Source organism: Myotis daubentonii, chromosome 3 (genome assembly GCF_963259705.1).
Source record: "Myotis daubentonii chromosome 3, mMyoDau2.1, whole genome shotgun sequence".
Taxonomy (NCBI): domain Eukaryota; kingdom Metazoa; phylum Chordata; class Mammalia; order Chiroptera; family Vespertilionidae; genus Myotis; species Myotis daubentonii.
The window spans coordinates 33,537,517-33,681,695 of record NC_081842.1 but is presented as its reverse complement, the minus strand read 5'-3'; the positions used below and the strand labels follow the sequence as shown (position 1 = coordinate 33,681,695).

Here is a 144,179-nt window from a genome sequence, read left to right as displayed (position 1 = left end):
AGCAGCTAGCACCCATTGGCCAGTCATGTGGGTCAACCTCCCTGGAAGTGGATAGAGGCTTCAGATGCCTGGCGTCTAGGTTGATACCTTCAGGGCAACCTCATGGGAAACTGAGCCAGATCCATCTAACCAAACCACTCCCAAATTCCTAACACTCAGAAATTGTAAAAATAAATGTTTTGTTGCTTAAACTACTAAAAAAAAAAAAGAACACCTAAATATGCAACTATCATAGGACCTAGCATTTATACTCCCAGGCATTTATCCCAGAGAAATAGTCTCATGTTCACACAAAGACCTATACACAAATGTTTATGGCAACTTAATTTGTATGGCCAAACATTGGGAGTAATATAGATATCCTTCAAAGGTTCTATAGTTCAACTGTGATACATCCATACCATGGAATACAGCCAAGCAATAAAAAGCACAAACTGCTGATACACGCAACAACCTGAGCAAATCTCCAGATAAGCATGGCGTTACATATTACATGGTCTCATTTACTAGTATATCACCTTCTTAAAATGACAAATATAGAAATGGACAATAGATTAGTGGTTGCCTGGGGTTCAAGGGGGTGGGGCCAGGAGAAAATGGGTGATAGCCATGAAAGGGCAACATGAGAGACCTTCCTGGTAAAGGTACTGTCTTATATCTTGAGTGTATCTACTTTGGTATTCTACTACCGTTTTGTAAAATGTTACACTGGGGCAAACTACATTAAAAGTAAAAATATTCACCTGGCCAGTGTGCTCAGTGGTTGAGTGTTGACCTATGAATCAAGAGGTCATAAGTTTGATTTCCGGTCAGGACACATGCCAGGGTTGCAGGCTCAATCCCCAGTAGGGGGGCATGCAGGAGGCAGCCAATTGATGCTTCTATCTCTCTATCCCTCTCCCTTCCTTTCTCCAAAAAAAAAATTCAATAAAAACTTTTTTTAAAAAGAGTAAAAATATTCTTCCTGTACTACTTACTGATACATGGGAATCTACAATTATGTCCAAGTGAAAAGTTAAAAAATACATTCAAACCTTCAAATAATTTATGCCATTAAATGTTGAAAATTATTTTTTAATATATGTTTTTATTGGTTTCAGAGAGGAAGGATGAGGGAGAGAAATAGAAACATCAATGAGGAGAGAGAATCATTGATTGGCTGCCTCCTGCATGCCTGCTACTGGGGATTGAGCCTGCAACCCAAGCATGTGCCCTTAACCAGAATTGAACCTGGGACCCTTCAGTCCGCAGGCAGATGCTCTAGCCACTAAGCCAACCCAGCTAGGGCTAAATGTTGAAAATTTTTAAACAGCCATAATATATGTTTTCCCGGACAGAGTGATAGCAAGGTTTTGTAATGTTCTTTAACTGTATACTAAACATAATAAAAAGGGCTACCATTATGGGCATTTTCAATTGAGTTGGTAATACAGTTTAGCAAGAAGTTTTTTGCACATTTTGTAACAACTCAGCAGTAGGTGCCTCAGATTTTACGTTGTTCTTTTATGACTAAAACACTGACTATCATACCAAATTCTCTACATAAAAAAAGGAGAAATCTGGAGCTTGTTTGTCTGTTTGAATGGTAGCCAAAGCTAAAGAAAAATGCTATATTGTGAATAGCAGAGACTAACTTTACTTTAGAAATTAATTTCAAGCCTGTTTGAAAACAATTGTAATTCTAATTAGAATTAAAATTCAAACCATTTTGGATGATAAATATTTAAAAGCATTTGGCCTGGAAACTAAACTGGAACAGAGCAGAGAAACTAATGTTATCAAATCCACTGTGATGAAGGGAAATGTCTGCCTTGCCGAGAGGGTTTTGGTCCACACTGCTGATCTCTGGAACACACCCTCATTCTGTACCCACCACTGCAGTCATATAAAGCTGATACTTCTCCCTGAAGAATGCGATTTTTATTCCATGTACCATTTTTCTCAAGAGACATCTTTAAAAGCTTTACTAAAAAGAAAAACCCTTTGCCCTAACTGGTTTGGCTCAGTGGATAGAGCATCAGCCTGCAGACTCAAGGGTCCCAGGTTTGATTCCGGTCAAGGGCATGTACCTTGGTTGCAGGCACATCCCCAGTAAGGGGTGTGCAGGAGGCAGCTGATCAATGTTTCTCTCTCATGGATGTTTCTAACTCTCTATCCCTCTCCCTTCCTCTCTGTAAAAAGCAATAAAATATATTTTTTAAAAAAGAAAAGAAAAACCCTTCGAGGACCCAATCCCTGAGGCATGAACATGTGTAAACAAACCTAATCCTCTTTCCTTGATCCAGACTTAGATGAATGCAAGAGGAAGTCCCAATTCAAACCCAGTGCCTTTCTTCTCAGTGTAACCTGCCCGTACTTTGTGTTTGAGATCAACTTCCTCGCACTGCCATTTCTGGGAAGAAACCACCCTGGTTCCCAAGGTACACTCTTAGCCTGTGCAGGGGGCACCAAGCAAGTAGAGAGCATCAGACAGCAGGAAAGTGAATTCTAGAAAGCATCAGTCATGCTTGAGGGGAAAATTAGAACTTAACTGGGCTTCCTTGTATCTTATGGCTTAGTAGTGACATTAGTTTACTGGGGGTGCTGCAACAAAGTACCACACGCTGAGTGGCTAGAACAACAAAAATGTATTGTCTCGCAGTTCCAGAAGCCGGAAATCTGAGATCCTAGTGTCATCAGGGTTGGTTTCTTTTGAGGGCCAAGAGGAAAATCAGTCCCCAACCTCTCCCGTAACTACTGGCGGTTTGCTGACAATCTTCATCATAACTCTGCTTTCATCTTCACAGGCAGTCACCCTGTGTGCATGTCCAAAGAACCCCTTTCTGTGAGGACACAGCCTTTTGGATTAGGGCCCACGCTAATGATCTCATTTTAATTTTATTACCTCCGTAAAGACCCCCTTCTGAAACACTGGGAGTTAAGACCTCAACATACAAATTTTGGGGAAATAAAATTCAACTCATGAAACAGTAATGTTTGATGTTAAATGACTTTAAAAGGAAAAAGGCTGCCCAGATATTTACAGTGACTCTCCTTCCCAACCGCCTCATTGGAATGACGCCCCTTTCAAAGCTCTGGTAGGCTGTGCTGTCCTTAATGTCATCTCTCACCAGCTTTGCTCATGTTGAGCTTCTTGTCACTTCTTTCCTTAGTGTGTCCCATTCCTAACTCTCTTTGCCCTGAAATTCAGTTTCTTCCTCAGCAATGCCTTTGGTGTCATCGCCAGCCTTCACACAATAATCAAAGTTGCTTTCACCTGCCTTCAGTCACCAAATAAAAATAAGTTGCATCTATGCACCAATGAACCTAATAGCAATCCTCCTTCACTAGGGAGCTCTCAGGTGTACAGAGGGTCACCTGACTCCAGGACATCCCCATACTTTCCACCCACATATAAAACTATGTTGGGTATCCTATCTAATAAAAGAGAAACATGGTAATTGGCGTACGACCGCTACCCTTCCCATTGGCTAATCAGGGCGATATGCAAATTAACCATCAACAAAGATGGCGGTTAATTTGCATACATAGGCGCAATGATGGGAAACCATAGGGGAAGGATGGTGATTGGAAACACAGGCGGCAGGCAAGAGCTGGGAGGCACTGCCACTGGCACTGAATCAGAGAACCAGCTGTCTTTGCCTGCCCCCCTGCTGGTGATCGGAGAAGCCAGAGCGGGGCACGGAAGAGGCCGGCACCCACCTCTTCCCTGGCCGCCCCTGCCAGGGATGAGCAACCAGAGATCCCACAGCAGGAAAGGGGGGCCTGCAGCCAGGCCCCCTGTGCGCCTGCCCATGGGATCACCCCGGAGATCATGGAGCAGGAAAGGGGGGCCTGCAGCCAGCCCACGTGTGCCCCTGCCCCTGGGTCGCTGCAGCAATCATGGAGCAGGAAAGAGTGGCCTCTAGCCAGCCCCCCTGGGCGCCTGCCCCTGGGTCGCCGCTGCAATCCCCGAGCAGGAAAAGGGGGTCTGCAGCCAGCCCCGTGTGCCCCTGTCCCTGGGTCGCCATGGCGGGCGATCCCACAGCAGGAAAGGGGGGCCTGCAGCCAGCTCTTGTGTGCCCCTGCCCCTGGGTCCTGGCTGCGATCCCCTGAGCAGGAAAGGGCAGCCTCTAGCCAGCCCCCATGTGCGCCTGTCCGTGGGATCACAGCGGCGATCACAGAGCAGGAAAGGGGAGCCTGCAGCCATCCCCTGTGTGCACCTGCCTGCCCATGGGATCGCGGATGGGATCCCACAGCAGGAAAGGGCAGCCTGCAGCCAGCCCCTGTGTGCACCTGCCCCTGGGTCGCTGCTGTGATCCCAGAGCAGGAAAGAGCGGCCTGCAGCCAGGCCCTGTGTGCACCTGTCCCTAGGTCGCTCTGGCGATCCCACAGCAGGAAAGGGCGTCCCACCCTGGCCACAGCTCAAGGGAGAGTACAACATGCAGTGGAGGCCAGGAGCCTGAGAGATCAACAGAGAGGGGCGCCTCCTAGGTGTGGCTGGGGACAGGCCCCCCGCAGACACACACACACACACACACACACACACACACACACAAACACAAACACATACACACACACGGGACGCCTGCACCAAGCCTCTGCTGCCAGAGTGTGGCCATCAGTAGGACATCTACTGAGGGCTCCCGGACTGAGGGGCTGGCTTGGCTAAGGGAACCCCATCCCCCAGTGCATGAATTTCATGCACCGGGCCTCTAGTCTACACTAATAAAAGGGTAATATGCTAATTAGACCAGGTCGACCTGACATCTTCCAGACATCCAACTTCTGGACAGTTAGGGGGTGACCAGGCTGGCAGAGGAGCAGTTAGGGGGCAACTAGGCCAGCAGGGGAGCAGTTAGGAGGTGCCCAGGCCATCAGGGGGGCAGGTAGAAGGCAACCAGGCTGGCAAGCAGAGGCAGTTAGAGGCAATCAGGCAGGCAGGCAAGCGGTTAGGAGCCAGGGGTCACGGATTGTGAGAGGGATGTCTGAATGCTGGCGATCGGACATCCTCTAAGGGGTCTCAGATTGGAGAGGGTGCAGGCCAGGCTGAGGGACCCTCCCCACCTGTGCACCAATTTCATGCACTGGGCCTCTAGTATAAGATAGAATCCCATTTTATAGTAAAAGATTATTGGAGAAAATTTCAAGAACTTTTTAGCTTGCCCATACCAAAAGTGACTATGAAGTGGTTGTATGTGGGGAAAGTATATTATTTTAATGTGTAACAATGTTATTGTTTTTATCCCAGAATCCAGTAGAAAATCCTAAATTTTGGTACGCCAAAAAAATATAAAATCATGAGCTGAAAAATATTTTAGTACCAGTAAGTAATGTGATGCAGTATTGGGATGAGAAGGAAATAACGTGTGCTGCTAACTACCTTCTGGTGTTAAGCTGATCCATCAGAGGGGACCTTTGGATGCAAGATAAAATTCCGATACATAGGATATGAGGGAGGCCCAAGAATCCCGGTACCCAAGGGTGTTTATATTAACCAGTTCAGTACCGTTCATTGTAGACAAAAACCACAACAGCAGAAGTGGTTGGATCCCTCTCTTTTCCATGCTGCTGCTTCACCATGTGGTACAAGGCAAATTGCAATGTGTCCTCTTTCCACTGAACACATTTCTGTAGAGTGAATCTAGGCCAAAGTAAACATCATAAAATTAGTACTTTAAAGTTGGGATGGATTTTAGAAGTTGCTTCAGCTCACACATGACTCATGAATACTCCATGCCCACCAATATTGATTTCCAATCATGATTCATTTCCAACCTCTGGAGATGGGATTGCCATACTTCACCCTGACATCCCTTCAATGTTTATACAGCTATGGAAAGCAGTTATACCTAATGTTGATATATCCGCTTGTTTACTCATTTGCTCATCATTCAGTTCTCAAAGTTTTATTGAGTACCTATTATGAAACCTCCAGGCACTACAGAAGGTACTATCATAATCTCTGTAGAAGGTTTAGCCATTTATGAAGAGCTTTGCACAAACATCAAGCCATTAAATCCTCACAAAAACCCAGTAAACTAGACTACATTTATTATTAATTTTTATTTATAATAGATATGAGAAAATTAAAGTTCAGAAGTGAAGTCATGTGACTAGTCAAAGAACTGTGAGTCAAGTGCATCCTCTACATCTAGGTAGCACTCTCTTTCCAGTGTGTGTGCTGACACAAGACAGATCCATCACCTCTTCCACATAACAACTTTGATATAACTCAGAACACCACAGATACTTGCTATGTTTCTCTTTTCCATATTAAACACCTCCAGATCCTTCAACTTCCTTCATACAATCTGGAGTCCAGACCTTGGACACATCCAGAACTCAGCATGATAACCCAGTTGTGATATGACCTGAGCAGAGAATGTGAAAACCATTGCCTCCTTTGAGACAGATACATTTTAAACACTAGTCTATACTCAGATCAGCTCTGGGGTAGGTAACCAGGCAATCCTGTTGATTTATATTGAACTTGTGGCTAATATGTACTGTCAGAGACTTACTTCTCTCCCCTCCTTTGACCCCCTCCTAATTCTGCCTTTTATAGAGTGAAACTTAGAGACCTAATCACAAGACTAACGTATGTCAAACACCTACACTTAGCACAGTTATGGAGGCAGCATCCCTCCCAGAAGAGAGGCCAAAAACACAGTAACTATTAGATGACATTGTTCAGCTTTTTATTTTACTTCACGTTTCTATGCATTTTTCCATGTGTTTATGCTTTTCCCATTTACAGGGTTTATACTTCCAGATTCTAGTATTAGTACTCCTACTACATAATAGCAATTCAGGCCTATGCAAACATGTCATGTAAATTGTTTTAATTTAATCTGACCAGGACCTTTGAATCAATGGATAGATGAGGAAACTTAGATTCCAAGTTTGCCCTAAGTCACATGCCAAGAAGGTGCTGGAGCTGGGATTTCCACCCAGATTTATCTGTCTTCACAGTAGATCATGTCTCTGTCAGGAACATCTTTTTGCTCTGAATAACTGAAAGCATCCTTTTGTTTGTTTTCTTAGTACTTTTGACTTTTACAATGCTTCTCACTCTCATGTGGGTTTTTTTTTTTCTTTTCAATTTGGAGTTTTACATCATTTTGGCTTTTAGCCTAGGGCTAAGCTGTTATATAAGCCCTTTTTTTTTTTTTAACACATTCCTGATTATGTGGCTTTTTTCCATACTGTGTATTTGTCACTAATTAAACTCATTCTTTTTCCTAAAACTACTCATTGAGTTGTATTCCTTACCTCATTAAGATATGATCATGATCTCAAATTAGAAATTTCACAGTCATTCCTAATTCTGCCTGCCTTCTTACCCTAACCAATAATTTTTCATTAAATCTATAGCTCTTACTTTCTAAAAGTCTCTTAAATCCTTGAATCGGGCCTTTGTTGAGTTTTTCATATCCTATTGCACTGGTCTCCTAATTGATCCACCTGCTTCTAGGTTCCCTTCTGCATTTCACTCCACACAATGACGCCAGATTTACCTTTCTAACCACAGAGCTAAATATGTTCAACATTTTACAAGCTGACCCCAGTCTATATTTCCTACTGTACGTGTCTCTACTCCCAGTCTCCTCATGCCTCTATCTATGCTATAAGCAACTCATCCCTATCAAATGGCCCAGATTCTCTCACAACCTTGCTTGGGTGGATGGCTTTTCCTCTGTCTGGAATGTGTTTCTTTTTTTTTTTTCTTTTTTTAAATATATTTTTATTGATTCCAGAGAGGAAGGGAGAAGGTGGGAGAGAGAGAAACTTCAATGATGAGAGAGAATCATTGATCAGCTGCTTCCTGCATGCCCCCTACTGGGGATTAAGCCCAAAACCCAGGCATGTGCCCTGACCAGGAATTGAACCCTGACCTCCTGGTTCATAGGTCAATGCTCAACCACTGAGCCACACCTACTGGACTGAAATGGGTTTCTTATCCTAGCAAAGACCTGGTTCCTGTAACCTCCACATTCCTGTAACCTCCACATTCCTGCACATAACATTCACTGTTCTGACCTTTTTGTTAACAGAGCTTTTTTGTACATTGTTCACATATAAACAGTTATGCATTATTATAATAGTAATAATTAACTGCCTCTCCTACATGAACATAGACAAACATCTTGACATATTTGCTTATTTCCCTAGTACAGTACCAAATATATAGTAGATAATAAATATTTGCACAAAAGTATGAATGTACTTTCTTTAAAATCTGGGCTGGCTAGAAATTTTTCTATAATATTGGTCAACCTGCACATTTCTTCCTAATTGATATTGTTTTGTAGTGTTAGAATTTTGAGATCTCTTATATTCTCAGACTGTCTTCTGTTTTAAAGTTTCATAATCATCTTTCTTCTGACAGACTTTTGTGTATAAGAATGAAAGGTCCTGAGAAACTAGTGGATATCCCTTACCTTTTTTATGTGAATATAACTGATAGCCGTATGAGAGCTGAGAATCTGCTTTCCTGAGACCTTTAGTTCCCCTCAGTCATCTGACAGCCCAAAATTCTCTGCAAGCTCACTTGGTCAGCTGCCCATATCTCTGTAATGCCAAGTCTGCCTTTCCAAGGAAGTGGTATCTGCCCATTTTGCAAATGGGAAAATTAGACCCAGAATGACCAAGTAGACGATCTGACATAGTTAAGCAAGTAAATTCTGTACCAAAAAGAAAGTCTAATGAGCCCTCTGCTCCAAAACCTGGCTCATTTCCTTCTTTACATGCTTACATATTTCTTTGTGTTTTATTTCCCTAAGGGCTTTATAGAAATTTCTATCATTTGCAATCTGTTCATCTTAGTTATATGAATCTATTTTCTCTTCAACCAGCATTTTTCTTTCCTTGACTTTAAAAAAAAAAGAAAATAAAGAACCAGCTTTAGTAAAAACATGCTGCAGCTCTCCTACACTTCAGTAAGTATAGAAGCTAAAATGGGCTTACTTTACTGCTTACTGGGTCATTCATCTAATGGTGTACTCTAAGAGAATAATCTCTGATCTGAAAAATGTGAGGGCTCATCTTAAGACTGGACTAACTGATCTATGAATATAAGTCATGGCATTTTTTGGCTGGGTGTGTCCTTGGAAATTTCCAGGCTAACCCATTCCTCACCAACCTGAAGCTCAGAAAGACCAAATCACTTCTGTGAGGTCAACAGATCAGGGTTCTAAGACAGACCAAGAGCAGAACTCAACAACTCCTACTCCTTATTTAGTGCCTTTTCTACCTCTGGCTACTTTTAAGTGTGGAGACCACACCTTGTTATTACCTTGCCTTGAGAGTCTCAAAGCTAAACAGTACTAACAGAATCATGGCATATGAAAGTAGTGATTATTTAACTTGTAAGAGAAAAGAAAGCCTTCTGATATGCTCCATACCAGACATCACTTTGAGTATGGGAAAACACATTGGTTTCAGCTCTATTATCAGAAAGGAGGATTAATGAGGGTCTGCTATATCCTAGGTGCTGGAAACAGTGGACAATATGGACCTATTTCTTGCCTTGTGGAGATTAAAGACCAGATGGGAAGACATTAAATAAATCATTATAAACAATTAAGTAAAAAATTACAATATGCAAAGAAATGAATGGGTTGCTATGGGAATATGTTACTGAGAGACCCAATCTGGTCTGGGCTATCCAGAAAGACTTCCCTGAGACACTGATATTGAATTTGAAATTCGAAGGATGTGTAAGGGTTCAGATAGGAGTGTTCCATCAGAGGGCAGAGCATTAGGAGGATCAAGGGCGCAGAGAACACTGCACAGCTGTGCTCAAATAAATGAAAGATGAGCCATGGCTGAGGCACAGGGAGTGACATAAATGATCCTGATCGCCCAGAGCAGTGTAAGCCATGTTTAGGGTGTGGGAGTCTACTTAAGTATTTTAAGCAAAATAATGTGATTGGGATTACATTTTCCAAAGATCAGTCCAGTACCAATAGAATGGGTTGAAATGTCAGCAGGTAGACAACCAGATAGGAGGTGAACACAGACAACCAGGGGAGACATTGCACATAGTTTGCACCAGGGGTCCTCAAACTTTTTAAACAGGGGGCCAGTTCACTGTCCCTCAGACCGTTGGCGGGCCGGACTATAGTTTAAAAAAAAACTATGAACAAATTCCTATGCACACTGCACATATCTTATTTTGAAGTAAAAAAGAAAAACGGGAACAAATACAATATTTGTATTTGCATGTGGCCCGCTGGCCATAGTTTGAGGACCCCTGGTTTGCACCCTAGACCTTCCAGCTTAATTAGGCAATACTCTATTCCAAAGACACATCTGTGTTTCTTTTTTGTCTGTAATGTTTGTAATGAAAAGCAACATAGTCAACACTATTCTTTTTATTGATTGATTGATTGATTGATTTTATTAATTTGATAGAGGAAGGGAAAGGGAGAGAGAGATAGAAACATCAATGATGTGAGAAAATCGTTGATCGGCTGCCTCCTGCATGCCCCCCTGGAGACTGAACATGCAACCCGGGCATATGCCCTGACTGGAAATCAAACTGTTACCTTCTGGTTCATAGATCAAAGCTCAACCCCTGAGCCATGTCCACCAGGCAACAGTGTTGTTAATAAACACAACTGAATAAATAAATAAATAAATAAATAAATAAATAAATAAATAAATAAATGACAGCAGTTACCTAATGGGTAGTATAAAACAATTATCTTTCTGTATCATTGAAGAAAGCTTTTTGTTGCATTAGGATTATAGTTTTAAGTTGTATTTGAGCTAATTACAAACATTCTAATTGTAAAAAGCTTTGATTTAAATGATAAATTATCAGTGCATCAACTCAGCTATTGAAGTAACAATAAAGTGCCATCTATTATGTTTGTTTTGATTGTGTTCTATGTTAATGTTTTACTCGTGGTTTTGGTATACGTTGGTTGATATAAATGTATGGAATACATAAAATAATGCATTGACTTCATGACAAGATCCAAAAATATTTTGTCAAATTATCTTGATGATTGCTGCAATCATCAGACATCATAAACAACAATGTGCCTTTGGAGAAATTTAGCTGAAGTAATTTTAAATTTTCAAAACAAATTGTTTTTATATAAATACATTATCTTCCTTTTTTTTTTTTTAAATCAAGGGACAGCTTACATCACCTGGGTGATATAAAACCTAAAAATAACAGATAAATTAGTGCTGCCATCTATCATTCTCTTTTGGCAATCTGAACTCTCTTTGATATCACAATGAATGATAAATCAAGTGATTTGAAAGTAGAACTCAAAATTGAAAAATTCAAGTTGTAAGTTCTTTTTATCTTAAGTAGGTGATATTGTTCATGCACCTTGAGCTAACTTGATGACAATGAGGTTTTCAGCAAATGGCTTTAGGCTAATAAAATAAATGGGTTCTGACAATCAGGGTTAAGTATGAATTGTTGTATCTACAGACTTCTGGGGGCCCAACTCAGAATATCCTATATAATAAAAGGCTAATATGCAAATCGACCAAATAGTGGAACAACCAGTTGCTATGACACGCACTGACCACCAGAAGGGCAGACACTCAACACAGGAGCTGCCCCCTGGTGGTCAGTGCACTTCCACAGGGGGAGTGCCGCTCAGCCAGAAGCCAGCCTCATGGCTGGCGAGCACAGTGGCAGTGGCTGGAGCCTCTCCCGCCTCCACTGCAGGCAGGCAGTAAGGAGTAAAGGGTCCTGAACTGCAAGAGCCTGGACTGTGAGAGGGATGTCTGACTGCCAGCTTAAGCCCGATCCTTCTGGATGTCCCTCAAGGGGTTCCGGACTGTGAGAGGGCACAGGCCAGGCTGAGAGACCCATGCCCCACCCCAACTGCATGAATTTCATGCACCAGGCCTCTCGTATGTAAATGGTTTTATTCTATAGTTCTTTCTGACAAATCACATAATACATTTAACCATCACTGAATAATTTGAAATTTTCTTTGAAGAAAGATGAATACTTTATTTATTTTTTTAATACTTTATTTTTAAGAATTATTTATTTGTATTCATTATTTTATCTTATTCCCTGGAGTGTGGCATTTTTTTAAGAAAATGTATTTTTTCAAAATTTCCTTTTTATTTAAAAGAAATGGTTCTTCCTAAGACACTGTGGAATACTCATTTTTCTCCCAAGTTAGCCAGGGGCACACAAATGCAAGAATCTCTAATTTGAGATTAGTAGATTTGTTTCTTTCAATCTTTTTGATTATAGATTAATTTTTCACCATTCACTTCTATTTGAAATCCCTGGTTTTATTGATCATTAAAGACAACCAGTGATTCTCATACCTAGTGGGGAAGACTGAGTGGTAAAGCAAATGCCCTCATGCCTGCTTCACGTTCCTAACACAGGGGAACCCGAAATAGAGACAGAAGGAGCCTTTTATGTTAATCGTTTCTGTCTCTACCAGTTCTGTCCCAACATGGACCTATATGTGTCGTTTAATTTTAAATACATCACCATTTTCCTACATATACAAAACCTAGGGAAACAACAACAAATCTTGTATCTATTTCTCCTAGGTTGGACGAGTTGAAGACTTTCTATACCAATTAGAGGATAATTTCTTAAAAACTAAGAAACTGAGAAATGCTCGAAGGCAGAAAACAAAAATGAAGCGGCTTCAGACGGTGCAGCAAAGCTAGTCACTGAGGAGCAGGCGCTGCCACAAGATGTCCCGGAGGAAGGGATGATGGCATCCCACCACCTGACAGTGACAGCTCATAACCGAGACCTGTGGCCAAGGGAATGAGGTGGCGCTTCCCTCGGCTCATTTTAGCAAAGACCGTCTATACTTCATTAATCTCAACTGGCAGCAATAAACGTTCTCAACAAATTTGACTTGATTCTTATTTAACTTCATCTTATTTAGTTAAGTACTTTATAAAATCACCATTGCTGCCTCTTTCACTTGCCTTGTTCTTTCAAAATTGACTAAGGGCCCGGCCAGGGTGGCTCAGTGGTTGAGCATCTACCTATGATCCAGGAGGTCACAGTTCAATTCCCAGTCAGGGCACATGCCCGTGTAGGGGGTGTGCAGGAGGGAACCAATCAATGATTCTCTCTCATCATTGATATTTCTATCTCTCTCTCCCTCTCCCTTCCTCCCTAAAATCAATAAAAATATATTTTTTAAGTTGACTAAGGTATACCAGGACTACCTAAGTATGCTTACAGTGTATGTGCACAGTCATGTGCAGTTATTAAGAGTCATTCACACACCTTATACAGATGTGGGCAGAGAATATAAATGCAATTTTTTAAAATTATAAAACTGATAATAGACTTTCTTGATCCTTATGGAGATAGTCATATGTGGTATGGCTGATGCTATCTGTTAACTTATCTCACTAAAATCTTGGTTCTGTTCTCTGTATCCTTTATATTTCCTCCCCTTAAATGACTCAGCACAATGCATATATTTGACAAGGTAGTGAGTCAATAACCATCACTGAAGACCTCAGCTGACATCAAAAAGGGGTTTGAAGAGAGTGAGAAGGAGGAAGTCAGATACAGAGGAAAATAAACAAGAAAACATAATTTTTAAAAGTAGTGGGGAAAAATGAACAGAATCTCAAAGTATGTTGGTAATAACATGAAAATTAAAATAATAAAATAGTGCTGAATGATTCTTTATACAATGAGATTGTAAAAGAATCAATAATTTAGTCTTAATATATTTTAGGTTTGTATAATCATAATTATGCAAGATATAAATATTTTAAAATCTTGAAATAAAATAGGACCTTGGTTCCCCTGGGGACAATTTGTTTAATCTTACCTTTATCAAATAGTCTCCTCTTTTCTATGCAGCTCCACCCACAGAACACCATGATTGCCACCAGCTTCCCTCAGGTTAGTTATTAATACCCTTGTACTCAGTTAAAGGCGGTAGAATTTTTAAAAGCTTTTTTTTATTTCTAAACTCACATCTCAGTTCTGTTCTCTTTCATACTGGAAAATAATTTCTTTGTATGGAAACTTGAATCTAGCCAAATGTGGGAGTCCAGTGAATGGCTAAGCCTCTTATCTGACCACTGATGCTGTTATCACTTCTGATCACTGCCCAGGAATTTCCCATTATTTAAAAAAATCCTCATAATGTCTCTAGGAAATGAAGCTTGTCAGATCTGAATTGTAACTGTAGTATTAAAATTTTATGTTTCCAAAAGGATTTTTATGTTCTGCAAGTAACAGGTGATTTTTTTTAATTGGATTGGAATCTTAGCACTGCCTGTTTGTTTACTCTGCTATTTTCTGAAAGGTCTGTTAATATTCAATAGCTGTTCAATTGATTTACCTTTGTTTTTTGAAAATTTGGAATCTTTCATTCCACAGTACCTCAACACTATATATGAAAATGATGTAATTACAATTTTTAGATTATGGCTTCACTCTTTGATTATTTCCCCCAAATCCAATACTAAATATCCATTGGTGCCCAGCCAGTGTTGCTCAGTGGTTGAGTGTCGACCCATGAACCAAGAGGTCACCGGATCTATTCCCTGTCAGGGCACATGCCAGGTTGTGGGGTCAATCCCCAGTAGGGGGTGTGCAAGAGGTGATGTTGTTTCTCTCATCGATGTTTCTATCTCTCTATCCTGCTCCGTTCTTCTCTCTCTAAAAATCAATAAAAACATATTTTAAATATCCATTGGTTATTTTGGCTGGCGCTTACATAAAGAAAGGAAGGCTATTCTAATTGGTCTTGGGAAGAATGATATAAAATGGGAATCCAAAACCTTCAAAAAAAAACTTATTCAGAAAAAAAAAACAGTTGATAAACATTTATAGCTCTTCAAAAAAATATCAAATCTTTAGAATTCTTAATAGGTGTAATAGGAATGTCCATAGAAATGAATTTTGCTTGTGGTTTTCACATTCATTTCAAGCTCCTTAAGAAGCAATAATGCTGCAAAATTTACTGCACCTGGTCTCCCATCCCTTGTTTATTTATTTTTTTATATTTTAATTGATTTCAGAGAAGAAGGGAGAGGGAGAGAGATAGAAACATCAGTGAGGAGAGGGAATCATTGATCAGCTGCCTCCTGCTCATCTCCTATTGGGACTCGAGCCTGCAACACGGGCATGTGCCCTTGGCCAGAATCAAACCTGGGACCCTTCAGTCCATAGGTTGACACTTTATCCACTGAGCCAAACCAGCTAGGGCCCTTGTTTATTTTTAAACTAGAGGCCCGGTGCGCAAATTCATGCACCAGTCGGGTCCCTACACCTGGCCTGCAGGATCAGGCCGAAACCAGCTCTCCAACATCCCCTGATGGGTCCTGGATTGCGAGAGGGCACAGGCCAGGCTGAGGGACCCCACCAGTGGATGATTGGGGCCGGGAAGGGATGTGGGAGGTTGGCCAGCCAGGGAGGGACTGCAGGAGGGCTCCAGGGGGTGTCTGGCCCATCTCACTCAGTCCCAATCGGCTGGACCCCGCAACAAGCTAACCTACCAGTTGGAGCATCTGCCCCCTGGTGGTCAGTACACATCATAGAGAGCGGTTGAGCGGCCTTAGCATATCATTGCTTTATTATTATGCTTTGATTGGTTGAATGGACAACCGAATGACTGGACACTTAGCATATTAGGCTTTTATTATGTAAGATTATCTCCAAAGAAGAGTTTATAAAGCAATATGGTATTAGAAAAAAATCAATACTAGGGAAAGGAAAGTTTCCAAAGTGCTTTCAGAATGGTTATTTTATATCAGCCTCATAAGAATTTCATCATGTATGCATTTTCTCCATTTGCAATTGTAGAAAGAAAGTGGAGAACTTGCTTGACTCTGAGACTTGTTCTGACCTCCTCTTGCTATTTGAAATGTGTTCCATGGACCAGCTACATCGGCATCACTTGGAAATTAGTGAGAAATGCAGAATTTTAAGCTCATCCCCAGATCTACTGAATCAGAATCTGTATTTTTAATGAGATCCCTGGGTTATTTATATTGATGTTAAAGTTTGAGAATTGCTTCTTTCCCATATTGGAAAATATTTTCCTGTCAGCTCAAAATTAACCTGACTTAGAGACTGATGATGTGGCCACTCTTAGGTTTGGGTCCAAATGAATATCTCCAAATATCACTTATGCAAAGGTTTATGGACACAAAAAATTAAAAGTTCAGTAATAATAGGATGTCAGCTCTTTTTCTGCCATTGTCTTGAAGGTATGTGGGATTTTATTCTGTAGTATTTTAAAAACATCAAGTGCAACAAAAGAAAGGAATATTGGCTGAAAAGGAGAAATGATATACACTTTATGATCAGACCACTTCTGTAATCTTGCTTCCTTTGTCTTCCACTGCTTCCTATGTCCTTCCATTACTGGCTGACACATCTGGATGGGGCACAGAGCTCTGCTGATCTCAAATGTTAGAGACACCTTGGCTTTCAAAATATCTAAACAGAGTCTTCCCAACTTGTCTACATTAGGTTGATAAATTCTGTTTATAAAATGTGTATTGAGGGACTGCCAATATGTATTTCTTCTGTAAGAAATAGTTCAAGTTCAGAAGCCCCACCTCCCAAAGGAGGAATCCCAAAGGAGGCCACCCATGATCCCATAACCCCATAACTATCATGTGTTCTGATCCATGTCTGCCTAAATGCCTGGCATTTGATCATTCTCAATCATTCCTGATCATTCTTCAGGGCATGTTGTTGGTGTTTGCTGACATGTGTAGAGGTTCAGAATATGTCACCCTAAAATACACCACATTTGACATATTGATTCATTTTTAATTAAAATTACTTGAGAAACAGTCTAGGCAAGGAGAACACTCTGACCTTCTTTCCTTCCTCTTAAAGCAGGAAATAAATCTCCCATATGTAAGATACCCTCCCTTACAGGGGTGTCTCAGACACATACCTATAAGGGTAGAAGAAAAATTATTTACCTCCCCAACTCTTCAAATCTATGGAAAAGTGGCAAGAATACTACAATATAACACATAGGCCCTTCACATAGATTTCCCTGATTATTAGCATCTTGCCTCATTGCTTTCTCTTCTCTTCTCTTCTCTTCCCTTCTCTTCTCTTCCCTTCCCTTCCCTTCCCTTCCCTTCCCTTCCCTTCCCTTCCCTTCCCTTCCCTTCCCTTCCCTTCTCTTCTCTTCTCTTCTCTTCTCTTCTCTTCTCTTCTCTTCTCTTCTCTTCTCTTCTCTTCTCTTCTCTCCTCTCCTCTCCTCTCCTCTCCTCTCCTCTCCTCTCCTCTTCTCTCTCTCTCTCTCTCTCTCTCTCTCTCTCTCTCTCTCTCTCTCTCTCTTATCAAATCCTTTATAACACACTCCATAGAAAAAAATTGTTTATTTTAATGAAATTACCTTATCATGAGTACTATGCTAATCCCCAATGTGCAGGTCTAAATATGTTCTCTGCATCAAATTAGCCAACGGACCACAATAACTTAGAAATTGCTGGGAGAAGAAGCTCTAGCTGGCACACACCACACTGCCCCCCTCCTCCTCACAGCTGGCCTTTCTGTGGCCTTGCTTTGACAGTCACAACAGCCGTCAGCAGGGGCAGGGTCCTTGGAGAAGAAAAGGCAAACAGCAAAGGCAAGATACAGCCTCGGAGCTGCAGATTCCTACTTTTGTATATTTGCAAAGGCGGCACATCCTGATTCTTTGAGATCAGATGATGCAATTTTTAAAAACTACTCATAACTCAAATTGGTGAATAGAGTAAATGCTCACCTGAATACATGCTATTCTGTGCCCAGGATCATGTGTATCTCTGAGGTAAGGACACACACAAAGGGAACTGCAGCAAAACAAATACAGCTCACCTAGGTGACTCCTCTGAAGAGAGCCACATGTACCTTGGTATTTACATGGCAGTCTGTTTGTGTTAAAAAAAAAAAAAAATCTGTCTTTCCAGGCACTTTTCTATGCATCTTATGGGACAGAAAATGAGATTAAAAAAGAATTTTAAGTCTAGAAAGCAATCTGTTAGTTATGAGCCCTAAAGGTGTTCATATATTTTGCCCAATAATTTTACTTTGGGGAACCTATGCTAAAGAAATAATCAAATATGTACTAAAAGATAAAATTAAAAGGTACTCAGCACCACATTATTTTAAACAGAAACATAAAATGAACTCAACCAAAATTTCCCAACATAGGTAATAGACAAAATGATTTATGACAATCTAACAAATGCTTAACCTAATAACATAAAAATTTTATGGTATTAAAAGAAAAAGATATAAAATTATATATAGCACAATTATAACTAGGTTATAAAATATATGTATATAAAAGACTAGAAGGGAATACAATAAGATATTAAAATGGGTTATCTTTAGTGGAGACAGTTATGGGTGATTTTATTATCTTTTTCTTAATATTATGCAATAAATATATGTTCCTTGATAATTAGGAAAAAAATCCTTTAAAATATTCTTATTTAGTATCACATTGTAGAGAAATACCAATTCATATGAGTTTTTCTTTGCCTAGTTTTATACACACACACACACACACACACACACACACACACACACACACTAGTGGCCTGGTGCATGGATTCATGCACATTGAAAGGAAATTAATTACAAGGTGGCCAGCAGAGTGGGACTGGGTGAGATGGTCTGGACATGCCCTGGGGCCAGCCTCCCATGGTCCCTCCCCAGCCAGTCGCACCTGGGAGAGTTGCTGTCGCTGGGAAGCTCCTGCATTGAACATCTGCCCCCTGATGGTCAGTGCACATTATACCTACCAGCCGATCAGCTGGTTTGCCAGTCAGACAGTCACTTAGCCTTTTATATATAGAGACTAGAGGCCTGGTGCATGAAATTTGTGCAGGGAAGGGGGTCCCTCAGCCCGGCCTGCACCCTCTTGCAATCCGGGGCCTCTCAGGGGATGTCAAACTGCCAGTTTAAGCCCGATCTAAACTGGCAGTTAGACATCCCTCTCATAATCTGGGACTGCTGGCTCCTAACTGCTCACCTGTCTGCCTGCCTGAATGCCCCTAACCACTCTGCCTGCCTACCTGATCACCCCTAACAGCCTCTGCCTCAGCCCCCACACCCAGGACCCAGGCTTCCCTCCTCCAGCTGGCCACAGACACTCAGGACTGTGGCGGCTTCTCTGCCTCGGGGGCGGCTTCCCCCAGGCCAAGCCACAGCTTTATCAGGAAGGACATCGGACGTCCGGAAGACAGCCGGTCGATCCGGTCTAATTAGCATATTACCCTTTTATTAGTATAGACTAGAGGCCCAGTGCACAAAAATTTGTGCACTCGGGAGAGGTGGGGGGTCCCTCAGCCCGGCCTGTGCCCTCTCTCAGTCTGGGACCCCTCAGGGGATGACCACCTGCTGGCTTAGGCCCAATCCCCAAGGTATTGGGCCTAAGATGGCAATCAGACATCCCTCTGGCAGCCCAGCAACCCTCGGGGGATGTCCACTTGCCAGCAGGGAGCAGGCCTAAACTGCAGTTGGACATCCTTAGCACTGCTGAGGAGGCAGGAGAGGCTCCCACCACCACCGCTGTACTGGCAGCCATCAGCCTGGCTTGTGGCTGAGCATAGCTCCTCCCATATGAGAGCACCCTGACCACCAGAGGGCAGCTTCTGCATTGAGCATCTGCCCCCTGGTGGTCAGTGTGTGTCATAGTGATCAGTCATTCCCAGTCCTTCTGCTGTTAGGGTCAGTTTCCATATTACCCGTTTACTATATAGGATAGAGGCCTGGTGCACAAGTGGGGGCTGGCTGGTTTTCCCTGAAGAGTGTCCCAGATCAGGGTGGGGGTCCTGCTTGGGTGCCTGGCCAGCCTGGATGATAGGATGATGGCTGTTTGCAGCTGGTCACACCCCCTTCAGGGTGGGGGTCCCGCTTGGGTGCCTGGCCAGCCTGGATGAGGGGCTGATGGCTGTTTTCAGGCTGGCCACACCCCCCTCAAGGTGGGGGTCCCCACTGGGGTGCCTGGCCAGTCTGGGTGAGGGGCTGAGAGCTGTTTTCAGGCTGATGGGCGACTGAAGCTCCCAGCCTCTCCATTTTCTTTTCTTTTTTATTCTGGGATTAATTTACCTTCTATAGCTGTCACTGGAGCTGAGAGCAGGCTCCAGCTCTGAGGCCATTGCCAGCTGAAAGCAGGTACCTGGGTTTGTTTAGATTCTATAATTGAAACTCTGTTGCCATCAGTGGCCGATCTAAGCTCTGAGGCCACACTGGCTGAAAGCAGGTTTCTGGGGTTTGTTTAGGTTCTATAATTGCAACATTGTTTCATCTGGAGCTCAGAGCTGAGCTGCGGCAGGCAGGGAACGTTGACTTCCTCCATCACTGGAGTAAGCAAGCCTCATATTCATGTTCACTTCAGCTGCCTGGCTGCTGGCCGCCATCTTGGCTGGCAGTTAATTTGCATAGCTCACTGATTAGCCAATGGGAAGGGTAGCGAAGTTATGGCTAATTACCATGTTTTTCTATTATTAGATAGGATTCTGATACTTGCATCACAGATAATTGATGTTGCATAGACACAGGCCAGGAGACACATTTGTTTACAGAATTATTTATGCCATAAAATTTTTATGACCACCTCCACCAAACATCCCAGGACATGCAGCCCAAAAGGTCACTTAAGTAACTATTACACAGAACACCAATTAGGGTGTTTTACCTGCCTTTACAAATAACATGATACTATATACCGTTTGTTTCTATCCCCCTTGCTTTTGTTCCTCATAACTTTCTCCTCTGGTTGTTTTGTTTCATTCTTTCCCTGTACACACGGGATATCATCTCATAAAATATGAGATGATCACAGACCAAAGTCCCTTAAATCAAAATGTATTGAAAGTTGAGAGACCACTGGCAGAACAAGGCTTTGATTTACAGTGGCTTGATTCATTGAGATTGTGTGATGGAGTCCAAGTTCAATCAGATATTTCACAAGTTGCCTGATCCACTCAGCAGTTCCCTGGGCTCCTGGGACATGGATACAAAGGACTATTGTACTGCCTTGACAAGGAGCAGATTGTCGAGATGGAATGTAATGACACCTGGGGGCTGGCACCTGTTTTCTGACAAGCCATCAGAGGCAGGAAAAATCAGAAACAGACCGAAAGAACATCCCAAAAGTTATCAATATAAGCATATTCTGCTTGTGCCTTAAAGAAGCCAGACACAGTCTGTATGAGATAATTAGAACTCAAAATCACTCTCCACATACCTTCTTTAGTAACTGGTATGGGAACTTGAAAACTAAATATTTGATATGCTCTTTTTGTGTGATCTTCTATCTATCCAAGGCAATGTGAAAAACTAATATGCATTAATAATCAAGACTTGCCCTTTCTTTTTAAATAAGTGTTTGGGCAAGTGGAAAGGCAAATATTTAGTGAGCAATGGGGAGACTGAATCCCTGATACTGATGGCAAGTCAGCCTTTTCTCTGAGCATTGCACAGCAGGTTTACAGTGGTAAGTATCTGTGTCAGGCCCTGCTTCCTTAAAACCAGAAGGAGAAAATTGGTGTAGTACAGCTAGTCAATGTAAAGCCCTATGAACAAGACCTCTCACAAGTACTGTTCAATTCAAGTTAGATTATGATGATGGGAACCATAAAATGGAAAAGAAAATGGGCTTAGATTTTGAAGACTTGAGTTTATGGTAAGTCCTAGCTCTTTTGTAAAATGGGATAATACTTCTTTCCCTACCTAATGAGGTTCCAGTAAGGAGAAAATAAGATACTGAAATATGAAATAATTTTAAATTCTGAAGTGATAACACCTTACCTTTTTTATGTATATGTTTTTTACTGATTTCAGAGAAAGGAAGCTCTGGAGAGGGAGAGAGGGAGAGAAACATCAATGATGAAAGAGAATCATTGATTGGCTGCCTCCTGCTCACCCCCTTCTGGGGATCAGACCCGCAACTGGGCATGTACCCAGATGGAGAATCAAACTGTGAACTCCAGATTCATGGGCCGATGCTCAACCACTGAGCCACACCAATCAGGCAACACCTTATCTTTATTTACAACTCATTATAAGCTAGGCATTGCCTTATTTAGTCCTCACTACAAAGCTGATAAGGGAAATATAACTCCTTTCACACATGAGTAACTGTAGGCCCAAGAAGTAAAGTAGCTTCTCATAACTAGAAATAGCAAAGCTGGCATTCAAACCCAGTGTTGGAGTTGATACTGCCGCTCTGTGTTTCATCCTTGTATTCCTGTTTTTAAGACTTTGTGGATCTCAGATAACATTAGCACTATACATTCTTGGGATTACCCAAAAATGATTCCGGGATCTCACTCCTGTGTCCAATACAGTAGCCACCAGTCGTGTAGGACTATTGAGCCGCCAAAATATGCCTAGTACAACCAAAGACCTAAATTAATTTCAACTTTAAATTTTTTAACTTAACTTTTTAAAGTTACATTTAAAAACTGATATTCAATTCAGTTATTGGAAAACTTTGAAGTATATTTGGAAAACTCAGGTATGAAAACCTACTTTTTAAGTACAATTTTTATGAAATTTAAGTATAAATCAAGTATTTCCAAAGAAAATTTAGTACCCCAAATTGAGAGATTCTGAAAAGACAGTATTGTTTAATGTAAAATATTTCAATAACAATTTTTAAATTGATTACATGTCAAAATGATATTTTAAATATAGTCTTTCCAAGAAAATACATTATTAAAAATTCATTTCACCTGTTTCTTGTTACTTTTTTACTATACTTACTAAAACACTCAACATTGCATATGTGCTTTGCATGATATTTCTGCTGACCAGCACTGGCCTGGAAAAACATCAGCAGGCACTGGGAGTTCTCCCTTCTTGCTGGCAGGCAGAGCTAACAGGAGCTTGGCCTTCCGACCCTGGCTGTAAGTTACCATGGACCCCAAGGACCCCAGAGGCCAGGCAATTAGCTTTCCCAGACAACTGACCATGCAAGCCCTCGAGTCTGTTCATATGCCCCTTGAGGAGTTTGCTCTCTTGCTTGCTTTATAAGATGAGTGATCAACAAGGAGGCGGGTGCTTTCCTGAAACATACACCTCCTGCTGTGTCCAGCGCTGTATTCTGCACCCTGCACTCCTTTCTGCAGATGTTATGTCCACCACACCTTGCTGAACATTGCTTTAAGTTTCCTTAAAAAGCTTGTTTAACCCCTAGAGCTGTAGAACTTGCCTTGATTCAGGTCAGATGGCGACCACAAAGTGACCCACATTGCACAACAGGGGCTCCTGGGAATACTCGGAGAGAAGGATCCTAGGAAAGACTTAAGCATCCTGCTAATAGGAAGGTAGACACTCAAAAAACACTGAGATTTGTGATCTTATTGTAAATGTGACACAGGTACACTGCCACAGGAGAAGCCAAGAACATGCTAGTTTTACAGATGTAACCACTGTTAGTCCCTTGAGTCGCATTAGCTCATGGAAACATAAGAGGCAGCAAAGTGAAAGTCCTGTACTAACTCACAATACTGCATTTAACCCAGAATAAAACCAAAACACAATGCTATTCATATATTCCAGGGATAAGGGGCTCCCTCTCCACCAGCAAGTGTGATAGAGAGCTATCTGTTGTTGAGAAGATCCACCTCTGTATATTCTAATTAGATGTCTACTGAGAGCACCCAACTGTATGCGAGGACGTAAAAAAGACACAAGACAGTAATATGAAATAAGGTAAAAAGCATCGGCGTTTTCATTGTGAACTGGGTCTCAGACTCCTCATCTGTGAAACAATAACAATAATCCTCAAATGGGTATGGGGAGCCTTAAGTTGATCATGTGTGTTAATTGTCTATACCGTGTATGGTACATATAAGACTCTTGAATAAAAGCTCAGTGCCCTCCCTCTGAGAGGTGAGAGTGAAAGACAATCCCTGCCTCAAAAGGTGGAGGGACAGTGCTGCTGCAGCCAGTGGTGAACTTGTCCCTCTGCTGGGGCAGGAAGGGAGGAGGGGCCCTGGCTGCCAGTGTGCGTGAGTGCAGGACGACCAGAAGGAGATATTCAGAGGGAAGAGGAGGCAGCCATGTGGCACAGAACATGTAAGAAATTGAGCTGATGAGGGGTGGGGGGTGGGGGCAGAAAATGTAGAAATTGCTTCTTTGAAAAGAAAATTACACTCAGCTTGTTTTCTTGCCATTTGCGTTCCGCACAAACATTTAGCAAAGAAAAACCAATTATTTGAAGTATTTAATGAGCTCTGTTTCATATAATCACAATTATAAATTACATATGTTGTGTTTTGCCAGAATTCTAGATCTTTGTAAAATAGAAACTTGCCTTCTCCCTTATACTTTGCAACGAGGTGTCTTCTCTATTCTATCTCAAAATCTCAAATTCCTTCACCCCACTCTGATTCCTATGGTCACTGCCTTAGCTCAAGCTTTATATCATCTTCTATGAGTTGTAATTATTCCTGAGGGGCCTCGTTCTCCCAATTTCTCCTCCCTCTAGTCCCTCAGCCACACGGTGACCAGAACAATCTTTCAGAATCCCACAACTGTCTGTCACTGCCCTGCTTTTCACACCATCATCAGCAACCCATTTCTGCAGAACAGCCCAGGCCACTTGGGATGCACTGAGACTTCAAGACCCAGTCTTGCTGAATTTCCTGCTTATCCCTTGAGTAGTTCTATCCTGGACTACCCCATTTTTTCAGTGATACTTGGCATGACATCACACCCTGACAATCCCCTGCCTTCCTTAACTTATTCTCACTCTTCCCTACACCCTTTCCCTTCTTCTCTACTCAGCCTTCAAAGCCTCAGCTCAAAATAGAGACAGACTCAGAGAAAGAGAGCAGGCTGACAGCTGTTTTGGGGGTGGGGCTGGGGAGTGGAAGGATTAAACAAAACAAAAAAAGAAAAAAGAAGAAAAGTCACTTATGCCGGCCAGTGTGGCTCAGTGGTTGAGCATCAACCTATGAACCAGGAGGTCACAGTTTAATTCCCTGTCAGGACATGTGCCTGGGGTTGTGGGCTCCATCCCCAGTAGAGGGCATGCAAGAAGCAGCCCATCAATGATTCTCTCTCATCATTGATGTTTCTCTCTCCCTCTCCCTTCCTCTTTGAAATATATATATATACAAGAGGCCCGGTGCACAAAAATTTGTGCACTCGGGGAGGGAGGGGGGGTCCCTCAGCCCGGCCTGTGCCCTCTCCCAGTCTGGGAACCCTCGGGAGATAACGACCTGCTGGCTTAGGCCTGCTCCCAGGTGGCAGAGGGCAGGCCCAATCCCTAGGTGCAGCCCCTGGTCGGGCTCAGAGCAGGGCCATTTGGGGAGTTGGGTCACCGCCCCATGTCATGCACAGAGCAGGGAGGATCAGGAGGTTGCGATGCCACCCTCAGTCACGCTCAGGGTAGGGCCGATTGGGGGATTGGGGCACCGCCCCCTGTCACACTCAAGGCAGGGTCGATGGGGAGGTTGCGGCACCACCCCCTGTCACGCACAGAGCAGGGCCAATCAGGGGGTTGGGGCGCTGGCCCCTGTCACTCACAGAGCAGAGCCCATCAGAGGGGTTGGGGCGCCGCCACTCTCACACTCAGGGCAGGGCCGAAGGGGAGGTTATGGCTCTACCCCGTCACACACAGAGCAGGACCTGTTGGGGTGGGGCGGGGGGGGGGGGGTTGGGGCACCACACCCTGTCACACACAGAGCAGGGCCGATCAGGGGGTTGGGGCACTGCACCCTGTCACACACAGAGCCGCAGAGCGATCAGGGGGTTGGGCAGCTCCCCCTTATCAGGTACAGAGCAGGGCTGATCAGGGGGTTGGGGCGCTTTCCCCTGTCCCGAACAGAGCAGGGCGGATAGGGAGGTTGTGGCCCCGCCCCCTGTCCCACACAGAGCCGCAGGGCGATCAGGGGGTTCAGGGGGTTTGGGCACTGCCCCCTGTCACACTGATGCCGGTGCCGGGAGGCCTCGCGGCTCCGCTTATCCCCGTGCACTGGGTGTGTGTGTGGGGGGAGTGTCCCTCAGCCCAGCCTGCCCCCTCTCACATACTGGGAGCCCTCAGGCGTTGACCCCCATCACCCTCCAATCGCAGGATCGGCCCCTTGCCCAGGCCTGATGCCTCTGGCCTAGGCGTTCGGCCCGGGCAGCGGGGACCCGCCGCTGCAGCGGCCCCATGATCGTGGGCTTCGCTTTAGGCCCAGGCAAGGGACCCCTAGCTCCCGGGACTGCCAGCTTCGACCGTGCCCAGCTCCCATCGCTGGCTCCACCCCTACTTCCTGCTATCACTGGCCAGGGCGGAAAAGGCGCCTGATTCTCCGATCATGGCTGGGGGGCAGGGCAAAGGCAGCCCCAGGGCCGCCTTTGCCCTGCCCCCCAGCTCTTAGCTCCCCCCTGGGTCTCTGATCACTGTCAGTGGCAGGGGGCTTCTTCCTGCTTTCCCTTTGGCCTCCCTGCATTGTGCCTACATATGCAAATTAATCGCCATCTTGTTGGCAGTTAACTGCCATCTCAGTTGGCAGTTAATTTGCATATAGCCCTGATTAGCCAATGAAAAGGGTATCATCGTACGCCAATTACCATTTTTCTCTTTTATTAGTGTTGATACATATATATATATATATATATATATATATATATATATCCTATCTAATAAAAGAGAAAAATGGTAATTGGCGTACGATGATACCCTTTTCATTGGCTAATCAGGGCTATATGCAAATTAACTGCCAACTATGATTGGCAGTTAACTGCCAACTAAGATTGGCAGTTAACTGCCAACAAGATGGCGATTAATTTGCATATGTAGGCACAATGCAGGGAGGCCAAAGGGAAAGCAGGAAGAAGCCCCCTGCCACTGACAGTGATCAGAGACCCAGGGGGGAGCTAAGAGCTGGGGGGCAGGGCAAAGGCGGCCCTGGGGCTGCCTTTGCCCTGCCCCCCAGCCATGATCGGAGAATCAGGCGCCTTTTCCGCCCTGGCCAGTGATAGCAGGAAGTAGGGGTGGAGCCAGCGATGGGAGCTGGGCACGGTCGAAGCTGGCAGTCCCGGGAGCTAGGGGTCCCTTGCCTGGGCCTAAAGCGGAGCCCATGATCGCGGGGCTGCTGCAGCTGCGGGTCCCTGCTGCCTGGGCCGGATGCCTAGGCCAGAGGCATTAGGCCTGGGCAGGGGCGGAGCCTGCAACCGCGGGGAGCTGGGGGTCCCCTGCCTAGGCCTGACACCTCTGCCAGAGGCCTCAGGCCTGGTCAAGGGGCCGATCCGGTGATTGGTGATTGGAGGGTGATGAGGGTCAACTCCTCTGGCCGAGGCATCAGGCCTGGGCGGGGGGCTGAGCCAGGGATTGGGGGGATATGATGGTCCCCTTGCCCAGGCCTGAAGCCTGGGTTAGAGGCGTCAGGCCTGGGCGGGGGCCAGAGCCAGTGATCAGGGGAAGATGGGAGTCCCCTGTCCAAGCCTGACACCTCTGGCAGAGGCGTCAGGCCGGGGCAAGGGGCCGATCAGGCGATCGGAGGGTGATGGGGGTCTATGCCTCTGGCGGAGGCGTCAGGCCTGGGCAAGGGGCCGATCAGGCAATCGGAGGGTGATGGGGGTCTACGCCTCTGGCCGAGGCATCAGGCCTGGGCAAGGGGCCGATCCTGCGATTGGAGGGTGATGGGGGTCAACACCTGAGGGCTCCCAGTATGTGAGAGGGGGCAGGCTGGGCTGAGGGACACTCCCCTCCCCACACACACCCAGTGCACGAATTTCGTGCACCGGGCCCCTAGTATATATATATATATATATATATATATATATATATATATATATACACACTAGTGGCCCGATGCACAAAATTCGTGCATGGAGAGGGCTGTCCCTCAGCCTGGCCTGCACCCTCTCCAATCTGGGACCCCTCAGACATCCCTCTCGCAATCTGGGACCACTGGCTCCTAACTGCTCACCTGCCTGCCTGCCTGATCACCCCTAACCACTCTGCCTGCTGCCCTGATCACCCCAAACTGCCCCCCCCCCACACCTGCCAGCCTGCTCACCCCCAACTTCCCCCTGCCGCCGGCTTGATTGCTCCTAACCACCTCTGCCTCAGCCCTGCCACCATGGCTTTGTCTGGAAGGATGTCCAGAAGGTCTCCCAGTCTAATTAGCATATTACCCTTTTGTTAGTATAGATGATAGAGTGAATTTTCTGAAAATATTTATAGAGAAGAAGAAAAAATAGATGGTAAAAGAGAAGGAAGATGTTTAGCAATTGAGTTTAAAATTTAGCACAATTGGTTTTTAGCCTAGTTCCTAGAAATGAAGTTGCTGTGCTGTGATCAAAGGGAACCCACATTGTTTCTCTGAATATCACTCACCCCATCTGCAAAATAGAAATAATAATAATAATAATAATAGATCTTACCTCCCTGGGACTGTTATGAGAGTAAATGAACTAAAAGAGTACCTGTAAAATTTCAATTTTGAATTGATTCCAAGGTCATTCCATTTTTTAAAGTATTTTTCAGAAAAGGAAAATTAGAAATTGGCTCCAAATTTTTCACTGAAAAAATACTCTCTTTTGTTGAATAATAATAGAAGACAAAATATGTCACAGTTCCAACTCATCCTCCTTTATTAATGAATTAAGCCTCATCAAAAGGCAATAAAAAGGGTATAAGAGGCTCCTAAGAATCATTCAAATTTTTATCAGTCATTTTCCCTCCATAAAATGAGCATTTCTATTAAAATGATATTACATAAAAATGGAATTTTAATGTGTGGAGATTCTTTAAAATCACGAGACCACCTGGTAAAAGGCAGGCTTAAAACTATTTTTGCCTCCATAGAAATTAGAAGTGAAAGAAACACTGAAGTGAATAAAATTAGAAAATTCAAAACCAAAATAGGCACAGACTAAAATGTGCTCCCCAACTGTGGAAGTTTCAGGACACCCAACTCTAAGATGCCCATAGTGAAGAGTGCTGGGTCTTGGTCAGCGGTGACCGTGGGATATGAGAAGCTCCTCATACATACAAGGACCACCTGGGTTATGGAGGAAGGCACAACTCTGAGGGAAGGAGCAATGCGGGGCCAGAAAGCAAGGATTGTGACATCACAGCACCACTGAAAACATGAATCTCCTGCCACAGGGTACAGGCCAGGAGAAGGTGATACAGAGGCAAAAATACAGTCACTTTTAAAGGAGGGTCACTCTAGACGAAAGTGGGCTCTTCAAAGAATAGGAAAAGGGTACTTCGGGAAGGTTGTGTCAATAATCAAGCTTGCAGAAAGGATATATGCACCCCCATGTTCATAGCAGCTCAATTCACCATAGCTAAGATTTGGAAATAGCCTAAGTGCCCATCAACAGATGAGTGGATTAAAAAACTGTGGTACATCTACACAATGGAATACTATGCTGCTATAAAAAAGAAGGAACTCTTGCCTTTTGCAACAGCATGGATGGAACAGGAGAGCATTATGCTAAGTGAAATAAACCAGTCAGAGAAAGATAAATACCACATGATCTCACTCATTTATGGAATATAGAGAACAACATAGACTGATAAACGGGGACAGATCCAAAGACAGAGAAACAGCGATCAGACTATCCCTCCCCAGAGGGAAAGTAGGGGAGGGCGGGGGCAAGGGGAAGAGATCAACCAAAGGACTTGTATGCATGCATACAAGCCAAACCAATGGACATGGACAACAGGGGGATGAGAGCATGAGTGTGTGTGTGGGGGGGGGGGGGGGGGCGGGGATTAAGCTTGGACTTCATTTTCAAAATACCACTACAGTGATGAGTAGAAAGCATCTCCCATTGAGAAGCATTGAGATAATATGCATAGAACTGCATACATTGTACTTGTGGATTTTGGGGGGGATGTGAATATGTATCTTGATCATCTCTGAGGAATTTCAGTTTAAAAAAGAAAAGAAAAGAAAAATGTAGGTGAGAACAAAATACTCAGCAAACAAGTTGAGGACCTTGGAAAGCGCATCACTTCCATTGTTCCCTGGGACACGGCTAAGGAAACCTATTCTCTTGGGCCCACTGTCTCCCGATGCGCTACATTGGACTGGCTCTCCCGAGGGACTGGCGAAGTCTTTCATAAACAGGGACCATCCAGCTCAGGGCATTACTATGTCCTTAGGAACCTGGCAAGGCCACAGGTCCCTGTGACTAGCATCTCCCTGTTGGCTTTTCACCCCGCTGCCAGCTATCAACACTTGACAACACTTGACACCAGAAAAGCTGTTCCCAGTTGCCCAGGCATTCACCCCTTTGATCTCCCACACAGCCTCCCGCGGCGGGCGGGGCGCAATTACTTTCCGGATGAGCAAACAAAGGCTCAGAGGTGGGAGGTCATAGTCCTACAGAGAGGCACATGGCAGATAAAAAGCCAAGTTTCCCAGGTCCAAAGCTACGGCATCTCTCCCTCCCGTTTGCAGTTGCGTAGTGGTTGTGAGGGTGGTTTGGTTCTCCGAGAAAGAGCAACCCCTTGGCCAGCGCTCCTCGATGTTTCCGGAGCCCCTTGGAGCGGTTGGTGCTGTGTTTGATCACTTGGAGGGGAAGAGGCCCGTGGGTGCCTCCTGTGTGAGGCGTTGGCAGTGGGCTCAGGCTGCAGATGGGCAGAGGGAGGGGAGACCAGGGTGCAACGCTCCGAGCGGGGATTAAACATCCCACTCCGAAAGCGAACAGCTGTAGCCCCTTTACATTACAGTTTTAAGATTCCGAGCGTAAAAAGAACTATAAAAATCACAAGTAGGCCCTGGATCATAACAGATGAATAAGGGATTTATAATCTTTAAACTGCAAGGAGAAATGGCTTATGCTGGTACCATTTCCTATTCTGATTACAATCATTGTCCTGAGAGCAGATTCATGTTGTGCCTTTTCTGATGCTTTTTGCAATCCATCACGAGGAGACAACAGAATGGGAGATAATAAAACCTATATAACTTCAGACCTTTCCGTGGGCTTTTCCTTCCTTTCTCTTTTCTTTCTTTCTTTCTCCTTTCCTGTCTTTCTCTTTCTTTCCCTTGTTTGTCATAATTTGATTGAGCAGTCGTTTTCTATTGTGGGCTGTTAGCCACCTCATTAAGCTGGAAGGGGGAGATGGTGTGGACAATTACCTCCCAGAATATTAAAAAGGTTAAAGTAATGCAATAGTCTGCTGCTTAGTACTTTTCATAAACTAGCTCAGGTATTAAATTCTGACATCTTGTTCCTGGTTCCCAGCCTGTAATCATGGGAAATGGCACAAAGCAGGGCTCTCCCTGAATTGTTGTAAAGGACATTCTTCTTCTAATGCTTTCAGGTCATATGTCATTTATGCATCCATAAACCTGGGGGAAGTTTCTACCCCTCCCTTCCCTACAACACCCTCTGACAACAGAATGTCCCGTATTCTTTTTCAGGATTTTTCCAGCTCAGTCTGTTTCCCCTTGTGGTAAAAGAACATCTATAAATTTTATAAGAACCTTTATCACAACCAAAATTCTCTATTTTTCTAGAAATCTACCGTTTATGAAATGCAGTTTGAAGGTATCAAAGCTCGTATGCAAAGAAACAATGCAAAAGTCTTAGGTGCAGTGCCTCTGGGCTCCAGCCTGGCTATTAACTGTTATGGCCTAAAGTAGAGCCGGAGCAGTGCGCACCTACCTGTATTATTGTGCTATATATGCAACCAACTGAAAAACTATAGCTGTGCCGATGCAAGAAAAATAAAAAAAGAAGACATAAATTATGTTGTACTTTCAGGTGTTATTCAAATCCCACCGTTGGATAAGTGCTAGGAAGACATCAAAATCCAGTAATTTCTAAATTAAAAAGGAAAAGAATAACTCTTCTCAGTGTTATTTTTTCCACTCTTGGTCCAGTTAGATTGCCTAGCCTTTTATAGCTTAGAGAATATATCGAGCATAAGAAACTGGTACCATACCCACAGCTGACCTGATTTTATAGAATTACCTTCCTATCTCCATCACTTATACTCCAACTGCCCTTGGGTGGCTTATACACTGGTGACATTTGTAAAGCTTGGGGTATATTATACCAAATCTCAAAGCTCATTAAAGCATTTCCACACAGTGTTTTGTGATGGATATGGAAGCCTCAGGAATTCTAGTTGGATTTATAAACAGCCTCTTGTTGTTTGTTATTCTAACTGTGGTCATTATACAGATGTAAATGTATATACACTCTGTCTTCATTTGCATATGATTTTGGCAAGCAATGTTAGAAAAAAGAAGTGTTGTCAACCACTTACCAATCACTACTCTTCCCAGACAATAAATTAACTCATTTGTTCATCCATTCATATATTCCATAAGCATTAAGTCTATATCTACTATGCAGGAGGCAATGTGAGAGGGTAACACGCATGGGATACATAAAAATGATAAGGAGATAATCCCTGTCCTCAAGAAACATATGATGGTCTAGTGAAAAAAAAAAAGAAATATAAACAGATTCATTACCAGTACTATTTGTTTGTAAGTAGTGGGATCTCAGTATACATGAAATTCTATGTGCGAAGACCCAAACAGGCTCCAGCCATGAGCAAACTACAGCCCGCAATCCGGCCCGTTTGAAATGAATAAAACTAAAAAAAAAAAAAAGACCATACCCTTTTATGTAATGATGTTTACTTTGAATTTATATTAGTTCACACAAACATTCCATCCATGCTTTTGTTCTGGCCCTCCGGTCCAGTTTAAGAACCCATTGTGGCCCTCGAGTCAAAAAGTTTGCCCACCCCTAGGCTAGTCTCACAGAGATAGTACTTGAGTTGGATTTTGAAGGATGAGTAGGACATTTCCGAATGCAGACAGCACTGCTAGTGGCAGAAAGGAAAATCAGCACCTCTGTGGTTATGGTTCAGGTAATGCACCTGACTTCCTTCATCCAGGTCACTGCCATTCTGAATAATGAAGGAAATAGATTTTTGGCTTCTGGCATCACCCGGGCACTTTCATGGGAAGAAGTCACAGGAGATTCAAAGGCAGCCAAGGAAACAGCCATCTGACCTGCTGCTGACTGCATTTTCCAACAGACCTACAAGCGGGCTCTCCCTCTGGACCACAGGCATTAATCAGGGGGCAGCCCTTCAGCCTTGGCTATTCACTAGGAAGGGAGCCACTCCTGAGATTGCCTCTTCTACTTGCTTTATTCATGTTGACTCCACTCAGCAGTGCCAGAGGTCAGGTCTTGAAGAATGCCTTTTCATCCTTTGGCAGGTATGTTTACTAGGACTGAAAAAATTCTCACACTGAGGAAGCACTTTGGATGAAAAAGAATTTCTGCTTTCCCGTGGTCACATTTTCAAAAATCATTATATTTTCACATATTAAAATGACATGGCGTGGCCCTCGCTGGTTTGGCTCAGAGGATAGAGTGTCAGCCTATGGATTGAAGGGTCCCGGGTTCGATTCCAATCAAGGGCACATGCCAGGGTTACGGGCTCGATCCCCAGAAGGGTGTGTGCAGGAGGCAGCCAATCTATGATTCTCTCTCATCATTGATGTTTCTAACTCTCTCTACCTCTCCTTTTATCTCTGAAATCAATAAAAAAAAATATCTATCTTAAAAAATACAAAGTGTAAAATGTTTTTAATGTTGAACTAAAGCCACATGTGTACATCCATATGGTGTTTGTTAGGAGGATTGAAATGTCTGCATGTTTCCATACTTTCATTCCCAGAGGATGTTCCTTTGGGTAGATTAAGGAAGAGGAGCATTCAATCATCCTGTTACACTGGACAAGGTCTTGCTGCGGGGACCTGTCCAAGAACAACAGGTTTGGGGCAAGGCATGTACTTGCTCCCGCCACCACATCAGTAAAACAACAGTGATCTTAGGACATTTCTGGTATTGCTAGGACTACTGTTCTACAAATAAAGAAGGAACAGAAGCAAGTTCCAAAGACTCCATTGTAGAGTGGTTATATGAGTTATCCCCAAAGACACTTCTACTCACTCCATCCCCTCTTCAAATATCTCCTCACCAACCACAGCAAGTCCCAGAAGATGCTCAACAATAAAGGCAGCTGAAAAGCCCCCAAAGCATTTGGGGTAGAAATTATTGATAGCTGCTGCTTACTGCTTTCCAGTAGTCACATGAAAATGCTAACGGGTTTCTCCTTCTTTCCCGCCCTTCCTTTTAGGAAGTGATCCTCTCTCCTTGTTTCCCATGGCTGCGGTGCCAGGAGCAGCACTCTGAGATAGCTGCCGACTCTTGTCATCTGTCTGAAGAAATTGGCTGCTTTAGAAGGAAGGGAAGAAATCTCTCCAGCATTAGTTAGTATAAGGGGAGGCTCATGTAAGTTATAGCTGTCTGGGGCTGGCTTGCACAGATACTTGGCATTTGTTCTTTCCTTCCTCCTCCCCATTTCCCTGTGTTGGAGGATACCTGCTGTAATAAAAAATAATAGAGAAAATTTGTTCCCACAAAGCCTTATTGAAATGCTCCACTGGTAGGAGTGACTGTAGGTCAGGAGGGGAAACATTCAGTCAACAGGATTCAGAGCGATGCTCCCTCTTCTGAACTCCCATGGCACCAATTGGCTGAAGCAGCCCATGACATTTATCAAGTCCTGTCCTACTGTGTTGTCTGTGCATGTCTGTCTCATGCATTCAGAGAGTGTGTAAAATTTCCTTAAAGGTAACATAATCCCGCATGCTCTCCTTTGTACCTCCAATAGTTCCCAGCACAGGGACTTGCGCCCTGAAGTCATTTGAGAGAAAAATGTTGGTGTGCTAATTCTGAAGACTGTGAACTAGTTTGAACACATTTTAAGAATTTTTTTAAAGTTTCACAAGGAAACAGAACACAAAAGAGAAGGGGGAAAATTTTATCTTTCCTCGATATGACAGACAGAATGATAGTATCCCCAAAGATGTCCAAGTCCTAATCTCCAGAATCCATGGATATGTTGTGTTACATGGCCAGGGAGGAATCAAGGTTGCTAATCGGCTGACTTTAAATGGGGAGATTTTTCCTTGATTATTTGGGTTGACAGAACCACAAACGTCCTTGAAAGTAAAAGCAGGAAGCAGAAAAAGTGTCAGTAATGGTATGTGAGAAAGATTACCAGCCATTGCTGGCTTTGATGATGGAAATGGGCCACAGACCAAGCAATGTGGGCAGCCAAGAGAACATGGAATAAGCAAGAACATTCTCCCTAGAGCCTGTTGAGTTCCTGCTTTTATTTAGTGCAGTTCTGATCTCAGAACTGTAAGATAAGAAGTTTGTGTGGTTTTAAGCCACCAAATTTATAGAAATTTGTAACAGAAGTGATAAGAAATAAATACTCAACTATCAACTTATCCAAAAGGAAGGGGAGTTTAATATTGAGACATTTTCTTCCTGATGGTTACTGCCTTCAAGAAAGTCTTCAATCCTGTTTGACAAAAAAATTTTTCTAAATGATTGGGGCTTAAAAAAAGAGTCAAGCAACTATAAGGCAAATCTTTGGCCTCCCAGGCCCTTGTATGTTTCATGTAATAACCCATTGTGGAAGGCAGAGCTAGCCTTGCTTTTACATGAAATGGGCAGTTGCCTCTGGGGAGGAATAAGGTCCCCAATCTATTTCCCCAAAAAATGTCCCTCCTGCCTCCCCACTGGGCCTTGAAAACTGGGAAAGTAATATCACAGTTGAATAGGGCAATATCCCTGCTTTCTGTAGGGAAATCTTATATCTTTGTATCTGAGGGTCCAGTTTTCACAATGGAAAACAACTTGCTCTAGCGCCTGAACACAAGTGTCACTTGAAAGCCGTGTCCCCAAACCTGATAACATTGGATGTTTCCAAATGAGATAGGCTCAGAGCCAGCAATACTGGCTGGAAAGAAAAGGGGATGCATGTAGACACAGGTGTTTGCCAAGCCAGGGAGGAAAATAGAGAGAATTGGGCTCCAAAGACCATCTTTGCTAATATCACAATTTTGTTTACTATCAACACTAAAAGGTGCAGGCTCCCCACTTCAGTCTGTCAAGTTGATTAGCCTGGAAGGGCTACAAAGGCTGCCTCTAGTACATCCTCTGAGTGAAATAAGAGCTTAAAGCACTCTTGTAATTGTTCAGTACCCGAGATACAAGTGAACACGTTTATGGGACTTGGCCTCTAGCCCACTTCTTATGAATACACATAAACACACCCTTTATTGCTCAATAATGTTTTCCCTTTTGCAACTTTTTATGAGCTACTAAGAAAAAAATGGGACTTGTATTTTAATTTTTTCAGGAGGAGAAACCACAGAAATACCAAATCTTCCAAATGGGAACTTCTCTTGCCTGCTGCCTCAACCAAAAATTTTGTCAGGGGAGTGGTCAAAGCTTCGGCATCAACAATTCGAGATATTAATTTGGTCCAAATTCGACTAACTTGCTCTCCAGACTGAATTTCTGCATTTCTCTTTATGTGCCCAACCTCCTTCTCTGGGGTGCTTAAGGTGCAAAGCAGCAGAATTCATCAGCTCTATATACTTATGGGATACGCTCCCCACCAGCTCTGCTACAGATTAGTACTGTCTCCCCTTGGCTTCCATCCAGAACCAGACACTCTCATCCATGCACACCTTTTCATTGCCACGTCTGCACCAAGGGCAGGCCTCTGTGACCAGCCCTACCTGGACCATTGCAATAGCTTCCTATCTAGTTACCCTGTCCCTACTATTCACATTCTCCAATTTATATAATCACATTGCTACCAGATTAGTATTGAAGGAGAGATATAACATTTCCCCAGCTTAGATGTTTCAATAGATTTTCATTTTTCACCAAATGAAGTTCAACCTCCTTAACCTGGCATTCGACCTCATACAACCTGACTTCAAATTACATTTTCAGATGTATCACTCACTGCCCTCTTTCATGCATTCTGCACACTGACAGTCTGGATAGTTTGTCACTCGGCAGTGTACCCCACATGTACCTTAATTCTTGCCACTTTGAGTTCTTTGTTGCAAGCCACAAAAACTGAATTTGACTACTGTAGGGTATACGTTGGAAATTCACAGAAGCTAAAGGGCAAGGCACAGAAAGGACAGAAATCAGAGCTGTTGGGGACTTGGGTGCTCACTAGCAGGAACTTTTGGGCAGGCTCTTCGGGAGACAGCTAAAGTAAATAAATGAGCGCCAGATTTTTGGGACTTTTGTTTCTGTTTGGTTTTTGCAAGTCTACCCAGATTCCAGTTCCAGAGTGTTAATTGACCTGGCTTTGGCTAGAGAAAATAAGAGCACCTAAGTAGACAATTTCTTAAACTTTATCCAAATGGAGAAGAGAATTCTCCAAAAGTAAATCAGAGTTTTAGTACCCAAAGAACGAACAACAGAGGTTGGGCAGCCAAAAGCCACAAATACCTACAACACACTACGTCCACCTGGAATGCCCATTTCAACCTACCAAAGCTCTGCCAATCTTTCCTTTGATGTCTGAGCTCATCACTCTTGTTGTACAGTTCAGTTCAGAGTGCGCTCCTCTTTCAGTTCTCCTTACTTCCTTCCTTGTTTACAGTCTGTATGTCTTATCCCCTTCCTCTCTTACTAGCCTTGTAGTGAGAAAGTCACCTCCCCTCTCTAGGCTCCCATTCTTAGGTCTACAAAAAAGAGATAATAACAACTATCTCACAGAATCATTGTGAGTAGGATTCTAATATCTGAGTGTAATATAATTATTTCAGAGACTGACATGAAGCCTTTAATATATGGCGTTGCTGTTATTATTTTTATTAGCCTGTCATCATCATTGTCAGCATATAACTCTTTTAGAGTGGGAATAATGATTTATGTGTTTTTATAGACCCTAGTCAAATATTTTACACAGAAATTATGTGCTACTTCTAGTGCATTGAATGACTCAATCAATAAAGCAATCAATCAATGAAGGAAGAAAAAAATGGAAGCTTAAATTGAAACTGAGATTTCAGTAGACCTGCCCTTTCTACTTTTACAACCCAATAAGGAGACCCCAACTGCAGGAGCAAGGATCCACACAAATGTTCCAAGAAATAGACAGGTACAGAGCTTTCCATGGTTCATTCTGCAGTTCTGAGGTATTGGGAAATACAGCCCCAGTTCTTTTCTTTTTCAGCAATAACCTATATCTGCATGAAATTTTAAAATAAATAACGAAAAGAAAGAATGAAGGAACAGGGAAAGGAGAAGGGAAGGAGACCAATAATAAGAACTTTAGGGTGACCCACTGTGATAGGAAACGCACCCCCCCCCCTGACCTAGTTCTCTCACTCTGTCAGTGGCCCCCTCATGAGCCATTCTTGGTGCTGCTACTGTGTGCAATAGTTGAAGATGCTCCTCGGGCATCCTTATCTCCCTTGGTTACCATTATGGGTCTGTCTTCTATGAATTTATCGAAACCTTCAAATCTATTTTTAGGTTCAGCTTTTGCCACTTTCCATTTGTATCTTAAAGCTTCGCTTTGAGTTTCATCTGGATGGCTGGTGGAAAACAAGAAAACACAAGCCAAGAGAGAACTGGAGCAAGTTCCATTTAAACCTTACCTGTGCCACTCACGCAATAACCTTGGGCCAAATATTTGCCCTCCCTGATTCACTTTGGTTCATTTAAAAATTGATATAATAATCTTCAGATTAGTACATTAAAGAGTAATTAGATTTTAATTTTAACTTTTCTATGCCACTCAGAATATGAGGGATATTATGTAAATGTTACGTCTTATAGATTCTGAATAAGAATTTTTTTTAATTTGGCTAAATTTTTATCTCTCCTGATCATTCATTTTTTTCCTTCATACCATCATATATTTATACACTTTAGATAATCCCTGTAGGATCACAACATATGGATGTGCAGAATACACTCTAGGGGTTGACGCTCGTATTGTGTAGCATAGATATGTCCATTCCTCATGAAAATTTCCAGATGAATGTCAGTAAACCATTTCAAGGCAGGGGTACTTTTTTCCTCTTCACACAAAGATATTAAGAAGAATTATGACTAAATTTGAGACATTCATATATCTTCCCTCAGTTTATCCTTGGACCTTTAATAAACTTCCATTTATTAAATAGATTCAAGAGAGACTAATGTTATTTCTTTTTTGAATTATTATTGACTTATTTTGAAATTGGTCTTTATTGATTTCAGAGAGAGGAAGGAGAGGGAAGGAGAGAGGTAGAAACATCTATGATCAGCTGCCTCCTGCATGCCCCCGCACTGGGGATCAAGCCCACAATCCAAGCATGTGCCATGACTGAGAACCAAACCACTGATTTCCTGGTGCATGGAACAATGCTCAACCAACTGAGCTACACCAGCCAGGCTAGAAAGCCTAATGTTATTTCAAATATAACATAGATGCAATAGTTGCCTCCTGCATCAGACTTTCCACTCACACAGCACACAGTCCTTTTATCTGAGCTATTCCTCATACCTGAGCTCAGGTTTTGAGGCCCAACACTTCTTCTTCCAGCCCTGGTTGTGTGTCCAGAAGGTACACACTTCAATGCAGGTCTATAAATTAATCAGGCTTTAATGTCTCCTCTCCACATCCCCCATGGCTGGCATAGAAATCTGTTTCAGGTTGGGTGTGAAGATGCCAGGCAACTCCACAGAGTAACACTAAATGTTATTCTAATTAGCATTATCTTTTAATTTCTCCTCAAAAGGAGGTCAGCTACTGGACTTAGCTCCTTTCAGGCATTGACGAGTATATTCTTAACCCTCAGAGTGGAGCCAAGAAAAGGATCTCTTGATCTGTTTCTAGATTTAATATTTCCCAGTGGATTTAAGAAAGCCAATATTGTCCCAGGTGCATGCACACACACATCATCATCATCATCATCATCATCATCATCATCATCTATATAAAACAAGATATAACCATTTTAACAGGAATTGTGCATTTCGCAGATTTAGAAGTAAGAATGCTCAGGCTGATGCAAGCAACCATGCATCAAGTACTCATTGATCTCTTACTTAAACCTCTGCTTGTGTTGAAACCACAGGAAAGGCAAAATCCTTGCTTCAGGATAGGAATGGAAAGATGTCAAGTTACTTACTCTACTAAACCTCATTTTTCTAATGTTTAAAATGAGAATAATAACACCTACCTCTCAGACCATTAGTTAACTGAAATAATAAACATGAAATCTCCTAAGTAGCTAATAAATATTTGGCAAATACTTATGGAAAACCTACTGCACTAATTAAAAAGATAAGCATTGTTCCTGCCTTCATGGAGTTTTTACTCTTGTTAAAGTGCCTTTTTTTTTTCACAAGAGGTTCTTACAGAAGGGAGCAACTAGTGGTATGCTAGAGGCAGCTTGCATTGGCTTGCAAGAGCCCATTACTAAATATACAAAACCAGTTGCTAAACCATTGGTAGCTTGAAATGTGGGAGTATTTACACCACAGTAATTGCCAAGCACTGTAAATCAGGCATTTTTTTCAAAAGGTCAGTCTTCTAGCACATCTTTGGGAGCAAAATATGAAAGCATGAGAAATATAGCATAGTGGTTAAGAACAGAGATTTGGAATTGAGGAGATATTGATTAAAAGCCTAGCTCTACAATCTATAAGCTATGAGACTGAGCAACACATTTGGCTACTCTGAGCCTTATTATCCTCATATCTTAATATTGTAGCCTACTTATATTAGTCTGGATAGGCTGACAGAACAAGCATAGATTGGGTGGCTTAAACAACAATTTTATCACAGTTTGAAGGCAGAAGTCCAAAATCAAGTGGCCAACATAGTCAGTTTCTGGGATGGACTCTCTTTCTGGCTTACAAATAGCCAATTTCTCACTGTGCCCTCATGTGGCCTTTCCTTGGGGGGTGTGCATGGAGAGAGAGCAAACAAGATTTCTAATGTCTCTTCTTATAAGGACACTAATCCTAATAGATCAGGGCTCTACTCTTAAGACTTTATTTAACCTTGACACCTCCCTGAAGGTCCTCTCTCTAAATAGTCACACTGCACAGATAAGGCTTCAACATATACACTGAGTGGCCATATTATTATGACCACCCAGATTATTATGACCACCCCATCAGTACAATGAAGTGAATTAGTTATGCAAATAATAATAATAATAAAACTTTGCGAGTATTTGCTTAGGAAGTTTTCAATATTCAGTATTTTTGTAAGTGTCAATGAAGTACTGATGGGGTGGTCATAATAATCTGGCCACTCAATGTAAATGTTGAGAGGATGCAAACATTTAGTCTTTAACACTGTCTCATAATTTTGTTTGGAAGATGAGACACTATGTATATGCAATGCCTAATGCTTCACAAGTGCTCAATAAATATTATCTACTATTACTATTACTTGTTAGGCAAGTGAGTCTGGCTTTGTGAGTTGATGGGAAGGGAAACTAGAGACAGGAACCCTATTGTCAAGAAGATTATTGAGCAGACTATTGGAAAACCTCAGGCAAGTACAGTCTATCTAGACAAAGAGAGGCCTCATTAAATGAAAAATTAACAAGATATAGAAACTAACTAGATATGAAGGTGATAAGAAGAAAGGGCCAGAGATAGGGAGCCTGGGATAAAGGGATCGATGGGAAAAATATACTATAAGGTGAGAATCGGTTTTGGAGATGAACTGAAACTATTAAGAAATTAAGATAATGCTTAAAAACACCCCATATCTCCAATTTCATTGACCAAATATTTCTGAAAGTATGTTTTCATTGACCAAATATTTCTTGAGTTTTTGCTATGTGCAAGACATTGTCAGGGATACAAAAATGGTCAGGATAGGGTCCTTGTCTTTAATATTCTATGGCTCATTACAGGACAGGACATGAAAAAGACGATTGAAAGAGTTTCAAATTAGGTGCACTGAATTTTGAAAAGGAAGAAAGATGGCTTATTATTGGGGATAAATTAGGATTTTATGAAGTAAGGATGATAGAACATGAAGGCTAGAGAGATATTTTTAAATATGTTTTTATTGATTTCAGAGAGGAAGGGAGAGGGAGAGATAGATAAAGAATCATTTCTATTACCACTCTCAATTTTTTGGTGCTGATCATATCTGATAAAAGTACAATAAATAGCCCACCAGTGTGGTTCAGTGGTTGAGCATCAACCTATAATCAGGAGGCAACAGTTCAATTCCTGGTCAGTTCACATGCCCAGGTTGTGGGCTCAATCCCCCAGTGCAGAGGATGCAAGAGGCAGCTGATCAATGATTCTCCCTCATCATTGATGTTTCTGTCTCTCTCTCCCTCTCCCTTCCTCTCTGAAACCCATTAAAATATATGTTTTTTAAAAAATTCAAAATAGAACTACCACATAATTCAGCAATCTCACTACTGGCTATACATCCAAAGAAATGAAATCAGTATCTTGAAAGATATCTGTACTCCCATTTTCATTACAACATTATTCATAATAGTCAAGATGTGGAAATAACGTAAGTATTCATTAATGGGTTAATGGATAAATAAAATAGATATACAATGCAATATTATTATTCAGCTATATAAAAGAGAGAAATCCTGCCATTTGAAAGATCATGGATGAATCTTAAGGACATTGTGCTAAGTGAAATCAACCAGACACTGAAAGACAAATACTGTATGATATTATTTATATGTAGAATCTAAAGTACTCAGCAAACTCATAGAAGCAGAGAGTAAAATGATGGTTCTCAGAGCCAGAGCCATTTTCAAGGATGCAGTCTTGGGCAAGTAATGTATTGTTGAGACCATCTGAACTAAATATGCAATTGAACCCAGTTAAGGTTTCTATAAAAACTTTTAAGATTTTGGTGCAGAGATCGACTTGTTTTTTGGTTGCCCAAGACAAAGCTCATATGTACGTTTCCTTGCTTGTTAAATCTGGAGTGGTCTCGCCCTGCCCTCTGTATATGGGAGCCAGTTTCACCTGGGAAATTCACAAAGTTGCAAACCAACTCCCCAGCACCTGGCCTTAGGCGTGACACAAAATAGGAACTCAGGAAATGGCGATTGAAGGCAGGGATGAAGGAAGGAGAAAAGGGAGAGACAAAAGGTGCAGCAAGACAACAGGACGTGGGACTTTGGAAAGTTAGCCTCCACTTTTAGATTTGGGCTTAAGAACAAAGACCATCATCTACAATCATCTTTCTGTTCTTCCAGCCAACATACCTAATACAGAATCAAACATGTACTGAACATGCAATAAATGTTCACTGAATGAAATGTCCTCAGTGACGTGAGTCTGCTTTCTTCTTTCACTTTTAGGGAGGCTGATGTGTAGGTTAGCCATGCTTTTTACAATCCATAGATTTTTGTAGATGGGCAACTTTTAAATACAAAATTATACTGTATTGGTAGTATTATTATTTATTATTATTATTATTGTTAGTACTGCTATCTCTACCTCTGCTGCCTGGGAATGCTGGAAGACCCCATGGATAAAGAAAGCTAGAGTCTTTTAAAGACTCAAGTAAAGCAACCTGCCTTCCCCTTCTCTCCAGCACATCAGCAAGAATTAATTACCTACTTGGGGGAAATGAACAGAAGCATTAGCCCGTCTAGAATGGAAAAACCAGGCCCTCGGGACTCAGAGGGCTTCAAAACTGAGCCTGCTAAACCGAATCAATTTAAGGAGGATTTAAATGTTCTACCCTACTTTCTCTTTGTCAGAAGTGAATCACATTGAGATGAGAAGGGGGCCAAGCAATGAGAACAAGCATTTGCATAAGGTCAGGTGGCCTGGTCTATCCTAGATGCGTGGTCTGAAGATGGAACTGTGTATCTGAAGTTAGCACACCTTTGAATTATTAAAAACAAGGATTAAAGATTAGAAGGAAGCCTTGCATTTAAAAACATATGGTTTTCTCTTAATTTCTAGGAAAATGAGGGCTGTCCAGATGCTGCTGCTGATAGAACTGACTTCTAATAGCATGCCGCAAGGTTGAGACTCTGCCATTTGTGCTTTGTAAAATCCAGAATTCCTCAGTGGTCTGAACAGTAACAGCCCAAGCTAACTGAAGCTGATGGAGCATTTTTGTCCACATCCCTCGCTATCTTCCACTTCCCCTCTTCTGCTCAGCACCAAGCACCCTCCAATAAGAAGAAGTAACCCATATAAAGAGTGCAAAAGCCCAGCAAAGGTAATGTGTTCTGTCCTTTTGTAAAATGAATGGAATCTCAAGCTTTAACCCAATCTAGCAGCACATCTGTTTGAAAGATCTTTTTAAAAAAATATATTTTACTGATTTCAGAGAGGAAGGAGTAGAGAGAGAGATAGAATCATCAGTGATGAGAAAGAATCATCAATTGGCTGCCTCTTGAACGCCTCCCACTGGGGATTGAGCCCACAACCCAGGCATGTGCCCTGACCAGGAATCAAACTGTGGCACTGAGCCACACCGGCCAGGCTGAAAGATCTTTAGCAAGCTTCCTAGGTGATAATCAGTACAAAAGAGCTCACTGACTAATTCAACAAACTTTTCTTGAGCATCTTTGTTATGCCAGGGATGAGCTTTCAGAGGTACTGCTTAGAGTCCATTGCCTAGAGTTTATGGTCTGCATGCATATAAGGCCCAAACCTCACACACATGCAGGCCAGTGTAGGCTGTGATATCTTCCCAAGGATACACAGGCAAGACTGAAAGATGTTCTTCATAGTGCCTATTTTGGACTTTGGAATAAGTTTCTATAAGTCATGTGATATCTTTTGAAAAGCCTGTTTATGTTGCATCATCTATTTGTGTTAAAACATTTAGTTGGCCCAGCCAGTGTGGCTCAGTGGTTGAGCATCAACCTATGAACCAGAATGTCATGGCCCAATTCCCAGTCAGGGCACATGCCCGGGTTGTGGGCTCGATCACCAGTGTGGGGCATGCATGAGGCAGTCAATCAATGATTCAATCTCATCATTGATGTTTCTATTTCTCTCTCCCTCTCCCTTCCTCTCTGTAACCAATAAAAAATATATTTTTTTAAAAAAAATATTTAATTGGCCCTGGCTGGGTGGCTCAGTTGGTTGGAGTGTTGTCCCACACACTAAGAGGTTTCAGGTTCGATTTCCTGTCATAGCACATAACTTGGTTTCAGGTTTCATCCCCAGTTGGGATGAATATAGGAGGCAATGGATCAATGTTTCTCTATCTCTGTGTCTCTCCCCTTACTCTCTTTCCAAAATAAATTTTAAAAAATCCTCAAGTGAGGATAAAAAAATAAATTAATTGATCATAGATAGATAGATACAAACATATATACATATGCATATATATATAAATTATTTTTTATATTCCACAATTTTAACCCTATTTTAGCATTTCCCCATTTGTAGAAATACTGGGTGCCTCAAAATGTGGAAGTGGCCCACCCCTTTCTGAGAGTATAAGATGATAAAGATAGCATGAAACCATGGAAACGACATCATTTTCTAGCACTTAAATCATCTCAAAGTAACAATTACTACCTTTTTCTTTTAAATCGCCATTCAAGGTTTCTTATTGACTCTTCTATAATGGCATGGTGGCATTTCGCTGTGGTTTGAAATTGTATTCTGCTGCACTTTCATCTAAAACCCTCCTGCATCAATTTCACTACATTCTTTCTCGATGTATTGGTATAAATAGGAAAAAAAAGTCATTTACCATGATTTGCAGTGTATGTGACAGAGTACTTTGCTTATCATACATAGAGGCTGAACAAATGTTGCTCAATTTTAACCAAAGGTGTCAACCAGATTCATATACCAAATATAGAGTAGCATATATAGATACTACTAAACAAACCACCTCAAGTTGGTTGGAGTGTTGGAAACTTATTCCAAAACACTTACTGTATATTATTTTACAACTTTCCTGTAAAGTTGTTTTTATTATCCCGATTATACAGCCCATGTGACCTTAAAGCCATGTTGTGGGCTCCAGACTACTAGGCAGTGTCTCCCCTTTGGTCCTGGGGCTAGATTTGATTGCTTTTAATTGTGTACTTTCTAATGAAAACAATTCTTAACTAGGAACAACTCTATAGAGCAGTGATTCTCAACCTTTCTAATGCCGCGACCCTTTAATACAGTTCCTCATGTTGTGGTGACCCCCAACCATAAAATTATTTTCGTTGCTATTTCATAACTGTAATTTTGCTACTGTTATGAATCGTAATGTAAATATCTGATATGCAGGATGTATTTTCATTGTTACAAGTTGAACACAATTAAAGCATAGTGATTAATCACAAAAACAATATGTAATTATATATGTGTTTTCCGATGGTCTTAGGCGACCCCTGTGAAAGGGTCATTCGACCCCCCCAAAGGGGTCGCGACCCACAGGTTGAGAACCACTGCTATAGAGACTCTGAAAAAAAAAAAAATGAGGAGTAAATTTGGAGAGGTCAGAGCTTTGACGTTTTTCCCCATCATATTTCTTGAAAGTAATTGCTCCAAAAGAGAAGGTGGTACTTATTTCCAGTAAAACTGTGACAGCCCCAGAAATGCTGACTCACTTGTAATGGAACATCTTTCCTGGAACCATGTCCCACATAGAGTGGCCTGTCCGAGCTGCAGCAGATGAGAAAGGTCCTCTCTGATCATGGCACCTCCCCCTACGTCAGCGAGTGCTCAGGGGACTCTGCCTGTCACAGGATGCTCACAGGACAGGTTTGTGTTAGAGAAGCCAGACTTCTCACATTGCATCCCATAATATGTAGCTACCAGGGTATTTGTTTTCTTTATAATGAACAAAATTTGGAATTAATACCTCGTTTTATCTCCTCTACTATTTTGGCATTTCATTGTTTGGATTATTGTACCCTGCTTCCTTTCCGTGCAAATCGCTCTTATAGAGCTCTGCCCCTGAATCATATCAAGCAGGAAGCTCTCCAACACCTCCTGTCCAATAATTTCTAGAGTCCCTCTAAGAACAAGTTTTTAAAATATATATATATATATATATATATATATATATATATATATATATATATATATATTTTATTTTATTGATTTCAGAGAGGAAGGGAAAGGGAGAGAGAGATAGAAACATCAATGATGAGAGGGAATCATTGATCGTCTGCCTCCCACACATCCCCCACTGGGAATCGAGCCCACAACCCAGGTGTGTACCCTTTGCCGAATCAAACCCGAGATCCCCTCAGTCTGCAGTCTGACACTCCATCCACTGAGTCAAACCAGCCATGGCTAGGAACAAGCTTTTTAAATATTCATTTCCACTCTATCACTTCGCATTTTCTCCTTCAGAAACCACCAAAGAGTCATGTGAAATGGATGGTTCCACTCCTTATTTATTTGATCTCTGAACAGTTGATAACATCTGACATTCTCTCCTGGAAACTTTTATATCCCTTGATGTTCTTGGTATCATTCTGTTTTCATTTTCCTTCTATCTGGCCAGTCCTCCTTCCCATTTTCAATCATACACTGTCTATCATATCATCCATCCTTTTCTTCCTCTTTCATCTTAAATGTTAATCATTCATGAGATCCTACTTCTGCACTTTAACATTTTTTATTCATTGATTGACTTTAGAGAGGAGAAGAAGAAGAGAGAGAAACATTGTTTGTTATTATTGATGCATTCATTGGCTGATTCTTATATGTACCCGGATCACAGGTCAAACCTGCAACCTTGGCATATCTAACCAACTGAGCTACTCATTCAGAACCCTGCTACTGCACTTTTAACTACACTTTCTTTAGGTGATCTCATCCTTAAGACTTCAAATGCTCCCATTATACTATATCTGCCAAGTATTATAATTATGAGGGCAAGGATTACACCAATCTTGGCCTGGAGCATAAAAATGAGTAATAAGCTCAGTCAGTGTGGCTCAGAGGTTGAGCATCAACCCATAAACCAGGAGGTCAGGGTTCGATTTCTAGTCAGGGCACATGCCTAGGTTGCCTGGCTCAATCCCCAGTAGGGAGCATGCAGGAGGCAGCCAATCAATGATTCTCTCTCATCATTGATATTTCTATCTCTCTCCCTTCCTCCCTGAAACCAATAATATATATATATATATATTAAGTAGCTTATTTTCAACTGGCCCCCAACCTCTTCCTTACCTTTGGTTCTATATTTTAGTAAATGGCATCATGCAAATCAGTTACCCTGGAGGTTGTCCTTATGATTCTCTCTTACCCACATGCCCTCTCTTTATATCCAATTATTCATTAAGTCCATTTAATTTTCCCCTGCAAATCTTTCAAGTCTGTCCTCTCCATCCACTCATACTGCCACAACCTTAGTTCAGGCTTTCACCATTATGTAATTTCCATAGCCTACTAATTGGTCTCTTTCTCTGCACTCCTTCTTCAGCCCCCGAACACCCCCATGCATCTTTTACATTGCTGTCAGAATGTTTCTTCTGAAAACAGACCCAATCATGTTCTATTATGTACCAATATTATTAAGTTCCATGAGTTTCCCCTTTCTCTCTGCTGATCAGCACTGCAACAAGCACCTTCCACAAAAAGCCCTAACTCAAGGCAAATACAATCATTCCCTTGTAACAGGAATTCAGCCAACCTTCTAATGGGAGTCAGAACCCGGGGTCAAGACCACCCTAGATTCTTATACTGCATTCCAGCAAGGCAGGAGTGTGTGTGCCATATTCCCAGCCGATATGCTTATCTGCAATACCACTTATTTCACTAATTTAAAATGATTGCTAGCATTCCTCAGGCTACTTAATAAACTCTCTAGTGCTAATGGAGATGGTAAGAGTTAAACATTTACAGTAGCTACCAGGTTAAAGTCTTTCAAACGCTAACTAAGCTCCCTGGAATGTGTATTTCTGACTAAGGTACTTCAAATATTAGCAAGCTGCCCCTGGAGGTAGGTTAAACTAGCCAAACACACACTTTCCCTGCTGAATGATTTTCAACTAAATTACAGACAATACATTGCCCTATTTTGCAGGGCCTTACATGCATGTCTAATCTGCCTACTGGGTAATTAAGCAGTGCCAGTACTTACCCAACCCTTGACATCCTTGCCTCAATACTCAATACAAGAATAAATATGCAAAAAAAAAAAAAAGAATAAGTATGCAATGAATGTTTTGTTAATGAATAAATGAGTGGCATCACTAATCCATTAGTTATAAGGACAAAAATTCGGGATAGGAACTCAGAATTTATTTCATCTATCTTTCTCAATCTTTCACATATGTGACAGTAGCTAATATTAAGCTGAGCCAAATGAAAATGCCATCTTTAAGATTGGAAAACACGCAGATATGGACAATTTTACGCGGTTCAGTCCCCTATGGTGCTTCCAAGCCACCTTCAAATAAACGAAGAGAAACTAGTATAAAGCACTTGTAAGAATCAAGTCGTATTCAAATGCTTGATGACCAGGTCCTAGGAAGAGAAGCAGATCCCCCTACCCTTAGAGTCTCTAGCGCCTCCAACCTCCTAAATATTCTTAATCCTTCCATAGGGTCTGTGGTTGCCGTGAAGTTGTCACAGATCAATTAAATCCTGGGCACTTTGGAGGTGACGTTCAGATTAGTGGGAGGGTGAAGAAAATCAATTCTGACTTTTCAGGCTGCAGGTGCCCACAGATTTCCTGGTGTGAGTAGTGAACTCTCATTTCAAACACAAAGGCAAAGATGGCCTCTCCTTTCAGGCCCACTAGCTGATTGCTGAGTTGATGCACAGAAGAATAGGAACCCTGGGGGTCTTGCCTGGTCATTAAAGGCACTGGCACAAAAAGACCTCTTTATACCAGAGTTAGAAAGAGCAGAGGACGGAATTCCTATTTCACCAACCCTTGAAGTAAAATTACCTTGGGAATGTGGGCTTCATACGGGGATAAGAGCACCAGCCTTCATTATCTGGCCAAGACTTGAAGGGAAGAAATGCTTTTTGAGGAAAAGTGTCACTTCCGAGGAGAGAGGGGAAGAAAAGATGAGTCAAGGTGAGGCAAAGTGAATTCCGCCATTTAATTAGCAATCACCCCTGACCTGCCAGACACAGCCAGTGCAATTCCTGAATGGGAAAGCAAAAGCAAAGGAGCGGGTAATTAGACAGCAAGCACTGGAGCATTGAGAAGTGTCAGGGTCTGCACTGAGAGCAAACTGGATGTATGTGCTAAGCTTTCAATATAGTAGTCTGCTTTCTAATTAGCAATCAGGACTGATTTCTCAGTCATTCCACCCACAATGCAGAAAGCACTGGAATGTAGGGAGGGGGAAGCAAGTTCAGAAAATCAATTATGCTTATATTTACATTCCCTCAAGGCTGAGGCGTTGCAAAAACTGCCGAAATATTATCTTCCTGTTTACAAAAGAGCAGAAAGAAAGGGTGAGATTGCAATTCAATATAATGAATAAATCTCTGGCTGTTTGGGGAAAGGTACGATAGTTGAATATATATGAGATTGGTGATGGGAAATGTATTTCATATGGTCAGCAATTGTAGAAATAGTCTACATGGTTAAGAAATACAGGATCCTCTTTTATAGGTAAAGAGCTAACAGGAAATGCTTTAAAAATCAGCCTTTTTATTGGACAGGGATTGGCAGAATGGGAATTTATGATCTCTCTCAAGTAGCCCATGAGTGTAACAATACACTCACACAAGAGGTGATCTATAACTTCCTTCTAGTCTTCTCAAGATGGGAGTCCAAACTCAGAGACCTCTTAATTTCCAATTCAGTGAATACTTCCCAGGACTCATCTTAACAGATTTGCCACAGGTGATTTCTCCCGCCTTCTTCAAACACTCTCATCTGTGATTTCTGTGATATCTCACTCTTACAGTGTCCTTCTGCCTCACTAGTCATCCCATTTATATCTCCTTTATAAGCTTCTCTTTATCTGCATGTGTCTAAAATATGGATGCTCCCTATTCAGCTTGCACATTTTCTTTGAGTGTTATTTGCTTCTCACCGATGGTTTTAATGCAGTTGATGGGCGGAGATACCTAAATCTCAATTCTTGTTCAGACCTGACTGGAGCCTCAGGCTCAGCATCTAACTTGCAGATGGACACCTTTGCCTAAATATTCACCAACACGTTATGCGCGGTATGTCTGAAGTAGAGCTAGTTGTCTTTCTGGCTCTTCCTCTTGCCCTCCCTGTTGCTGTTAGTTGTCCAGCGCCATTTATTAAAAACTCCAGCTTTACCCCAAGGATCAACAATGTGCCCTAACAAACTAACTTCTAAGGCTATAACAATGAAGACATTATGAGAACCATTAACACACAAGAAATGTACTCCCCTCTCCAAAAAAATAATATATTACAAAAAACAGATAGAAGAGCCTTGATAAATGAAGCTAGACTAAGGAGGCTATGCCTAACATATATACAGAGAAAGAACATTTTATAATGACTTTTTTAAAAGCCAGTTTATCAAGAATAAATAACAATCTTAAATGTGTATCAACTATGGTGCACCTCTTGACTGATTTTCACATCTAATAAAATGTGGTGGGTCTCATTTAACCAAAAAGTTGAGTTGGAAAATCATTTCTTTATTTGTTCTTCTGAAAGTGTTTTCCATTTCAACCCTCAGAGCCAGAGGGATAATGAGGAATTTCCAGCCACATCTACAGCAACATCTTGACATCCCCAACATACTTTTAGATTCTTGGGAAACAGCTGGGTATAGTATTCATTCAATTCTTCCAGCTGTGAGTTTTTATCTTCTGCTCTGGGCTTTTTAAAATTTTACCAATTCACTTCCAATCTCCTAGAAAAGCTTCAGATAATGAAAACATCAATTTGTTTTAAAGGGAGTGGTTCTGGGATAGGACTCTTTATTCTGAAAGACCAGGAAAAGCCAAGTAAAGCAGCTCTTGGCTATGTTACATAGCCAATCCAACTCCATGTCGGTCCTTAGCCTTGCCCTACCTCCCACCCTACAAAAACACTGTGAGATGAATCATTTAATTTCAAAAATACTTTGCATTGATTACAAATAAGATATGAATTTTGCTATAAGTAGATCAGTTTGACATTTAGGAAAGACTTCAGAATCCAGGTTTAAGGTGTTCATGAGTTGGGTAGACTAAGTAGGTAGGATACCCAAAGATTTACCCATGACTCTGAGCTGTTGGAATCAGTGAGTCAGCCAAACTCCTTACTGTCTTTCTTCCAGGGAGTTCTCCTCACATTCATTACCTCATTAACCATGGATAAACATTGGTTATAGTAGCTCTTTAATTCCCAGGAGGGAAGATTGAGGCTCAGAGTGAACAAATAACTTGGTAATTCAAATTTGTGAAATTAAAAAAAAAATGATATCCTAGAAAAATGTGGAGTAATCATAGAGATTTTGTTGTTTTAACGCCTAAAATTGATAGTGAGATTAAGAGGTGAACTCTGCTCCATGAGCATCATTAGTGTTAATTTGTAACTTAATCTGAAAAGAACGTTAGAACATTGCAGCAATAATGTTGATCAACATTTTTGCATAATACACAAACTTGTCAGGGTCTCTTTTGATCAAGCTGCTGGAAGTCCTATCCCCTTGCCCAAGCTACGAGGACTGGCGAAATCTATCCCAGGGATAAATCACTGAACTTCCTCATCTGTGAAATGAGTCCTCACCCTAGCCCATGCCTTTTGCCCGAGGTACTTATTGAGAATGAAAGACTTGAAAGTTCTTTACTCCTTAAAAAAAAAATAATTACATATGGTTAGTCAGGCACATTATTACAGGTCAAAAGCCCCAGGACTTTAAGAGAAATGAGGACTTTATGTCACTATGACTTGAGTGCAAATTTTAATAAAAATTAAAATATACCATGCTCCAGATATTTTTTCTGTTGAATTGTGGTCATGATTTCAACCAATGAGGCTTTTACAGGTTGGTCACCATTTGAAAGTTATTGACATGTTTATTACACATATGATATATTGGAATTAACATTTTGGTGATATTCTCCTTGCATGCATAATTTTAACTATTCCTGGCAACGGAAAGAACATATTATCCTGATTTTACAAATAAAATGGGGATACTGATAAAATTATAAAAGAACCTTACTGGATATCACAGCCAGTAGGTGATAGAGCTGGGGTTTTAAATCAGGTCTTTTGATTCTTAAGTACATAGTTTTCCTGATGCATGGAAAATTTACCATCAATGACATGTTTCATCTTACTTTCACTTATTCCAATATCTTAGAGTCTGTAATTCACAAAATGAACATGAATCTGTATTTGTGGTTTTGCAAATACTGGGCTTGTGGACAAAATGTGAGCAAACTGCCCTGAGTAGAAGAGGGATAAATGGTGTCCTGCCCTGGGAGGTCTGCAGATCCTCGGGCTCCCAGACCTGATACATCGGGGGAAGGAGGTATTTTAGGTGTTTTTCGATTACCTGACTAAAGAACAATGTTCAAGTCTCATATTAAGACTGCCATACACTATGGCACTTGTTTTCAACTTGTATTTTGGCCCAACATTCCTGTGGAATGCAACACACTGACGTCAATAACAAGGCTATGGTCCTCCGCTGCTGCATGGACTCACAGCTGAGTGGCAGCCTGTCTGAATCCCAGAGGACAGGGTGGGAGGTCCCCGCAGAAATCCTGCAGAGGCCCCATCCTCAGATGACTCATCTCTGGAGGGAGGGGAAACAAAGAGACATATTTCTAACACTAAATAAATCTAATCTTCAAACCGTGCATTCATGCAAATCGTTAGAAGCAGCGTGAAAAATTACAAAGAGGTCCCCCTTTCTCCAGCCTGATGAGCCCATACCAGAGCACGTGGCTGGATAACTACAGGCTGGATGTCAGCCCTGACTCTCCTCTCTGTTGGGGCATGAGCACAACCAGAGGTAGTGACCAGCTCAGTGATATGAAAGCACGACAAGCCCCTAGAACAGGGGTGGGCAACCTTTTTGTGAGTGCGTGCCAAAACCAGCAAAATCTCTGACTCAAAATTCTTCTGCGTGCCAACCCTAATTTTTTGAGAACATGTTACGTCTACTTGATATCTCATAAGGTGTACGTATGTGAAGAACCTTGAAGAAATAATAAAATTCATTCAAGCGACAAATACACAGTATATGATGATGAAAATACATTTATTTTTTAATGTATACATGTACACTGATAGTCCGACAGAAAACTTTATGACTCCGTTTGATATTGTCAGTGGAGGTGGAGGTGGAGGTGGAGGAGGAGGAGGAGGTGGAGGTGGAGGTGGAGGTGGAGGAGGTGGAGGAGGTGGAGGTGGAGGAGGAGGTGGAGGAGGTGGAGGCGGAGGTGGAGGAGGTGGAGGTGGAGGAGGTGGAGGTGGAGGTGGAGGAGGAGGTGGAGGTGGAGGAGGTGGAGGTGGAGGTGGAGGAGGTGGAGGTGGAGGAGGTGGAGGTGGAGGTGGAGGTGGAGGTGGAGGTGGAGGAGGTGGAGGTGGAGGTGGAGGAGGAGGTGGAGGTGGAGGTGGAGGTGGAGGTGGAGGAGGTGGAGGTGGAGGAGGTGGAGGTGGAGGTGGAGGAGGAGGTGGAGGTGGAGGAGGTGGAGGTGGAGGTGGAGGAGGTGGAGGTGGAGGAGGTGGAGGTGGAGGTGGAGGAGGAGGAGGAGGTGGAGGTGGAGGTGGAGGTGGAGGAGGTGGAGGAGGTGGAGGTGGAGGAGGAGGTGGAGGAGGTGGAGGCGGAGGTGGAGGAGGTGGAGGTGGAGGAGGTGGAGGTGGAGGCGGAGGAGGAGGTGGAGGTGGAGGAGGTGGAGGTGGAGGTGGAAGAGGAGGTGGAGGAGGTGGAGGTGGAGGTGGAAGAGGAGGTGGAGGTGGAGGAGGTGGAGGTGGAGGTGGAGGTGGAGGAGGTGGAGGTGGAGGAAGTGGAGGTGGAGGTGGAGGAGGTGGAGGTGGAGGAGGTGGAGGTGGAGGTGGAGGTGGAGGTGGAGGTGGAGGTGGAGGTGGAGGAGGTGGAGGTGGAGGAAGTGGAGGTGGAGGTGGAGGTGGAGGTGGAGGAAGTGGAGGTGGAGGTGGAGGTGGAGGTGGAGGTGGAGGAGGTGGAGGTGGAGGAGGTGGAGGTGGAGGTGGAGGTGGAGGAGGTGGAGGTGGAGGTGGAGGTGGAGGAAGTGGAGGTGGAGGTGGAGGAGGTGGAGGTGGAGGAGGAGGTGGAGGTAGAGGTGGAAGAAGTCACTTCGACAGCCCGTCTGAGTTCGGCTTCACATTCCAAACCCCGATGACCTGTTCAGGGAGTGTTTTGGTGGAAGGGGCCCGTTTCCATTCGACTTCTTGGAAGACCCATTAGACGACTTCTTTGGGACTCGGCGGGGTCCGCGTGGGGTCAGGAACCTGGGCCCCAGCTCTGTCTTCTCCGGCTTTCCAGGGTCCCCCGCCTTCAGCCAAGGGTTTCCGTCTTTTGATCCGGGGTTGACTGGGTTGGGCCGATCAGTCCTGGGCATCTCCCTTCATTCTCTTCCAGGTCATTTGGTGGCAGTGGGATGGGCAACTTCAAGTCCTTAGCGACTTCCACCAAAATTGGCGAGGATGGTCAACAAAGAGGAGAAGTTGCAGAAGGCGGCCAGGTACAGTCCTGGACGATAAGTGCTAAGGAGGCGGCCGCTTCGCTTGGATAACTAGGGATGCAACGCACACATGTAACCGAGATGTTAACTGTAACAAGCACCATGTGAGGATTAACGGGAACATTTACTTTTTTGAAGATTTCAGACGAACTCGACTTTCAGTATAACTGAACCTAATCTAAGGTATTTATACACAGCTCATCGGAGCCTGTTTGTCAGACTGTTGAGTTTTTGTTGGGACCACTTGATAGGACTTTTTTTTTTTTTTTTTTTTTTTTGGTCTTTACAGTTGTTGTAAATCTCTGTATGCACTTTGCTTTTTATTAAACGTGACCCATGGTGGCCGTGACTTCATACACTAACAGCAGCACGGACCTGCTTTCCATTGTGTTTAAACGTGAGCCAAGCAGTGGCGGCCTGACTCGAAGCTAACATTGCCAGGACACCTCCCAGAGTAGTTTCCGTCTTTCAGTGTTGAGTCCTGACAGGTATTAATGCATCAATGGTAACCCATTTCTGGTTTAGTATAAATTGAGGATGTTTCCTAGTTGTGCATGAATGCTGGCATCTTAGTAAGTTTTGACAATTGTTTAAATGTGTACTGTTAAGCTTAGGTTTAAAAAGTAAAGCTGGTAAACTGGGTCTTTGTTATTTGCTTTAAAAACAGAAAAGAAATGCGATGTGTTTGGCGCAAGAAAAAATCATTGTTCACTTCTCAAAGTTGTCATTTTGTAAAGTCGAACCAGTGCTGATGAAGGTGAGATGTGGTAACTCAGGCACCGCTGGCGGTGGGTTGCATGTTGGTACAAACTTGCTGGAAAGCACCATGGCAACGTGACTCAAAAGGGAAAGATGGGGTGGGTGGAGGTGGAAGAGAGCACAGGGGGATAAATGGTGATGGGGAAAAAATAAAATAGAAAGAAAAATTAATTTTAAATAACTACATACATAAGTAAATAAAGGAAAAATAAAGGCTGCATGATTTTTACTATATGATATTCTGGAAGAGTCAAAACAATGGAGACTGTAAAAACTACCAGTGATGCCTTGGGGTAGGGACAGGAATGAATGAGAGGTGGAGCACATAGGACTTTTAGGGCAGTGACACTATTCTGTATGATACTATAATTGCAGATGCATATCATTACACATTTGTCAAATCCCACAGAACATACGACATAAAGAGTGAGCCCTATATAAAACATAGACTTGGGGTGATAATGATGTATCAATATAGGTTCACTGTTTGTAACAAATGTTGATAGTAGAGGAGGCTATACATGTGTAGTGGTAGGTGCTTTATAGGAACCGTAATTTTTGCTCAGTTTTGCTGTTTTTGTTTACCTTTCTAAAACATGAAGCCTATTTTTTTATATCCTCACCTGAGGATATGTTTTTATTGATTTTTGAGAGAGAGGAAGGGAGAGAGAGAGAAAGGGATAGAGCGAGAGAGAGTAAGAGAGAGAGAAACATCAGTAGGTTTTTTCCCTACACACCCCAACCAGGTATCAAGCCAGCAACCTAGGTCTGTGTGCCCTGACTGGGAATTGAACAGGATGACGCTCCAACCAACTGAGCCACTGGTCAGGGCTGAAGTCTATTTTTAAAAAAGGTTTTAAAAGCCACAGATGTCCAGATTCTTTGTTCAATAATCCTACTTCTAAGAATCTGTCTTGAAGAAATATCCAAAATGCAATCAAAAAGTTACTTTAAGGCCCTAACCGGTTTGGCTCAGTGAATAGAATGTCGGCCTGTGATCTGAAAGGTCCCAGGTTCGATTCTGGTCAAGGGCACATGCCCGGGTTGTGGGCTCGATCCCCAGTGGGGGACTTGTAGGAGGCAGCCAATCCATGATTCTCTCTCATCATGGATGTTTCTATCTCTCTCTCTCCCTCTTCCTTCCTCTCTGAAATCAATAAAAAATATATATTTTTAAAAGTTACTTTAAGGATGTTTACCAGAGTAGTTGTGAAAATAGAAAAACAAATTAAATATTGTACCTACCAATGAGGTAACAGGAAGATAGTTAATGGTACAACCCTATAAGATATATGCAGATATTTAAAATCAAGCTTTTGAGGAATACATAAAAATATGAGAAAATTCTCAAGGATAAAAATCAGTACAGAAAAGTAAGTGTAATCCCTAGGGTATCTATTCCCTGGATATGATAAAATCTGTATCTAAGAGAAAATGTAAAAGTTTTTTTTTTAATATTAAAATGGGAAAGGCTTTCTAGAGCATGTCAATAAAAACAGAATCCATAAGTTAAAAATGGATAGAATATGTATAAAATATTTTAACTTCTGACCATCAATCAAAACAGAAATATAAATAAAATTAAATGAAAAACGGGGAAAAACCACTCGCTTGCATATGTGACCTAAAAGAAAACAACCACTAATTAATGAACTCACCTCACAATCTGCATTAGATAAACCCCTGGGTACAAATCACATAACTTGCTGTTGGAGCTCAACTCAGTTTCCACTTCCCTAATGTGTGAGGACCAATCAGCTCCCTCCTAAGGGTGCCGTGAGGATTAAATGAGATGCAGCTGCCAGAGTTCATAGCACAGTTTACGACACAGAGTTCTAAATTAATAACAGCTATTACTGTGGATAACTAAAGAAAACCCTAACAAGTCAGCATTTTTTTACCCAAAATATTAGTGAAAATTAAAATTTGAAAATGACACCCAGCACTGAAAAAGGAAGAGCTGGCACTCCCACAGACTGCTGGTGGGAGTGGACATCTGTAGTCTTTTTAGATGGCAATCTGGCAATACGCCTCAAAATTGTTAGAATGCCTCCAGAGTCTTTGGAAACTTTTCCTTCTAAGAATTTATCCTAAGGAATATCACACACACTATAATGAAGGACAAGGGTCTTCAGGACAAAATTGTGTGCCCAATAGTCCCTCCTTATCTGCGGGGAACATGTTCCAAGACTCCCAGCAGATGCCTGAAACCATGGGTAATATCAAACTCTACGTGTACTCTGTTTTCTCCTATGCATACAGACCTTTTCACTTAGCGGAAGCACTACATGGCTTCTCTTTGGCATGTTCAAGTGGCCAGCACCTCGACAATTGCGCCGTGGAGCCATTATTAAGTAAAATAAGGGTTACTTGAACACAGTAACTATTATTTGCAATAGTCGATCGGGTAATCTAGACAGCTTTACTAAGTGATTGACAGGCGGTATCATATCCAGCATGGATACACTGGACAAAGGGGCAGTTCACACCCTGGGTGGCACAGAGCTGGGCATTACTCAGAATGGCACGCATCTTAAGACTTATGAATTATTTATTTCTGAAACTTTCCATTTTATGTTTTTGGACTGCAGTTAACCACAGATAACTGAGACCTCCAAATGTAAAATCACAGATAAGGGGGGACTACTCTAAGTTGAAAGTTGGAAATAATCTTATGTTCAACAATAAGGAATTGATTAAATAAGTATGGTATGTTCCTACTGTTAGAATTTTTTTGGTTATAACCAGAGATTTGTTCCATTTGCTTTTAAGTCAGTGAATACTGATTGAAATACTAATGGCACAGAAAAAAAGTTGGGAGCCTTATCCCCAGTTATGCTTCAGTGGAACCCAAAACATTTCTCACAGGAAGCGCAAGCCCAAGTCATCTGTTAAGACCTCCCAAAGACTAGAATGAAATTAAAGAACTGAAGAGTCATGCAGGAGCCTGTAGCCTAAGGAACTAGAGTATTGGTCCTTTTCTCCTCACTGTATTGCTAATCGTGACTGTCATGACTCAGCTACTATCTCACTGCTACGACTATTCCTACCAACCAACTACCTTACCCTCAACTATGTTACTTAGCAACGAGTAATCATAACATTCCCTTATTCTTGGTGTCCACTGCTTTATTTCCCTCCTGCCAACCTTTCCCATGAGGATCTTCTTTCTTCTGTTTCCATGTCACTGACCAAATCCTAGCATATGTTCAATTCTCAAAATAATACAATGGGTCGTGTTAATTGCTGTCGTCTCTGACAGAGCATGCTCTTGTGGCAGGCCATCTCGTAGGTTCTAAGTCACTGCAATTTCCATACATTGACGGCTCCTAGAAAGGTCAGAGGTTGCAACCACATGTGGACTAAATCTAGCCCATAGACATGATGTGTTTGGCCTGAGCTTTGTTGGCCCACACAGTGAAGAGACCTGGAAATTTTGTCTAAAAATAGACATTTTTAGCTTTGCTTGAAAATTCAAAGGTCTGGGTAATATTTAGTCTATTTCTGGATGGCAACAGTTGGCAAAAACTGCATATTGGTCTCCCCCTTAAGACAGGGCCCTCTCTCTCCAGTTCTTTGCAACCTCCAGTGAGCTCTCTGTTGTCTCGCTCATCTGCCCGCTTCCTTGCTGGCTTCCATTGGCTTTTGAGTTTGCAGATGCTGAGGTAAGTGCCCTCCTCTGCTCCAATCACTTGTGACCAGAGTGGTGGAGTCACGTGATTAGAAACAGCTCCCTGTTTTTTTATGAGATGATGTGGCCCTGCTCCCTCAAGAGAGAGTCATGAATAGGAAGCCTTCAGAAGGGAGCTGTGGCTGTGACTGGTGTTCTAAGGCTTGGCTTATCTATTACACAGACAGGGCAAATAATGTATTTCTATAAATACCAATGTCGTTTATTTATATAGAGATATGCTTACGATGTATTGTGGAAGAGCAGATTCAAGTCAATAAGGCAGTAGCCCATTTTTGTGAATTATAAATAAATTAATATACAGGTTTGATATGCTAGATATCAAATTTGGAGGTAGTGGGAGAACAGGCAAAAGTATTCCATTATTTTATATGGAAAAAAAAATATGTAATCTGTTTCGAGCCCAACCAACTTTCCAAAATTTACTTAAGTACACTTAAACAGCTGTATAATAACATTCTCAAGGATTTCTACCTAAATATATTCTACACAACATTAACTACATCATTATTTAATACTTCATGGGCTTTTTAGTGGATATATTTTCACATAATATACAACAATACAGTAGAAATTAGTTTTCTTTGTATAATGCAACAAGCATATACTATACCATAAATTTTTTAAAGTACTATATATTTTAAAGTTACATAATGTGTGCCAATAACCGTTAATTAAATAAGCAAATGTGAAACTTTTTAAATGATTATGAGATAAGGAGCAGGTTAGGAAGAGATAGATGGAGGCTGCTGTTAGGGAGACACTGTTCCGCTCAGCAGTGGGTGAAGGGGAGTGGGAATAAGCTAGCAGAGCAGCAGCGAAATGGCAAACACCTGCAGTCACCTAACTCCAGTCCAAGGAGCTGGAGGGCACTCATCTCTTTTTAGCTCTGGAGTCTAGAAATGGATGGCTACAAACCATTATCTAAACCGGAAGATAATGATGGACCCCCAAAATAAAAGAGAAGTGCAAGAACAAACCTTTTATCTGCATAATTCCAAGTTTTCTAAAGACCCTGCAACAGCTATTTATGCTTCCTCTTCCTGCTCTTCCTTTGACCTGAATGAACATCAGGCTGAACAAGTTTCTTGGCCGTAGTTGTTTGTACCATCCACCTCACTAAAGCTAGCCTTCTTCGTGAGACGTAGAATTGTTGCTTCGTGTTAATCACTTCCCCCAAACCTTGGAAGTCAGCAACAATCGTGGGGCTAGTTTCTCCCATACATCATTTATTGTTTGTTATGATACATGCCGAGCCCAGGTGATAAATGTGAAGACCTTCTGAATGTCAAAACTCTTCCATAAATCCTTCATCGAAGCAGTGTTGCCGGCATCCTCAGACCGTATATCAGCATATAAGTGCCACATACTGCATCGCCATCTGAAACAACTGCCTTGAAGGCTACAGCGACTCTCAGGTCCAGAGGCTACAAAAAAGCCAGGAGGCAAAAAGACCCCTGTGACATTATCTCTGCAATTGTCAACAGCAGAAGGACATCTAGGAGACTTGTCTGTTATCAAAAAAGCCTTGGTTGCAAGTTTTCCATCCTTGTGTACTCACTGATGAATAGAGACAGCTCCTCAGGTAATTACTGAGCACTCCCTTGGTCACCCAATTCTATGAGTTGAATGTCATTAACAGGCATTTCACTCTTCAATAGACCTTAAAAGGCATGGGGGGGCAGGGGGGCGGGGTAGGGGTTGAAGTGATGCACTAGCAGAAGTTTCAACTTAACATCACATTCACTTTAAAATGGTGTTAGCCTTTTTTATATGGTTTATGTTCTGACACTTCTGTCTCCTTTTCTGAAATGAACACACAGGATCACATTCATTTCCAAAATAGCCCAATTTCATCAACGTTAAAAATTTGCTTTGCAGTTCAATCACTTTTGTCAATAGTGTTCTGCAATGCATGGGTTCATCTACCTTCTTTGCAGGCTTTTTAGCATTCTTAGAAGACATTTTCTTATAATAATATAGGGAATGTGATGAAATGATGCACATGTTTAAACTGTGCAAGCACAGATTCAGTATTATCAAAAGAAAAGCTGAGAATCGACTACAGCATGCTCCCCTGAATTTGTGCAGAAACCAAACGGTTTTGCTGCTATGAAATGTGGATTTGTTACAAGTTTTCCTTTCAGATAGTGAGTTTTGGAGAAATTTTTATAAGTCTTTTAAACAAAGATTTGGATAGTGAGATTCAAATGGCAAGGATTATCCTATATAATAAAATCCTAATATGCTAAGTGTCTGGTAGTCTGGTTGTCTGTTCAACCAATCAATGCATAATATGCTAATGATATGCTAAGGCCACTCAACTGCTCACTATGATGTGCACTAACCACCAGAGGGTAGACGCTCCAAACAGTAGGTTAGCTTGCTGCTGGGGTCCAGCCGATCAGGACTAAGCGAGACAGGCCGGACATGCCCTGGAGCCCTCCTGTGGTCCCTCCTGGCTGGTCAACCTTCCGCGTCCCTTCCCGGCCCTGATCGTGCACCAGTAGGGTTCCTTAGCCTGGCCTGCACCCTCTCACAATCCGGGACCCCTCAGGGTATGTTGGGGAGCCAGTTTTGGCCCAATCCCACAGGCACAAAAGGCTAATATGCAAATGGCCCAAATGGTAGAATGACCAGTTGCTATGATGTGCACTGACCACCAGGGGGCAGATGCTCAATGCAGGAGCTGCCCCCTGGTGGTCAGTGTGCTCCCACAGTTGGACATCCCCTGAGGGCTCCTGCACTGTGAGAGGGTGCAGGCCGGGAGGAGGGAGACCCCCAGTAAGAATTATAAAGGAGACTATTCCAGGGACTAAAAGTGAATGGAACCAATTTGTTTTCTGAGAATGATACAAAAAGCTCCAGAGTCTGGTCCTAAATTTCACACAAAAGGAGTGGGGAGACCAACAGGCATCAAATGGATACAGGCTGTGGTGTAGGAGTGGGAGAGAGAACAAGGGTGCTTGTAATTGTGCCCTAGAGAGTTCCGTTTGTTCCTATTATTACAACTCCCATATGCGTCATATTGCTATAGTTACTACAACATCATACACTGCAATAAAGACGCCTTCCCCACCAGAGCCCACAGGAAGTTAAGCTGCCCCAGCCTTTATTCCAGCAACAGTTCTCCTCCACAGCAAACTGTTTTTATTTTACAGGCGCTGTGAATCAAGGGGCTGGTCCTGCTGGCGGAGGGACTGGTTTTTGTTCCGTTGTTAGAACATTCAGAATAAAATGTGTGGTGAACATCTAACAAAGGCACCAGACACTCTGCAGGTACTTGCGTTGAGTACCAACCTCAACCCTAACATCCTCTCTCCCAGGACTATTCTTTTTGCCACAGTTTTCTACCTTTTTGGGGTTTGTGTTTATGTAAAACACCTCAAACCCTTTCCATAATATGACAGGGCAATAAATATATTTATCACAAATGTCTATAGACCTAGCTTAGAATAATTTGCACTAAAATTAATCTGGAACATAATTAAACTCTGTTCCAGTAATTATGAAGATGCTTTTGAGTCTTGTATTACCTTAAGGCCATACACATGAGCACCAATTATTATTGCACTTTAAGTGTGCTTAACCTGAGGAGTCTAATTAATGATGGATCTAATAACAAAGTGTTCTCTGTGTTACCAGCTTAGGGTAGGTTGGAAGGTGAAGAATAATATCCTGAAATTATCTTCTTTAATGTTTTGGTATTTGTAAGTCATATTTCTATTTATCCATATCTAAGACAGTTTTAAAGAAACAAATATTTATTTTACATGCTTTTTTTAAAGTTATTTTTACATATTTCTGCTTTTACACACATACACACAACCAAATTAGGACTTCTAGTTCAAAATGTAGCTTAAACACTAATGATTACCCAATAAAGACTCTACTAAGAAAGAGTGAAGAAATCATGTGATAAAAGTGGACAAAAGGGAAAATTCATAAAAGAGAGATTTTTAAAAAATATATGTTTATTGATTTCAGAAGAGGAAGAGAGATGGAGAGAGGACTAGAAACATCAATGGAGAGCGAATCACTGATCGATTGCCCCCTGCACGCCCCACACTGGGGATGGAGCCTGCAACCCAGACATGTGCCCTGACTGGGAATCGAACCATGACATCCTGGTTCATAGGTTGACACTCAACCACTGAGCAATACCAGTCAGGCTAAAGGAGAGTTGTGAATACGTTTCTAAAAGATAGAAAGAGAATGGAGCCTATCCTATATAATAAAGAGGTAATATGCAAATTGACTGTCACACCCTTGCACAAGATGGCTGTCCCATGTGGGCACAAGATGGCTGCCACCGATGGCCAGCAGGGGAGGATTGTGGGCGATCAGGCCAGTAGGGGAGGGCAATTGTGGGCAATCAGGCCAGCAGGGGAGGGCAGTTAGCAGTGACCAGGCCTACAGGGGAGGGCAGTTAGGGGTGACCAGGCTGGCAGGGGAGGGCAATTGGGGGTGACCAGCCCTGCAGGGGAGGGCAGTTAGGAGTGACTAGGCCGGCAGGGGAGGTAGGGTAGTTAGGGGTGATCAGGCTGGCAGGGAAGGGCAGTTGGGGGCAACCAGGCCTGCAGGGGAGGGCAGTTGGGGGTAATCGGGTCAGCAGGGAAGCAGTTAGGCATCGATCAGGCTGGCAAGGGAGTGGTTAGGGGGCAATCAGGCAGGCAGGTAGGCGAGTGGTTGGGAGCCAGCAGTCCTGGATTGTGAGAGGGATGTCCCAGATTGGAGAGGGTGAAGGCTGGGCTGAGGGACACCCCCCCCCCAGTGCATGAATTTCGTGCACCGGGCCTCTAGTGGACAATAAAACCAACTGGGAAAGCAGGGATCTAGAATTCACAGAAGGAAGAAAAGAAGCAAAAAAGAGAGGTGATGTCAAAACCCCAAAGGCTCCAAATTCAAGGTCAGAGGTAAGGAGGAAGACAGGAAGATAGGCAGGGGGCTGAAGAGATTAATTAAAATTTCTCTCCTCAACAACACTCTGGGAGGTGTGGTTACAGAGGTTGTGGTTGTGGGGACAGGTGAGGGGGAGAAAGCAAAAAGGAACACAAGAAGACCTTTACAAGAAAGTCATGTCCCAAAACCATGAGAACTACAGTGTGGTATGATTTTGAGCAGCTGGAGGAGGACTTGCTGAGAAGAACTGGAAATCATTGGAACTAGTTATGAGGACCATTTGGCGTTGACTGGTACCAAGGTTGAAACACTGAATGTATAAGCCTAACATATTACTTGTCTCTACACTGGAGAGTACTCACCTAATCATAATCATGTAAATGCTGTGCATCAAATGTCGAACCTTTGAATTAACCTATAAGCCAAACTGGAAAACTTTAAAATGTTATATCACAGAACGTATGTTATTGATTTTGATAATTCAAAATTGTTTTTCAGTGCAGTTTAATGCTCTCCACCAGGATCTCCAGCTCCCTCTGTCCTCCGTGAGGCCCTCCACCCAGGGCACTCCTCACCCTGGAGCCCCAGACTCTGTGCATAAGAGACGCCCACCTTAGGCACCACCCTTCCCAGTCCCCATGGCCAGGACTTGGAGGGGCTGGGTCTTCACTTCTGGGACCTGGGAGCAGATAGAAAATGGGGCTTCCTCTGAGGGAGAAGAGCCACAGAGTGAGACAAATAATAATTTAACCCCAGAAAGTGAACAAGATGTATGTGGGGGTGAAAAGGAAAAAAAAGGGTTAGATGCAGGAGGACAGCAGATATATGGTGAAAGTGGAAAGGTGAGGTGGAGGGAAGTCTAGGTATTGATACTTCCTCTGTGGGGAAACAGCAGGACACAATAGCTTGCACAAATAATAGAGCCATCCCAGCTCTACCACCCACTAACTAGTAACCTTGTGTAAGTTATGTAACTGCTCAGGGCCTCAGTTTCCATGTCTGAAAAATGGGGATAATTAATCTCTTTCATAGGTCCAATGTGAGAAAAAAAATGAGTTAATGTACAGTGTGTAAAAAATGTTTAGAAATTTCTGGTATACAGTAAGCACTCAATAGATGTTTAACATTAACATCATTGGGAGCTATTCTGTGCTACCTCAGTAAAATAAAAAAATTTTAAAAATAAGCATTTTTAGTGCTTGCTTCGGCAGCACATATACTAAAATTGGAACGATACAGAGAAGATTAGCATGGCCCCTGCGCAAGGATGACACGCAAATTCGTGAAGCGTTCCATATTTAAAATAAATAAATAAATAAACAAACAAAAAAAATTAGCATTTTTAAAAAATATTTTTTATTAGTTTTCAAGAGGAAGGGAGAGGGAGAGATAGAAACATCAATGATGAGAGAGAATCATGGATCGGCTGCCTCCTGCATGCCCCACACCAGGGATCGAGCCCACAACCAGGGCATGTGCCCTGACCAAGAATCAAACCATGACCACCTGGTTCTTAGGTCAATGCTCAACCATTGAGCCACACTGACTGGGCAACAAAAATAACTTTCAATTGAAGGAAGAGAAGCAGGTAAATTATACTTCTTAGCTTCTTGGAAGTTCAGCAAATAAATATAATGCCTGAAGTGGATAATTGAAGAAAAGCAGTGCTTTGTATTATTTAAAGTTAAGGAGGAAACTATTAGTAACACTAAAATTAGAAATCCTTATAAGCTTTTATTATTTTCCTAATCAAGAATTACACAATTCTTCATTTAAAAAATTAAGCGATAATATTTTGGCACAAACTAATTCTATAAATGCTGAAATCAAGAACACCAAACAAATCAAGCTGAATCTATTCCTTTGCAAATGAATTCAGTCTGAAAGATATATTTGGAAGTAAAAAATAACCTCTCAGCCAACAATATTTTCCCAAATCTGCGCCGCACTTTCCAAGGTGATAGCAGTGCCACACCTCTTGGCAGGGAGACACAAATCCTGGGGAGGTGCAACATTAGTGCCTTACAGCACAATTTCCAACTCTACATGTTACCCCGCCATTTCCTCCAGGCTCACGTGCTGCCTCTCCAGTTCCAGCATGTGGGTGCCATGTACCTGGAGGGCTGATACGCTCTCTTTAAGAGATGGCTACCCAGACTCTCAGGTTCACATTTCTTGCAGGCAGGTGATCTGGAAGGTGTTGTTTCCTTCAGTAGCAAGAAGACAGCTCTTTGTACCATTCTAGCATGTCGGAGCTGATGCCTTTTTATCTCTTTACCTAACCCTCCTTCATGCAATGCTTAACACTTGCATTCTTCCTAAGGTACACCTGACAGGAACATGTTACATTAACACCTTCTGAGAGGAACTAAAACCCCAAAGGTATTTAGACAAACGTGGAATGTGGTTATTCTTTTTCTCGGTGATAATAGTTGCTTCACTTTCCCTAATTTACAGCTTTCCTATAGATACTGGAACAATTCCAAGTTTTTGAGTACCTGTTATCTGTCAGGTTCTGTGCCAGAAATTGACAACCTAGCTTAACAGATAAATTACACCCCCCCCCTCAAAAAAAAAGTAACAGAATATTAATTCTATGGTGAAGGTAAGCATAGGGTGCTGCTGGAACATGTATGAGGAGAACTAACCCAGCCTGAGAAAGTTAAGCAAAAATGGAGGTCATTCCAGGGAGGGGATACAGCATACACAAGAGCCAGAATAAGGGTAAATTGTAAAGTTCTCATCACACACGAAAAATTTTGTAACTATACGTGGTGATGGATGGTATATGTGATCATTTGTCAAATATATATAAATATTGACTATTATGTTGTATGCCTAAGACAAATGTAAATTATATCTCAAAAATAAGAAATGAGAAAAGGTACTAAGTGGAAATGCAATGAATTTAGAAATAAACTTGGGAACAATTATTTTAAACTAGAGGCCCGGTGCACAAAAATTTGTGCACTCAGGGGGGAGGGGGGTCCCTCAGCCCGGCCTGTGCCCTCTCGCAGTCTGGGACCCCTCGGGAGATAACGACCTGCTGGCTTAGGCCTGCTCCCGGGTGGCAGAGGGCAGGCCCAATCCCTAGGTGCAGCCCCTGGTCGGGCTCAGAGCAGGGCCGATTGGGGAGTTGGGGCACCGCCCTGTCATGAACAGAGCAGGGCAGATTGGGAGGTTGTGATGCCACCCTCAGTCACGCTCAGGGTAGGGCCGATTGGGGGGTTGGGGCACCGCCCCCTGTCACACTCAAGGCAGGGTCGATGGGGAGGTTGCGGCGCCACCCTGTCACGCACAGAGCAGGGCCCATCAGGGGGTTGGGGCACCGCCCTCTATCACCCACAGAGCAGGGCCGATCAGGGGGTTGGGGCACCGCCACTCTCACACTCAGGGCAGGGCCGATGGGGAGGTTATGGCTCTACCCCATCACACACAGAGCAGGGCCCGTGGAGGGGGGTTGGGGAGCTCCCCCCTATCAGGCACAGAGCAGGGCTGCTCAGGGGGTTGGGGCCCCGCCCCCTGTCACACACAGAGCCGCAGGGTGATCAGGGGGTTTGGGTGCTGCCCCTGTCACGCTGATCCTGGTGCTGGGAGGCATATTACCCTTTTACTATATAGGGTAGAGGCCTGGTGCATGGGTGGGGCCGGCTGGTTTGCCCTGAAGGGTGTCCTGGATCAGGGTGGGGGTCCCCACTGGGGTGCCTGGCCAGTCTGGGTGAGGGGCTGAGGGCTGTTTTCAGGCTGGGAGTGACTGAAGTTCCCAACCGCTCCTTTTTTTTTTTTTTTTTATTCTGGGCCAGCTTTACCTTGAGGCTTGGCTCCAGCTCTTAGGCCTCCGCAGCTCAAAGTAGGTTTCTGGCCTTTGCTTACAATGTTGCGAATCTGCTGGCTGAAGTCCAGAGGTATTTGTTACAATGTTTCTTAAACTGCCCCCTCAGAGGCCTGCAGCCGCAGGCGGGGAACGTTGGTTTCCTCCATCACTTGAGGCAAGCAAGCCTCATGTTAGTTTCAAGCTGCCTGGCTGCCAGCCGCCATCTTGGCTGACAGTTAATTTGCATATCTTGCTGATTAGCCAATGAAAAGGGTAGCAGTTGTATGCCAATTACCATGTTTCTCTTTTATTAGTGTAGATAGTATCACCCTGGCTGGTGTGGATCGGTGGTTGGGCATCAACCCATGAACCAGGTCAGGGTTCAATTCTGGGTCAGGGCACACGTCCAGATTTTGGCTTGATCCCCAGTAGGAAGTGTACAGGAGGCAGCTGATTGATGTTCCACTCTCACATGGATGTTACTCCCTCTCCCTCTTCCTCTCTCTAAAGAATCAATAGGTATTATCATCCAGGAAAAATAAGTCTCTACAGTCATTCAAGATTCATGCCCTTTAATAAGAGTTTGTAATTACATAGGCCTGTACCTTTCTCATTAAATTTATTCCAAAGGATTTTATAAACTTGTCACTATTATAAGGAAAATTTTTAATGTGTCGCTTCAAATGCAAACTGGATATAGCCAACTTGGAGAAAAACTTTTAGCTTTTGTAATCTATCATATAACCAGCCAAATACTTACCTATTGTGGTGAATTACATTGCTTTTGTATGATTAAAGCAACCTTGCATTCCACAGATAAACTCAATTATGATGCATAATCTTTTTTATACAATGTGAACCCACTTTGCTTAGAATAGTAGCAATTTTAGAATAGTTCCACGATAGTTTTGAATGAGGTTAGACTACCATTTTCCTTTCCTGTTCTATCTTTGTTTTGATATCAAGGTCATGTTAAACTAATTAAGAAATGGAAAATGTTTGTTCTTCACTGTGTTTCTTGAATTTTGCAAGTTGTTCGTATTATATCCAGATGTAGATCATACCTAACATTGTTTATTTGCTCTATCTCTCCCTCAACCTTGAGATGTTAATGTTATGGGCTTCTCAAAGAACTGAATAAAACAATGAATTACTATGAGCTGTATAAATATCACAGGTTTAGTAACAGAATGCTGCCAACAGCACGTAAGTAACCGTGTACCCCTTCTTCATTTTTTAGCCATGGAGGTTATGTACGTTGGTTTTTAGGAATGTTATACTTTCTTGCTTTTCTTTGAATGTTTGCCAGTTAACTCTCTAACCTTACACAATAGAGTGTCACTTTACCAATTTTTAAATTTTATCTAAGTGAAATCATATAGTTGTTATTCTTTTATATCTACTTCCTTACATTCAATAATTATCCAGGTCACTGATAGTTCATTAGTTCATTCCATGCATGACCAAAACACCATATATCAATCTAATATTAATTTCTGATTTTTCAGTTTCAGGTTATTACATGTTATACAGCTAAGAACGCTCTTATACATGGATCCTTATATTCATATGCCTACATTTCTCTGGAATAAATATCTAAGATTTAAACTGTTGGGTTTTAAGGTATGCATATCTTAAAACCTCATTGGTTAATTCCCAAGTGTTTTGAAAATGGTTACACAATTCAGATTCCTACAAGCAATGGAAGAGACTTCTTTCCATCTGGGCCAAGCCAATATAGTGCATGTGCAATGAATGGTATCTTATTTGTACTTTCTTATTATGTATAAAAACATTTGTATACCTTAACTAATAAAGAATTTTAAAAAAACATTTCTTAATAAGCTTAAAAAATCCATTTGGATTTTCATTTGTGAAATGCCTGTTTTTCTATAGGGATGTTTGATTCTGACTGTTTGGTTCTTTTTGCATTCTGTATATAAGTCCTTGTCAGTTACATATATTATGCACATGTATTCTGTGATTTCCACTCTTACTATCTTTTCAAACTAGTTCTTAATTTTAATGTAGATTTATCACTCTTTTCCATTATAATGATCTTAAACGTGTTTAAGCAGTCTTTTCCAACCTGACAATTACGATACTCTCCTATATTACCTAGTGAAGTCTTTATATTTTTACCTTTCAGATTTAGGTCTATAATCCTCTTGGAACTCATTTTTGCATAGAGTGTAAAAAAGATAGATTAGTTTATTTATTTAAATAAAGATACCCATTTTTCTCAGAACATTTACTGAGTAGACTCTTTTCCCACTGTTTTAAGTTTCACTTTTACCTGTTAGTGGGTTTTCGATTGTGATTATTGTGTTCAGTATATCAAGAGCTCTAACATCTCACTGCCTTCATTTCTACACTTTATAATTAACCATGTTTCTGCTAGAGCAAGTCCTCGTACTTCAACTGATTGGTTATTCTTAACCCTTTGTATTTCTGTATTAATTTTGGGAAAAATTTATCATGTATACACACATAAAACCTGTATTTTGATCAGCTTTGTTTGAATCTATAGTTCAATTTGGGCAAAACTGCTATTTTTCAATATTGAAGTATCCAATCCATGACTATGATAAAGCATCTCCATTAAGGTGTAAATATAACTCTATATAGTCTTCTCTGTAGAATCTTGTACATCTTCTATTTGATTAAATACTTCAATAATTTTTATGCTATTGTAACAAGTAATTTAAAAAATATATATTTTCAACATGTTTGTGGCTGGTGTCAAGAAATACAATCTATACTAATAAAAGGGTAATATGCTAATTAGACCGGATGTCTTCCAGATGACCTTCTGAATGTCCTTTCTGACAAAGCCAGGCATGGGTGAAGCTGCCGCGGTCCTGGGCGCCTGCAGCTGCGGCCAGCCCAGGTGAAGCCGGCCCAGGTCCCAGGTGCCTGCGGCTGGCCAGAGGAGGGAAGCCTGGGTCCTGGGTGCGGGCCTGAAGCAGAGGTTAACCACTGGGGCGATCAGGCCAGCAGGGGAGCAGTTAGGAGCAGGGTGTGCAGTTAGGGGCAATCAGGCAGGCAGGAAGGTGAGTGGTTAGGACCCAGTGGTCCCTGATTGCGAGAGGGATGTCCAGCTGCGGGTTTAGGACCGATCCTTGTGGGACTGGTCCTAAACTGGCAGTCAGACACCCCCCGAGGGGTCCCGGATTGGAGAGGGTGCAGGCCGGGCTGAGGGACCCCCCTCCCGTGCGTGAATTTTGTGCACTGGGCCTCTAGTCCTATATAATAAAAGCCAATATGCTAAGTTTCTGGTTGTCTGTTCAACCAAAGCTTAATATGCTAATGATATGCTAAGGCTACTCCACCGCTCACTATGACATGCACTGACCACCAGGGGGCAGACTCTTCGACTGGTAGGTTAGCTTGCTGCTGGGGTCTGGCCAATCAGGAATGAGCGAGACAGACTGGACACGCCCTGGAGCCCTCCCATGGTCCCTCCCTGGCTGGCCAACCTCCTGTGTCCCTCCCCAGCCCCAATCATGCACCGGTGGGGTCCTTCGGCCAGGCATGCGCCCTCTTGCAATCCGGGAACCCTTGGGGGATGTTGGAGAGCCGATTTCAGCCCGATCCCACAGGCCAGCCCGAGGGACCCCCTGGTGCATGAATTTGTGCACTGGGCCTCTAGTTGATAATATTTGTATACTGATTTTTGTATCAGACTTTAACCTCATAACTTATCTGTGTACATCCAATATGTTTCTAATGTCATGCCTTATGACATTTCCTCTCACTTGGAACCCCCCATTTTTTGGAGGGACTCACAGTTCCATTCCCAATAAAATGATAAAAGTGGTGTAATTTCTACCAGAAAAATGCATATGTGCACATAAACACAATTTTATATAACTATCATAGAATCCACTATTCCCATTCTGCAAAGTGGAGTCCAGATTAAAAATTAAAAAACAAAATACACTCGGGTCTTAAGTATTTATTTACAAAGTTCTTACTAATACAACTGCTTTTAAAATATAGCAATAAAGTGGTACATACATGGTATAGAAAAATCTATATAGTCAGTTAAACTATTAAGGACATAACCAAGAACTGTTAAATGATAATTAAATGTTTATAGTAATCCCTAAACAGGTAGGAAATAAAAATGAAATTATTCATAAGAACTTGATTATTTTGTATTGCTGACTATAAAACAAACAAACTACTGTGAAAAAGAATATCAAGGCTTGAAAAATATTTTACAACACAAATAAATGTATTTCAATTTTACATTTTATATGGGACGACAATAAAAAGTTGACCATACACATACCCATGTAATATTTGACAGTAGATTAATAAAACTAATGCCAGTTTTAGAGTTATTTCATAAAGAGTATAAACAATCTTTACTACAATTTCCCCATGGTCATCCTTCAAAAACCCCACACACTATCAAATTAAATCAAGATTTGCTAGTGTCTAAAAATCACCATAAATATAGGCTCTGAAGCAGCTACAAGTATACACCCATATCATGTTAGTGCAAAATATACATTGTTTTTTTAATCTTTCTGTTCTTATCTCAATTTGCAAAAGTATTTTGAAACAATCTCCTTTAACTGTTATTCTTTTTAATAAGGACAAATCTTTTTAAATCCACACGCTAGATCTTAAAGACACTTGAGAATAAATTAAACTGCAAAAGAAGCAGTTAACTACTTCAAACAGCACATGTGAAACAAGACCCCACTATTTAATCAGTTATCTATGCAGGTTTTTAATATAATTAAGTACTGTGATATCACCTAATTTCTGCACAAATTGAGATACATAAATATATACTTCCGAAATTCATTCATGGGCACTATACAAAGAAATCCACAGCAATATTTGGCATCCACCAATGAAATTTATTTACTGTATGTGTCAGGTTGCAGCACTACTGTATCATGAATAACTTAAGATATTGGTCTTCAAATGAAGGATTCAGGCAAAGAGAAAAATTACATCAAAATCAATATAATCTTTTAATAAATTAACTTGAAAAATGTAAAAGGTTAACCTTACTCTTTCAAGAATACCAACTGGCATAGTTTAGTGTTATCTATCTTCTTTCCGGCTTTCACCAAGTGCTAATGACAAGTACCATATAAGTCAGTTCCGTATTTATGTATGAGGTGTTAAGTTTCTATAAATTAAGATTTTTTTAAGCTTCATATCAAATGAGTTGTTGATCTACTTAAAGTATGACTTCTCCTTTCAAAGAAGGAAGGAAGGGTGACAAGGGAAGGCGATGGAATACCCTGTAAAGATAAGACAAATATTTTATATTTATACTTTTTCTTTTTAAAAGATATAACATACAGTTATGCATCATGCATATCATTTTTACATTTCACAAAATACCATAACAATTAATTTAAAGATATCTAAAAATCCTAAACTCTTTAAATAAGCAAAAGAATTTAAAACTGGAGGGGAGGAAATTTCAGCATTCTGAAAACAAAACAAATGGATTCACTAGTTAACTACATATCAACTCACTAGAATAGATATTGGCTTACTGCTAGTAGTGGTAATTAACTTCTACGAGATATTAATAACTCAGTGTTTCAGGTTATTAAAAAAATTACAAATTAGTAAACAAGTTTTGAGGTAAAAAGATAAACCCTAGTGGTTTCTTCTTAACCATAAAGCAAAATTAAAAGAGATGATTTTATGAGAAATAAATTTTCTAAATTTGAAAGTCATATACTCCTAAAGAGGTTTTGGATTATGTATACAACCCATATTTATGTATGTATGTATGTGTGTTTGTGATTTTGCTCCATATAAAAATTGAGTCCTAGCTGGTTTGGCTCAGTAGACAGAGTGTAGACCTACTGACTGAAGGGTCCTGGGTTTGATTCTGGTCAAGGGCACATGCCTGGGTTGCGGGCTCAATCCCTGGTAGGGGGCACGCAGGAGGCAGCCAATTGATGATTCTCTCTTATAATTGTTGTTTCTATCTCTCTCTCCCTCTCCCTTCCTCTCTGAAATAAAAAAACATATATTTAAAAAATAAAATAAATTGAGCAAAACAGCAGCACTTCTGTTAATAGAGATTATTCAGTTACTAAGCTGTCTAAATTTGTTTCAGAGGTCAAAACAAAATTTTTCATAAGAGCTTTTAACAGTAACAAATAAGCATACACAAGAATGCAAAAAAACCAACAGTGAGTATAAATCAAAATGAATTACAAAGAAAGTTAGTGTTTTATTTTAGCATATATGAAAGGCTATGTGTAAGTAGCCAACAATGTTCTCACCTACAATGGAGCAAAATGAGTGTTTAAAGAGCTGTGTTGATCAACTATTACCATTCAAGTGATGATAAAGCAATGATTTAAGTAGAAAGTAAAAAAATTTTCCTCAAATAAAATTTTTATGATTTGCTATATTAAAAGCATAAATTTTATAAAATGCCATAAATCTAAGATTAAGAATCAGATTTGGAATGTGAATCCACTTTACATGGCAATTATTATTAGTCTTTAAAATGTCCACTTTCATAAATAAGAAAATTTCTAATAGTATTGATTTTTTTCTGAACTTGAGCATAATTACCTTGAAAAATATTTTTATGTGCCAATCTGCAGTAAAGCAGTTATAAAATTGTGAATTCAAAAGTCCCCACCCACCTAATAGGTAATTCAGTGAAGAAAGAATACTTCCTTTATTCACAAATACAAATTTCAAATAGCTAATAAGCTCACATTAAACTTGAGGCTTGTTTCCATTACTGGTTGGCATATCTCTTAATTCTTCACAAATACCAAAGATGACTTGGATAGAACTTTTTTTGAAATTTGAAAAATCAATATTTTCTTTCAGTGTCTCTGAGAAACTAACTCGTGAGGCAGAATGACGTATAGATGGAAACCAGGAGTTTTGAGAGCGCCCACCAGTAGAGTGTGAGCACTGAGCATAGACATGCTTAGTAAATCCAATTGTACTGCTTGTGGAAACTGAATGGATAATCTGTTAGAACAGAAATAAGCAATGGAGAAAAGGACATGAATGTCTGAAAGATATTTTAGGTACTTCTTATTTATATTGTCTACATGAGGGGTCCTCAAACTTTTTAAACAGGGGCCACAGTTCACTGTCCCTCAGACAGTTGCAGGGCCGGACTATAGTTTAAAAAAAAACTATGAACAGATTCCTATGCACACTGCACATATCTTATTTTGAAGTAAAAAGACAAAATGGGAACAAATGCAATATTTGTATTTGCATGTGGCCCGCGGGCTGTAGTTTGAGGACCCCTGGTCTACATAAAAGTGACAAAATCACAAATAATACAAATTAATTAAATAAAAAGTTTCTAAAAAAATCCAGTTACTTTCATTTGAAAAGCAATGTTTATAATAGTTATTATAGGAAATAAACAAGGGACAGTTCTTTGGCCTTCAGAAAGCTTATAATCTATTTTAATAAAGAAATGCTTACTGTTTTTTGTCAATTTTAATATATTTTTCATTTCATTTAATATATTAATCAAATTTCTATTCATGCTAATATTATCAGCTAAGTATTGGAAGTTTAACCTTGATCAAATACCATTATAAACATGCTCTGCCCTGGCTGGGTGGCTTGGTTGTTTGGAGTACCCTTCTGCCCATCAAAAAGTTGTGGGTTTGATACCCAGTCAGGACACATAACCTAGGTTGTGGATTTGATCCCCAGTTAGGGCACGGGGCATGGGGAACGTACAGGAGGCAACCAATCAATGTTTCTCTTTCACATCAGTGTTTTTCCCTATCTCTAAAATCAATAAAAACATATCCTCAAGTGAGAATTAAAGGATTTTTTAAAAATCCGTGTAAACATGCTCAGAGTCAACTGTAACTCTTTGATGTATTAACTAAAGAGCTAACTAGCTTTTTTTAAAAATTTACTTGAGGGTATTACAGATGTGCTCCATTATTCCCCATTGCCCACCCCACCTGCTTCCTGCTCCAACCCAGGCCTTCACATATGAATGTCAGTGTCCATGGACTATGCATATCTATATATATAAAAGCCCAAAGACCAGAATGGCAGAAGGACTAGTGGCTATGAAGCACGCTGCACTGCGGCAGACAGCCTGATCTGGGCCCCGACCGGCACCCAACACCCCAATCAGGGGCAGGGCCGGCCGCCAATCGCCCATGGCCCCTTCCCCCAGCTGGCCCCTCCCTGGACTCCTCCCCCCAGCTGGTCCCACCCCCGATTGGCCCCCAAAACCGCGATCAGGGGCGGGGCTGGCTGGCCAGCCACCCACGGCCCCTCCCCCACACCACCAGCCTGATGGGCCCCCATCGGGGTGGGCCAGCCTGACCCCACCTGTGCACGAATTTGTGCACCGGGCCTCTAGCATATGTATGTAAGTTCTTGGTCATTCTCTGCCTGCCACTCCCAACGCCCCTTCCCTCTGCGATCCCTCAGTTTATGCCATGCTTTCATGCCTCTGGGCTGATTTTGTTCATTAGATTCCAAAGTCTGTATAAATTTTATATAATAAAAACACTAGAGCAGCCTCGGGGGTGACTACTCATCATGAACTGCCCAATTAGGGATTTATGATTTATTACAGCACCCCTTTTTTGTCCACAAGATCCAAAGTGCAGAGTTCAAGAAGTGTATTAATCGCACAGGGAACAGTCCATACAAAGCCTCTACGTGGATTAGCTTAGAGTTTTTTAAGGAAAGCAAAAAAGCCAGTGTGGCTGAAATAGGATTGGGGGGGGGGGGGGGGAGGACATGTGTTAAAGGAAAGGGTGGAAGAACAGAGTATGTTGCCTTGGAGAAGTCTGATATTCTAAGTGTAGAGGGAGATAAATGAGGAACTGGGAACAACAGGGGTTCTTTCTAGCAGCCATGGGTAGGGTGCAAGAGGATGGGGTAAAAGGAGCGAAAAAAAAAAAAAATACTGGAGCACACACTGTGTGCCAGGGACTGATCAAAGCACTTTTCATAAATTAACTTATTTAATCCTTACAACTGCTACGTTAGATTCATTTTACAGATAGTGAAATTGAAACAGAGATCTTTAATAATGTATCAAAAGCCACAGAGCTAGTAAACAGCAGAGTTGAGATTTGATCACATGAGTTCTAGAGTTCATGCTCTTAGCTACTACACAAAATGCTCTCACTATATAATCACATCATATAGGTATATGTGTATGTGTGCGTACTTAGTCCTTACAATAACACCATAAAGTACTATTATTAATCTCTTTTCCCTCATCTGCAAAAATGGGAATAAGAGAACAAGAAACTTGCTAAAGGACACATAATTGAATAACCAGCACTTGCTTTTTTTAACCTTAGAAGGTTAGGTTAATAATTTTATAATCATACATCACTCTTATATTTAGTGGCAGTAATAAATGGTAGAAATGTCCTTAATATTTATTGTCTAATACTTCAGACACCATTGGGAATTTGTATTTTTCAGAACACATTTAAAAATATACATATGAATTCAGAACACATATCATCCTTTGAAGTCTACAGTTTCAGAAATAAGATTCTACTCAGCACAGAAACAGTAAAAGGAAAAAAACTCAGTCTGTTATATTGCTGGGACCAATGTGTATAAACAGAACCATTGCTATTTAGGTTAGTAAAGTGAGAGGCCAGATTGAAACATGCTTTTTTCTTTAGAGACTTTAGAGCATATCTCAATCTGAATAAAATTTCATATCAAATAAACTACATATTAAGTATGTCTCTATTTCTAGTTCATTAAAGTGATGTTTTCTCAGTTATCTTTACCTAACAAAAGATGTTAGAAGTTAAGAAGTATAAAAAAAAATAGAGATAATAGATTTCCATCTTTAACATTAGCAAATTCCATACCAACTTCCATAAGTGTGAATAAGTCATTAGACCATCAAATCAAAGTCACTTACTGCTAATGATGATGTGCTAGACATACGACTCATTACATGCTTGTCACTGCTGAGAGGACTTCTTCCCTCCACTGAACTTTGGGATGTCATAAGAGCCCTTCGTAGAACTCTTCTTGGAGTTTTGGAGAAAGAGAATGCTCTTGTAACCTAGAATTTTAAGAAGTTACAATTAAGCCTAAAAAAAGTTTAATATAACTGATCAGAACAAATATACATAAACAAAGCCAAATACACATGAAAAGTTTTTGTACAAATAGTATTATCATAGATTTAGAATCTCTTTGGACAAAACACTGAGAAAATATAGTACAGTAATAGTCCTCACTCAACGTTGTGGTCCTCGATATGTTCTGTGACTTCAAGGGAAATGACATATAATAAAACCAATTTTATCACAGGCTAATTGATATAAACAAGAGTTAATTTCCTATAGCATTCTCATCAACATTATAATGAAACAACGCTGAACATTATTTAAAGACCTGCTGTATACTCGCATTCTTAGAGCACGACAGTCAAATGGAAGGAAAAAAGTGCAAGGATAAACCTGGCATGGGAGAGAAGAAACATGGCTTTTTTGTGTCTGATTTCACTAAAATTTAGTTGTGAGATCTTTAACCCAAAGCCATTTGAACCTCAATTTCCTTTTTGAAAAAGTGAAGGAGTCAATGCCATTTAATATATTTACCATATATCAAACATGCTGATCTTGGGAGATATAAAGATGATTAAATAAAGTACAAAGCTTCCCTTCAAAAGCAAAAACTTGTAAATCTAGCAGTAGACTATGGCTGCAAATTTCATCTAGACTATTAACATACTTGTTTTTCTACTTCTAAAAGGCCCAATATTCTTATGTAATCCTCAATAAGGTAAGCAGGGAAGTTATCTCCGATAAGGTAAGTAGGGAAGTTATATCCAGTGTTACAAGATTGAAACATATTGTGGTCAGGATCTCTGTTGTGTGCCCTTTGCTGAACAATATCTGAGGTGATATTCAAGATGAACGCACACAAACCTACATCTACAACACCATCAGAATATTTCTACTGACGTAGAGTTCATAGAAGTATCACTATAAAAAGAATATGAAGGTAACAGGTTATAATTACTGTACCAAAGAATTCACTAAACTAAAACTATTATCTCTGTGGGCCATTTCCTAAGCCCTCAAACCATCTTTGTTTTATAGACTATCTTTACACTGGTGTTTCTGGCAATATTATTTTAATGTAGTCTAAAAAATACTTTTTGGAGATATGTTAAATAATAATGCCAGGGGACTCACCCTTTTTGAAGTCTTTTTTATTGCTCTAGATGCCCTACTCAATGTACTGTCCATATCTTTTGTATTTACTTCAAAGGTTTCTGGATCAGCAGTGTAAATAAGATTTTCCTGTTCAAAAAATAAACATTTTTATTATTTTAAAATTAAATTTTAAAAATACACAACTGTTTTTAAAAATCAAACTTTTAAGCACTTATCTTCATATGGGAGTATACTATATAAAAGAAGCTACTCAAGATTTTTGACATGCTTGACATAATTTCTATTATAAAATGTATTAATTTAAGGATAGTGGAAAATAAGCACTCAGTAAATAAAAAATCCATTGCAAGGACAATGGAGACCAAAGCAACTGGAAATCCTATATAATAAAAGGCTAATATGCAAATTGACCAAACGGGCGGAATGACCTGTCACTATGACGCACACTGACCATGAGGGGACAGACACTCAATGCAGGAGCTGACCCCTGGTGGTCAGTACACCCCCACAGAGGGAGCGCTGCTCAGCCAGAAGCCAGGCTCATGGCTGGCAAGCACAGCGGCGTTGGCAGTGGCCTCTCCCACCTCCTTAGCAGGGTTAAGGATGTCCGACGGATGGCTTAGGCCCACTCTCCATGGGCCTAAGCCATCAGTTGGACATCCCTCGAGGGTTCTCAGACTGTGAGAGGGCGCAGGCCAGGCTGAGGGACCCCCCACCCCCGCAAGTGCACAAATTTTATGCACCGGGCCTCTAAAGTGTGTGTGTGTGTGTGTGTGTGTGTGTGTGTGTGTGTGTGTGTGTATATATATATATATATATATATATATATATATATATATATATATAAAATCTTACTAACAACCCTAAAACTGGTAAGTTAGAAATTTAGCATAATTTATATCCTTAAGAATAATGCCTGCTACAAAATCAGTATCACAAAAATTAATTTAATTAGAAAAACCAAATCCACCCTGCCTTCTCTATCAGAAAAAAGACCCTCTCTTTTCTACTTGATCTACTTGCTAAATGACTCAGTTGCTTATCTAATCGCACTAAGGTAACTGAGTACTTATAATTATCAGTAACTTTTAAAAACAATATTATAATTTTTTTCTGAGTTTTTTATTTAAACCACATCATTATAAAATGTTTGTGGGAGAATTTTTAAATAAAATTACCTATAAACTCTACTAACCATTTACTATTTATATTTTGGTATATTCCTTACAGATATTTTCCTACATGCATAAAATACTTTATTGTGACAAAACTGGAATCATAGTTTTCTTTAAAATACCTCATTTGTTCCTTATAAGGCTATTCCTACATTTATACTAAAATTTATAGTAAATCTTGCCGGAAAGGGGGCAGGGATCTTCTTTATTTCCTACTTTTTAGTTGGTTACTGCTGGCAAAGATGAAAACTATTAATATGCATGCATTTATATTTATTTGGCTACTTAACTCTAAGTGCTAGTAGTTTTCAATTGGTTCTTGTCAATTATATAGACAACCAGGTGAAAAATAATTCTCAATAGTTAACACCTCTTGCCAATCCATGAGAAACAAAGCAGTCAGGACTATGATTTAAGCTCTGGCTAACTCTGAGTCTCTCAACATCCCCACTCACATACTCCTTTGAGGTTTTGCATTATTAAGATTTCCTACATCTCACAGGAGACGGGATCACATTTCCTAAAATGCTGTACATATGGCACCATAAACTAAGCAAAGCTTTGACTTTAGTTTTATGAACTTAATTTTGTTTCCATTTCATTCAAATTTTTAAGTTTAATTTCATTTCAATTTGAATTTCATCCAATGAATAATATATTGAAAATCTATCTCATATTAGGTTTATATGGTCATAGACATAGACACAAATTCAGAAAATGTTTTGACACAGATAATTTTGACAATTTTCTTCCATTATGTCTCATTTTAAAACTACAAGGCAATGTATCAATCATCACTCTGAAGTGGTCAACTTGTGACATTTTTTTAAAACTGAGAGCTGAAAAATCCAATCAAATTGTCAAAAAGCATTTGGAAATAATAAGAGAATTAATTTAATAAAAATGATGGGTTACAAAATTAACATCCACACATCAAAGATTTACCCACATAAAAAAACAACAAAAACAGCTAAACTCACTCACTTATGATATTATCTAGAATCATTGTGTCCCATTCTTTAATGTGTGCCACAGGGATTTCCTCAAACTTTGTAATCATGTTTATAGCTTAGAGAATCTGATTTGGTCAATTTAAAATGATACCAATAATAGGCATTTATATTAACAACTTACTATGTATGGCTAATAACCAGCAGAATAATAATAATTTTAAATAGAAATTATATTAACTCCAGGATAAATATTATTGGCTCAGAAGCACAAACTCTTCTTGTATATGTTATATCTTCAATCTATTTCTCATGTAATTAGAAATTCTAGTTCTACAATATTGAATATTATTGAATATTGAATAAATACTGCTACTATAATTAGTGATAAAAGTACTAAGTGTTAGCATAAGACATTTAATTATCAAGTTACTTCTAAACTATTCAAATTGAGGGAGGGGGAGTGTAACATTGCTTAAATTCATTTGTTACTAAAAATATACTTTTGACATTAGAGGTAAGAAATCTGTAATGGCTTCAGCAAAGCCACCATCTGACTTCAGGTGAAATATAAGCCTTAAGAGTATAGTGTAGACAACGAAATTAAAGGTTACATGTTGGCAAGAGACTGAAAAGACATACCTAAATATTCTGAGAAAAAAATTTTCAACAAATTAAAACTTAACCTTTAAATTTGGAATAACAGAATATGGGACATCATATCCATGAGCAGAAAAATTATGAAGAGTTTTAACCAAGAATAAGGATACCTGGAATCTAATGTTCACTTTATGCTCTTAGCCTTAGTTTATACATGTAAAATAATGATATTAGATTAAATGTTCTTTCAGGCTGAAAATTTTAATTCTTTTTTTTAATTTAAATTCTTTACTGTTCAAAGTATTATATAAGTTTCCTTGAAAATTTTAATTAAGTCATTTACAAATGGAATTAGTCTAGAATAAAATATTTATACTTATTTTACTCTTAATTATTTAAGCTCCAATTATTTAGGGCACCAATAGATACATAATAAATAGGACAGAAACTACTGATTTAAAGAATCAGATATTTTTATCTCTTAGATCTTTTGCATATATATATATATATACACATACACATATAAATATATACACACACACAAACAAATATTTAAAAATACTTTCTCTTCAGCATGGCAAATGTTCTCAAATGATACGACACTGACTCAGGACTTTTAAAAACTTTACTCTCTGCAGTATTTTAAATGTGAGAAAGATCTCAACTGAAGTCAATATGTAAATTTACAGACATATTTCTTAGTAACAAAATGTGACAACTTGAAAAACATTCTCTTTAAGACAGTATAAATCAGGACATAGCTAAATGTTTGCTGCCATCTGGTGGCTAATTTTACTTTATGAAATTTGTTTCATTAGTTGTTTATATTCAAACTAGAGACCCGGTGCATTGGGGGGGGCGGCGTATCCCTCAGCCCGGCCTGCATCCTCTTGCAATCCCTCATGTCCATCCCTCTCGCAATCTGGGACGCTGCATGCACCAGTGACCATACTTTATATTCATACAGGTGAAAGGCATCTTGCTATTGTGTGGGCAGCTACATTTTTTTTGCCCTGATTATAAAAAGTAGTACATACTTTTTATACATGATCCTTCTGAGGCAGTAGTACCATTTTCCCCTCTTATGGGTGGAAAAACTGAAGCAGAGAGAATTGGCTTTGTCACACAGTTATAAGTGTCAGAATCAGGGCTGACAAAATGTGCAAGCCAGAGTTCATGCATGTCATCTCTGCATCATCCTGTTTTTTCAGTGTTAGAGTAGCCTTGTCAGGTTTTAATTTTTAAATCTAAGAGACTGTTCCCCTAGGCCTGGCTGGCGATCAGGGCCATCTGTGGGGCAACCGATAAGCGGGGCGATCAGGAGGGGCCCCCGCTGGCACCTATCTTGGCTGGCAACCTGGCACTGCCAGCTGGCCGGCCCTGACTCCCAATTAGCACCACTGGTCATCTGCCTCCTGGTAGTCAGTGCGTGTCATAGCAACTGGTAGTTCTGCTGTTCAGTTGATTTGCATATTAGGGCTTTATTACATAAAACTAGAGGCCTGGTGCACGGATTTGTGCACCAGTGTGGTCCCTCAGCCTGGCCTGTGCCCTCTCACAATATGGGACCCCTCAGGGGATGTCAGATAGCCAGTTTCAGCCTGATCCCTGCAGGCCCGATCCAGACAGGAGGGAGCCCAATCATGTGAGTTGAGCATCTGTCCCCTGGTAGTGTGTGTCAAAGTGACCGATCAACTGGTCGTTTGGTTGCTTAGGCTTTTATATATACTAGAGGCCTGGTGCACGAAATTCATGCATGGGTAGGATTCCTAGGCCTGTCAGCGATCAGGACCAATCAGGGCCTTCCAGCTGCCAGCCAGGGCCTTCCTTTGTTCCATGCCACCCCCTGGTGATCAGCGCACGTCATAACAAGCAATCAAACTTCTCTCCTGGTCGAACTCCTGAGGGGACGCTTTGCATATTAGCCTTTTATATACATACTAGAGGCCCAGTGCACGAAATCAGTGCATGTGGGGGAGGAGGGTAACCCTCAGCCTGGCCTGCACCCTCTCCCAGTCCAGGAGCCCTCGGGGGATGTCTAATTGATGGCTTAGGCCCACTCACCATGGGATATCCTTAAGGCTGTCAGTCGGACATCCTTAACGCTGCCATGGAGGCGAGAGAGGTTCTCACCACCACTGCTGCGCTTGCCAGCCGTGAGCCCGGCTTCTGGCTGAGTGGCGCTCCCCCTGTGGGAGCGCACTGACCACCAGGGGGGCAGCTCCTGCATTGAGCGTCTGCCCCCTGGTGGTCAGTGTGCATCATAGCAACCAGTTGCTCTGCCATTCGGTCAATTTGCTTATTAGCCTTTTATTATATAGGATAGATTCTAGAATTATTAGCTATCTTGTAGCTAGTAATTCAATAGATTGTATTTTAAAAAAGTTTTTCCATTAACTGTTTATGCTTCAGTTTTATAGTTATAAATTCAAAAAGGACTGCTTAAGCCATCTACTCTGACATCTTGATAAATGAAGGAGTAATTTCTAAAATAGGCAATCACTATAATGCAAGGATCTGTTTTGTATATGAATACCTAGACCAGGGGTCCTCAAACTACGGCCCGCGGGCCACATGCAAATACAAATATTGTATTTGTTCCCATTTTGTTTTTTTACTTCAAGATATGTGCAGTGTGCACAGGAATTTGTTCACAGTTTTTTTTTAAACTATAGTCCGGCCCTCCAACGGTCTGAGGGACAGTGAACTGGCCCCCTGTTTAAAAAGTTTGAGGACCCCTGACCTAGACCAATGAAAAAAAATTCTTCCATATAATGAGCAATTTTGTAAGCTCTATAACAAAAACTGTCTCCATCATTTTTCTAGCCAACATTCTGTTTTATGCATTAACATTGCATTACTTCTATAAACCATTTTGTGGAACAAACATCCTTTATTTACAACATATTTTTGACCTATAGAAATGTTCAAAAGCAAAAAAAAAGTCTATTTACTGTTTTAAACATTTAGGTAGGACATTCTAGCCATGTATTATCTACTTTATAAACCATAATAATTATACCTCAAATATCTTTCATAAGAAGACTTAACTATGATAAAATAAGCATTTTACTGTCATAGGAATGTCCAAGCAATGTGAGTTATAATACTATTGTACTGAAAAGGGTCATCTATCAATACATTATCTTCTTATCATTTGTATGTGTCTTATCATTTGAGAATATATGCCATGTTGAAGAGAATGTATTTTTAAATATATATACAAAAGATGCAAAAGACAAAAAAAATCTGATTTTTGAAACAGTAGTTTCTGTCTTTCTAATATATATTCATTGGTGCCCTAAATAATTGTAGCTTAAATAATTAAGAGCAAAGTAAGTATAACTATTTTATTATAGACTAATTTCATTTGTCATACCCATTTGTAAATGACTTAAGAATTAAAATTTTCAGGCTGAAAGAACATTTAATCTATTATCATTATTTTACATGTGAAAACTAAGGCCAAGAGCATAAAGCTAACATTAGATTCCAGGTATCCTTATTCTTGTAACTCTCCAGAGTTTTTCTCCTTGTGGATATGATGTCCCATATTCTGTTATTTCAAATTTAAGGTTAAAGTTTTAATTTGTTGAAAATTTTTTTCTCAAAATACTTAGGTGTGTATTTTTGGTCTCTTGACAACTTGCAACCTTTAATTGTGTTGTCCATACTCTTAAGGCTCATATATCACCTGAATGATATATGAATTTTTTAATAAACTTATGTTATTTGTGCAAAAATGATAGTCTATATCTATAGCATGTCTCACCACTAATAATGAAGAAAGTAAATTATCTTTTATAGGACCTATATTTTATCCAAGAGCTACTATGGGCTTCCTAAATTCTGATAGTCGTTTAACTTTGATAATTTGAATTTCTCATGTATCTTCACATTAATCTATATCAGTGGTTCTCAACCTTCCAAATGCCGCGACCCTTTAACACAGTTCCTCATGTTGTTGTGACCCCCAATTTCATTGTTACAAATTGAAAATAATTAAAGCATAGTGATTAATCACAAAAACAATATGTAATTATATATGTGTTTTCCGATGGTCTTAGGCGACCCCTGTGAAAGGGGTCGTTCGACCCCCAAAGGGGTCGCGACCCACAGGTTGAGAACCACTGATCTATATAGTATAAAAATAATTATATATTCAGTATGTACATATTCACAATTCACATTTGATTTTAAGAGGCTGGACTGAGAAAACTGGATCGGCTACTCTCCTGATAGGAAACGCAACTGGCTTTATCTCATTATTACTTGCAGTTAGGTAAGGGAACAGCAGAACAGAATACCCTCTATTTTACAAACAGCCAGGCCTAAGAGCTTCCATGAAAATCACAGGGTACAAGTCCCAAAAGCCTCACCCAATCAGAGTCAGAGGAGCTATAAGGTTAAAAGGGCCTTCCATAAACTAGCAACTGAGTGTTTCATGTGTCTATATTTTTAAAATATCTTTTCCAAAACAATTTATTAAACCAGCTTTCCTCAATACACACAAAACTAAAACTCTCTTATATTCACAATTAGCAATTAACAATTAGAAATGCATAGGTTTAGTTTGAATGCACTGCCATGGAGTTTTAACTCTTAATAATAGATTAAGAACTTACAGCATCTGCTTTACAAATGGTGTTGGCTACATGTCGACATAGCATCTTGAGCCAGTTCTCTTTTGGAAGTTCCTCTGATGTCATCTGGAAACTGAGCAGCACATTTGCCTGCTCTGTTGGTGGCCTCACGAGCAAGGCAAAAGCATTATGGCAATCTAGGGTCCCAGAATTATAAACAATGTTATTCTTGGAAAATGATAGATCTATTCAAGTTTAGTTACCTCAGATCAACAACAGTCCAATGAAATGTATGATCTTTTCTCCACCCTTCCCACCCCCTCTATTTCTAATTGGACAAAGAGTATCACTGTTTTACATTGAAACATTAGAAAGAACTGTAACAGTAAGTACCATATGAAGAACCAACAATAAGTTGACATTACATAAACAGTATTTTCCATGACATTTAATATTTTATATGCTGGAGTTTTAAACAATTAGAATGTATCATTACTTAGTATCCTAGAATTTGAGTTTTAAAATGAAATGGCATTGTAAGAATAATTTAAAAACTCAACCTATTTAAATCAAGTTTAAAGAAACATAATTTTTAAATATTAAAATTGTTACAAAATGTTTTGTGACCAAGATGCAGAACCTATTTTAAACAATGAAGTCTTCCACAATTATAATCCAAAGATATGGAAATGATTTAAAACAAATGTACCACATAACCCATAATTCAAATTCGACAATAGAATAAAGATAGCAATGCAAGTTACTATTCAAATTTTCTTTAATTGTTACTTAGGGTGCACTAACTCATGCACATCATTCCTTTCATCATGAGAGGATGGGATCAGTAATGGTACCAGCTTATATTGTAAAAACTATGCCTAACCCAAAATATGACCAATAAAGACATATCACTAGTGCCAGTTAAACAGATACTATTTTGAGTAAGTATAAACTTTTGGCAATTTCAGGCATTCAGAGAAACCTCCCTAACACTATCAAAGTTGAGGGAGAAAGCTTCCCTTAATACACATTTAACTCCATGCCAAGACTACCATAGTTACTTAGGGTGCATTTACTCATGCACATCATTCCTGGTCATCTCCTAACTGTATCCTTAACAATGCAGCCAGTGGCAACAAGGAAAGTATAAGATGCAGAGCACAGGTGATTTATTTTGGATTCTGAAGAAATAAAATGTTTTGGTGTGGGAACAGGCTGGGTTAGAGTACATAGCACTTTCATGTGAAAAAAATATAAGGAAGTGAAAAAAATCTGCAGTAGTGAGTATGAACTATTTTTATTTAGCAATAGTTTATCCAATAAGCATACCTTCTGTCTCTCTTATGTCCAGCACTTTCTTAATTTGAGAAAGAGGCATTAGATGAATATGCTTAAGAGAAGCTGGGGGTCGGGTCTGGCCATGAGGACTCCTAAAAGTGCCAATAACTTTGTGGCGTTTCCTTGCTATCTGATTATAGAAAAACAAAAGTCATTATAAGTAATATGAATAAAAACAAAGACAAAATACTTAAAAATAAAATGCACTAATCACATAAATCTATATGCAGCTCATCTATTAGTCATTCCAGAATTACTATGGGATAAGAAGCTATGTAAAAAAAATCATACATGTACTTGTGTAACAGGTATGCTCATGTTTATATGATAAGAGTTCAAAGGTCAGGAAACCAGGCCAAGGGACAGGATCTACGCAAAAAATCCTTGAGGTGTGAAAAAACTTAGAAGCATTGTGAAAACTAATAGGATCAGAGAATTGAGGAATTTTCTTGAGTTCAGGAAGGAAAATAGTTACTCTGGGACCTCTATATTGGGCACAAAAGATAACTGATATCAGTTTAACAGCAGAATTCACAATTATCTCAGATCCTGAGAATAAAGGAGTAAATAACAGAGAAATGGTTCTCACTCTCATTATTTTCACTAGAGGACTGGTGCACAAAAATTTGTGCACTTGGGGGGGAGGAGGGTCCCTCAGCCTGGCCTATGCCCTCTTGCAGTCTGGGACCCCTCAGGGGATGACCACCTGCTGGCTTAGGCCTGCTCCCCGGGGGGATTGGACCTAAGCTGGCAATCAGACATCCCTTTGGCAGCCCAGCAGCCCTCGGGGGATGTCCACTTGCCAGCAGGGAGCAGGCCTAAACTGCAGTCGGACATCCTTAGCACTGCTGAGGAGGCAGGAGAGGCTCCCCCCACCACCGCTGTACTGGCAGCCATCAGCCTGGGTTTTGGCTGAGCAGAGCTCCTCCCATGTGAGAGCGCCCTGAACACCAGAGGGCAACTCCTGCATTGAGTGTCTGCCCCCTGGTGGTCAGTGTGTGTCATAGAGACCAGTCATTCCCAGTCCTTCTGCTGTTAGGGTCAGTTTGCATATTACCCTTTTACTATATAGGACAGAGGACTGGTGCATGGGTGGGGGCCGGCTGGTTTTCCCTGAAGGGTGTCCCGGATCAGGGTGGGGGTCCTGCTTGGGTGCCTGGCCAGTCTGGATGAGGGGATGATGACTGTTTGCAGCTGGTCACACCCCCTTCAGTGTGGGGGTCCCAACTGGGGTGCCTGGCCAGTCTGGGTGAGGGGCTGAGGGCCTTTTTCAGGCTGGCGGGTGACTGAAGCTCCCAACCTCTCCTTTTTTACTTTTTTTTTTTTATTCTGGGATTTATTTACCTTCTATGGCTGTCACTGGAACTGAGAGCCAGCTTTAGCTCTGAGGCTCGGCTCCAGCTCTGAGACCTCAGCTGCTGAAAGCAGGTATCTGGGTTTGTTTGGCTTCTATAATTGAAACACTGTTGTAGCTCCAGCTCTGAGGCCCGGCTGGCTGAAAGCAGGTTTCTGGGGTTTGTTTAGCTTCTATAATTGCAACATTGTTTCTTAGAGTGCAGCTCAGAGCCCAGCAGCGGCAGGCAGGGAACCTTGGCTTCCTCCATCATTGGAGCAACCAAGCCTCCTGTTCGCTTCAGCTGCCTGGCTGCTGGCCGCCATATTGGTTGGCAGTTAATTTGCATATCACCCTGATTAGCCCATGGGAAGCGTGTCAGAGGTACGGTTAATTACCATGTTTGTCTATTATTAGATAGGATAACATCGAGAAAGGGGACAGTTAAAAGGTAACTAAACAATAAATTAAACAAATGGTACAAATTATAAACTCAAAGTGCTATGTTAAGATATAACTTTACCTAAACTGGGGATTCCTGCAAAAGTAAGAGATAAACAAAATAACACTGGAAAAACCAGGGGCAAAATCAGAAAGGACCCTGTGATTCACGATGTATTTGAATTCTGTGAATTTTATAAGGTCTTTAAATTGTTTTCATTTCCACGAAAGCCTGGTATGTTATTTAGCTTTTTTAAAAGAACATCTCCTGTGAGGTAATAATCATCAACTGAAAGACATCCACACAAAATGTCTTAGATTAGGTTACTTAATGAATTGAGATTAACCGGTCACCATCATGAATATGACAAAGTATGGCTGAAAAGTATATCTACTTAAGTGTTGGCTAATTAGAAAAGATCAAAAGGCAGTCAGTACATATTCATATTGAAGCAAAACTATGACTCAGATCTATATTAAATATTAAAAGTTAATTTACATTAATGTAGTGATAATAAGCACTAAAAACTTAAATATTTTCACTAATATTTAAATACACATTAAATTAACTTGGTTAAGCAGAATAAATACAATTTTAAGATTTTTTTAAAAAGGAAAAGCAATGACAAGTGTTAATACTTTTTGTTGTTATTGATCATCACCGGAGGATATTTTTCCATTGATTTTTAGAGAGAGTGGAAGGGAGGGGGAGAGACAGAGAGAGAGAAACAACGATACACATCGATTGGTTGCCTCCCATATACGCCCCCACTGAGGGGATCGAGCCTGCAACCGTGGTATGTACCCTTGACAGGAATCGAACCCAGGACCCTTCAGATAAGGGTCCACGCTCTATCCACTGAGCCAAACTACCTAGTATTAATATTAAAGACACACATGCTAGTACATCAAGGTAAAAAACTAAAAAAAAAAAAATATAAAAAGAAAAGTATATTCTTAAATACTAAATTAGTTTAACTTCAGTAAAACATCACCTGCCATATTTAAAAGAAGTCAATATAGATTTTATCCATTTTAATCATTCCTAACTTTCATCTTACTCTTCATTCCAAATTTGCTAAGCGGTTTGGTTATTTGTGATTTTTGTTTTTCAATTTATTAATTTTAGAGGGGGCGGGGAAGAAGGCAGAGAGAGGAGGGAGGGAGAGAGGGAAACATTGATTTGTTGTTTCAGTTATTCATTCATTCATTGGTTGATTCTTGTATGTGTCCTGACGGGGGGTAAGGGATGTCAAACCACAACCTTGGCATATTGGGACAATTTAACCACAGAGCTATTTGGCCAGGACTGTTTGGTTTTTTTCAGACAAACAAGCTAAAGAATGAGAGTTTAGGATTATAAATCTTTAAGTCCAAATTTAATGTTAGAAATAGTATTGTTTCAATTACTATGATTCTGAGACAGAAAAACTAAGAGAGAGTAGAACAAAAAGTCACTGGTGAATGAAATGAGAGGCCAGGGTATTACATAACTGACTGGAAGCTACAGGGAATGACAAATGGCAAGAATTAAAGTGGAAGGTGAGTCAATGAGCCAGTTATAGAATACTTCAAGGAATTTGAAGGGGATGTAAGATTAAAAAAATTAAAGTTAACTACAACTCTCTCGGGATTAAAGGATTAAAACCCAGAATGGATTAGCTGGGAAGTAAAGATAACCTAACCAATTAGATGAATGGAGCCAGTAGACCAAGGACTTCAACAGGAAAATCCTAAAAAAACCTTAATAGTACCTAACAGAGAAGAACTGAGCAACTATGGACAGACAGTAAAACTCCATGATAATGCCTACTCAGGTAAAATATGATTTATCTGCCTCATGAATTTTTATAACTTTCTCAGTTTCTGGGTATGGTCAATTATGTATAGTATTTTCAGTGTCGTTACTTATGTATTTTCTAACATTCCTGAAAAAATGAAAATATTATTTTTCACTAATCTCACAACAAAACTCTGCATTTAACACAGTGAACTTTTGGTGACTGGGTATGACTTATTCTCTAAGAGTCCACTGTGTTTTATAATAATATACATGAAACAAGAGCACAACTCTAGAAGACATGTAGAAAAGGAAAAAAGAAAGAGGTATAGATTTCTTCTTCTTCTTCTTCTTCTTTTTTTTTTTTTTTTAAGGAAACCCATCAAATTACTTTCATGAAAGTAACAGGTAGATACCAAATAACAGAAATGTCAAATTAGTCTTCTGGTGAATCTGGTGAATTAATATCTATTTTATCAAAATGAATAGCTTTATCTCCTGAGATGAAGGAAAATACACTCCTTTATGTTCCACATTAGGCTATTTTAATGTTTGAAAGTACACTATTAACAGAATGAAAGAAAAGAGTTGAAAAAGCAGCCCTAGCTGTTTTGGCTCAGTGGCTAGAGCGTCAGCCTGCAGACTGAAGGGTCCTGGGTTCAATTCCAGTCAAGGGCACATGCTGGGGTTGTGGGCTCAACCCCCAGTAGGGGGCATGCAGGAGGCAGCTGGTCAGTGATTCACTCTCATGATTGATGTTTCTATCTCTCTCTCCCTCTCCCTTCCTCTCTGAAATCAATAAAAATATGTTTAAAAAAAAAAAAAAGGAAAAGCACAGAAATATAATTCAGTTTGTCTGTAGGAATAACATGGGAGGAAAAATTAAACTTAGATGAGAAAATTAAACTTTAGAATCAATGCACACCATCTGATATACTGACCACTCATTTAATCCTGATGACTTAAGGAAGAATCAGGAAATCATAATTCATGATATTACACAATTTATCTCTTTTCAACAAAATACTGATTTCTTTACTTAAATTTCAAAGTAAAGTCATAGCTATGTCATACATCTCTTATAAATATACATGGAAATAAGAAGTTCCTAAAATTCTTTTGACTTAAGCATTTATTTGCATGGAAATAAACTAAATTTTCATTCTGACTTAAATTTGAAGTCATGAAAATTTATCATTCTTCTTAATATTAGGTCTTCTTCTAAAAGCATTCCATTAATAAATAGTATTAAATCAACAATTGGTCTCAATTAAAAAAGTGTGATTATTTAAGTTTAGCTACTTTAAACTTACCTATAATACTTTAATCAAAGCTTGGTTTTAAACATTCAAGGAAGTCATATAAATCGGCAGTATTATATTATATTAAGTACAACTTTACCTCCAGGCAGTCATTGAAGAGAAAGAGGGTTACTTGTTCTCCTCTGTCACAAGGGTGCTCACCTAGAGAAATTGTTTCAACTCGTTGGATTAAGCTTCGGTGAGAAGATAAAAGATTAGCCTGTGTAGATTGGGAGCAAAGAATTTTTTTTTAAGTTATAATTTAAAAGAAAGTGGTGCCAAGACTCTCTTTATATTAAAAATTGCAGAATCTAAAATAACAAGAAAGAGAAAATAAATTTACAATTATCAAAGATGGATACTTACTGGGCATCCATCTACTTCATAAACAACATCAAAAATCTGCTTTTGCGCTTCAGTTTTTCTCTTATCCTCATTAATATGCCTGAAAAATTAATAAGGTTATTTTTAAAACTTTAAAAGCTTAGTGGAACTTAGTTGGTCCCTGGTTAAAAAAACAAAAACAATGACCCAACCAGAGTGGCTCAGTGGTTGTGCATCAACCTATGAACGAGGAGGTCACAGTTTGATTCCCAGTCAGGGAACATGCCCAAGGTTGCAGGCTAGAACCCCATGTGGGGAGTGCAGAAGGCAGCCGATCGATGATTCTCTCTCATCATTAATGTTTCTATCTCTTTCTCCCTCTCCCTTCCTCTCTGAAATCGACAAAAATATGTATTTTTTAAAAAAACTCAAAATAAGAAAATTCAAATTTTAAAAAATGTAGACAAAAGATTTGAACATACATATCACAAAGAAGGTAATATGAACGGCAAATAAGCACATGAAAAAATGCTACCACCATTTGGTATTAGGGAAAAAGCAAGTCGAACCTACAATAAGATATTTCACTACACATCTATTGGAATTTCACAAAATAAAATGACTACTCATACTGAGCGTTGGTAAAAACATAGAGCCACTGGTGTTCAACATATACTGTTGATGGGAATGCAAAATAATACAACCACTTTGGATACAGTTGGGTGAATTTTTTAAAACTTTTATGACATAGCCATTCCTACTAGGTATTTTTTATCCAGGAGAAATGAAAGTATATGTCCATATAAAAATTTATTCACGGATGTTCATAGCAGCTTTGTTATAGACAGACACTGAAAACAATCAAAATATCCACCAACACATGAATTGACAAATGTGGAATACCCATTCAACAGAAAACAATGAAAGGGAATGAACTACTGATATAAGCAACAATAAGGACTAATCTAAAAATAATTATGCTGAGTAAAAAAAAGCCTGACAAAAATATAATATGCAATTTGATTCTAAGAAAATGCAAATTATACTGATAAAAAGAAGAGTAGTTGTTGCCTCAGGATGGGCCGGAGAGGGAGGAAAAGGGATTACTACCACAGGCTATGAATAAACTTGGAGGTAGCGGAAATGTTCCTTAACTTGATAGTGGTGATGGTTTTATGGGAGTATATATATATACCAAAATTAAAAAAACTTTACATTAAACATGTATAATTTGCTAAGAAAAACATACTAAAAACTACTAAAACATAGATCTATAACAAATTAATGTTTATAAAATAAGTATGTGTAATTAATGGTGTTAGAATCCAATTTTAGGGGTTTTTTTTGCTTTTGCTTAAATGGCAAGGACTAGTTAATAGGTGCTGTCTCATTATTTCCTTTACCTTACAGATTATAGTTGTTTCAATCAACCACAATACTAGTAAGCATTTAATCCCTATGCTAAACGTGCAAGAATCCTAAGAATTCAAGGGTGGTTAAATTCTATAAGGCTTACAAACCAGCATCACAACTCAACATTAAAATCGCAGCTTCCTTAGTTGAACATCTATTTAAAATCTACTATGAGCAAGCCATTTAGGGTAGTGATATATTAGAAAGATTTTTAAATTCTGAGGAAGCTTAAATAAAATGTTGAAAAAGAAAGAAATCTTTAATCACCAGTCAATTTGGCTCATTATTCCTAAAGCAGCCCACTTGACACTAGTCCAAAGGAGGCAACAGGTCAAATGACAAGTCTATTCCCTAGTTAGGTTACTTTATAATCTTGGTTTACCAAAATATATTATATATAAATAATAAATAGCATATACTATCATCACTAAACAGGCAAATAGGCCAAGTAACAAGCTCTCAGCTTTTCTCTTTTGTGAAAATATGTTTTAACACTAACTGCCTACTTCAAAGAGTTGTTGAAAGAATCAAGGTAAGTAATGACAGAGTTTGTTAACCATGAAGTGCTTAAAAAAACTATTATCCTGGCTGATAAACATATAAAATATGAATGCAAGCAAAAAACAAAACATGCCTAAAACTCCATAGCAACAGAAACTCTTAATTTGAGCATTATTTTACCGCTGGGCTCTCACTCTTACAGCTAGTAAAGTTCCTTGCTAAGCGTGCCTTTGAAAGTTTTTTTTTTTTTTTTTTAAATATGGTTGTTTCTTATTGTTGTTTTTATTATGTTTTTGTTTTTTTTTTTAGAGAGATAGAGAGAGAAACATCAGCTGGTTCCTGCATACCCCCTACTGAGGATCAAGCCTACAACCCAGGCAAGTGCCTTGATTGGGAATCGAACCAGCAACCTCTCAACGCCTGGGATGACACTTAACCAACTGAGCAATACTGGCCAGGGCATTTTCAAGTATTTTAAGAAACTATTTCAGATTGAAGCACTTCATGAAATCTCAGAAATATTTTAATTGTATCTATTAAATATGATGATATGTAAAGTCCAAAGAGCTGAAGTGCCCTCACCCTCCATGAGTCAAAGCAATACCAACATAGTTTTCAGTTCTGATCATAATAGTCAGGAAAGATCATTTCTGATCAGAACTATGTCTACAAGTTTAACAATCAAGGCCCAAGGCAATTTCATTGAGTTTATACTTTTCATACATCTCCAAACAATCCCAATAATTTAATTCCTTAAAATTCAAGGTAAGAAGCCAAAAGCCAAATGTAAAGTGAAAAAAGTATTATAAATCTCTTCTTTTTTATTTCACCATGTTACATTTGGGCAATTTATATGAATATGAATATGAATATGAATATGAATATGAATATGAAGACAAAAACAAGTTATGATTAGAGGTATACGAAGAAAATGGCTATTAGTAAATTATAACATTTTCAAATTTGTAAACCATTGTTACTCTCTGTACATAATAGTTTAATACCCTAAGAAATGTTTTTGATTAATTAATGTATTCTTATAATACTTTCTCATCATTTTAATGTGTAACTACACTGTTAGAAAAATAACAACAAATATTTTACAAATATTTGTTGATATTTTTCTCCATTTATGATTCTAATTGTTCTATCAATTACATTCTAAATCCAAGGAACAATAAAAAAAAAATTGAAATAATGCACTTACGTCATTACTTCCTTTAGTGATCCAATAGCTTTTTCTAGAGTGCTTTTGTCAGGATTTTCTTCAGCTGTATGTTTCTTAAGATCTGTAATAATAAAATGTTTTTTCCATGATTAACAAAAATTCAATGGTTTTCCATCTAAGACTTAATTAAAAAACACTATCCATCTTAATAGACAGAGACTGATACTTTTAAAGACAATATCCAACCTTTCCTTTCATATATGTAGCATTCCCTTAAGAGCTCTCTTCCTACACATTTGTTAAGGTTCCCACATTTGTTTCTTATTTACTAAACTTGCAGAATAATATGTGACCCATTATTTCACAGCTATCTCAATTTCCTTCTAGTAAAGTTTGAGAACTGCTAGATTCCTTAAACTCCCTCCATGAATGAAAACACCTGGTCCTCAATAGGCTGAGAAATCATTATGTAGCTGTATTTCACACTGGGGCCCATGAGTCCATCATAGAGAGCCTTTGGTGTCCTTAGAGCAGGTTTCGTTTAATTTACAGGTTCATGAGATGCCTAAGCCTTGATTGTTCCTACCCAGGTTGCTCATAATGTTCCTATGCTGTATTCACCTAATGATTCCCTAGTACCACACCCATCTTTTAAATGGATTGATAGAAGAAAATCTTAGAAATCATGTTCATTTTATTTATTTACTGACTTACTTATTTACTTATTGAAATCAAGTTCATTTGATGGATTTCTATAAGTACTAATGAAACAATAATGAAGATAAGCAAAAAAAATACACTGCTTTGCACATATATTTTCTTTATAATCTATAAAATAGGACAGCTTTTAAAGACTAGGAAATAATTTTATATGCTAGTAATTCTAAACTACATTAGTTAAACATAAAGAGAACAAAAATTAACAATTTTTTTTAGTTACTACTATAATTCATGTTAACCCAAATATTTTAAAGAAAAAAATAGATTAAATAGTCAAAAAATCAGCTTCCTTGTCAGCTACACATACCACTGTAGTTAAAGTTTGAGGATCAAAATGCTTTTTTACAGACTTATTCCTATTACTAATTTAGTTTTCATACTTAAATTTTTAAAATATAAAAAATGACACTTGGCCCAAACCGGTTTGGCTCAGTGGACAGAATGTCGGCCTGTGGACTGAAGGGTCCCAGGTTTGATTCTGGTCAAGGGCATGTACTTGGTTGCGGGCACATCCCCAGTAGGGGGTGTGCAGGAGGCAGCTGGTCGATGTTTCTAACTCTCTATCCCTCTCCCTTCCTCTCTGTAAAAAATCAATTAAATATATTTTTCTAAAAAAAATGACACTTGTCCTAAAAATATTCACTACTTTAGAGTAAGCTAAATGTAAAGGCATATACATATGCTTGTCTTTTACTGCAAGCAAAATTTATTCAAAAAATTAACTCTCCGCTATAAAACTCTCTTCCTTACCCATAGTTAACTTTCTAAAATAAATGAATGTTTCAAGTGTTCTACACAACCTAACAAAAAATTGAGCATAAGACCAAATATGTAAAATTTTACTAAGACTCAGAAAAGAACCAAATAAAAACATAGGAATCATCTCTTGTCTTGGGATTTTTGTGGGTGAATGGTGTGTTTACATGAATGTAAACTGATTTTGCATTAGTGACACACCAAGAAATTTAAGGAGACTTTTAGTAGAAAGATAAAAAGTACAATACTGGTCAATATAATTGATATCAGAACAGATAAAGCATTCTCGACCAGACTGAATTTTTGTAGCACCAGTGACTAAGATTATCAATAAGGATATTTTGTATGTAAAAGATATACACTTTAATGCTAAGATCTAAGAAAATTTTAAAACAGAAAGAATTTTCAAATTTTTTAGAACAAAACAATTCTATAAAAACATCCAAATGGTCTAAAAAACGATCGGACAAGTACCATTTAAAAGTAACGCAACACTAGGTAACCTCTGTACTGGTCGGATGAGAAGTTCAACAAGGCTTTGCCGTCCACATTCTGGTTTCGCTTGGTTGATCTGAAAAGAATTCATTCAACAATTTTTAAAAATGGTTTTCCCAAACATTAGACACCCTACATTTATTCGTGCCCTGATGACTAACAGGAAAGCTGGGGTAGCAATGTTCTCTGGCAGATTACTGTGGTTGAAATGACCTCCTGGCCAGCCAAGGGTTAATTAACATCTTAACCAGAAAGTGAGTTACTCTACACACTACCATATATTCCTTCTTAAACAAGTCTTAAATCTACATGACTTATAAGAAAAAAACTTTTAAAATATTATGTAGACTGGATAAACAAAATAAGGCATTGGTAAGAGGGGGGTGGAGGGGAAACATTAAAGGCAAGACAGAATTCCCCTAGAAATATTTTAGGTGTTTGAGAACTAAAACATGTATAACTTTAAAAAAAAATCATAAACAACATTCTCATTCACTTAGCTGCTTCTTAGACCCTGCTACCTAGTATATCAAATCTTCAGAAGCTAAACATCATTGCTACTATCAGAAGGTAGAGCTAAAGTTAACAGGTAACATTAAGGTGTTCTTACATAAATTCATTTTTACTAAAAGCATAATTTTAATGAATTCCTTCAGAAATTATTCTCAGATTTTTATTTTAAAGACTACATTACCTTCAGAAAAGCATGAAATCTTGGTTTCTGTTTTTCACATTTAATAATTGTTTCCTTGCTCATTTCAAAGAAATTAACAAAGGGAGGGTAGGTTTTTACCAAATCTTTTGACTAGAAAAAAGAAAAAACAAACATTAATTTGTAACACCTTTCACCCTTAGACAATAAAACTTGAAGTTGAATGATCAATAGTCACATCTGACAGAGTGCAAGTGTTTAAGTTTCTTCTCATGTTAAATACAAAAATTTATAAGTGAGTTAACTGCTAAACAAAATGCATCAATTGGTACGCACAGCCTGAAAAGTAAACACCGTAAGAAACAAAAGTATATTAAAACTTGTTGTACTGATATAAACGTAACAAGTTTAAAATCTATAAATTTAATTTATGACAAAGGAGCCAAGAACATAATGGAGAAAGGAGTCTCTACAATAAATGGTGCTGGGAAAACTTGACAGCCACATGGCAAAAGAATGAAACTAGACCACTTTTTTACACCATACACAAAAATCCATTAAAAATCTAAGACCTGCAACTACAAAATTCCTAGAAGAAAACATAGGAGGTTAAATTCCTTGACAGGGGTCTTGGCAATGTTTTTGAGGATCTGACTCCAAAGGCAAGGGAAACAAAAGCAAAAATAAACAAATGGGACTATATCAAACTAAAAGGCTTCTGCACAGTGAAGGAAACCATCATCAAAATGAAAAGGCAACTTACTGAATGGAAGATATTTGCCAATCATATATCCAATAAGTTATTAATATCCAAAACACATAAAAAGACATGCAACTCAACATAAAAAAAAACAACCTGATTTAAAAAAAGGGAGAGGGGGCCACAGGAGGATCTAAATACACATTTTCCCAAAGAAAACATACAAAGGCCAACAGGTACATGGAAAGATGTTTAACATCACTAAATATTATGAAGGCGCAAGCCAAAGCTACAGTGAAAGATCACCTCACATCTGTTAGAATATTATCAAAAAGATAAGAAATAACAAGTGTTGGAGAGGATGTGAAGGGAACTCTGTACACTGTCTGTGGGATTAAGTGGTACAGCCACTATAAAAACCAGTATGAAGATTTCTCAAAAAATTAAGAATAGAACTACCATATGATCCAGCAATTCCACTTCTGGGTATTTAACCAAAGAATTTGAAAACACTAATTCAAAAAGATATACACACCCCTATGTCCATTGCAGCATTATCTACACTAATAAAAGAGAAAAATGGTAATTGGCGTACGACGATACCCTTTTCATTGGCTAATCAGGGCTATATGCAAATTAACTGCCAACTAAGATCGGCAGTTAACTGCCAACAAGATGGCGGTTAATTTGCATATGTAGGCACAATGCAGGGAGGCGAAAGGGAAAGCAGGAAGAAGCCCCCTGCCAAGGAGAATCAGGCGACTTTGCTGCCCTGGCCAGTGATAGCAGGAAGTAGGGGTGGAGCCAGCAATGGGAGCTGGGCAGGGTTGAAGCTGGCAGTCCCAGGATCTAGGGGTCCCTTGCCTGGGCCTAAAGCGGAGCCCACGATCGCGGGGCCGCTGCAGCTGGGGGTTCCCTGCCCAGGCCTGACACCTCTGCCAGAGGCCTCAGGCCTGGTCAAGGGGCCGATCCGGTGATTGGTGATTGGAGGGTGATGAGGGTCAACTCCTCTGGATGAGGCATCAGGCCTGGGCGGGGGGCTGAGCCGGGGATTGGGGGGATATGATGGTCCCCTTGCCCAGGCCTGAAGCCTGGGTCAGAGGCGTCAGGCTTGGGCGGCGGGTGGAGCAAGCAATCAGAGGGAGATGGGGGTCCCCTGCCCAGGCATGATTCCTGGGCCAGAGGCCTCAGGCCTGGGCGGGGGCCAGAGCCAGTGATCGGGGGGAGATGGGGGTCCCCTGTCCAATCCTGACACCTCTGGCGGAGGCGTCAGGCCTGGGCAAGGGGCCGATCAGGCGATCGGAGGGTGATGGGGGTCTACGCCTCTGGCCGAGGCATCAGGCCTGGGCAAGGGGCAGAGCCAGCAATCGGAGGGGTCTGGGGGTCCCCTGCCCAGGCCTGATGCCTGGGCCAGAAGCATCAGGCCTGGGCTGAGGGCAGAACCAGTGATGGGGGGAAATGAGGGTCCCCTGCCCAGGCCTGACACCTCTGTCAGAGGCGTCAGGCCTGGGCAAGGGGCCGATCCTGCGATCGGAGGGTGATGGGGGTCAATGCCTGAGGGCTCCCAGTATGTGAGAGGGGGCAGGCTGGGCTGAGGGACACTCCCCCCCCACACACACACACCCAGTGCACGAATTTCGTGCACCGGGCCCCTAGTTTACAATAATGAAGATGTGGAAACAACCTGTGTCTATCAATGGATGAATAGATAAAGAAGATGTGTCTGTGTGTGTGTGTGTGTGTGTGTATTCCCAAAAAAATGTATAAACACACTTTGAATAATTATAAAAGCCGGGTTTATTAAAATACATTTCATTTTCAAAATTGAGCTATCAGCTGTTAAAGTGTGAGACACCCTTTATATATAGTGGAATATTATTCAGCCATTAAAAATGAAATCTTACCATTTGTAATAACATAGATGAAACTGGAGGGTACAATGCTAATGAAATAAGTCAGAAAGATAAAGACAAATAACGTATGATTTCACTCATATGTTTAATCTTTTTTAAAAAAGAGAGAAACAAACAAACAAAACAAAATCATACATACAGGGAAGAGATCAGTAGTTATCAAAGTGGATGGGAGTTCGGGGTGAGTAAAAAAGGGAGAAGGGGTCAATCTCATGGTGAGATAGACTTTTGGTCATCACTTTGTAAGTGTATACAGATGCTAAATTATGTTGTAGAACTGAAACTTATATAATAAAAAAAGTCTGTAAATTCAGAATATAGTAATTAGAATAGATCAATGCAGAACCTAAGAACATGCTATTATTTATTGAAGGATCCAAACCACCATTAAAAGATTAATTATTAGCCAAAAATGCAAACAAGAAAAGGAAAATTGTCTTGGCTAATTGAGGAGACTAAAAGGTATCAAAAGGTATGTGAGAATAATTTGCATATTTGGAATTCTCAAGCAACAACAAAATCTGAGCAGCTACATGGTAAGAATGGAAGTTAGAAGGCCTCAGAAAACAGAGAAGTAGTCTATTAGAAGCTTTTATGCAGAGCAGACAAAATGACAGCAAGAAGTAATATCAACTAAGGAAAAATAAAAATGAAAACTCAGTTAAAGAAAATTTCAGAAAAATCATTAATCTATGGCCATTTGTGAAAGGCAAATAACTTGACATATAATAAAATAATTACAGCACAGTACAACAGTATTCCTAATGATGACCTTGACCTATTGATAATGTTAAGTTTTATATTTAACAAACACAATGTCAAAATTTTAAAAGCTTTCACATTTAAGCATGTAACTTTCATTTCCTACCAATCCTTTATGATATTTAATCTGGAAATTTTAAAAAGAAATAAAATACTTACATATTTAAGAAAGATGTCACCAATGCTTTTGCTTTCATCCCAATTAACAATAAGGCCTTCAAGATCATCCTGAAAAAAACACAAATTAAGACATTTAAAATTATACTGGACAATCTCTTAAATATCTTTTAACATTTTCAAGATAGTCATTTAAAAAAAAAAAAAAGATAGTCATTTTGAAGGTACTTTACACAGTGTGTCCCCTTTATATCTAGAAATAACTGAAATATCCAAGGATTTTGATAAAATATAAGTATTTGATAAATTGCATTTTTATTAACTTATAGATCTTTTATACTTGTATTTGTAATGTACAGTAATATCAAAAGTAAGTTAATATATTTGCTTGAAACATTTTATAATTCAGATTAATCTTTTTCCTGGAAGATGGGATAAACACTAATATGGGTAATTTTGAGAAAACTGATAAATTTAATTCAAGAACAACACAGAAAAAATAAAAAGAAATAAACCTAAACTACTTTTAAGAGCTCAGCTAATCCTCCCCAAATTTACTTTACTATGATTGATTGATACCTGGAAATCATGGATCCTTCACTTAAAATAAAAAATCATTAAAAAGAAAATAGGATTGTCTTATATGATTTTAGCATTTTTCTAACTATAGAGAATTGAATGAAATAAACTCGAAGTCCCTTACAGTTTCACAGTTTCACAAACAAACTGAAGCAAAACAAAAACATAGAACAGAGGAACAATAGTAGAAAAATAACACTAGCAACTACATTTCTCTATAGAAGACTTTGTGAGGCCTTAATTCCTTATTTTCAGGATTAATTCAAATTTAAAAAAAACAACACAAGCAAACAACAAACATTAACAATGCATTACAGCAAAGAACAAATCATCCGAAGGAATAAATGAAAAGTTTTAGACACAAAATTTATTTAGCTCATCAGAAGTACCTGAAAAATCATAATATACATAATAAATATATACATAAAAAAGAATTACTATGAGCCTAACATATACAAATTTACCTTTATCTTAGTGTGCACATCAAAAATATCTGGGATACTACCAAAAATAGTCTTAATCTCTTCTGGTGCAAGGATAGGCCCACCACGTTGTCCTTCTTCTTCCAAAGGTACCTGAAATAACTAAAAGGTAAAAAAAAGATTAGTTTAGGTAGCCTGTGGGGAGGGGGAAGGGAGTGAAACTAACTAATAGTGATAAAGGGGAGATGAAAAGTTGATGAAAAAGAAAAATGATTTAAAAACACTTCTCTAAATTTGAGGCCTTTTTTCTAACATTTTCTATTCTACTTTATCCCATCTATTTATATACTAAAGGCGCAGTGCACAGATTCATGCACCAGTGAGGTCCCACGGCCTGGCCTGTGAGATCAGTGGACCTCTGCACAGCCGCAGCCCGGCCTTACCCGCCAGCTCATCGATCCCACACAGCACAAAGTAGTGCACGAAGTAGTGCACGAAGTGGCAGGCAGGCGGGGAGGAGCCTGAGCCCAGGCCCAGGCCAGGCACCATACCGCTCCCACTCATCCTGGCCACACTGTGCCTGCTACCGCTGCTCAGTAGGCTCGCTGCCACTCTGCAGCGGTCTCCACGTGCCCATCCTAGGGCAATACCGGCGTACCCATGACCTCACAGCTGCCACTTGTCATCGCAGCCTTGCTCCTCATGCAGCAGCCAGCTCGTGCCCAGTCAGTCTGGATGCTGGTCCCGATCCTCGTCCAGATGGCGGAGGGATACACAGGGGGAGTGTCCGCGGGAGAGGGTCAAGCCACCACTGCAGCTGCGCTTGCCAGCCATGAGCCTGGCATCTGGCGCCTGTAGGTCAGCTGAGTGGTGCTCCTGCTGTGGGAGTGCACTGACCACCAGGGGGAAGCTCCTGCGTTGAGCATCTGATCCCTGGTGGTCAGTGCGCATCATAGCAACTGGTCGACCGGTCCTTCGGTCACTTACGCTTTTATATATAGAGACTAGAGGCCTGGTGCACGAATTCGTGCACAAGTGGAATCTGGCCAGCCCCGCCCTCAATCAGGATAGGGGGGCCAATCAAGGGCAGGGCCGGCCGGGGAGAGGGGTTGCGGGCGGTTGGCTGGCTGGCCCCACCCCCTGGTCAAACTCCCGGTCGAGGGGATAATTTACATATTAGCCTTTTATTATATAGGATCTGTGTATATGTGTATATATGCTCTTGTAATAAAATGTTATGTTAGCATCTAACAAAAGTTTACCACACAGTTCTACAAATTAAAAGTGTTAGTATGATACAAGAGTAATTTCTATTTTTATTCAAGTTAGTAAGGAAGAATGCAATAAGCAATCAGTTATTTCCAGACATACACTTACTATAAGTACTAAATGTTTTTAAATGGTAGCACAGAACCTTGGTGTAGGGGAAAGAGACAAGATTTGGAACAAAAGACCTGTTTGTATTTATGTTGTTGCTTGTATCAATCTAAAACAAATAAAAAATAAAGGAGCCCGGCCAGCGTGGCTCAGTTGTTGAGTGTCAACCTATGAACCAGGAAATCAAGGTTCGATTCTGGGTCAGGGCACATGCCTGGGGTGTGCAGGAGGCAGCTGATCAATGATTCTCTCTCATCATTGATGCTTCGCGCGCTCTCTAGCTCTCCCCCCCCCTCCCCCCCGCACTTCCGCTCTGAATTCAATTTAAATACACACACACAAAAAAAAAACTAAAGGATAAATAGCTCCTAGAACTAATATGTGAATATAGTGAAGTCACAGGATACTAGGTCAGCATGCACATGCATTCATGCACAGAGCACACAGACACATCGATCATATTTCTATATACCAGTAATATACAAAGGAATCCAAAATTTAAAAAGTATCATGTACAATAAAAAATTAAAGTATTTAAGTATAAATATACAGCAGATCCTTGAATAAACATCCTTTCATTATAATATTGTTAAATGCCATAGGAATTTAATTCTTATTTATATCAATTAGCCTATGGTCAAACTGGTTTTATTATACGTCGTTTCACTTAAAGTGCCAGAACCTATCAACAATGTTAAATGAAGACTTACTATAATAAAACATATAAATTATGCTGAAAACTAAGGATGCTGATCAAAGAACACATATGGCTGCGGATTGAGAGACTCAACACAGTGTGTGTCAATTCTCCCTCAAATTGATCTATGGATTTAACCCAATACTTATCAAAATTCCAGAACTTTTTATAAACAAAGAAAACCAGATTCTAAAAATGTATATGGAATAGCAAAGGAACTTCTTAGTATGAAACTGCAGTATTCAAGACTGTGTAGTGAAGGGAGAAACATACAAGATCAATAGTAGAGAATAAATTCCAGGAACAAACCCACACAAATATGAAGTAATATTTGACAAAAGTACAAAAGCAATTCAATGGAGGAAGGCTAGTTGTTCAACAAATGGTACTAGAACACTACTTGCAAAAAAATAAACCTCAGCCTAAATATAATTAAAGTATGATCTATTTTTAAAAATCTGATAAATTGGACTTCATTAAAATTAAAAACTTTTTTCCAGCAAAAAACTTACAATGAGAAGACATGCTATAGATTAACAAAAATATCTGCAAATCACATATCTGACAAAGGAATAGTATCATATATATATATATATATATATATATATATATATATACACACACACACATACATATATGTGTGTGTGTGTGTACGTGTGTGTGTGTGTGTGTGTGTGTGTGTGTATAATTTTCAAACTCAGGAGGAAACAACCCAATTAAAAATAATAACAGTATTGTTGGGTTCTTAATATATGTAGAAGTAAAATGAATTACAATGATAGCACATATGCCAGGAGATTAATGGAAGTTGTTTGTTTTTTAAGAAATGTAAAAAAAGAAAGTACATTATAAATACTACGAAATGACATGAAGATTACAAATTGTTACTATTTTTAAGAACTACAACTTTACAACGGTTCATTCTCTTCCATTGAGGACTTCCAATTCTAAGTATGGTGAACCCTCCTTGCTGAAAACAACTGAAAATCTCAAGTAAGAAAAACTTCTTTCTAAATATACCAATAAACTGACAAGACAGTGAAATACCTTCAGAGGCCAAAATCTAAGTGAATGTAGAGAGTTGAACACTAAAACCAACTTTTGCCAAGGACATTTGCCTAAAGTGATGAAAGTTAAGCTTTACCTATGAAAACCTCAGTAGGCACAGAAGACTAACACAAACCTAGTTTCTAATCTACTATCAACTTCCAGTAAAGTTAAAAATGTGTGTGAGTCAGAAATTCCAAATTTTTACTCAGAGTATGTTCTCAAGGAGACATGAGTAAGAATATTCACAGTAGACTACTAGTAAGAGTAAAAACAAAAACAAAACACTGAAACTTAACTCCAATGTCCATTAAAAAGAAAAGTTAAATAAACTGACTTATTCATACAGAAAAATGAATTACAGCTACCTGCAACACAGATGTGTCTCAAAAACATTACTCTCAAGAGAAAAAGCAAATCACTAAAAATATATAGTTATAATTTGTTTTTTCTAAAGATATATGATAGAACTAAAGGAAATAAGCACAAAATTCGAGATGATGATTATCTCTGACGAAGGTAAAGAAACACAATAAAGGTTTCAAACATATTTGTAATCATTTATAAATAGTCCTTTATCTAATCAACATTTAATTTAAAATCCTTAACAAAAATACTCAAACAACCAAAATACATAGTTTTATTAAAAATCTCTCAATAGTCTTAAGATATGTTAAACCATTCTAAAAACTTTCTGGGTTTGCTTTAATCCCCATATAAAATTAGAGAGGCAAAGAACTATTGATTCTACCTTTCCAATACTTCTTAAATTTATCCTCATTTCATTTTCATTTTGATGACTAAGAAGTTCAGGTCATCAAAATCTAATCGAGACTACTGAAATTACCTCTGCATTGGTCTCCTTGCCTCCACAAATTGTCCCCTTTAATATCTCCTTCTGAACCAAGTTATCTTTCTAAAATGCTAGTCAGATGTTATCTTCCCATTCTACAGCTTCCAGATGACAAAGGGCTTTCCTAGTTATGGCACAGGCATCTTATCTCAACTCTCACTGTATCCAAACCCTATCCCCACCCTCATTCCCTTCATACTACCCTAATCTTTAATCCCCCTAGACCAGCGGTTCTCAACCTGTGGGTCGCGACCCCTTTGGGGATCAAACGACCCTTTCACAGGGGTGGCCTAGGACCATCGGAAAACACATATATAATTACATATTGTTTTTGTGATTAATCACTATGCTTTAATTATGTTCAATTTCTAACAATGAAATTGGGGGTCACCACAACATGAGGAACTGTACTAAAGGGCCGCGGCATTAGGAAGGTTGAGAACCACTGCCCTAGACTATGCTCAATACCTTGAATATACATCTTCAATCATCTGTATTGCTTGCAAAATTTCAAATACACAGCCCAATGATATTCTTTGCATGTCCCAATCAGACTCATACTTTAAAATCCAACTCAATTTTTTTCCTTATCATGCTTTTTCCAATGTTCAACCTATCAAAAATTCCAATCCAACACTTCCCTAAACTGGAAGAAGAATAAAACAAACCTCACAAATCTCCAAATTATCTTAACTAAACCTCCCCCATGATGCATAATAACCTTCCGCTTGATATTACAATTCTGTATGTATATTCTATCTGCTCCCCTTTCAGTCCAAATCATTTAAAACAAAAACGCTCTTTAACTCTTGGCGCAATATTAACTTACAATTTTATTATTAACTAGAGGCCCGATGCACAAAATTTGTGCACTGGGGGGAGGGGGGGGGGGGGGGCTCAGCCCAGCCTGTGCCCTCTTGCAGTCTGGGACCCCTCAGGGGATGACCACCTGCTGGCTTAGGCCTGCTCCCTGGGGGATTGGGCCTAAGCTGGCAGTCAGACATCCTTCTGGCAGCCCGGGAGCCCTCAGGGGATGTCCACTTGCCAGCAGGGAGCAGGCCTAAGCTGCAGTCAGACATCCTTAGTGCTATTGAGGAGGCGGAAGAGGCTCCCACCACCACCACTGTACTAGCAGTTGTCAGCCTGGCTTGTGGCTGAACAGAGCTCCCCCTGTGGGAGTGCACTGACCACCAGGGGGCAGCTCCTGCATTGAGCGTCTGCCCCCTGTTGGTCAGTGTGTGTCATAGTGACCAGTGATTCCCAGTCGCTCTGCTGTTAGGGTCAATTTGCATATTATCCTTTTATTATATAGGAGTGCCTGGCCAGCCTGGGTAAGGGGCTGATGGCTGTTTGCAGGCTGGCCATAGCCCCTTCAGTGTGGGGGTCCCCATTGGGGTGCCTGGCCAGTCTGGGTGAGGGCCTGAGGGCCGTTTTCAGGCTGGTTAAGCCTCCCAGCGGGGACCCTGACCCCATGAGGGTGTGGCCAGCCTGGATGAGGGGCTAATGGCTGTTTGCAGGCTGGCCACAACCCCCAGCCACCCAAGTTCCCAGTGGAGGCTGGCTGGAAGCAGGTATCTGGGATTTATCTGTCTTCTATAAGCGAAACTTTGTTGCCACCAGCGGAGGCCACAGCCAACTCAGGGCAGGCGGGAAGCTTGGCTTCCTCCATCACCCGGGCAACCAAGCCTTCTGCTTGCTCCAGTTCCGTAGCTGCCGGCCACCATCTTGGTTGGGTTAATTTGCATATAGTCGCTCTGATTGGCTGGTGGGCGTGGCTTAGGGCATAGCAAAGGTACAGGCAATTAGCAGCTTTGTCTTTTATTAGTGTAGATTTTTATAATATTCTGGAATAGTTAGGTTATTCTACATTATATTATAACTAGGGGCCCGGTGCACGAAATTCGTGCACTGGGTGTGTGTGTGTGGGGGGGAGTGTCCCTCAGCCCAGCCTGCCCCCTCTCACATACTGGGAGCCCTCAGGCGTTGACCCCCATCACTCTCCAATCGCCTGATCGGCCCCTTGCCCAGGCCTGACGCCTCCGCCAGAGGTGTCAGGCTTGGACAGGGGACCCCCATCTCCCCCTTATCACTGGCTCTGGCCCCCGCCCAGGCCTGAGGCCTCTGGCCCAGGAATCATGCCTGGGCAGGGGACCCCCATCTCCCTCTGATCGCTTGCTCCACCCGCCGCCCAAGCCTGACGCCTCTGACCCAGGCTTCAGGCCTGGGCAAGGGGACCATCATATCCCTCCAATCCCCGGCTCCGCCCCCCACCCAGGCCTGATGCCTCATCCAGAGGAGTTGACCCTCATCACCCTCCGATCACCAATCACCGGATCGGCCCCTTGACCAGGCCTGAGGCCTCCGGCAGAGGTGTCAGGCCTGGGCAGGGGACCCCCAGCTCCCCGTGGTTGCAGGCTCCGCCCCTGCCCAGGCCTAACACCTCTGGCCTAGGCGTCCGGCCCGGGCAGCAGGGACCCGCAGCTGCAGTGGCCCCGCGATCGTGGGCTCCGCTTTAGGCCCAGGCAAGGGACCCCTAGCTCCCAGGACTGCCAGCTTCGACCGTGCCCAGCTCCCATCGCTGGCTCCACCCCTACTTCCTGCTATCACTGGCCAGGGCAGCAAAGTCGCCTGATTCTCCTTGGCAGGGGGCTTCTTCCTGCTTTCCCTTTCGCCTCCCTGCATTGTGCCTACATATGCAAATTAACCGCCATCTTGTTGGCAGTTAACTGCTGATCTTAGTTGGCAGTTAATTTGCATATAGCCCTGATTAGCCAATGAAAAGGGTATCGTCGTACGCCAATTACCATTTTTCTCTTTTATTAGATAGGATGTACTAGAGGCCCGGTGCATCAAAATTCATTCACTGGAGGGGGGTGGTCCCTCAGCCAGGCCTACTCACAGTCTAGGAGCCCTCAGGGGTGGGAGGTGACCCGGCCATCAGGGGAAGGCAATGCCCCCATCACACCTCTGCTACTGCCACTGCTGGCAGCGCAAGCCTTGGCCAGCCCTGGTTACCTGAGCCTCAGGCGGCCCTGGGCAGCCACCATCGTAAGTTTGCCTATGCCTTGGCCCGTCTTGGGCAGCTGGGCAGCTGACATCCCAGGCCTGCCTGCACCTCGGGTATTGGCTGCCTAACTGACATTTGAGGCTTGCCTGCGCCTAAGGCCAGCCCTAGGACAGCTGGGCAGCCGCCATCCAAGGTTTGCCTGTGCCTCAGGCGTCAGCTGGGCAGCTGCCATTCAAGACTTGGCCTCTGCCTCGGGCTGGCCCTGGGTGGCTGGGGAGCTGAGAGTGGGTACGGCCACACTGCAGGTCTGCCACCCTCTGGGGGCTGAAATGACTGGAGGACTCTGGTAGGGCTGAGGGGACTGGGCACCTCCATCTTTTGTGATGGTGTGATGTCAATTTGCATATTCCATCTTTATTAGATAGTATGCTAGATATTTATTTAATTTGGGAGCAATGTTAAAATTTACTCTAAATTCAGTATCAAAAAAAAGAACACATCAGTCCTAAAATAAAGCTTCAAGAAAACACTATCATGAATTTAGACCCTAATCTTTTTCTTTAATATGTTTTTATTGATTTTAGAGAGATAAAAGGCAAGGGAGAGAAGCATTGATGTGAGAAAAATTGATCGGTTGCCTCCTACATGCCTCCTACTGGGAATTGAGCATGCAACCCTGGCATGTGCCCTTACCTGGAATCAAACTTGTGACCTTTTGTTGCATGGGACAAAGTTCATCAACTGAGCCACACAGGCCAGGGATAGACCATAATCTTTTAAGTAAAATATTAGGTGAGTTTATACTAAGCATAGCAGTATGAAATTCTGTATGCAGTTTAATAATTTCAAGGGCTTTTAAAGAGGAGTTCTGGAAAATTTAATTGATATGCAAATTAGAATTCTGAAATTCCAGTGCATTTACCATGGCTTGAAAGAATTTACATCTTTAGTTAATAAATGCTACCAAAGTGTATGCCACAAGGATATTCTGCTACTCAACTACATTTTGGCTGACTATAAAAACTTAAACTAGAAAGTCATCCAGGATATTTCCCTTGAGGAAGAGAAAGGATGACTTAAAACAAGTAAAGTTTAATACAGCTGAAGCCTCATGAAACCTTGACTACTACTAAACAAATTAACTATGAATGATAATCTCTCCATTACTACCAAGAAATTTCCATTTCTTATCACTATCATTTTTCTATTAAAAGATAAGTTTGATGGTATTAACTTCATTTTCCTGACAAACTATATCCGTCATTCCCTAAAAGAAATTTATTCCTTCTTTCTACAGATTCCCAAAAAAGTCCTATTATTAGTATGTCTTACAGAACCTTGAATTTTGGTTTATTCCTTAATACTTTCTTCAATCTCATATTACAAGGATTCATTAGAATTGTTTTTTCTTCAGAAATAACTTCATAGTACATTTTAATAGTGGTAAACATAGAGTTAACATTTATTTGTGACTAACCATTGCAAAGTTTAAGAAAATTTGACACATGAAAGGATTTTTTAAGAAGTACTCACATCCATATTGTTACACTTTATTGTTATGGCTTTTTTCCACATATATATAGCACTACCTAAAGCAATGACTCTAGAGAACACACACTTTCAGAAACAGTTATCTCCAACTTCCAAATATAAATATAAATGCAGAATCTTGACAAGGAACCTGCAAAGTTCTGAATTAAACTCGGCCCACTATGATCATCTAATCAGGATCTTTCTCTCTTTAAAGTCACCCTTTAAAGTATGGTGCTGTTTCTGCATGAATAAAAATTACTATTACAGTTACGGCATTTCCCTAAGAGCAGTTTTTGTCACAGATTTTCATTTTTAATATCTATGTTCAAATTCTATGCTTATGTAATTTTCTTGTAAGAAATAACATCTCTTAGATTTTTTTATGTAGAAACACTGGAATAGAAATCATTTTGCAACCAAACTCTTACCTGAATAATTGTGGCCAATATATTTACATAATTACTTTCAGTCTGATAGAGTTCTTTTGCAACTTGCCACCTGGCTGACTGCTTCGAAGGAACCGGAGTGGAATTCTTAGAAGACTTAGTACAAGACTTTGGTGTTTCTAAAAAATAAAAAAGGAGGGATGATTTAAAATGCAGGCCAGATATAAGTAATAAACATTGCATAGATTTAACAGAAAAAGTGAAGCATACTAACTCTTATAAATACACCACCATATAGATTTTCATTACGCTAAAATTTCCTCATGAGGCCAGAAAAAAATTGTCAAAAATATCAATGACTCCAAATTGACAGACTTTTTACTAAACAGATGGCCTGTATTCTTAAAAAATGCCAAGGTCATTAAAACAAAGACTGAGGAACTGTACCAGATTAGAAGAGACCAAAGAGATGTAACATAACCTGTGATCCTGGGATGGATCCTAGATGAGAGGGGAAAAAAAAGAAAACTTTTCTCTTTTGCTAAAAAGGACATTAATGGAACAACTGATAAAATTTGAAGGTTTATGGGGTAGATCATAGCATTAAGGTTAACTTCCTAATTACAAAATACAAGAAATCTCCCTATATTTTAAGAAATATAGGAGAGAACCAAGATGGCGGCATAGGTAAACACCGGAGAATGCTGCCTCACACAACCACTTCAAAAATACAACTAAAAAACTGAACGGACATCACCCAGAACCACATGAAAGCTGGCTGAGGGGAATTTCTTCAACTAGAAGGAAAGAGAACAGCATACCAAGACTCAGAGGCGCAGTGCGGAAAATACAAAGGTGCGGAGGTGTGCGCCGAGCGGGCTGGCGGCTGAGGGCGCGGTTGTCGTTTTCAATCGGAGGGAGGCTCAGGCCGTGAGCTCAAGTAACGGGCTAGTCTCTAGGGACCCAGTCTCAAACGGGAGAAGCGGGACTGTCTGGCATCGGTTGGAACGCGAGGGCAGCTTTCTCTCCGAGGTTTGCAGCGGTTGCTGGGACTGAGAGGCAGAGCCTCTGGGGATGGGACTGAGAGCAGCCATAACTGCTCCCTCCGCCCGCCCTGTTGATCCCCTGCAACCCGCCCCGCCCAAGCCCTACACAGAGCCATTTGCCGGATAGCCTCAGGCAAAGGCTAGATTAGCACCTCCCCAGAGGACAGAAGTTTTCCCACTGCAGACACAGCTGACTCTCACAGCCAGTTGGCCTGGAGGTCAAATTCCCCTCAGTATTAACTACAACAATCAAGGCTTAACTACAACAAGACTGCGCACAAAGACCACTAGGGGGTGCACCAAGAAAGCATCAAAAAAATGCGGAGACAAAGAAACAGGACAAAATTGTCAATGGAAGATATAGAGTTCAGAACCACACTTTTAAGGTCTCTCAAGAACTGTCTAGAAGCCGCCGATAAACTTAATGAGATCTACAAGAAATCTAATGAGACCCTCAATGTTATGATAAAGAACCAACTAGAAATTAAGCATACACTGACTGAAATAAAGAATACTATACAGACTCCCAACAGGAGACCAGAGGAGCACAAGAATCAAGTCAAAGATTTGAAATGCGAAGAAGCAAAAAACACCCAACCGGAAAAGCAAAATGAAAAAAGAATCCAAAAATACGAAGATAGTGTAAGGAGACTCTGGGACAACTTCAAGCATAACAACATCAGAATTATAGGGGTGCCAGAAGATGAGAGAGACCAAGATATTGAAAACCTATTTGAAGAAATAATGACAGAAAACTTCCCCCACCTGGTGAAAGAAATAGACTTACAAGTCCAGGAAGCGCAGAGAACCCCAAACAAAAGAAATCCAAAGAGGACCACACCAAGACACATCATAATTAAAATGCCAAGAGCAAAAGACAAAGAGAGAATCTTAAAAGCAGCAAGAGAAAGAAACTCAGTTACCTACAAGGGAATACCCATATGACTGTCAGCTGATTTCTCAACAGAAACTTTGCAGGCCAGAAGGGAGTGGCAAGAAATATTCAAAGTGATGAATGCCAAGAACCTACAACCAAGATTACTTTATCCAGCAAAGCTATCATTCAGAATTGAAGGTCAGATAAAGAGCTTCACAGATAAGGAAAAGCTAAAGGAGTTCCTCACTATCAAATCAGTATTATATGAAATGCTGAAAGGTATCCTTTAAGAAGAGGAAGAAGAAGAAAAAGGTAAAGATACAAATTATGAACAACAAATATGCATCTATCGACAAGAGAATCTAAGAATCAAGTGAATAAATAATCTGATGAACAGAATGAACTGTTGATTATAATAGAATCAGGGACATAGAAAGGGAATGGACTGACTATTCTTGGGGGGAAAGGGGTGTGGGAGATGCGGGAAGAGACTGGACAAAAATCGTGCACCTATGAATGAGGACAGTGGGTGGGGAGTGAGGGCGGAGGGTTGGGTGGGAACTGGAAGGAGGGGAGTTATGGGGGGGGAAAAAAGGAACAAATGTAATAATCTGAACAATAAAGATTTAATAAAAAAAGAAAAAAGAAAAAAAAAGAAATATAAATTTAAGTGTTAGACATAAAGGCACAACTTATCTACAATGTACTCTCAAACATTAAAAATATGTGTGGAGACAGAGAGAAAGAGAAGATGAATGAATGTAAAAGCAAACATAGAATATTTCCATTTGGGAAATTTGAGTAGAAAGTATATAGAGATCTTTATATTTGCAGTATTTTTGCAATCTGAAATTATTTCAAAATAAAAAGCAACATATAGAAATATTTAAGTTAAAAATGGAGGAAAAGGTTATGATTACACTCTCCATATATCTACACTAATAAAAGACAAACATGCAAATTGACTGTACTTTCTCTATGCCTTAAGCCACGGCCACCAGCCAATCAGAGTGGCTATATGCAAATTAACACAACCAAGATGGCAGTTAATTTGCATATACCGGCTGGGAGCAAAGACTGAAGACAACGAGGAAGCGAAGCGCTACAGAAGGGGCAAAGTAGAGGCAGCGGAGACAGGAACAGAGACAAGGCTGCGGAGGCGGGAGGCGGGAGGGGATACCCAGCCGTAGCGGCTGGGAGCAGGAGCGAAGCCTGCCTCAGCGGGTTTCGCTCCCTTCTCTGCTTTGCTCCAGCCGCAGGAAGCCCTATTCTTGCAGGAATCTTCCTGCAATGGGTCTCTAGTACATATATATATATATATATATATATATATATATATATATATACACACACACACACACACACACACACACACACACACACACACAGTGGTGCCTTGACTTACGAGTTTAATTCGTTCCGTGACGGAGCTCATAACTCAAATTACTCGGATGTCAAATCAAAAAGTGAACGAGTGAGACACGTGATGCTGGGCTGATGTTGTGGCGTTCACTGTGACGTTCGCTGCGCCAACTAGCGGTGGGGTATCTGAAGCTGGCTCGTAACCCAAATTTTACCTCGCAACTCAAAGCAAAAAATCGACAGAGAGGAGGCTCGTATCTCGAAAAACTCGTTAGTCGCGACACTCGTAAGTCAAGGCCCCACTGTGTGTGTGTGTGTGTATATATATATATATATATATATATATATATATATATATATATATATATATAATATATGAAGAAAGCCTCCCTCAAAAAATACCCAAAATCAACTGCAAATTCATTGTTAGTTCAAAGTATCTTAATATAAAACATCTAGTCCAACCCAAAGTGCAGGGAGGATGCATTCATATATTTTATATGTATTTCAAGAAAAATTAAAATAAATTTTATAAAAGCTTAAAATACATTTTCTTACTATCAGTATGATTAGAATATTGCAACATTATATACAGAATCTCCTAATTGAAAGTATAATGTTCCTCAGCTATAGACGTAGTAGAAATATTCAAAGAATAACAAAGATAGTGTGACTGAAGCTTAGAGAGTATCACTGGAAAGATGATATCACATGAGGTTAGAGGTAGATGAGGAAGGATTACATAGGAACTTGAAAGTTATGGTAATACAAAGCCACTCAATGACTAAGCAGAGTGGCATGATCTAATTCAGCGGTCGCCAACCAGTGGACCACGGACCACTGGTGATCCGGGAGGTCCAAAAGGTTGGTGACTGCTGATTTAATTTACATAATTTTAGAGACCTCTGTTAAATACTAATGTAGAAAGGCAAAACTGGATATAAAGAGGCCACTGCAATTTTCTGAGAGAGATCTTTTCTACAGAAAAAGTTGACAAAGTATGGCAAAGGAATAGTGTTGAGAGTGGTAGAGAGAATCAAAGTTCTAATTTGATAATGTTATGTTTAAGATGCGGACAAGGAGGCATGAAGTAGGCAATTGTAGAGGGAAGACAACAAATTTTGGGGTCATCAGCATATAAATGTTGTTAAAGCCATGGAATTAAATGAGATCATTTAGGGAAAATAAAAAAAGAAAAGAAACAACAAAGGAATAACATTCAACATTCAGAGTTGGAGAGTGAAGCTGGGCAAAGGAGAATGAGAAATGTACATAAGCCAAGATAAAAAAATGAGTCCAAAAGTAAGTAGCTGTTCATGTGCTGAATACTATTGATTGCAAAGAAACTGTCATCTCTCTAGCAACATCCAATGTCACAGTAGGGGGGGGCTGAAGTTCAACTGGAATGGGTTGAAAAGACAATGAAAAACAGAAAATGAGATAGTGGACCAAGGTAATTCTTTGAAGAGTACTCATGTGAAAGGGAAGAGAAAAAGGGAATAATAAATGGAGAGTGCCACGAGATCAATGGAAGGTTTTGATTGTTTATCAAGTCTAGAAAACACATTATTTATATGCTGACTAAAAAATTAAAAATTGATGATCAACAGAGAAGAACTCATTGTAGCTTTCCTGTATTACTTTTAGAACAAAGTAAACTCAGCTTCCTCTGACTTCATTGTATCTGTTTTCCCCATAATACATCTATAATTTTATTTAGCTAGTGCTAAGAATGCTCTTTGAATGGTTCCATCACTTTCTAGCTGTGTGACCCTTAATGAGTTATTTCTCTGACCTCAGTTTAGTCATCCGTAAAATAAATGAAATCAATCTTATAAATACAAAAAATATACAAAAGCACTTAGCATACAGTAAACAATCATTAAATAGAAGCATTTTCATGTGCCTTTTCTCCTCAACTAGAACAAAAGTAATTAAAGGCAGAGCCTTTCATATTCACTATAAGCAGAGATTTACCTATAGTTTAACAATATTCCATTCCACTAAATTTTAAAGATAAATTTTAAATGTGAATTACCTCCATAGTTAATGCTAGACTCTGGCGTGTTGGAGATATCTAGAAGTGACCCTATAGAAAGGGAATGTTCAGCTGATGGGCGCTTACGGGGAGGGAAAGGTGACAGGTCTGTCTCTCTTGAAAGCTGAGCAAGCGTCTCTTTCAAACGACGTCTTTTGCGATTGCTGTTTGGAGTACTTAGAGAAAGCAGTGACACTGATTTCTTGAGCTCAGGTGTATTAGCCTGCAATCAAAAGCACAAAAACCTCAATTTCACTTCCATGGCTCTTTACTGAGACAGGAACAAAAGAAAAATATATTTGAGTACGATAAAACCTGGATTTTGCACAATAATTTACAACTGTATACCCTGCCAGGTAATTCAGAAGCTTCATAAAACATAATAGTCAAGGGACCACTGTAGTTGTCTAAGCCGTAGCACCTCATTCCTTTTCTTCATAGCACTATCACCATTACATATTCATCTGTAAGCTTGTTTACTATCTATTCCCCATTAGGCCATAAACTCCAGGAGAGCAGGAGCCATTCACATTTTGTTCACTGTATCCCTAGCATTTAGCACGGTGCTAGACACACCGCTCTCCAACATTTGTCAAACAACACTAGATTTTAAAAGCTCTCTCTCAATATCTAAAGCATTTTAACTTTATGTTAAGAACCTAACATTGAGAAGAGAACACAATATAGTATTTACCTGCTTAAACCCACACATCTTCAGTGTTCTATTCAAAATTATTAAATCCCAAACTGAAGTAAATCTTCCCATAAAACCTCTTCTATAGCTTTATGCCACATTTTGGTAAATGATACCACACTTCACCAAGATCCAGCATGGAGGCTGGATTTTCCTTGCCTACATTCTACTACTACAGTCATTGTTTTTAACGACATCTTCCCCCTTAATATTAAATGTCTCCCAATATTTATAGCAGTGATTTTCAACTAGTGTGCTATAAGAATTTTTAAACTCGCAATACCTTATTTAATAAGGGGCACTGGCCTCATTTCCTTTAGACCAGTGGTCAGCAAACTGCGGCTCGTGAGCCACATGCGGCTCTTTGGCCCCTTGAGTGTGGCCACGAAGTTTCAATCGCACAGTACGTGCGCGCCTGCACGTGGTATTTTGTGGAAGAGCCACACTCAAGGGGCCACAGTTTGCCGACCACTGCTTTAGATTGTCCAATAAAAAAATGACAACAGCCAATACAAGAATAGCCATCCAGTGGGAATGAATGAAAATTATACCTACTTTTTGTCAGATTGGCAAAAAATATATTTTTTTTGATATGTTGCAGAATTTTAGTAATCAGTTTATGTGTGCCATGAGATAAAAAAGGTTGAAAGTCGCTGACTTATAGGATAAAATTTAAACCTCTTCAATATATTAAAAACTTCTTAATTCTGCCCACTTAGTAAGCTTTATCTGTTGGCCTTCTTTCTCACATTTTTTTTCTAAAGCCATACTAAGCTACTTGCTATTTTAACATACTTTCAAGCTTTCATACCACTCCCACTTGCTGTCTAACTTGAATGTCCTTACCAGGTTAGCCTAGTAAGTTGGCTCAACACTTCTTTGCTCTTTTTAATCCTACCCAAGTCTCTCAGAATGAGGCTAGTTAAAATACATTATTCAATTATGGCATATATAATTATGCATTATAACTGTTTGCATATCTATCTTTCCCTTAGGGTTCTAAGTTTCTAAAGATAGGGATATTAGTGTTCATAATAATACCACCAATTATTAGTACAGAATCCTATATAATAAAGGCTAATATGCAAATCGACCGAGCGGTGGAACGACCAGTCGCTATGAAGCGCACTGACCACCAGGGGGCAGATGCTCAATGCAGGAACTGCCCCCTGGTGGTCAGTGCACTCCCACAGGGGAGCGCTGCTCAGCCAGAAGCCAGGCTCACGGCTGAGCGCAATAGTGGTGGCAGAAGCCTCTCCCACCTCTGCAGCAGTGCTAAAGATGTCCAACTGACAGCTTAAGGGAGAGGGCCTAAGTTGTCAGTCGGACAGCCACTGAGGGCTCCTGGACTGTGAGAGGGCACAGGCCGGACTGAGGGACCCCCACACCCCCAGTGCAAGAATTTTGTTCACCAGGCCTCTAGTGACATAAGATTACAACAATATCCATAACAATGAGTGGTTTTACCGAAATAGACACAGACGACTACTCCAATTGTTCTCAAACCCCTAAACATGATGTAAAAGATGACCTGTATGCTAATTATACCATGCTCTTTTTAGATAAAAGTGTCATCTTTATAAAATCAAATTCACAGAACAAATAACTAAGACACATTGTTTAAAAAGCATACCTTTTCATATAAATACATAGTTTCTCCAGCTCGGGCATCCATTTGAATGCTTCCCCAGAACCACTAGGTGAGAAAAACAACATTTTAATTAAGAATTCGCATTATCAGAAATGCCAATTGTAATATTTTTAGAAAACCAATCTCATTTTTTAATTACTTGCCTCTTGCTTGACAACATAAAGTTTCTTTGAAGGTTCAAATGGAAGTTCTTTTACTGTATTCTCTTCAACTATAAGGTGAGTGCACCTTTCATCTCCAACCTGTAAATAGCTACCTCCTAAAGAAAAAATGCATACAAACATATAAATAAGGCAAACTACCTTCAAACACAAATCCTTTTTCTTTCCGAGAGAGAGGAAGGAAAAGGAAGAGGAAGAGGAAGAGGAAGAGGGGGAGGGAGGGAGGAAGAGAAAGAGGAAGAGGAAGAGGAAGAGGAAGAGGAAGAGGAAGAGGAAGAGGAAGAGAAAGAGAAAGAGAAAGAGAAAGAGAAAGAGAAAGAGAAAGAGAAAGAGAAAGAGAAAGAGAAAGAGAAAGAGAAAGAGGAAGAGAAAGAGGAAGAGAAAGAGGAAAACATCAACTGGTTATCTCCCATACCCGCCCCAATTGGGGATGGAACACACAACCTTGGCATATTTCCTGACCAGGAATCTAACCCGTGACACTGAAGCAGAACGATGCTCCAACCAACAGAAACACTTTGCCAGGGCCAAACCCAAAATTTTTTTAAGAGGCAAATTCACCAGGAAGTCATTAGGCAGGAATGAGGAATAAAATACACACACACACACACACACACACATACACACACATATATATAAAACTTTTTAATTATGCCAAATTCTACCTTGCATTTCAGTCATTTCTTCCATATTGGTTTTCTCTTCATCTGAAAATCCCAGGAAACTTAAAATGCAATCTTGAAATGGAGGAACTTTAAATTCATTTCTAAAGTCATCAGCTGATGCACAGAAATCCCTAAAAATATATATATATTCTTCTAAAACAGCTTAACTTAAATTCAACAAATTAGGTACATCAATTTCTAATCCTCAAGGTTTTAGCATAATCCATTTATTGAAAATATTTTGCATCGGATCCTGAAATATTAACAAAACTTTAACATTTTAATAACAAAAGCTAAAAAAAAAAATTTTTGATGTGTCCTCACGTCATCCTGAATTAAATTCTGACAAAATTTGATCATGGGTAATTTTTACAAGATTCAAATTCCTACTCTATACATGAAATTTTATTGTGTGATAGGGCTCCAAATTTCATTAAATATTAAGCAATGACGAAGGAATTATGAGGTTGGAAAGCTTAAAAAGATTATGAATAGCAATTACCACTTAAAATGTAACCAGAAAAATATAAAATAAGAAAAAACACAACATGATCCAAATATCCAGATACATTAAGCTATTACCTAATAATTTTAAAATATTTATGACAATAAAAATCATTTCTCAGATGTCTTCCAATTTTCAATATTTCATAATTATTTATATTTTTATTGATTTCAGAGAGAGAGGGAGAGAGATATAAATATCAATAATGACAGAGAATCATTGATTGGCTGCCTCCTACATGCCCCTTACTGGGGATTGAGCCCACAACCCAGGCATGTGCCCTGACCAGGAATCAAACTGTGTCCTCCTGGTTCATAGGTTGACTCTGAACCACTGTGCAACACTGGCCAGCCGTAACTTTTTTTTTTTTTATAACTTCACTCTTCCTAACCTTTATTCCCCAAGCTACCCCAAGACTGAGTTCATTTTCTTCTATATTAGTTATGAATTTAGGGTTTGAAGCACATGGGATTACTTCCATAACATTTAATTCACATAATGAACTATTGAATTTTTAAACACTTACTGTTCATTCCGCCTTTCCCAAGCTTTATAAATCCATTCTGGCTTCATAATTGGAGTACCCAGGCTCACAGCAATCTAAAAATATAAACATTAAACTACTATTAATTTTTACTTTAAATAACTGCATTCATGGAAGTTCCAAGCAATTACATACTTTTTTTTTGCAGTTTTAGATCATTGTTCATCTACTTTGTAACATAATATAAAGAAAAGTTAATAGGTAAAAAACTCTCTCAATCATACAACTTAGGTTAAAACAAATTCCATGATATGTAAACCACTTCCTTATTTTACTATTACTTTAAATAAATGTATCTCTGAAGTTGATGAAGTTCACCTTTATTATAGTTTATTTCTCCTTTCATGTTTACTTTCTTTTTTTTTTTTTTAATATATTTTTTATTGATTTTTTTACAGAGAGGAAGGGAGAGGGATAGAGAGTCAGAAACATCAATGAGAGAGAAACACTGACCAGCTGCCTCCTGCACACCTCCCACTGGGGATGTGCCCGCAACCAAGGTACATGCCCTTGACTGGAATCGAACCTGGGACCCTTGAGTCCGCAGGCCGACGCTCTATCCACTGAGCCAAACCGGTCAGGGCTCATGTTTACTTTCTTGAAAGAACTAACTCCCATGACAGCACTAAAGAAGAAAACATCTGGCCGAAACCGGTTTGGCTCAGGGGATAGAGCATCGGCCTGCGGACTGAAAGGTCCCGGGTTCGATTCCGGTCAAGGGCATGTACCTAGGTTGCGGGCACATCCCCAGTAGGAGATGTGCAGGAGGCAGCTGATCGATGTTTCTCTCATCGATGTTTCTAACTCTCTATCTCTCTCCCTTCTTCTCTGTAAAAAAATCAATAAAATATATTTTAAAAAAAAAAGAAGAAAACATCTGATTAACTAAAAACTTCAGTATGAATTAGAAAGTAGGAATTCCCTGGAATTAACTGAAATTAACATTTGCTACATAAATAATAAATACACTGATGAAGGGTTGGAACAGAGAGATAGTCTCCCTAAGATAGATATTCAAATATAATCTTAACTAATATTTTACTCCTGATAAAGATACTTTCTCTTGTTTTAATATTTCCACAAGTTAAAACTTAGGAGAGTTTTATAAAAACACTAGTAGCCCAGCGCACGAAATTCATGCACGGGTACAGTCCCTAGGCCTGGCCTGCAATCAAGGCCATCTTCCCCGACTGCCCACAGCCGGCCCCAGCTCCCGCCGCCACCCAACCGCCGGTTCCCCATTCACCATAAGGCAATCAGAGCCTGCCGGCCAGGGAAAGGGACCAAGAGGTGGTCAGTGTGCCTCATAGTGACTGGTCGAGCAGTCGTTCTGGTCATTCCGCCATTAGGGTCAATTTGCAAATTACCCTTTTATTATATAGGAAGATAGCTCTGATCTGTTCTTATAAAAGACCACTTTTATTTGATGAGATATGTATCTCTCTCTTCACTTCCCAACCCCCCTCATTTACTAATGCTCATAGTAACCTTTGCAAATAGTATTCATCTGCCTGAAATGTTATCCATCAACAAACCTTCAAAATCCTACTCATCTTTGAAGACCTAAATCAAGTTCCATTGCCACCTTAAAACCTGAGACCACACTCCTATGATTTAAAATTTTGTGTTTTAGCCAGTGTTCTCAGTGGTAAGAGCATCGGCCCAAGAACCAAAGGGTCAGCTGTTCAATTCCAGGTCAAGGGCAGGTACCTGGGTTGCAGGTTCAATTCCTGGTCCTGTTGGGGCTCATGGAGCAACCAACTGATATGTCTCTCTCACATCAATGTCTCTCTTTTTTCTCTCTCTCTCTCTTTTCCCATCCCCTCCACTCTCTCTAAAAATCAATGGAAAAATATCCTCCAGTGAGGATTAAAAATAAATATATAAATAAATAAAATGCTTTAAAGAAAAGAAAAAATATCCTCAGGTGAGGATTAACAACAAAAAACAGCGTTTGAAAAAAGAAAAAAATGTTGCTACATGTACATAAAGCAAAAATTGAATTTCTGAACTTCAGTAAATTATAGGACATAGATGAGACTGTTGTTATTAAATCTAATCCTGAATGATGCAATACTGAAATAGACAAAAATACCAAAGTTTACATACCCTGAATTTTTCTCCTTGTGTACAATTTGCCACCAAATGTGTTACTTTGGAATTAAAGTCTTTTCGAATAACTCCACCCATGTGATGGACCAATGTCACCAATCTGACCTCAAAAGAAAAATTAAGCAACATTAGCTTTATAATTAATTTAAATAAAAATTTAAACTATGTTTATAACTTATTTGGCATTAACTGAATACTTTCTATTTTATAAGGTACATATAGGAATTTTTATAAAGGTATAAACTTTACGTCAAAATAATTGAAAATCTGTTTTACTGGCACAAAACTATATATAGTGACTAGAGGCCCAGTGCATGAATTCCTGCACCAGTGGGGTCCCTCAGCCTGGCCTGCAGGATCAGGCCGAAACCGGCTCTCCAACATCCCCCGAGGGGTCCTGGGTTACGAGAGAGTGAGGCCAAGCTGAGGGACCCCACCGGTGCACGATTGGGCCCGGGGAGGGACGTGGGAGGTTGGCCAGCTGCAGAGGGACAGTGGGAGGGCTCCAGGGCGTGTCTGGCCCATCTCACCCAGTCTCAATCAGCCGGACCCCAGCAGCAAGCTAACCTACTGGTCGGAGCATCTGCCCTCTAGTGATCAGTGCACATCATAGCGACTGGTCGACTGGTCAACTGTCTGCCCCCTGGTAGTAAGTGTATATCATAGCAAACAGTTGAGCGGCCTTAGCAAATCATTAGCATATTATGCTTTGATTGGTTGAATGGCCAACCGGACGACCGGACACTTAGCACAAATTAGGCTTATTATATAAAACTAGAGGCCCGGTGCACAAAAATTTGTGCACTCAGGGTGGGGAGGGGGGGTCCCTCAGCCCGGCCTGTGCTCTCTCACAGTCTGGGACCCCTCGGGAGATAACGACCTGCTGGCTTAGGCCTGCTCCCGGGTGGCAGAGGGCAGGCCCAATCCCTAGGTGCAGCCCCTGGTCGGGCTCAGAGCACCGCCCCGTCACACTCAAGGCAGGGTCGATGGGGAGGTTGCGGCACCACCCCCTGTCATGCACATGGCAGGGCCAATCATGGGGTTGGGGTGCTGCCCCCTGTCACGCACAGAGCAGGGCCCATCAGGGGGGTTGGGGCTCCATACCCTGTCACACACAGAGCAGGGCCAATCAGGGGGTTGGGGCACTGCTCCCTGTCACGCACAGAGCAGGGCCCATCAGGGGGTTGGGGAGCTCCCCCCTGTCACGCACAGAGCAGGGCCCATCAGGGGATTGGGAGCTCCCCCGTCACTCACAAAGTAGGGCCGATAGGGGAGTTGGGGCACCGCCCCCTGTCACACACAGAGCAGGGCGGATAAGGAGGTTGGGGCACCGCCCTCTATCACCCACAGAGCAGGGCCGATCAGGGGGTTGGGGCACCACCACTCTCATACTCAGGGCTGGGCCGATGGGGAGGTTATGGCTCTACCCCGTCACACACAGAGCAGGGCCCGTGGAGGGGGGGTTGGGGCGCCGCACCTTGTCACACACAGAGCCGCAGGGCGATCAGGGGGTTGGGGAGCTCCCCCTATCAGGCACAGAGCAGGGCTGATCAGGGGGTTGGGGCGCCTTCCCCTGTCACCAACAGAGCAGGGCGGACAGGGAGGTTGTGGCCCCGGCCCCTGTCACACACAGAGCTGCAGGGCGATTAGGGGGTTTGGGCGCTGCCCCCGTCACACTGATCCCGGTGCCGAGAGGCCTCGCAGCTCTGCTGATCCCGGTGCTGGGAGGCATATTACCCTTTTACTATATAGGATAGAGGCCTGGTGCACGGGTGGGGGCCGGCTGGTTTGCCCGAAAGGATGTCCTGGATCAGGGTGGGGGTCCCCACTGGGGTGCCTGGCCAGTCTGGGTGAGGGGCTGAGGGCTGTTTTCAGGCTGGCAGGTGACTGAAGCTCCCAACTGCTCCTTTTTTTCTTTTTCTTTTTATTCTGGGCCAGCTTTAGCTCTGGCTCCAGCTCTGAGGCCTCTGCTGCTGAAAGCAGGTATCTGGTTTGTGTTTATTTGGGTTCTATAATCGAAACACTGTATCAACTCCAGCTCTGAGATCCCGCCTGGCTGAAAGCAGGTTTCTGGGGTTTTGTTTAGCTTATATATTTGTAACTATGTTTCAAACTGCAAGCTCAGAGGCCGGCAAGGCAGGTGGGGAACGTTGGTTTCCTCCGTCACTGGAACAAGCAAGCCTCATGTTAGCTTCAAGCTGCCTGGCTGCCAGCCGCCATCTTGGCTGGCAGTAATTTGCATATCTTGCTGATTAGCCAATGGGAAGGGTAGCGGATGTATGCTAATTACCATGTTTCTCTTTTATTAGATAGGATAAGCTAGTAAAGATGATCACACAAAACTTACTTAAGCTATCTTTCACAGAAAAATACATTACTTTTAACACGAAGTTATATCACAACAAGATTCTTCCCACAAAATTAGAGTAATCTTCCGTTAGCTCCAACACAGAAACTTACATATCAAAGAAGCTTCTGTGAGCCAGGCTGGTATGGCTCAGTGGTTGAGTATCAACCTATGAACCAGGAGGTCAGGGCACATACCTGGGTTGCAGGCTCAATCCCCAGTAGGGGGCATGCAGGAAGCAGCCAATCAGTGATGCTCTCTCATCATTGATGTTTCTATCTTTCTCTCCCTCTCCCTTCCTCTCTGAAATCAATATTTTTTTCTTTTTTTTTTTTTTTAAAGCCCTAGTCAGTTTGGCTCAGTGGATAGAAGATTCCCAGGTTTGATTCTGGTCAAGGGCACATACCTGGGTTGCAGGCCTGATCCCTGACTCCCAACACATTCAGTTGGGGCATGTGTGGGAGGCAACCAATCAATGTTTCTCTCTCCTTGTCTCTCTTTCTCCCTTCCACTCTCTCTAGAGATCAATGGAAAAGTAGCCTCAGGTGAGGATTAATGAAACAAAAGAAAAGCATTTCTCTGAATTTCCAGGGCAATAAGAATACTTTAAGGCTGAACTTGTGTGGGGGAAAAAAAAAATTGCACTGTGTGCACAAAAAGTTCAAATAATGTGGCCAACAGGATATTGAAAAGACAGTTAAAACAGATTGGACAGTTACTAAGTTTTTCTGTTAATTCATATGCTAGCCATCCTAGACAAAATATTTGTGTGTTTTTTTATAAGGCTCTTCACAATATTTCTTCACAAAATTTGAAACTAGTATAGACATAGTAATTTCTCCAAAATGTTGAAAATAAAACCAGGATACAATGATCAAAAAGTACCAATTTAAATATATTTTGCTGGAAAAAATATTCTTTGAATAGAATGTTTTGAAATACTTACTAGTTCTTCTTTCTTCCTGAATCCAGTAAAGCATAGTACTAGATTCATCATGCTTGTACAATAGAGTGGACGACATGAAAACGGCAAAGGCTGAAGAATAATTTTAAATCTATGAGCTTTCTTAATAGTAGAAAATAGAATACATCTTTCTCAAGTTAAAAATATCTTCCCTCTTATCAATCAACTATCCCAATCCAAAGATTTACTTGCATTTTTCAATATGCAATAAAAATAGCAAAAAAATTGCTAATTTCACAATAAAATTTCCACAATTCCCAAATCATATTTGATACACATAATCTAAGCACACTTCGATTTGCAAATTAAACACAAATATATTCAAACCTTTAGTTCTAAAATGTACTTTGTCACATGTGAAATATTATCAATAAACAGAATTTCCGACTCCATAGATTACTGTAAATGCTTCCAATTAAAGCTAAAACAGGTCAAATACTTATAAATATTAGGTATATAACATAAAATTGAACCAAATATGCTTCCAATTATTGGGCTAAAAAGATTGAAGTAATCAGTAAATATTTTAACCGATTTAACACATATATATCAGAATAAGAATATACAGATATTTAACATTTTATATATGTATATTTAATTTGGGGCTTTAAAATTTTTATTCGGCTTCTGAAAGCGACATTTCTTAACCAAAACAGAGAATTAAAGATTGTCATGTGCTTCTTACTAGTATCTATAACAAAAACACAATGACTTCAGCAATTTTAAGTTAATAAGGCAAGCTTTAGAATGGCAAAACATAGCAATAAAACCAAAGAATAGGGACTAACTCTGCTACAACTCTTATATATTATATATGTAGTTTTTATTGCCTAACTTTCAAAGGTCTTAGATTTTCACTACTGAAAATTGCAATAGAAAAAAACACAAAAGGACTATACACTAGCTACTACTATTCCTATTTTAAATATTTCATATTCTCAACAATTAATGGAATTTTCTACTTATCAATTTTCACAACATTCATTAATAAAAATTTAACCTGGAAAAGTTATAATAAATGTATATTCTTCTTACCTCTCCTTTTTGTGCACAGTTTAATACTACTGGTGGTCCAATAACTCTACAATCAGTCTTGTATAACTCAGTAAAGACAGGATCCTGGAAGTCCATGACTATAAATACATTTTCAAATTCTGGAGAATCCAAACTTTCATATTCTTCTACTGATTCCATCTTTACAAAGGGCACTTTAATTTCCTTGATTTTTTTTTTTATGTAGTTATAGAAATAAAATGTATTATATAATTAATTCATATAACTCTAATTAAGACCTACAAATTCAATACCAAAATTTAATTTTATATTTGTTGAAAACTTAAGTTTTAAATCATACCATAATGAACATTATATTCAAGAGTGAACAGTCATTTCTTTAGTTGCTGATTTGCATTTTTACATATACATATATCTCCATCTATATTAAGATCTTAAATTTTGAAGATTACTAAGCTTTGACTTGACTTAATAGTCATTATAAATCTTGTATGCATATAAAATAAAAATGATGAATTTAAGCACACACATTTTGACAGTAGGATGCATTAAGATAATCGCTATTGCTTTTCTTTTACCAGTGGTCGGCAAACTCATTAGTCAACAGAGCCAAATATCAACAGTACAAGGATTGAAATTTCTTTTGAGAGCCAAATTTTTTAAACTTAAACTATATAGGTAGGTACATTGTTATTAACTTAATTAGGGAACTCCTAAGGCTTAGGAAGAGCCACACTCAAGGGGCCAAAGAGCTGCATGTGGCTTGCAAGCCTCAGTTTGCCAACCACTATAATCTAACCAAGAAAATGATGCCATACATATGGTTCCTTCTTTTTTTTTTTTTTTTAAATATATTTTATTGATTTTTTACAGAGAGGAAGGGAGAGAAATAGAGAGTTAGAAACATCGATGAGAGAGAAACATCGATCAGCTGCCTCCTGCACATCTCCTACTGGGGATATGCCCGCAACCCAGGTATATGCCCTTGACCGGAATCGAACCCGGGACCCTTCAGTCCGCAGGCCGACGCTCTATCCACTGAGCCAAACCGGTTTCGGCATGGTTCCTTCTTGTACAAACAAAAGTCTTTAGAAAAAATAGAAAACTATGGCACTTGAGATCTTCCAAAAGGATATAGATTAATGTAATCATTTCAGTATATATGAGGAAAATAAGAGAAAGATGTGAACTATGTAGGCAGTTGCAGCATGGCAAGGATATATAGAAAAGCAAATTACTGTTTACCACTTTATACTGTACATCAATGAAAAAGAATGAAGATATTTAAGTACCTACATGACTCCCATGTAACAAAAAAAGAGAACCATTTAAAGCAAAATTCTGAATGGTTAAATGATTTGGGCTTTCTTTTGTAGTTGATGTGATGGGCTGAATCATGTATCCCCAAGATTCATGTTGAAACTAACCCCCTTATACCCTAAAATGTGACCGCATATTTGATGATAGGGCCTTTTAAGAGATAATTAAGGTAAAATGAGGTCATATGGGTGAGCCCTAATCGAATCTGTCTTGTGTCCTTAAAAGAGAAGGAAATTTGCGGGGGCACAAAGACATAGCAGGATGTGCATACCCAGAAGAAAGGCCATGTGAAGACATAGCAAGAAAGTGGCGACCACCTGCAAGATAAGGAGAAAGGCCTCAAGAGAAGCCAAACCTACTAATATCTTGATCTTGGACTCCTAGACCTAGGAACTATGAGAAAATATATTTCTGTTTAAGCCACCCAGTGTGTGGTATTTTGTATGGCAGCCCTCACAAACTATTACAGCTGGTATAGAGAATTAAATATATTTCATATGCTGAGGCAAATTCCCTAATGACTGTCAATAATTATGATTTATAATTTGGAAATAAAGCAAGAATTTAGAATGAATATAAAGGTAATGAGAAAAAAGATAAAGAATTTAGAGAAAAGTATCAGATCTTTGTAAATTCGTGATATGCCATTTAAATTTAACAATGACAAATGATAAGGATTTCATTATTTGCAATAGGTGCAATAGTTTGGGGTTTTAGAAACACCCAAATTTTAGAAATAAATTTAAAATTGTTTCTATTTGTCTAGTTTCAGAGTGCACAATATACCTTGTACCTAATTTAGGTCGTCACCATAAGTGAAATATAAGAATACAATCAAGGGAAGTGCAGCATGCCACATGCAATGAAATGCTGAACCTACCATATTAACAACACTTTTTATTAATTTTTCATCCGATTTTCCAGGGCAACTTTCTTTTATCTTTATAACTGGTACATCCATTATTTTAATAGTCTGTGGAAAAGAGACTTAAGTATGAGATTAAAACTATAAAATTATTTACATCCTAATGGAAGAAAAACAGCCTTTTAAAAAGTTAAAAACTTAAAACTCCATACCTTTAAGGCCTTTATAAGTTCTTCTTGTTTCCCAGCTTCTTGAACCAATACCACTCTTGTTTCAACCTGAGGCATTTCTTCTATTAAAATTAAAAATGTTTAAATATATTTATCAGGAATTAACATCAAAATCAGTAGTTCCTATTCCCATTTTTGGCTATATCTACTATATTTTCCATCTTTGAGATCATAACATTCTCTAAAATTAAAATTACTTAATTCCCAGCTTATTAAAAAATATTTTGGCCACATTCCATTTTAAGGAAGAGAACATATATACAAACATCAACACTCCTCCTAACCAAAGAAAGCACTCAATATCTTGTACAATCATCTTCATCAACAGTGCATGCAAATTTAGGAAAGACCCATTTACATAGTGAGGTAAGGGAAGAAGTCTTTTCACCTAACCAGATATAACTGAATACAGTCTAGCTAACAATGGTGCAGCTAGATGGCCCTCACATACAGAAAAAGCAATATCCAAGATGACTTCCCTTCAAAGTTGGGACGCATTGTTTCTATTTGTCTAGTTTCAGAGTGCACAATATTGTATGGATATACAATAAAAAGTGTAGGGGGGGTCACTGAGGGTTAGGGGACAGGAGGCATCTATAATACTTTCAACAATAAAGATAATTTTTTAAAAACTATGTCGTGTAAAGATTGTCAACAAATATTTACTGAATACCTGTACTCTAACTTAACAGCGTTACAGTTAAATGATAAGAAAGTCTCTAGTCAAATAAAATTAGTATTAAAATAGTGATAGTTTTAAAGCACAGTTACCTTCAACGTACAAAGTAGGTCCATTAAGTAAGTTTTCCTTAGAAGCTTCAGTAACTGTAGAACCAAAAATGGAAGAGTCTGCCAAGCTTGCCCTCCCAGCACATGTTAGTCCACTACTGTCAGCCATTGTTCGCACTCTTCTAAGTTCACTAGAAAAAGAATACATTTGAATAAGAACGCATGAAACAAACATGATCTCTGGGAAAACTGCTTTTATACTAGAGTTTATAAAAAGCATCAGCAAAAGAAAAATAAATAAATATTAAAAATAAAAGCATCAGCACCCATTTTTCTTTTAATTCTGAACCAAAGAAAGTTCACTCAAGGTCTCTGAACCTCGGTTTCCTCTTCTATAACAGAAATCCACCAGTACCTGACTCAGTAGGCTATGGTACAAATAACAATCAAAAGCGCGCAGGCCCTGCGGTGGAGCATCCACCTAGGAACCAGGGGGGTCCCGGCTTGATTCCGGGTCTCGGCAGGTGCCTGGGCTGCAGGCTCTGCCCCCAGGAGGGGGCGCTGCAAGAGGCAGCCGATCAATGGTTCTCATCAGTGAAGTTTCTCTTTCTCCCTTCCTCTCTGAATCAATAAATATATATTTTAAAAAAAAATTGTCACTTAACCAAAATATTCACTCTGGGTTTCTTTTTAGTGTTTAGGCAATCATCTTTCAGGGTGGGGGAGCTAAATGCAATACTGGGTATGTCGTTGGTGTAACTGACAACTTTAATAACACTGATAACATGACATAACACTACAATTAACGAGATTTATTTAACCCTTCACATGTGGCAGACATCGTTCTCACCCTTGTGTTTATTTCGTATCTACAACAATCCTAAGAGGCGGGCACTGTTACTGTTCCTAGCTGAGAAAGAAACCTCGCATAAGAAAGGTTAAGTAACTTCCCCCAAGTCACGTGAGTGGTGAAGCTGGGGTTCAACCCCGGGCTGACCCCAGAGACTGCGCTTCTCACCACTAAGCCATGCACACCTGCACCGAGGAGGACGGCGCGCGGACCCGAGGGGGTGGTGGAAGGAGATGGGGGGGCGGGGGATAGAGGGAAGGCGGATGGGGCAGGATGGGTTGGCATTTTATGTACCAACTGAACCGCCCGCAGACAAGCCGGCCCCGAAGGATCCTGGAGCGAAACCACTGCGTCCTGAGATAAGACCCCAGCGGGTGCGGCGCGGCTGGCCCAGGCCCCCTTCCCCACCAGCTCCCTCCCTTCCCCCGCGGGCTCCTCCGGAAGACACAGCCGGCAGGTGAGCGGCGGCGAAGGGCACGGTACCAGGTGGGCTTCGGCTCCCACCCCGCGCCACGCCCCGGCGCCGGGAACACGGCGGCGCAGCTCCCGGAGCCGGGACCCGGCAGGGGTGCGCGGATTCCGCGGTCACCGGGGCGGGGCTGTAGGACCTCCGCAAAGGAGTCCGCGGCTCCCGGGACGCGAGCCCGCGCCCGCTCCCCCGCTCCCGCCCAGAGGCCTCACCGCTCTCACCAAGCGCCCGGGAAGTGCCACTTCTTCAAACTCCGGCTCCTCTCACCGTTACCGCCATTCCTCGCGGGAGGCAGCCACGGCCAATTCAAAAAGGGAGCCGCTGTCTCTAAAAGCCGTGCCGATTGGCGCGTGGTGTCAACCCCCTTCCCATAGGCCGGAGCCTCCAAGGGGGCGGGGATTGGTCGCTGCCCTGCGCCTCTGATTGGTTGTGCCTGTGTTTCAAATGAACCCAACGTCTCGGACGTCGGGACGTCAGGATTTTGTAGAGAGAAGTGCCCGGATGTGGCCAGCAGGTGGCGGTGGCGGGTCCTGGGCGCCACTGGGAGTAGCAGGTGTGTCTGTGGCTACGGCTTGTTTACTCAGTAAACAGCTCGTTTCCTGAGGGAAGTTTGAGCGGGTGCGCCTCTCCTGCAGCTTCCCCCTCCCCCCCCCCCCAAGAGCTCCAAATCCTCAGTTTAAAGTCTAAACGAAATCAGGGCCTCCATAGATGATTTTCCGCTCAGTGATGGCTGTGATCTGTAGCGTCTTCTGCCCGAATGCTTTCTGCGTGGCTGTGGGGTTGAGCCGTGCGCGCAGCTGGGCCCAGCGCAGGGTAACTCGGCCTCTGCAGGTGCACTTTTTAAATCGGCAACCCGCCCATTGAAACCCTGATGTAAAGCCCTGCACTCGGGTCTGGGGGATTTCGTGGATGATTAGAATAAACTCCTTAGTACGTCCTGGGCTTTTATTTTCTTAACATACGCTTCCATTTGAACAAATGGAAGACTACGTCTGGAGATTCTCTAGACTCTTCCTGGAGCCAAAGTAAGTCGCTTCCTGACGTCTTCTCCCCGCCCCCACCGGGAGAACTTTTGTTACTTTCCTCTAAAAGTCTAGCCAAGAATTTATCGTTCTACCTGTAGTAACTATTGTTATGATGAAACCGAAGATTGTTTTCGCTTTCATTTTCTGCATTCTCTGAATACAACACCCTATGTCTCCCCCAGGTGGGTTTTGCATAGTCCCCTCCTGATCACTGGTTTACTCTAAAGAAGAAAGGGGAATCCCACTCAATCCCAGGAAGAGGAAGAAGGCTTGTACTTTTATTACCTGTGAGAGGAGGCGCCCTCGGTTCTTGTCTTCCTGAGGGAAAGATTTCAATCAAGAGACAAAGTGTAGGAAAAAAAGCAAACAAGAATGTATTGACCGCAGCACAAATATGCTCAGGTGAGGGAAGCGCGGAAGGGGAGCCCAGGCTGGGCTGCCTTAGCTCACGGGGAAGCCGGAGGACCGGGCCTTTGCGCCCCGGGGCAGGTCGCATGGGGTCCCTTAGAGGTTAGGGGACATGTGGGAATTGGGGGGGGGGGGGGGGGCTCGTGTGTGCTCCCTGACGGGCGAGTGCCCTGGGGCCTTCATTTTCAGGGGTTTTAAAGGCGGGGCATGTAGGGGGGCTTTTAGGGACAGAGCAATAGAATATTCATCAGCTGCAGGCTGATGTACCAAAATAAGATTTATTCTCTTAATTTGTCTGTCCTTGGATGCGGTTGGCAAATGGCACTTAATTGGATTTCTGTTATCTGTCTCCCCGAATAGGGTGATTTAAGCTATTTATCCTCTGGTTGGGGAGAAGTGCAAACCATTTACTCTTTAAATATATATATATATATATTTGAAAGTATTACATATGTCCCTCAAACTGTTTACGCTTAAATGTCCTTGGTCTAGGGAAGACAGGATTTACTAGGTGGCTGCAAACTGCTATTTAACTGTCTGTCTTGGTTTCCCTGCTCCCCTCATCCTGGAATTATCCTAGCTTCTTACTATTCCATAACACTTGGAAATGGAACACGTTTGGCCCTAGCCGGTTTGGCTCCGTGGATAGAGTGTCGGCCCGAGGACTGAAGGGTCCCGGGTTCAATTCCAGTCAAGGGCACGTGCCTGGGTTGTGGGCTCGATCCCCAGTACGGGTGGCAGGAGGCAGCCAAGATGGGTGATGTTTCTCTCTCACCAATGTTTCTATCTCTCCCTCTCCCTTCCTCTCTGAAATCAATAAAAAATTAAAAAGAAAAAAAATTGAACACTTCTGAATATCTCAAACAAGTCATGGGGATTGACAATATTTTCTAATTTTGTCAGGCCACCTTAGAATACCTGAGAAGTTTATAATGCAATACACAAAATGAGTGAAGCAGTCTAGTTATTATTGATTTCCCTGTTTATAACTGAAGACTATTTGCAGTCTGCCCTTCATTACAATGCCGTGATAACCGTTATGGGAAAAGAAAAGAAAAACAGTCATTGAAATTTCACTTTGGAATGTGCTTGCATTCTTAAACTAGGGTGTGCCCAACATTCCAAAAATTCTCATCACACTCTAGCTGGTTTGGCTCAGTGGATAGAGCATCGGCCCGAGGACTGAAAGGTCCTGGGTTCAATTCTGGTTAAGGGCACGTACCTTGGTTGATATCCTCAGGTGAGCATTAACCCCCCCCCCAAAAAAAGTCAAAAATTCTCATCACTGAAAATACATTACACTAGTGAGGAGAGCAGCCTATTTCCCTCATTAGACAGGTTTTGCACCCAAACCTAATGACCGAGCACATAGTTTCACTGCACAAGTTGTATGCTAGCTTAACAAAAGTTCTGCTTGATTCCTCTACAGCAGGGGTCTTCAAACTTTTTAAACAGGGGGCCAGTTCACTGTCCCTCAGACCGTTGGAGGGCCGGACTATAGTTTAAAAAAAAAACTATGAACAAATTCCTATGCACACTGCACATATCTTATTTTGAAGTAAAAAAAACAAAACGGGAACAAATACAATATTTGTATTTGCATGTGGCCCGCGGGCCGTAGTTTGAGGACCCCTGCTCTGAAGGGATGTGTGTCATTTTGACTACCAAATAAACAGGCAGTGCAATCTTATGACATTTCCAAGCCATCTAACCTCAAGCAAGTTATTTAACCTCTGTGCCTGTTCGTCTTTATATAAAATGGCATGTTCGTACTGAACTCATAGTGTTGTTGTGAGGATTGAAAGAGTTCATGTGTGGCCCGGCAGGTGTGGCTTGGCGGTTGAACATCAACCTATAAACCAGGAGGTCACGGTTCGATTTCCAGTCAGGGCACATGCCTGGGTTGCAGGCTCAATCCCCAGGAGGGGGCATGATGTTTCTAACTCTCCCTCTCTGAAATCAATAAAAATATTTTTTTTAGAAAGAGTTATACGTGTGTGATTTAGAACATACTCTGGCACATAAGCATTCAATAATGTTAGCTGTTAATATTACTACTACTTTACTACTCCTGTTCTCTCAGCTGAGACCCTGTAACCTCCTGATGGCACCGATGGTTCTCTACATTGCCTTCTCACCCCTGACCATAGGAGCAATGGCATCTATGTTTCTGTTCTCTTTGCCTCACCTTACTCCAGCCCCAAGTCGTCCTCTCCGCCCACCCCTCCCCGCCCCCCGCCACCCCCCATCAGACCAATCTTGATGCAGAAAGACCTCCATTGCATTCTTTTCCTGCCAGAAGGTGGACAGTCGTTCTTCTATACCAAACCTAATCTCCCTCTTCTCTTTTAAGCGAAAGCCTTGTGTACTCAGCTGAAACCGGTTTGGCTCAGTGGATAGAGCCTTGGCCTGCAGACTGAACGGTCCCAGGTTCGATTCCGGTCAAGGGCATGTACCTTGGTTTCGGACACATCCCCAGTGGGAGATGTGCAGGAGGTGGCTGATCGATGTTTCTCTCTCATCAATGTTTCTAACTCTCTATCTTTCTCCCTTCCTCTCTGTGAAAAATCAATAAAATATATTTTTTTTTTAAAAAAGGAAAGCCTTGTGTACTCAAGCTATCTTATCTTGTCTAGCAGACTTGGCTCTCTTCCTGGTGCCCTTGTCCAGGCTTCTGTCCCTTTCCAAGGCAGGTCCTAGCTAAGATTCCTTATGTCAAATGCTACACTCTTTCTCCAGGACGCTTCACTGGAAATACAGTCATTGAATTCATATGTCAAGGGGACAGAACTGTTTAAAGTAGAAGCTAGCTAGGTAGATAGATAAATTAAGATGAGAAGTTCCTTGAAAGAATAAACCATTCAATAAATTCTTAGTGTCATACACAATTCCTAAGATGCTGAATGAACAGATTTCAGGCAAAAGATACTAAAGGAAATGAACTGAATTTCAGTACTTAGCATGTTGAAGTGTGTGACATATTTTCCCCAAGCAATAAAATAATTTCTGAGGTGGGGGAAATGAAATGTAAAAGATTGAATTACTGAGATTATTCCTATGGAGGATCAACTTCCCCACCTCCATCTCTGAATTTGGTGACAGGCTGGACCATCTTTCCTGACTTCCCTCTCACACTTGCTCTTCTTCCAATTTATTCTCTCCTCTTTATTCGTAGTTTCTTTCTTTCCTTCCCTCCATCCCCCATCCATCTCCATATTCTTTTTTTAATCTATACTCCTTCAGGGCAGCAGAGAATCGGAGCATGGGAAAGTTAGTTTTGGGTTATGGACTATCTTTCTCCACCCACCCTCAATCACAAGGGTGCACACTGCCCATGCAATCACTCTTCAAATCAGAGTGCACAAGATTTCTCACTTTTCTAGTGTGTTTGAATCTACTAATATATCTGAAAAATTATTAAGTTTGTTGCAGTAAATGGACAACATTTGTTGTAATGGTCTTTGTTTTTATTACCTAAAATTATGATTAAATATATTATAACTAGAGGCCCAGTGCACGAATTCATGCACAGGTAGGATCCCTTGGCCTGACCGGTGATTGAGGCCTATTGGGGGCTGGTCGGCCAGGGGGAGGGGCTGCGGGAGGTTGGCCAGCCAGGGGGAGGGGCTGCAAGAGGTTGGCTGGCCATGGGAGGTTGACTGTGGGAGCACACTGACCACCAGGGAGCAGCTCCTGCATTGAGAGTCTGCCCCCTGGTGGTCAGTGTGCATTATAGCAACTGGTTGACTGGTTGTAACGGTCGCTTAGGCTTTTATATATATACTAGAGGCCTGGTGCACAAAATTTGTGCACGGGGGTGGGGGCCAGAGGTGGGGGGTCCCTCAGCCTGGCCTGCACCCTCTCCAATCCGGAACCACTGGGTCCTAACCACTCACCTGCCTGCCTACCTGCCTGCCTGATGCCCCTAACTGCTCCACTGCTGGCCTGATGGCCCCAGCTGCTCTCCCCTGCTGGCCTGATCCCCCTAACTGCTCTCCCCTCCTGGCCTGATCCCCCTAACTGCCTATCTGCTCTCCCCTCCTGATCTGATCACTCTAACTGCTTATCTGTGCTCCCCTCCTGGCCTGATCCCCCTAACTGCTCTCCCCTTCTGGCCTGATCCCCCTAACTGCCTATCTGCTCTCCCCTCCTGGCCTGATCCCCCTAACTGCCTATCTGCTCTCCCTTCCTCTCCGCACCCTTCAGACCCCCGGCACAGGTGTGCTGAGAGCTCTCCACTGCAGCCCCATCCTGATTGGTCATTACATGATGGTGTCCCAGACAATTTGCATATTCCTCTATTATTAGTATAGATAGATTGTCTAATGTTACTTATAAATATGAAATGTTATGTTATCAACCTATAATAGTATTTATCCTATCTAATAAAACACAAAAAGGGTAATTGACCGTACCTTCGCTATGCTTCCCATTGGCTAATCAGGGTGATATGCAAATTAACCGCCAACAAAGATGGTGGCCGGCAGCCATGCAGCTGAAGCAAACAGGAGGCTTGCTTGTTCTAGTGATGGAGGAAGCCAAAGTTCCCCGCCTGCCATGGCCCGGCTCTAAGCTCCGAAAGCAACAAAGTTTCAATTATAGAAGCTAAACAAACCCCAGATACCTGCTTTCAGCCGGCGGTGGCCACGGAGCTGGAGCTGGCCCTCAGCTCCAGTGACAGCAGCGAAGTTTCAATTATAGAAGGTAAATTAATCCCAGAATTAAATAAAAAAGAAAAAAAGGAGAAACTGGGAGCTTCAGTCACCGGCCAGCCTGAAAACAGCCCTCAGCCCCTCACCCAGGCTGGCCAGGCACCCCAGTGGGGACCCCCACCCTGAAGGAGGTGTGACTAGCTGCAAATAGCCATCAGCCCCTCACCGAAGCTGGCCAGGCACCCAAGCAGGACCCCCATCCTGATCCGGGACACCCTTCAGGGCAAACCAGCCGGCCCCCACCTATGCACCAGGTCTCTATCCTATATAGTAAAAGGGTAATATGCAAATTGACCCTAACAGCAGAGAGACTGGGGATGACTGGTCACTATGACACACACTGACCACCAGGGGGCAGACGCTCAATGCAGGAGCTGCCCCCTGGTGGTCAGTGCGCTCCCACATGGGGGAGCTCTGCTCAGCCACAGGCCAGGCTGATGGCTGCCAGTACAGGGGTGGTGGTGGGAGCCTCTCCTGCCTCCTCAGCAGCACTAAGGATGTCTAACTGAAGCTTAGGTCTGCTCCCCGCTGGCAAGTGGACATCCCCCAAGGGCTGCTGGGCTGCCTGAGAGATGTCTGATTGCCATCTTAGGTCCAATCCCTTGGGGAGCAGGCCTAAGCCAGCAGGTGGTCATCCCCAGAGGGGTTCCAGACTGCGAGAGGGCACAGGCCGGGCTGCAGGACCGCCCCCCGCCAAGTGCACAAATTTTTGTTCACCGGGCCTCTACTTTTATAATAATTTTGAATGTCTCATAGGATTAAATGTTTTATTGTAACTAAATATTAACACTGTAATGACACATAGATTTCACATAATTGTTTTTCTCCTCTATCACCATTCTTAACCCCTCAAGACATTTAGGAAGTACATAGCCATATATAATGCCACATTAGGTACAGTTACAAAGATTCAGTCCTTCTAAGAATTTATCACTTAAGATTTTTATTCTAAAATGTTTAATGAATATCCATGGAATTCTGTTCTATCTTGGAATTATTAACATTTTCCAATTAAAATGTCATATTTCCAAGTTGGTTATAATACAGCATCTTCTAACCTGTCATCTCTGCCTGAAAAACAAGCTTCAGAAATTATAATCACTTTGAGCCAAACGAAGCTATTTTATACACTTCAATAGCCAGTAATTAAGATATGAATCATTGCTTTATTCATATGAATCAATGGGCTATAAATCACTTGACATAGATTTACAAGACTGTACAGATTTAGCACTTAAAGTTTCACAAATAGAATTCACTTTCCTTGATGGAGCAAGAGTTTTCCAAATGTGATGAGGCCATTATTTCAAATTATCTAATTTGATTAATAAAATTTTAGATGTGGAAAAATATCTTAGCTCATTAGTCTCATTCATTCTACAGATGAGTTTTACTAAGGGTAGCAACAGAGAGGTTATAGTCCTTTTCAAGGTCAGGTAACTAGTTAGTGGCAAAACTAAGATCAAAAGTTTTATTTCCATTAATCGATTCTTTTTATTAAAGATATTAATGTTTATATTTTACATTTTACTTATAAAAGTACCAATATATTTATTCATAATGCTTATTTTTTTTTACCTTTGAAATCACTAAAATGCTTTCAGTTCTCTAAGAGCCTTGTTGATCTTGTTCATCAATGTATTTCCAGCACCTTGCAACAGTTCCTGGTACATAATATGTTTTCAAGAGTTGCATGAATAGCATTGTAATTGATCTTCAAGAATCTACATCTCTTTCTAGTCCATTCTCCAGCCTGCATTTGAAGTGACATTATGCAAATCCTAATTCATCGTATCACCACCTGCCTGGTCTGACCTCTATCTACATTTCCAGCTTCATCTTACACCATGTTCACTTTCTTTCTCTCTCTGTCTCTTTTTTTTAATATGGAACACTTCACGAATTTGCATGTCATCCTTGCGCGGGGGCCATGCTAATCTTCTCTGTGTCATTCCAATTTTAGTATATGTGCTGCTGAAGCAAGAACCACTTTTCTTTCTATTGAGTTCTCTACCTGTCTTCCTTGTCAAGGATTTTCACACCTGCTCTTTTTACCAATCCCTCTGATTCCCATTCCTTTAACCTATGGTAGACAACTTCTACTCATCCTTTAGCATATTCTCATTTACCACTTCTAGGAAGGTCTTTTCTAACTACCCACACTATCAGAACTGCCATTACACAGTACCCAGAACCATGAGCATTTCTTTTGTGGTACTCATCAAAGGTGTTATTATTGGATTAATGTTTATCTCCTCCACTGTCTAAACTAGTTGAAAGTAGGGGAAACATCTTTTTATCCACCATTTCTATCACTGCCTAACACATAGAAGGTACTCAATTAAATATTTGTTGGAATACAAGTGAATACATTAATGAATGAATTAACTTATTTTTATTATAATACTAGAGGCCCAGTACACAGGTAGGGTCCCCAGACCTGGCTGGCAATCAGAGTCGATTGGGGCCTTTCAGCTGCCGGCCTGGGCCTTCCTTCGTTCCGCGCCGCTCCCTGGTGTTCAGCACATGTCTTAGCAAGCAATCAAACTCCCTGTCTGCCGGTCTCCCGGTTGAACTCCCGAGGGGACACTTTGCATATTAGCCTTTATGTATATGGACTAGAGGCCTGGTGTACAAGATTCTTGCACTCGGCGGCGGGGCGGGGGCCTCAGCCCAGCCTGCGCCCTCTCACAGTCCGGGAGCCCTCAGTGTATGTCCAACTGATGGCAGTCGGACATCCTTAGTGCTGCCGTGGAGGTGGGAAAGGCTCCCATTGCCGCTGTGCTCGCCAGCTGTGAGCCCAGCTTCTGAATGAGCGGCGCTCCCCCTGTGGGAGCGCATTCAACACCAGGGGCAGCTCCTGCATTGAGCATCTGACCCCTGGTGGTCAGTGCGCATCATATTGACGGGTCATTCTGCCATTCAGTCGATTTGCATATTAGCCTTTTATTATATTACTAGATGCCCAATGCACCAAATTCATGCACTTGGGAGGGGTCCCTCAGCCTGGCCTGTGCCCTCTCGCAGTCCAGGAGCCCTTGGGGGATGTCCGACTGCTGGCTTAGGCCCACTCCCCGCAGGCACGAGCCTAACTTAGCAGTTGGACATTCTTAGTCCTGCCGTGAATACGGAGGAGGCTCCCGCCACTGTCGCTGTGCTCACCAACCATGAGCCCGACTCAGGGCTTCTGGCTAAGTGGTGCTCCCCCTACGGGAGCGCACTGACCACCAGGGGGCAGCTCCTGTGTTGAGCGTCTGCCCCCTGGTGGTCGGTGCGCATCATAGAGCTGGTCGTTCCACCGTTCAGTCAATTTGCATATTAGCCTTTTATTATATAGGACTAGAGGCCCATTGCATGAAGACATTCGTGCAATAGGCCTTCTTTCCCCTGGCTGCCAGCACCAGTTTTCCTCTGCCACCTGGGACCCAGACCTTCACTCTGGCCACCGCCTTTCATCTTCACTCTGAACACAGTCTTCACTGTGGCTGGAGCCTTCAGTCTTTGCTCCTCGCTCCGGCGGGAGTCTTCAGTCTCTGGCCAGAGCTGTTCCTATAGCTCCTACTGCCCCCCACCGTCCCCCTCATAGCTTGATCGCTGCTTCACCTGCAGACCTGGGCTCCTGGGTCCCAGGGGGCCGCCTTGCCTGCGGCCTGGCTTTCCGTTCATGATCACAGACTGTAGGCAAGGTGGCTCCTGCGCCGGGGTGCTGCCTTGCCTGCAGCCCGGTTTCCAATCACGATCACGATCACGATCACGATCACGATCACGGCCACAGTGTCCCTCCGCCCAGGGCCGCACACGGGGGTCCCGGCTGGGGGCAGGGCTTAGGCGGCACACGGGGGCCCAGATGGCGGCTCGCACTGGACCACCCTGCCTGCAGTATGCAAATTAGCCGCCATCTTTGTTGGCAGTTAATTTGCATATCACGCTGATTAGCCAATGGGAGGCGTAGTGAAGATATGGTCAATTACCATGTTTGTCTATTATTAGATAGGACTAGAGGCCCGATGCCTGAAATTCGTACAAGGGGCTTGGCCTTGCAGCCACAGCTTTGTCTGGTCTAATTAGCATATTACACCTTTATTATCTACACTAATAAAAGAGAAAGATGCAAATTGACTGTACCTTTGCAATGCCCACCAGCCAATCAGGAGTGCGTATGTAAATTAACCCAACAAAGATGGCAGATTAATTTGCATGCATAGGCGCCAAGCGGCCGGGGGCGGGATGCTTGCATAGTCACCATGACAACGATGCAGGCATTCTGCACCGCCCCAGCCACTCCAGGCCTCTGGGCAGTGTGGGAAGACAGAAAGGCGGCTCTGGGCCAGAGCAAAGGTGGTGCCAGCAGCCAGGGGAAGGAAGGCCTGTTCTTGCATGAATCTTCATGCAACAGGCCTCTAGTTATAGATAATATCAGTGGTGCTTTGTCCAAAGATACTAAAGCCCGGCTGGTGTGGCTCAATGGTTGAGCGTTGACCTAAGAACCAAGAGGTTGCCAGTTCGATTCCTGGTCAGGGCATATGCCAGGATTGTGGGCTTGATCCTCAGGGTGAGGCATTCTGGAGGCAGCCGATCAATGATTCTCTCTCATCATTAATGTTTCTATCTCTTCCTCTCCCCTCCTCTCTGAAATCAATAAAAACATATATTAAAAAAAATTTTTTAAAGACACTAAAGAAAGTTTCTATTATTTTACTTCTTTCTAACCCATTATTTATGACTTAAAAAATGAGTGGCATATTTTCAAAATTAATAAATTTAAAGAAGGATAAAATAATTTACATCTTTGACATTTGCATAAATTACCCAAGAATTGAATGATTCTTGTACCATAGTTAGCCCAGCTGAGTGGAAGAAAGTTAATGTTAATGGTACTAAATAGATTCAGTTAAGATTTGCCACTGTTATGAACATAGACAGTTACCCATATCAAAAATTTAATTTTCTTACAATCTACACTTTCAT

The 144,179-nt window shown here is 40.9% G+C and overlaps 2 protein-coding genes and 2 non-coding genes across 11 annotated transcripts in view; 2 read left to right on the top strand and 2 right to left on the bottom strand.

Annotated features, from left to right (window-relative positions):
* The window catches only part of SPATA16 (spermatogenesis associated 16), a 213,500-nt gene extending 200,766 nt beyond the window's left edge, over positions 1–12,734 (top strand). The window contains 1 exon segment of the mRNA XM_059685975.1: positions 12,535–12,734. Coding sequence (XP_059541958.1) covers positions 12,535–12,657 — 123 coding nt within the window. The 3' untranslated portion in view covers positions 12,658–12,734.
* Positions 12,735–65,904: 53,170 nt separating this feature from the next.
* Positions 65,905–66,011, top strand: LOC132232003 (U6 spliceosomal RNA). Its single transcript, XR_009452167.1, has one exon. It is a non-coding gene; the product is annotated as a U6 spliceosomal RNA (small nuclear RNA).
* A 6,450-nt stretch (positions 66,012–72,461) lies between these two features.
* ECT2 (epithelial cell transforming 2) lies at positions 72,462–133,429 on the bottom strand. Of its 8 annotated transcripts, none has more exons than XM_059687055.1 (26): positions 133,288–133,429; positions 131,790–131,938; positions 131,001–131,080; positions 130,804–130,896; positions 128,625–128,807; positions 127,572–127,661; positions 124,276–124,383; positions 122,149–122,222; positions 121,118–121,248; positions 120,435–120,550; positions 120,274–120,336; positions 117,947–118,169; positions 112,666–112,802; positions 103,766–103,885; positions 102,765–102,833; positions 99,273–99,383; positions 98,558–98,654; positions 96,647–96,728; positions 93,568–93,646; positions 93,302–93,421; positions 88,338–88,476; positions 87,051–87,205; positions 79,719–79,826; positions 78,431–78,577; positions 75,246–75,510; positions 72,462–73,793 (listed from the first exon to the last, which is right to left on the bottom strand). In XM_059687055.1, exons 2-25 carry the CDS (start codon positions 131,914–131,916, stop codon positions 75,247–75,249), a joined length of 2,916 nt encoding a protein of 971 aa, XP_059543038.1. In that variant the 5' UTR covers positions 131,917–131,938; positions 133,288–133,429; the 3' UTR covers positions 72,462–73,793; position 75,246. The 8 variants fall into 8 exon arrangements, with proteins under 8 accessions (XP_059543038.1, XP_059543042.1, XP_059543040.1 ...); XM_059687059.1 differs by having other exon boundaries at positions 118,034–118,169; XM_059687057.1 differs by having other exon boundaries at positions 133,279–133,424.
* Positions 133,430–141,091: 7,662 nt separating this feature from the next.
* LOC132232044 (U6 spliceosomal RNA) lies at positions 141,092–141,194 on the bottom strand. The gene has a single exon (XR_009452208.1). It is a non-coding gene; the product is annotated as a U6 spliceosomal RNA (small nuclear RNA).
* Between the last annotated feature and the right edge of the window lie 2,985 nt (positions 141,195–144,179).

Excerpts from the sequence above, each read along its gene's own strand:
- ECT2 (XM_059687055.1), bottom strand. The coding sequence starts at position 131,916 with ATGGCTGACAGTAGTGGACTAACATGTGCTGGGAGGGCAAGCTTGGCA. Across the intron at positions 131,081-131,789 it reads ACCTACTTTGTACGTTGAAG|AAGAAATGCCTCAGGTTGAA; the intron begins GTAACTGTGCTT and ends TAATTTTAATAG. Across the intron at positions 102,834-103,765 it reads ATGTGCACACTAAGATAAAG|GATGATCTTGAAGGCCTTAT; the intron begins GTAAATTTGTAT and ends TGTTTTTTTCAG.